The sequence below is a fragment of the Neovison vison genome, chromosome 7 (genome assembly GCF_020171115.1).
Source record: "Neovison vison isolate M4711 chromosome 7, ASM_NN_V1, whole genome shotgun sequence".
Lineage (NCBI taxonomy): Eukaryota > Metazoa > Chordata > Mammalia > Carnivora > Mustelidae > Neogale > Neogale vison.
In genome coordinates, this window is record NC_058097.1 from 182963413 (window position 1) to 183107591 (window position 144179).

The following is a 144179-nucleotide window of genomic DNA, read 5'->3' on the forward strand; positions in this document are numbered from 1 at the left end:
GATCTCCCTGATATGAGGGAGTGGTGATGCAACATGGGGGCTTAAGTGGGTAGGAGAAGAATCCATGAAACAAGATGGGATAGGGAGGGAGACAAACCATAAGTGACTCTTAATCTCACGAAACAAACTGTGGGTTGCTGTGGGGAGGGGGGTTGAGAGAAGGGGGGTAGGGTTATGGACATTGGTATGTGCTTTTGGGTAAATTGGAAGGGGAGATGAACCATGAGAGACTATGGACTCTGAAAAACAATCTGAGGGGTTTGAAGTGGCGGGGGGGTGGGAGGTTGGGGTACCAGGTGGTGGGTATTATAGAGGGCACAGCTTGCATGGAGCACTGGGTGTGGTGAAAAAATAATGAATACTGTTTTTCTGAAAATAAATAAATTGGGGAAAAAAAAAGTTGTGGAGAGGAAAGTTTGTACTAAGAAGGTATACTCTGATGCTATGTCATGTTTGTTGAAATCATGTTTACTATCAATTTTTTAAAATATCTTATTTATTTGATAGAGATAGAGAGAGACATCACAAGCAGGCAGAGAGGCAGGCAGAGACAGAGAGGGAAGTAGGCTCCCTGCTGAGCAGAGAGCCCGACGTGGGGCTCAATCCCAGGACCTTGAGCCCATGACTTGAGCCTAAGGCAGAGGCTTAACCCACTGAGCCACACAGGTGCCCCCCTTACTATCAATTTTAATACAGAGAGGGCAGCAATTTCTATATAGTGTGTATGCCTCTACTATGTAGTCATATTTTATCATGCTTCCATAGCTGCTTCTTCAGCTGCTGACTGTAAGGTAACTGTCATTGAGTTCTGAATCTTTGAATATTTGCTTTAATCTAGAACATAGTATTTCTTAAATATTTTTTGAAGGGGGAAAGAAACAAGAGAAGTAGTTGTTTTCAGGATAAAAAGCAAAGATGATGAAATCTAGGTGTTCCATATTTCCAGGCTCTCTTTTGCCTTATATACTCACTCCTCATTCCCTACCTTTTCTTATTTCTTCTTCCTTCATTTCTGGTTCTGAATACCATCTAATATATCAGAGTCACGTGAGAAAGTATCACTTCCTTTCTCGATTCTAAAGACTCCTACAGACCAATAATCTTTAGCTTATATGGAATCTCTTTGTGGTTTCTCAGTGGTACAATGAGAAGGGTCACTGAAGAGTCCTTTGGATTTCCTTCTAAGCAGCCATTTGCTCTTCAGTCATCGAACACTTAGTATTTTAAGCACTGCCATGTAGATAAGTCAGAGAAGACACCAGAGGACAAATGAATAGGAAAAACTAATAAAAGGAGAAAAATAAAATGTGTTAGCTGGAATTCAAGATTCTGGAGTTCTTTTCCTTCTTTTCTTCTAGACTGTGTGCCTTGGACTTGCTACTTCACTCATTGGATCCCTTTCTCACTAAGGGACATGGCTATTTAAGCTGTAAGAACTGTTCCAGTTCTCATACTTTACAACTCAACGAGTGTAGGAACGTTACATCAGTTTTTAGCAATACAGTCTAATGATGATCTTTTGAGACTAAGTGAAATTATCCAACAAGAAAGACTTGATTGGACTTTAGACAGTAGACACTTCAATAAATAAAAGTAAATATAAAACATACAAATGAATATATAACTAGATAATTCTGAAGTATTTATCATTGGTAAAATTCAAATATGAAATAGATTAGAGTATGTTATCAATGCTTAATGCATGATTTTGATAAATGTACTGTGGTTGTTAAAGAGTAAATCTTTATTCTCAGAAAATGCTATGAAAAATTTGAGACTTAAATTCAGCAATTTTTTCCAGAAGATTTTTAAAAAATTTATTTATTTGAGAAAGAGAAAAGTCATGAGTGGGGCAGGGGGACAGAGGGAGAGGGAGAAAGAAGCAGACTCCCAGCTGAGCAAGGAGCCCTATGTGGGGCTCAATCCCACAACCCTGTGATCATGACCTGAGCTGAAGGCAATGCTTAACCAACTGAGCCAACCAGATGCCCCAAAACTCAATGATTTTAACTAGGAAGAAGAATAGGGAGGGATACAGCAAAAAGCATGTCCACAGGATTGAGAATCCCAATAGTATTATAATTTCTGTTTCTAATTCTGGAGGATCATCTGTGTGCTTGTCTCTGTGTCCTATCAGTTTCTATATAATTTCTGATAAAGAATGATTTTTCATGATTTCTGATGAAGAATGATTTTTCATCATTGCTCTAGCTCCAGTGGTTTCCTGTTACTCAAAGAAAGCGAACAACGTCTATGGTCAACATATGTCTATGGTCAACATATTAAGGGACTTAGCATAAAGAATTACAACTACCTTACATAAGGTCAGAATACACAAGTGTCTACTTCCTTAGAACCCAATAAAAGTTACCTGTCCCCATGCCCGTAGTAGCCATAACTGAGCTCCCATCCACTAGGTCTTACCACATAGATGTCCTAACTTCCTGGCATTTTTAGAACAATGTGCTGGCATGTGGAAAAGTTGAAAATCACTCAGATGAGTGAATGTGCCTGAGGAAATGCTACAAAGTCCTCTGAACTCCTTAGTAGGACTTCACACAGTTCTGTTTGCACAACTGAAAGGAATGACTGCTCCCCTCACCTTTGGGATTACACCTTGTCACATAGATTTTAAGGCATGGCTTAAGTTTTAGAGAAAACACTTTTACTAGGAAGTCTATCTTTTGCCATGAAAATTTATCAGGTATTCATTCCATGTAGAAGTTAAGGTTAGTAGTAAACCAGCCTTAGATTAATTACCCTGACTACATCAAATATTGGCAGAGGGAAATAATAACACTACCAGCTCTTCAGCCAAACATCTTTGGTTCAAATTCTGGTTTGTTCATACACTGTGATGTTAGGCAAGTTCATTTTTAAAACACCTTTTAATCTCAGTTTCCCCATTTGTATAATGGCACAAATATTAATACCTAACTTATACAATCGAAATGAGATTTGAGGCAGTATATCTCAAGTTTATAGAAGAGTGTCAGTAGCAAAGTAAGTCCTCAATGCATTAGCTATTGTCCCATTTAAAATATTTCCTTTATGTTTATGATAAGACTCACTTCCTATAATTTGTATTATTTTCAGTAATCTCAAGTTATACCAAAAATATAGTCTGTTCTAAATGACAGGCTTAATGCTTTTTGGATGCCACAATCTTTTTTTTTTTTTAATTCTTCAGTCTAAATTTGATTAGCTTTTCCACACATAATATAAAACTGAGCTAAATCTTATCTTCCTGGCCACTGTTCTCTAAAATACAGTCCAGATTGGTCATGCTTCTCACAAAAGTGGGACCTAGAACTTTCTGAAAATGGACTTTCATTATATCTCTCTTTTTGGATGCCATGCTTCTGTTTCAAAACCCATTTATAAGAAGCAGCCGTTTAGCACTGTTTTTTTTCTTACATTGTGCAGTGCTTTCTCCTCTGCTGTTTTAACACTTATCTTTTTCCTCCTAAGCTCACAAAACTCATTTTTCACTCTATGTCTAAAATTGTGATTTACTTTTTCTGACTCAATTTTGTTACCACAAAAAAAGCAAAAAATAATCCTGTTAACCTGATCTTATAGGTCTCTTCCTGCTCTGAAATTTCTTTATCTAGTATCTTTATATTTATCCCCTAGTATAATTAATTGTATTTGGTCTGGCCCTCATTTCCACCAGGTGGAGATATAGAACACTGATTTTGTCAAGTAACCTAATACACTGATTCTTACTTTAAGTGCTATGCTATGATAAATTTAATCATAAGCCATCTATAACCCCAAATAAGACAATGGCTAGGAGAGAATATTGGCAAAACCAAGGGCAGAATCCAAAGCAGCCCAGTTACCTTGTCTGACCATTAACCATTCCTGTCTTACATCTCATAATGTTAGAGTACCCACTATGTGTTCTAGGTAATAAAAACATCATTGTTTTTTATTTCATGATTCAATGTTTAGATGAAACCCTTGTGCTGTTCCTTCCTTGACTGTGCGAGGTCATTTTTTAATATTATTTTTTAAATTTATTTGACAGAGAGATGACAAGTAGGCAGAAAGGCAGGCAGAGAGAGAGGAATGGAAGCAGGCTCCCTGCCAAGCAGAGAGCCTGATTCGGGGCTCAATCCCAGGACCCTGGGATCATGACCTGAGCTGAAGGCAGAGGCTTTAACCCACTGAGCCACCCAGGTGTCCCAAGGTCATATTTTCTTATTAGATTTTCAGAACTAATGGTAATCATTTGTTGTATGTTTAAAGAAAATACGCTTCATAAATGTAAAGTCAAATAAGAAAGTTTGCAAAAGTCAAGTTGTACATAATGTTATTCAGTTTCAGCTGGGTTTAACTATTTTTATTTTTTTAAGATTTTATTTCTGTGAGGGAGAGAGAGAGAGAAAGAATGGGGGAGGGGTGGAGAGAGAGAGAGAGAGAGAATCTCAAGCAGACTCTGCGTGGAGCCAGATGTGGGGCTGGATGTCACCACCCTGAGATCATGACCTGGGCTAAGGTCAAGAGTTGGATGTTTAACTGACTGAGGCAACCAGGCACCCTGTTTTTAACTATTAAAAAAAATATATATTCTGGAAGTGACATAAAAATGACCTTATCAGCCAAAGGGCAAAGTAACAAATTTTCATGGGTAGAGGGGGGAAGATTTCTCAGTTCTGTGTTCTTGCCTGTTTTGGGAGAAGGTACTTAAGAAGCAGCAGTTGTGGTCGTTCTACTACATAGGCTGCTCCATGCCTTGTGGTGTAACAGAGTCAAAAGGCAGATGCCGCACCATGTTGGAGAGACTGAGAATATGTCACCACGGCTCCTAAGGAAGTAGTATTTGATCTTCCCTTCCTCTCTTGCACATATTGGCCTTCCTTTTCTGTTGATTCTTGACGTCTGCAAATAAACCAGTTTAATTAAAAGGGTAGAGAAAGACTGGCATCTGGTAGGGGTGTTTATTGCCAGGTGGCTGACCTTCTCTTGCCAAGGTAACTCATTTTGCTAGTGTTGTTTATTTTCTTTCCTTTTTTTTGAAACATACAACAAAACACTAAGTAGTTTTCTGAATTGTGAAGTAGTTCTGAGATGATGATATTCTGTTTATGTAATAAAGGGCTATCAGAGTTGTGAGGGATGGAGAAAGGAAAATAATTTTTGAGTCCTTCTATGGAGCAGACAATGAACTGGGTGTATTATATATATTATCACACATAATTGTAAGAACTACCCTATATATTATAATAAGTATCACCTGTGGAGAAGCTGAGCTCAGAGAATTGTACTTTTTGGTCTAATGTCATTAACTTGTAACTACAAGGAATTGGGATTTGATCCTAAGTTTTCTAGGTCCTATAATCTATTCATCTTGACTTTCTTTAGCTGTTCATAACTCAAACCTATGCAATACCTTTAATTTCTAGGCAGCTCATTATTGACAATTATTTGCCATTTTTTAAAAGAAATAGAACAACCCCTGATGCCTTGTATTTTTTCCTACCAATTTGCTACCAGGTGCTGGAATAATTGCTATCTTTAAATAAAAATCCTAGTTATTTTCAGGTCAAAATTTGCAGTCAAATGCTCTACCACTGAGCTAATTCAGGTCAAAATTTAAACATGCCTCTATACTTATGTAGATCCTTCCTTTGCATCTAGGAAGGATATTGGTGTTGTGGTTCCTACTTCTAAGTGTTGCTAAGAAAATGTATCTGGCTCTCTATGTTCCAAGTACATCCTGGATTTAAAACGTTTTGGGATTAGGTGGTTCTTTGGCCAGTAAAACATAAGATTACATGGCATCTGTTATTTCTAGGTTTAAGCTTTAAAAAAAAAAAAAAAAAAAGAAAGAAAGAAAGAAAAAAAAAAAAAAGAGGCAGCGCTCAATTCACTCCTTCCCTTACTTGCTGTTGTCTGAACTGGGTGACAGTCAAGTTGAGTTGAATCTCTTTGCCCATGTGGGTTTCTGAATGACTGCAGTGAGCAGAAATCCCTCTTTAGTCAGAATAGGTCAGATTTTGCTGTGATAATTAGCCCCCAAAAAGGATTATTTCTCACTCCTATGAAGTATTCATGGACTGACTAGGGACCCTAAGCCATGTTTTAATCATCCTTATATTGTTGCCTGGACGGATAGAGCTAACTACTACCCATTACATTTCTTACAACTGTGGAATAAAGGAGAGAGAGCACAGAGAAGTGCTGACTGGCTCAGATATTTTCTGTTCACTTTGCTTTGGTCTGAGCAACCTATATGGCCATGGCTGAGTTCAAGATGGAGAAGACATAGAATTTTGCCATCTCTCTGGAAAAAGGAGCACCAAACATTTGTGAGCAGCCTTAAGGACAGTCACAACCTCTAGTCTTCCTTCTTGTGTTACACATGTAACATATGCAAGAAATGAGCTTACGTGGGGAAACCCAGGGAGTGGTTGGGGTTGTTATTTCAGCAATCAGCCCCATTAGAACCACATACTCATCAGTACAGTTGATGAGAACAGTTTAAGAAATTATATTTCACATCTAATAGCAGTTACTAACCCTAGGTACACATTAGAATGACCTAAAATATTTTTTAAAATATTAGTGTTCAGAAGGGGGATAGGGTTATGGACATTGGGGAGGGTATGTGCTTTTGGGTAAATTGGAAGGGGAAGTGAACCATGAGAGACTATGGACTCTGAAAAACAATCTGAGGGGTTTGAAGTGGCGGGGGGCGGTGGGAGGTTGGGATACCAGGTGGTGGGTATTATAGAGGGCACGGCTTGCATGGAGCACTGGGTGTGGTGAAAAAATAATGAATACTGTTTTTCTGAAAATAAATAAATTGGAGGAAAAAAAATATTAGTGTTCAAGGCTCACCATCCACTAATATCACTAGAAACTTTGGGATGGCCTGGTAGGGCCTGGGCCTTGTTTCTTTTCTTCTCGTTTTTTGTTTTAAGTTTCCCAAAGGGGTAGCTCAGTCCATTAAGCATCTGCCTTCAGCTCAGGTCATGATCTCAGGGATCGAGCCCCGTGTTGGGTTCCCTGCTCAATGGGGAGCCTGCTTTTCCCTCTCCCTGTGCCCCTCTCCCCTGCTTGTATGATCTCTCTCTCTCAAATAAAATTGGAAATAAATAAATAAATAAATAACTTCCCAAAGGATTGTGATATGCAGCCAGAGCTGAGAACCACTGATATATACAACTAAATATTAGGCATATGATATACAACTGTAGGTGAAGAGTTTTAGTTATGACCATTACCTATAAAAATCTACTTCTAATTCACAGACCTGTACCCCTGGGGATAAAATTATATTATATGTTTATAAAAAATAAAAAATTTAAAAATTAAAAAAAACCAGACAAACAATAAACTAAAATAAAACTCAGTTTAACAAATGGTAAAAAAAAGTCTACTTCTAGTTTAAAAGCAAGTCATAAAATATTTTGATATCTGCTCTACAACTGTGTGCCTATATTTTTTAAAACATACAGAAAAGTTTAGAACACTGTCAAATATTACATGTATTTGCCCTTGAGGCATGGTTAGTACTTTTCATGAATTATGAAGAAGAAAAGGTTTTAAGCTACGCTTAGTTTCCATTTTCTTTGTTCTAAGTTATTGACTGCTGTTTTCCATAATCATAATCTTGTTATATAAATAGAACTTTAATGCCAAAATTTAAGAATTTTTTTGGACATTGGGGAGGGTATGTGCTTTTGGGTAAATTGGAAGGGGTGGTGAACCATGAGAGACTATGGACTCTGAAAAACAATCTGAGGGGTTTGAAATGGCGGAGGGGTGGGAGGTTGGGGTTCCAGGTGGTGGGTATTATAGAGGGCATGGATTGCATGGAGCACTGGGTGTGGTGAAAAAATAATGAATACTGTTTTTCTGAAAATAAATAAATTGGGAAAAAAAAATTAAAAAAAAAAGAATTTTTTTAAAGATTTTATTTATTTATTTGGAGAGAGAGATCACAAGTAGGCAGAGAGGCAGGCAGAGAGAGAGGAAGGGAAGCAGGCTCCCCGCTGAGCAGAAAGCTGGATTCAGGGCTTGATCCCAGCACCCTGGGATTATGACCTGAGCTGAAGGTAGAGGCTTTAACCCACTGAGCCACCCAGACGCCGCTTTAATGCTGAAATTTAAAAGGCAAAATATTACTTAATACCTCAAAAATATAAAAGAATGCCATATTTGTAAATAGGGACCTATAATGTTAAAAAATATGTCAGTTTTCAGGGCACTTGGGCGGCTCAGTTAGTTGAGCATCTAACTCTTGATTTTGGCTCAGGTCATGATCCTTAGGGGTATGAGATCAAGCCCGAGGTTGGGCTCACTACTGAGTCTGAGATTCTCTCTCTCCCTCTGCCTCTCCACCCTCCTCACACATGCTGTCTCTCTTACGCTAAATAAACAAATAAAATCTTTAAAATAAAAAAGAAAAACAAAAACAAAACCTCAATCTTCATCAAACTAATTAACAAATGTAAAGAACAAAATTTTCCAGATTTCTTAGGGGTAGTTTGAGGAGAAGTTAATTATTTTAAATCTTAACTGGAAGAATTATCACTTTTAAATATATCAATTTATTTAAAATTTGAGGAAGAAGTATCCTAAGAAAATTTTCATCCTACGTTACTAAAACATTATGCATTTAGAATATTGAAAAGACTTTTGTATAACTGTAGGAATAAAAAATACATAATACAAAAGAATTATGGTTGGGGGAACCTGGGTGGCTCTGTGGATTAAGCTTTTGCCTTTGGCTCAGGTCATGATCTCAGGGTCCTGGGATTGAGCCCTGCATCGGACTCTCTGCTCAGGAAGGAGTCTGTTTCCCCCTCTCTCTGCCTGCCTGCTTGTGATCTTTCACTTTCTCTCTGTCAAAATAAATAAATAAATAAACAAAAACATCTAAAAAGAATTATGGTTGTGGTCAACCCCAAAATATGTAAGAATCTAGAATGTGATAAAGGTGATATTTCTAAGTATGGAAAGAGAATATATACAGTATTGAGAAATTTACCCTGTTGAAAAATAAAAGGTTCTTAATCCATATTATATACCAAAATCCATCATTATTCAAAATTTAAATGTGGAATACAATCTTTATTTTTTTGCGATTATTTTTTTAATTTATTTTTTAAATTAAATTTTATTTTTTTTTTCAGTGTTCCAAGATTCATTGTTTATGCACCACACCAAGTGCTCCATGCAATATGTGCCCTTCTTAATACCCACCACCAGACTCATCCAACCCCCCACTCCCTTCCCCTCCAAAACCCTCAGTTTGTTTCTCAGAGTCCACAGTCTTTCATGGTTTGTCTCCTCCTCCGATTTCCCCCAACTCACTCCTCCTCTCCATCTCCCAATGTCCTCCATGTTATTTGTTATGCACCACGAGTCATTGAAACCACATGATAATTGACTCTCTCTGCTTGACTTATTTCACTCAGCATAATCTCGTCCAGTCCCGTCCATGTTGCTACAAAAGTTGGGTATTCATCCTTTCTGATGGAGGCATAATACTCCATAGTGTATATGGACCACATCTTCTTTATCCATTCATCTGTTGAAGGGCATCTTGGCTCTTTCCAGTTTGGCAACCATGGCCATTGCTGCTATAAACATTGGGGTACAGATGGCCCTTCTTTTCACTACATGTGTATCTTTGGGGTAAATACCCAGTAGTGCATTTTCAGGGTCATAGGATAGCTCTATTTTTAATTTCTTAAGGAATCACTGTACTATTTTCCAATGTGGCTGCACCAACTTGCTCTACTCTTCAGATTTGTGACAGGAATAGGTGAGGTAAAATACATGATCTGGTATGATGCTTGGTATGAAGTATTCCTTAAATAGTAATTTTCTAACCAGTTTTATCAGCTTCCACTAATTCATGATTGTCTTCTGAAGTTTCAAAGTATGCTTCAAATACTACATACCTCCCCTTTATACTCACTCTTTTATTCTCAATAATTGTCTTTTTCCTTTTTTTTTAGACTCTATTTTCTACTTCCCTCATAATGATCCGTATTTTTCTTAATATGTACTCATAGGTGTTTTTTTTTTTTTTTAAAGATTTTATTTATTTATTTGAGAGAGAGACAGTGAGAGAGAGCATGAGAAGTGAGAAGGTCAGAGGGAGAAGCAGACTCCCCATGGAGCTGGGAGCCTGATGCGGGACTTGATCCCGGGACTCTGGGACCATGATCCGAGCCGAAGGCAGTTGCTTAACCAACTGAGCCACCCAGGCGCCCCTCATAGGTAGTTTTAATGACTAAATATCCTCTGGAGGAACTTCATTCCAAAATAAACAAACTGAACAAAAAGTCTTTACTATCAGAGCCTTTTTTTTTTTTTTTTTTAGTTAAGTGAAAATCAGGAAGCATGTACCTTCTACATCCTTCCACCTTTTGAAACAACGTGGCATGGCCAGTTGTAGTCACAGAAATTCCAGTGTACACATATGAAAGAAGAACTGAAAAGCATTGAAAAATGAAAGAAGTAAAAAGGTTAATTCATATAGGTAGAGGATACGGGAGGATTTTAATTTGCTTTTGTGTATGTTTTTAAAGATCTATTTACTTATGTTAGTGCAAAAGAGAGCATAAATAGGGAAAAGGGGTGAGGGAGAGGGAGAGAGAACTGAAGCAGATTCCCTGATGAGCAGGGGGTCCTACCCGGGGCTAAATCCCACATTCCTGAGATCACCATCAGGGCTAAAATCAGGGGCTGGATGCTTAACCTACTGAGCAACCCAGGCACCCCTGTATTTTCGGTTTTTTATTATGTGTGAGAGTTATCAAGAATTCTTGTGAGGGGTGCCTGGGTGGCTCAGTGGGTTAAAGCCTCTGCCTTCAGCTCAGGTCGTGGTCCCAGGGTCCTGGGATCAAGCCCCGCATTGGGCTTTCTGCTCGGCAGGGAGCCTGCTTCCTTCCCTTCCTCTCTCTCTGTCTGCTTCTCTGTGTGCTTGTTAACTCTGTCTTTCAAATAAAAATAAATAAAATCTTTAAAAAAAAAAAAAGAATTCTTGTGAGAAGCCATGGAGTTCTGAAATATCCTAAAAGGGAAGAAAGAAGATATAGAAAAATCGTATTTCTGCAAGTTAAAAATTGCTTAACTTTTAATCATATTGAACTTTCAGTTAATATTGGAAATCACTAACCAGTTTTAAATTCTTTTGGATTTGCTTACTCCTGTGGGAAGAAGAGACTGGGTCAATAAGGGAGTAGGAAGTTGACCCATAGTGGTTTAATCTATGTTTTAGAATTGAATGTCTAAGGTGAAGTAACTTGCTGAGGCATTTTTACCTATATTGCTTTAATTATGGTATAAAGTTTCAATTTTATTTTTTAATTTTTTAAAGATTTAATTTATTTATTTGACAGAGAGAGAGTTCAAAAGTATGCAGAGAGGCAGGCAGAGAGAAAGTGGAAGCAGGTTCCCAGCTGAGCAGAGAGCCTGATGCGGGGCTCGATCCCAGGACCTTGAGATCATGACCTGAGCCGAAGGCAGAGGCTTAACCCTCTGAGCCATTCAGGCACCCGAAAAGTTCAATTTTATATGGGCCCTTATTATTTTTAGAGTAAAATCTCAAAGACTATGTAGAGACAAATGTCAGGATTGAAATACTGGTGAAAATATACGCTTTGTGATGAGATGATTTGGGTAGAAAATGAGAGGTAACTAAGTTAATGTCATTAAGAAATTATTTGTTTTTAAATGATCATGAGAAGTTGTAAAGTGGCAATCTTTTTCACCACACGATTCCTTCAAAATCTGTATTCTTTTTTAGAAGGCATGAGGAGACAATTAAAACTCTACTTTAATTAGTTCAAGTCTGCTGTCCTCTTCCAGGGAAGACTTAATCCACTGGAAATTTGCATATCACAGTGTAACTTACAATTAAGTGTTCCTATGGATACGTGCATCACATTTGTCATAGGACATGTAATAATAAGCATTGTACAGTCTATTAGAATATATGGACAATGGGGGGCCTGGGTGGCTCAGTGGGTTAAGCCGCTGCCTTCGGCTCAGGTCATGATCTCGGGGTCCTGGGATCAAGCCCCGCATCAGGCTCTCTGCTCAGCAGGGAGGCTGCTTCTCTCTCTCTCTCTCTCTCTGCCTGCCTCTCCATCTACTTGTGATTTCTCTCTGTCAAATAAATAAATAAAAATATTAAAATAAAAAAAAGAATATATGGACAATGGTGTGTCAGCTCGAGGCAACAAAGTTGCCTTTAGCTAAAAGCTACCTCAAAGTTTGCCTGCTCTGAAGACTGAAGGAAGAAATATTTTGACTTGTATTAATTCCTTACAACAGTGATTTGGAACATTCCTTCACAAAGTTTCTAGAGGGATTTACAGAAAGTAACATGGCAGAAATCAAGGACAAAGATTTCAAATTATGGTTAAAAGTTTCCTTAGCATAATTCAACATTAGATATTCCTTGAAGTTCATATAGCCTGATATGTGAATGGAAGCTGACAAAAGTCATTCATGGACTCAGAGACATAATAACACAATGGCTTCCATTTCCATGTAGGACTCACTTCCTAGGAGATGTATTTGGCTGAGTGGAATTTGTCTACCATCGTGTGTTGAATTTATAGGTACCCAGGGAAAGAAAAAAAAATGTTCTTTCTAATTCAGATTGGAAACAGGAAACAGGAAAGACTGTTTTACAATACTTTTTGTACAGTGAAAGATAATCAAAATTGAAGAACCCCAGAATTTGGGAAATGCAAGGTAACCTCATGACTGTTTGAACTGTGGACATAATCGATAATTAAGGGATAACTGGCCTTATACACTATCTCTCTTCACTTGCCTTAGTGACTGACTGTAAGCAGGGATTAAACTTGTTCATGGCGTGTTTCTTCTTTTTTCCTTTTCTGAGTTTATGGGAGGGGGTTATCTGATAGAAAAAGCCAGACTAAGCTGAACTTTCCTACCAGAACTGTTCAAAGGAATTTACCCCTAAACTTGTAGTGCAAAGGAAAATGCAAGAGAATTTGCCATTCAGCAGAGGAACCTATGCATGAGGTTGAAATTTTATCTGTGTGTGTGTGTGTGTGTGATCAGAATTTCTTGCCAGGAAATTCTCAAGAGAATAGTAAATGAGGGAAAGAGGTTTCTTCTCAAGAGATCCTATGTATTGCTGTCCATGAGGAACAAGAGGGAACTAGGAGTTAACCATCCTCCAGTATCCAGATGCCAGATGGGACTTCATAGCCCATTCTACCAGGGAGATAATGCAGTTGTAACATCACATGGGAGGATTAAAAAAAAAAAAGAGAGAGAGAAAAGTCAGGCGGGTTGCCCTAGAGGTGTGTTGTAAGAAAATCTCTGGAGTCACCACGGATGATGGTCAACCTGGGATCAAGAAGGAAAACTTTTAAGAATTGTTATTGTGGTTTGCTGACATATTTTTTTAATGCTCTTAGAGACAAATAATGATAAGAAGCGCCTTGTGATGATGATTGTTGAGTGGGATGTGAATTTTTGTTGTGACTCCATGAAGCAACCAAGTCTAGTGAATATTAGGATGTACTCAAACGAGACAAAAATCACTTCTAAAGATAAACAAATACTGACCACTACCTTGTCAGCAGGAAAGGGCTATTTAAAGGTTTGCTGACTCTTCTAAATCAAACCATTGCTAGAAATGTTAACTAATGTTAATTAGGTAATCTCAGAACCAAATCAAACAATATTAATCTGAGTCAATATTCAACTTGGAAAGGAAAATTCATGCCTTTATAAATCCTTATGTTAGAAATGGTCTATTCCTACATCTCCCTTGTGTAAATGTAAAAGTTCAGATCCAAAGAAGTAATGATTTGTACGTATTTCATAGCCATTGTCTTAATTTAAACATCAACCAAAAAAGGTTTCTAGAGATCTTTTCACTTTCATCAATATTTTTACATCAACTACCTCTCCTTCTTTCCTACATTTCTTTTCCCTGTTAACCCCCTGTTTTCTTCTAGAGAGCTAAATACTCTCAATGTTCTTTCGTGGATGATTGGATGATTGGACCTTTAAAAAGGTCATTCTCAGTGGGTAAATTCCAATACCTCCACAAAATTTTAAGCAAGTTCAAAATATAATCAAATATGTCCTTTCATTCTTAGCATTTATATCTCTGATGTTTCACCTTTTTGACATTTTAAAATGAATTGTGATCCTGGTTCAGGTGCCTGACTGACAGCACTGGAAAATATAGTTACCCAGCCAATGAAATGATAGAGCCCGTTGAAGCCTGATATGGGCCCTAAAATCAGGCTGCCAAGACCTCTGAAGTCATTTTGCTGTGATGAATATGTGCTCCCTGGGTTTTTCTACAACTTCTTATTTGAATGGTTATACTTCAGGGTTGCCCATTTGGACCATTGTTAGTTAAATTTCCTACTAGTTTGCACACTAGAAATATCAAGGAAGAGCTAGACATGGCCACACCTTCAGGAAACAATCAGTCAGCTCAGGCTGCTATAAAAAACAACCATAGACTGGGTGGCTTGCAGTAAACATTTATTTCTCACAGTTTTGAAGGCTGGGGAGAATAAGATCAAGGTGCTGGTAGATTCCTTTCTGGAGAGAACCTGCTTCTTGCTTTGCTGATGACTTGTCGATTTGCTGTATACTCATATGGCTGAGAGCAGGGAGAGCCAGAAAACAAACTCTGGTATTCTTCATTTAAGGGCACCATGCCCATTAATGAGGACTCCACCCTTATGACCTAATTGCTTCCTGGAGACCTCATCTCCTAATGACATCACATTGAAAGTGAGGGATGCATCCTATGAATGGGGAGGGGGAATACATTCAGTTTCTAATAATAACTTTTAACTTTGTTGGGAAATTGTTTAAATAGATCCATAGAATGATTGGGGGGGGAATGCTAAAAGTTAACATGCTGGTCAAATTCAGAATTCAGAGTAAATTAGGGAAGACTTTAAGAAGAAAGAACTCTCTTGGGTGCCTGGGTGGCTCAGTCAGTCTAGTGTCCCACCCTTAATTTCAGCTCAGGTCATGATCTCAGGGTCCTGGAATGTCGAGGCCATGCCGGACTCTGCACTGAGCATGGACCATGCCTGAGATTTTCTCTCTTTCTCTCTCCCTCCCTCCGTCCCTCCCTCCCTCTACTTCTCCCCCTATTCATGCTCTCTTTGTATCTAAATAAATAAATAAATAAATAAACTAACTCTTAAAAAAACAAAAAAGAAGGAAGCACTATCTGATCTGCAAATTGCTTCATGACCTGGTTTATACACATACAACTCTCAGGCCTCTTCTCCTACATTCTGCCTGTGTTTATCATTCCCAAAGTGCCAGAGTTTATGTAGCTCCTAGAACTCATTGTACTGTTTTACATTTCCAGGTCTCCGTTACAGCTGTTCCCTCACCCAGATGGCTCTAGATCGTTGTGGTGGCTTCACACGATCACTTGGGTCTAGTTTTCCATTCGTTCTGGGCACAGGAAGTGATGTTACACCTCTACATTCCTTTGTGGTTGGATGAGGCCATGTAACCAGTTCTGGTCAATGGGCTGTGGGCAGAGTCTGGCCATTTAACTGACATTGGAGGGTTGTATATCTCTGCGTGGCATTTATTTAGTTTTGTTCAGTGTGCTGTGGACAGACATGATTGATTGATTTAGTGTTGATTAAACAGGGCTTTAAACTGACAATTCCATGCCCTCCAACCCTCTTGTGAAAGCATATATTGAAATGGAGTTTCAATAAGATCAATGTCACCTATAATCTGAGAAACCTCATGATATATTACTGCTCTGAAGAATTTACCAGACCCACAAGAAGTGTTGTCTAAGCAAGAAATGAAGGTTTTCTTTCTTTCCTCCCACCCCCTCCCCAAGCCACTGAGATTTAGAGGAGGTTTGTCCTGCCATCATAGTTCTTTTCTGCCTGATACTATTTCTCTTCTGGACCTTGAACTATGTTTCAAAAGTCATAGTTGCCTTCCCTGGTCTGAAATCTTCTAGGCAGAGTTAGGGGTCTGTGCTTTCTGGGATCTCTTCAAAATCCATTTTCTGCATCTGATGCCAACCAACATCCCTACTTTTTGTTCAAGAATATATGATGATACCTTTCAGCCTATAAAATACATCTGTGAAACTATCCCTAGCTTATTGATAGGAGCATAGGAGTCATATCAAAGTCTATCAATGTAACATATTCCCTGGAATTGATTCAGATGTGGGCAATTGGTTATTTCTGAACAATATGAATCTCAAGACTTCCTCATAATGATGGAATTAAACTATTTTCATCTTACTGAATGATTTTTAGCTGAAAGGAAATAACTCTAGTGCTGCTGGAAGCCATTTTGCTGCCATAAGAGATGTCCATTTTAAAATCAGAGGCAGCCCAGGTGAAGTCAAATCACATTACAGGCAGAATTATATGTCCCAATAGAAGACCTTCTTACCAATCCATGCCTGAACTTTTATGTGATGTGATTCAATAAATTTGCCTTTTCTTAAGCAAACTTGAGCTTTTTTTGTTTTGTATTTTGTTTTTTGTTTTAGTCTGAAAAGGATTACTGATACAGAGTCTTTCTTCTATAATACCATGCTGTTTCTGCTATGAGAAAATTTAATGTTCAGGGGCATCTGGGTAGTGCAGTCAGTTAAGCATCCAACTCTTGATTTTGACTCAGGTCATAATCTCAGGGTGGTGAGATCAAGCTCCATACAGGGCTCCACTGCTTGAGGTTCTCTGTCTCCCTGTAGCTCTGCCCCTCCCCCAACTCTCTCTTTAAAAAGAAAGAAAGAAAGAAAGAAAGACAAAGAGGAAAAAAAAAAAAAAAGACTGATGCCTGGCTTACAAATGATGGTTAGTAAATGGTTATCCCTATCATCTGACCTGAGAAGTGGACATAGAATGTTTGGGGGAATGGCAGAAGTTCTGGATTCCAGTGGGGTGAGCAGGTAGCCAGAGAAGAAAGAATTCTACCAAGGTCATTAAAGAGAAGGGCTCAAAGCAAATATCAGAGATTCCCAACATTTTGGGGGTCATTCTAATATTTTAACAAAAACTGGGGTTGTTTCACAGTGTTCAGGCTGTTTAAAGATATCAGAAGAGCCTTACCAGAATTCTACTACTTAATGATAAGAAGCCACCTCAGGTCTTGAAAAACTATCACTTGCCAGCAAAACAGGAGAGGAAAGAATAAGATTAAATTAAAAGAATGGAGACTACCTCAGAATAGTTTTTTTGTTGTTGTTGTTGTTGTTGTTTTGTTGTTTTTTTCCTGAGAGGTCAAGGCAAAAATTAAGACACATTTAAGAAAACTACATCTTCAGCAGGAAATGCTTCCATATCTTTTGTCTGCTCATGTCTTTCTCATGGATGAAGCTAATCCAATTTGAGAGCTTGGTGAAACACTGTGAGTGATGCTCTCTCATTACCTGTCACCTCAGGGACGAGGCTCTTTGGAGCATGACAGAACACATCCTCCCATTCTCAACCTGACTCACTGTCACTTTTCTCTTTTTGACCTTTTTCAGGAACTGCAGGGGCATCATTCTTGACTGACACTGATGCTGCCAGGCACCTTGCTCCCAAGGACAGCACCCACAGGCTCTTTGGTTATGACTAATACTGAGGGCTTTCATTTAACAGGAAAAAAGAAAAAAAAAACTGTGAGGGAAAATGCTGACAATTACTGTAGGGGGATAAATAGTGATGGTATCATGCCAACCAATCTACTTCTGCTGAATGGCGTCCTTCCCATTTTTTGCCAGCACTTTCTCTTGCTTCCTTTAAATAATGATTGCATTGTAGTTCTTGTCTCATTCATACCTTTTACATCTTTTACAACTTCTTCAAATATAATTGAGGAATTATATATAATATATTATATAAAATATAATAATTTAGGATTTATTCATTAAACTTAATTGCCCATGTATTAAACAATATTATAACCAAGTACGTGCCAGCTTATTATATAGTTTCTTAAATTATGGTCTACAGAGATTGAGCATCAAATTTATTCGCTTTATCATGCATTTTAAGGGGCACCTGCATGGCCCAGCTGGTTAAGTATCTGACTTAGTTTCCACTCAGATCACGACCTTGGGATTATGTGATTGAACCCTGCCTCAGGCTCTGTGCTTACCAGGGAGTTTGCTTGAGATTCTTTCCTCCCTTTCACTCTCTGCTCCTGTTCCTGCTACATGTGCTCTCTTTCTCTAAAACAAATAAAATATTTCTTAAAAAATAGAAATATGGGTGTTTCACAAACCCACTGAATATATTTGGAAACTCTTAGCAAATAATAAGGTGACCTCTTTAAGCCACAACAAAGTTTGAGAACTACTGATTTATTGTCTTTTCTGTATTGAGCACTGTACTGGGCACCAGGAATATCAAAGTGAAGTGGGCATCATCTTGAAACACTTTCTCTGAAAAACAGGTGCAAAATAATTGACAATCAGCAGTATTGTCTTTGCAAAGTGCAATGAAGTTTAGAATGATTAGGATTAGATATACTAAGGATTCATTTGAGTATCTACAGATTAAATAGTCATAAAACATTACTACTACTACTACTACTACTACTATTATTATTATTATTATTATTAATTGAATTTGGGTCTATAACTTCTAGGATAGCAGCCTCCTGACCACTTAAAAGTAGATTCTTGTGCTTTTATGTTGTAGCAAAGCTATTGGCGTACTTAATACTTTATAAACATTTTAGATAAACTTATTTCAATTAGCCAGAATTTTGGGCAGAGATAACAGATGAATTCATTCCCCTTGTCATGCCATGATACAAATCTTTCTTCTATCATGTGTCTCGATTAGGTTCATCAATGCACAAGGAGCTGGAATAACTAATTCCAGAGGTATTTAGAACTGGTTCTTGCTTCCATCCAAGTTTTGAAGCCATGTTAAGATCACATGAAGTGACTCACTCATACAGAAAGAATATCTATGCTTAAAACTTTGAAGACCTCACAATTAATTTTTAAGTTTGCAAGATATGGGCTACAAGACATAGTGGAATCATAGGCTGTTTATGGAAGATTATGGGGATGAAACAAAGACATTGAAATGGATGGATGGAGGGGGCCAAAAATGTTATTTACCAAAGGAAAAAAATTAAAATTTTGAGATTGACTGGTTTTATTTCATTTTGGAAAGTCAGATGTAGTAACGACCTATGAATGACGGGCTGAGCAATGCTGTTGATATTTATAAGAAGTAGTGAACTTCCCTGTGAGCCATTAAAAATAAAACCAAGCCAAATATCAGTGATAAATGGATAGAAACTGATCAAGGTAGCTAGCTGCCTTAAAGGTGAACTGTCCAGATCAAGAATGAAACTTATAATGCCATCAGTTCACTTAGGTAAAAGAAAATCAGGTTTTGAAAATTCTCAAAAAGATAAATTGGAGGAGTAAAATGTAGAGAGTAGTTTAAAACAAGTGGAAATACTTACTATTTCATAATAGCTCCAAATATTTACCATGATTCTGAGTATAACGTTAAAATCAGAATATTTTACTTTGGAGAAGTTCCAAACTGTATCACACTATACTGAAGAGGAAGAAAAAAATCTTGCCACTGTTTTTACTGTTGGAATTTAGCGAAACGGAAACATGCATCCAATGCAGTGTCAAACTCAAAGACACTCAGATCATCTATGTTGCCTCTGTGCACATGACTGTGTAATTTTGGCACTTGACCATAAATGTAGAATTTTTAACTCTTTTTTTAAAGCCTTCATTCCCCCCTCCCCCATAGATAGCCTTTAAAAAAAGGATTTATAATTTGGTAGTGGAAAACTTAGTCTTTGACTTCAGATCTGCCTTCAGTTCTGCATGTACTGGTTATTAGCTGTGTGACTTGAAGTCACCAGACTACTCTAAATATTAATTCGCCTGTAAATGCAAACAGTCTCCATCAGGTGTTACAATGATTCAACTATCATTTGGGAAAATTGTTTTTCACACAAGAAACCCTCAATAAATCTTTTGGTTTTTAGAAGCTAATGCAATTAGCTTGGCAGTTTCTAGAACAAAATGCACACACGCACACACACCCCTGAAAACTCTGTGAAAGGAGTTTTTGTTTCATTAAAATAAATAAATCTCTCTGAATAATAGCTTGTAAGTATTCTTACATACATTTGATAACCTGATTCAGACACTGGTCTAAAATTCTTAGCACCCTGATTGATTTCATGTTGTAATGTTCTTTGTGGCTTGACATCTCTTAAGTCCCAAAGACTTAACTTGAGGATCCACAATTACTAAACTTTTAGTTTCTCTTTTTATATTGTAGGCTTAATAGATATTGATTGGGTTCCTTTGAGTACCGATTTAGCAGTTAATAAAAAACCCCATAACATCTGCGAAGAGTGATAATTTGACTTCTTCTTTGCCGATTTGGATGCCTTTAATTTCCTTTTGTTGTCTGATTGCTGAGGCTAGGACTTCTAGTACTGTGTTGAATAGCAGTGGTGATAATGGACATCCCTGCCGTGTTCCTGACCTTAGTGGAAAAGCTTTCAGTTTTTCTCCATTGAGAATGATATTTGCAGTGGGTTTTTCATAGATGGCTTTGATGATATTGAGGTATGTGCCCTCTATCAAGAAATGGGCAGAGGACATGAACAGACGTTTCTGCAAAGAAGACATCCAGATGGCCAACAGACACATGAAAAAGTGCTCCATATCACTCGGCATCAGGGAAATACAAATCAAAACCACAATGAGATATCACCTCACACCAGTCAGAATGGCTAAAATCAACAAGTCAGGAAATGACAGATGCTGGCGAGGATGCGGAGAAAGGGGAACCCTCCTACACTGTTGGTGGGAATGCAAGCTGGTGCAACCCCTCTGGAAAACAGCATGGAGGTTCCTTAAAATGTTGAAAATAGAACTGCCCTATGACCCAGCAATTGCACTACTGGGAATTTACCCTAAAGATACAAACGTAGTGATCCAAAGGGGCACGTGCACCCGAATGTTTATAGCAGCAATGTCCACAATAGCCAAACTATGGAAAGAACCTAGATGTCCATCAACAGATAAATGGATCAAGAAGAAGTGGTATATATACACAATGGAATACTATGCAGCCATCAAAAGAAACGAAATCTTGCCATTTGCGACAACATGGATGGAACTAGAGCGTATCATGCTTAGCGAAATAAGTCAAGCGGAGAAAGACAACTATCATATGATCTCCCTGATATGAGGGAGTGGTGATGCAACATGGGGGCTTAAGTGGGTAGGAGAAGAATCCATGAAACAAGATGGGATAGGGAGGGAGACAAACCATAAGTGACTCTTAATCTCACGAAACAAACTGTGGGTTGCTGTGGGGAGGGGGGTTGGGAGAAGGGGGGTAGGGTTATGGACATTGGGGAGGGTATGTGCTTTTGGGTAAATTGGAAGGGGAGATGAACCATGAGAGACTAAAGACTCTGAAAAACAATCTGAGGGGTTTGAAGTGGCGGGCGGGTGGGAGGTTGGGGTACCAGGTGGTGGGTATTATAGAGGGCACAGCTTGCATGGAGCACTGGGTGTGGTGAAAAAATAATGAATAATGTTTTTCTGAAAATAAATAAATTGGAAAAAAATTAAAATTAAAATTAAAAAAAAAACCCATAACAATTTTCATTTCACCTGCATTCTCCATGTCCTACTTCAGGTACTAGGGAAAGCAGGAGATTTTACCTTTCATGAGAAGATATTCAGGAAAGAACTGAACAAGGATTTAATGTGGAAAAGGAAAGTTGCTGCAAAAGAAGTTAATGTGACTCCCAGGCCCATTTTTATAGCTGTGCTGTCATAAATCCTTTATGGCCTCAGAGTCTTAGTTTTCTTATCTTAGGCAAATCAGCATACTTGGTGTAGTTATTTCATAGAATTTCCTTTGAGGAACAAGTAAGGCAATGCATATTTAAAATTGAACAGTTCAAATCAAATGTAAATTGGTCTTATTCTAATGATTGTGTTTCTTATTTATCCTGAAAAGTTATTTACTTTGTTCATGGTATACTTAATGGTCACAGAAGCTTTAAAAGATCGATTTTACTATCCTCTTTATAGATTTTTGTTTTTAAGGCTGAAGAAATTAAGTCACTTGATGATAAATAATGGAGCAGGGCTTCAAACCCAAGTTTGTCTTACTTTGAGGTTCGGGCTCTTTCTTTCAAGATTACCTCTTAATAAGAGTTGTGTTATAGGGAAAAATACGTTCCTTTTTCCATTAGTGTAGAAGCCAAAATGCATGGTTTTTGTTTGGAATCTTGATTAGATTGCTTAATGTCAATTGAAGGTTTAGGTTTAAAAAATGTAATTATTTATACAAGAGATATACTGCAACACATTGATACATTATGCTAGCATAGTATATTAGGAAACATATCCTAAAATTAGACTATAATCCCTAACTACAACACATTTTTAAACTAATTTTTAACTTTTTAAAAACTATACTTATCTTAAAATAGGTGTTATGGGACTGGAATTAAATGAGCTAATCCACATTAGTTAGATTGCTGGGTCTATAGTAAACTATAAATTAACTAACATTTTAATATTTATAATACTGACTGTTACACTGAAACTGGTTTTTTACTTAATAAAAAAAAAAAAGGAAGAAGGAATGAGTAAAGATAATGTGCATTTACCCATTCATTACTTTTCTTTGACACCCAGAAAGGCATATTTCATTCCTTGGCAGACCACGTAACTGAGTCTTGGTCTATGGAATATAAGAAGTAAGATAAGCCAGCACTAGGCCCACAGATTTAAAAGTTCTCATGATTCTCCTACAGTTTAAAAGTAGAAAACATAAAAAGATGGAAGGATTCTATCATCTCGTTTGACTCTTAAATTCAGATACTATACATTTCTGAAAATATGGGCATTTCTTTTATAACTGTTCTACTATTGTTTCCAGAAAGTCTAATGCAAGGTCTTTTGTATTAAATAATACCCAGGACATAAAAATATTTTCCCAATTGTTTCAAAAAAGTACTTTTACAGTGAATTTGCTTGATTCATGATCCAAACAAAATCAGTTTATTATAACTTATAGTGATTTCTCTTAAATCTTGTTTCAATCTAGAATAGCTCCTATGCCTTTCCTATGTCTTTATCGTACTGGCTTACGGAAGTGGTAGATTAAATTTTCCTGTGGAATCTCTTGCCTTCTGAATTTGTCTTTTTGTCTCCTTGCACTTTTATTTAACTTATTCTTCTATCCTCAGTGTTTCCTTTAAATGAAAGTTAGATCAAGAAGGTTGATTGGATCAGGGCTCTTTTATTTTTTTTTTTAAAGAATTTATTTATGAGAGAGAGAGAGATCACAAGCAGGGGGAGGAATAAAGAGAGAAGCAGGATGCCCACTGAGTAGGGAGTCCAATGTGGGGTACCACCCCAGAACCCCAGAATCATGATCTGAGCTGTAGGCAGCTGTTTAACCAACTGAACCACTCAGGCACCCAAATCAGGGCTCTTTTTAACAAGACTATTCTAAGTGTACTGTTGTGATTTCTACTGCTTCCCATTGAGGGGGGCACAGGATTTGTCTGCACTGATTTGGTGATACTACTCTTGGTCCGTAGGTTCAGGAGGCTTCATCCCTCTATTGTTGGTTTCATCCACTGACAATTTTTGGCCAAAATAAAAATCCCACATTTCATGGTAGTGGTTTTCTAATTTTTTTTTCATTCTTTCCACATTTACAAATTGGAATTCTTTCCTTTATCAATTGAAAAACAGTTTCATGTAGGATAGACGGGATAGTTGCAATGTTTTTTGTTCCTAGTGTTTTAGAGGTAATGGGTTCCTTAGTATCTATCAGTGGTATTTAGTTAATTGTTCCTTATTTCTTTGAAGCTTTCTCTATTTCTCTCATTTCTAGAACATAATTGCTAACGTATTTCGTGTACTAAGTTTAGTACATTTAAAATGCTATATATTACTACCCTATGAGACTTACATTCCTTTGTAAGCAATAAAATATGTCTATTTTCCTGAGATGACATTTATAGAATGTTTTCTGAATGATCATATTAGGAAGTTCAAATTTGATATTTTTCCCCCCAGAAAAGTCATTACAAAGCATGTATATGAGGCCTTAGTAAAACCAACATGTGGTTGTCAAAAGAGGATAATATTTTACCATCTCTTTCATGCATTCATTGAACTACTGACTTTTGTAACATACAGTATTAGAATCATCTTTTAACTGTTGGATACTTTTATACCCAGTGTTTTCTGTGTTCATTTAACCAAAAAGCACTGATTAAAAAAGAAAATAACACTTTCTTTGATCATGCAAGTCTAGAGAAGTTAGGATACATTTAGCAATGACATTTATTATGAACAGAGTCCATGTAAATCAGAGATAAAGCTGACAATTTTCACGGGTTGATCACAGTGGGAAAATCAAGTGTCTCAGTGTGTGATGGATTAAATGGGGGAGGGGAATTAAAGTTGTGCAAATTATTTCTATGCAGGGATTCTAATGTCAGACATGAAAAATGATTAGGGATATCTGGTCAAGAATAATAATGAAGCTGACCCTGATCTGTGGATTGAATTCTATTTAGTTTGGGTAGCTGGTAGGCTTTAATCTTTAAACCAGTCAGTCTTCAGTGAGAGAGCAAGGAGTTCAAATGATAAACATAAGAGATACTATTCTCTAGTGGGATTTTGACCAGGGTTTATTTTGTATCAACTGTCACTTCTTAAATCTACATGTGCAACATAAAGATAATTAGTGTTCACTATGGGAGGCAAAGGATGGTAGGTGGAATGGATTTAGAGTCTAACCCTCATCCTACATGGGTGACATTTTATAAGACATCCTACACTATGGGCCTCAATTTTCTCATCAGTAAAAGCATAATAATAATATATTCACTGCCTGGCTCAAAAGATTGTAGTAAGGCTTAAAATCAAAATTACAAATGATTAAATGTCATTAATTAAGAATTAAATAAATGATGGTATCCTTTATGTGAGAATGTATTATAATAAAAATAGTGATTTACAAAACTCTTTAATGATAAGAAAAATTAAGATAACCACCTTCAACTTTAAAAGCATTAAATTATGTGAAATATACTCATACTTCATTCTTACACAAGAAAAGTCATGAATACATAAATGGCAATAAAATATCCATCTATCTACAGTGGTAGTGGTTATGAATGACTATTTTTTTCATCCTACATGTTTTTCTGTTCTTTTTAAAATTTTAATAAGCAGTTTCATTGAAATCAGGAAAAAATTTTAAAAATAAGAGAAACAGGTCAGTGGTATAACATTCAGACACCAGAAGAATATCTACACATACACAATTATTTCACTGATGGAAGTTTACACATAAGCTATGACTGAACAGAATCACTCACGAAAATTCCCTTCTTCGTCTCTCTCCAGATCCCATACTGTAGGATACTGTGAGGTTGGCACAAGAATAGTTTACCCATTGTTGTTTATGAATAGAATTACGGGGAAATTTGTAGATCATCTCTGAGCAGAAACTCAGTTATTAGATGTTTCCATACTGTGAATGCACATTGGAAGAATACAAAATATGATATTAAGAATCTAATAGTGGTGGATGGATGTGGAGGAATTGGAGATGTAAAGGGAAGGGGAAACTCCCTGAGTCACAGTTCAGATGCTCACTATACTTTATTTTCTTTTTAGATAATATCTGAATCTCAAGTAAGAATATGGGGACAAGAAGTTAAAGGAACTCACATTCTCTAGAATTTGAGGCCATTTAATCCACCTGGTTTTAAGAAGGAGGTAGTATATAACAATTATGCATGCTCTCCTTTAACACACAGTTTTGTTGAATTTATCACATCTGGTACACTGTGGATATTGATCAATGGATTCCAGACTCACTGGAATCAGCCAAACAATTCTCTCTCTCATGTGTGTGTGTGTGTGTGTGTGTGTGTACATTTATATGTACTTGTGCATATATTTAGGCACAAATTGTATGAATATATGTATATATATACACACACATGTATATATGAAACGAAAGAGAGAGAACAAAAGTGATCAGCATTTTATTTTTTATTTTTTTTTAAAGATTTTATTTATTTATTTGACAGAGAGAAATCACAAGTAGACGGAGAGGCAGGCAGAGAGAGAGAGAGGGAAGCAGGCTCCCCGCTGAGCAGAGAGCCCGATGCGGGACTCGATCCCAGGACCCTGAGATCATGACCTGAGCCGAAGGCAGCGGCTTAACCCACTGAGCCACCCAGGCGCCCAGTGATCAGCATTTTAAATGATAAAATCAGTCTCTATGTGCTACCACTTCTAAGGGCTTTCATTATGGATTTAGGCAGACTGGATAAGGTCACAGCTGTTATCAACATTTTATAGAGTTATCCTACCATTTAATACAGTTTCATCAGGAAATCTTTTATTTCCCAGGCCTGGGCTTTCTGAAACCAAAGCACTTATAAAAGGTAAAAATGTCTTTGTAAGCAGATGCTATATACTGTTTCAGTGCTTCAGAGTATCACACATGATATTACAAATCTTGATAAATCTCTGATGCCTGCTAGCCTATTCTTAAGTTAAGCATGTGCCTTAGTGGGCTCACACATCCCCAGAAGTGCAAGACATTACTTGAAACTCACTGTTTGACACGAAGAGTACATTAAGGTAAAACGCTGTTATACTGGGGGTGGTAGTTGTCGTGTTCTACCTTTTAACTATACATCGGGCCATTAACTCTTCAAAAAGATTTGCTTCTCAACATCACTATCTGTCATTTACTGGAGTTTGTCTTAGTGGGTTCTCAGAATTTCTGTTTTACAACCATGACTCGACTTTCAGCACACCCTTCCTAAAACCTCTGTCAGCTGTCAAATCCTTTGAGTTATTCTTAAATAAATCAGATATAGCAAGCCATTCATGCAGGCTTCCCCCCCCCCATCCTGTGATGGCGTATGGCTGCTTAGCTGTTTCTGTTTTGCAGTAACTATCCTGTTCTCCATTTTAGAAATTTAAAATTAAAATATACAAATTTCTTAAGAAATGGTAAGTTTTAAGGAATGATTAATCTGCTGTCAGCTTTTGTTATTTTAAATGATATAATGTAACATTAATGAAATTTTGAAATGGTCTCCCTACTCCTTTCTCCTCTCCATCTTCCAGTGTCCTCCATGTTATTCCTTATGCTCCACAAGTAAGTGAAACCATATTATAATTGACTCTCTCTGCTTGATTTATTTCACTCAGCATAATCTCTTCCAGTCCCATCCATGTTGATACAAAAGTTGGGTATTCATCCTTTCTAAGGGAGGCATAATACTCCATTGTATATATATATATATATCTTCTTTATCCATTTGTCTGTTGAAGGGCTTCTTGGCTCTTTCCACAGTTTGGCGACTGTGGCGATTGCTGCTATGAACATTGGGGTACAGATGGTCCTTCTTTTCACTACTGTATCTTTGGAGTAAATACCCAATAGTGCAATTGTAGGGTCATAGGGTAGCTCTATTTTTAATTTCTTAAGGAATTTAATTTCTTAAGGAATCTCCACACTGTTTTCCAAAGTGGCTGCACCAACTTGCATTCCCACCAACAGTGTAAGAAAGTTCCCCTTTCTCCACATCCTCTCTAACACTTGTTTCTTGTCTTGTTAATTTTGGCCATTCTAACTGGTATAAGGTGGTATCTCAATGTGGTTTTGATTTGAATCTTCCTTATGGCTAATGATGATGAACATTTTTTCATGTGTCTGTTAGCCATTTGTATGTCTTCTTTGGAGAAGTGTCTGTTCAAGTCTTCTGCCCATTTTTCACATGATTATCTGTTTTGTGTGTGTTGAGTTTAAGGATTTCTTTATAGATCTTGGAAATCAGCCCTTTGTCTGTAGTGTCATTTGAAAATATCTTCTCCCATTCTGTGGGTTGCCTCTTTCTTTTGTTGCCTGTTTCGTTTGCTGTGCAGAAGCTTTTGATCTTGATGAAGTCCCCAAAGTTCATTTTCACTTTTGTTTCCTTTGTCTTTGGAGACATATCTTGAATGAAGTTGCTGTGGCCAATGTTGAAGATGCTACTGCCTGTGTTCTCCTCTAGAATTTTGATAGATTCCTGCCTCACATTTAGGTCTTTTATCCATTTCTAGTTTATCTTTGTGTATGGCACAAGAGAATGGTCAAGTTTTATTCTTCTATACATAGCTGTCTAATTTTCCCAGCACCATTTATTGAAGAGACTGTTTTTTTCCACTGTATATTTTTTCCTGCTTTGTCGAAGATTATTTGACCACAGAGTTGTGGGTTCATATATGAATTCTCTACTCTGTTCCACTGGTCTATGTGTCTGTTTTTGTGCCTGTACCATGCTGTCTTGGTGATCATAGCTTTGTAGTAAAGCTTCAAATCAGGCAACGTAATGCCCCAGATTTGTTTTTCTTTTTGAACATGTCCTTAGCAATTCAGGGTCTTTTCTGGTTCCATACAAATTTTAGGATTGCTTGTTTTAGCACTTTGAAAAATGCTGGTAGAATTTTGATCAGGATGACATTGAAAGTATAGATTGCTCTGGGAAGTATAGACATTTTAACAATGTTTATTCCTCCAATCCATGAGCATGGAATGCTTTTTTCCATCTTTTTATGTCTTCCTCAATTTCTTTCATGAATATTCTGTAGTTCCTCAAGTACAGATCCTTTACCTCTTTGGTTAGGTTTATTCCAAGGTATCTTATGGTTCTTAGTGCCATAGTAAATGAAATTGATTCTCTAATTTCCCTTTCTATATTTTCATTGTTAGTGTATAAGAAAGCAACTGATTTTGGGGCATTGATTTTGTATCCTGCCATATTACTAAATGGCTGTATGAGTTCTAGTAGTTTGGGGGTGGAGTCTTCTGGGTTTTCCATATAAAGTATCATGTCATCTGTGAGGACAGAAAGTTTGACTTCTTCTATGCCAATTTGAATACTTTTATTTCTTTTTGACTTCTAGTACTATGTTGAACAATAGTGGCAAGAGTGGGCATCTTTGTCATGTTCCTGATCTCAAAGGGAAGGCTGTCAGCTTTTCCCCATTGAGAATATTCACTGTGCATTTTTCATAGACAGATTTTATGAAGTTGAGGAATGTTCCCTCTGTCCCTATACTTTGAATCATTTAATCAGGAACAGATGCTATATTTTATCAAATGCTTTTTCTGCATCAATTGAGAAGACCACGTGATTGTCTCTTCTCTTATTGATTTGTTCTATCACATTGATTGATTTGTGAATATTGAACCACCCTTGCATCCCAGGGATATATCCCACCTGGTCATGATGGATAAGCATTTTAATGCACTATTGAATCCTATTAGCTTTGATCTTGTTGAGAATCTTGACATCCATATTCACCAGGATTATTGGTTTGAAATTCTCCTTTTTGATGGGGTCTTTGCCTGGTTTGGGGAACAGGGTAATAATGCTGGCTTCATAGAAAGAGTCTGGAAGTTTTCCTTCTGTTTCTATTTTTTGAAACAGCTTAGGACAATAAGTATTTCTTCTTTGAATGTTTGGTAGAATTCTCCAGGGAATCCATCAAGTCCTGGGCTCTTGATTTTTGGGAGGTTTTTGATCACTGCTTCAATCTTGTTACTAGATATTGGTCTATTCAGTTGTCAGTTTCTTCCTGTTTCAGTCTTGCAAGTTTATAGGTTTCCAGGAATGCATCCATTTCTTCTAGGTTTCATAACTTATTGGCATGTAACCGTTGATAATAATTTCTGATGATTGTTTTTATTTCCTTGTGATCTCTCCCCTTTCATTAATAATTTATTATTTTGGGTCCTTTCTCTTTTCTTTTGGATTAGTTTGACCAGTGCTTTATTGATCTTACTGATTCTTTCAAAGAACCAGCTTCTAGTTTCATTATGTGTTCTACACATCTCTAGTGTGTATCTCTAGTTTTAACTCATTGATCTCTGCTCTAATCTTGATTATTTCCCTTCTTGTGTGTGGGGTTGGCTTAAACTGTTGTTGATTTTCCAGTTCTTTTATTTATTTATTTATTTATTTATTTCCAATTTATTTATTTTCAGAAAAACAGTATTCATTATTTTTTCACCACACCCAGTGCTCCATGCAAGCCGTGCCCTCTATAATACCCACCACCTGGTACCCCAACCTCCCACCCCCCCCGCCACTTCAAACCCCTCAGACTGTTTTTCAGACAGATTTTCCAGTTCTTTAAGGTTTAAAGAGAGTTTGTGTATTTGGGATTTTTCAGTTTTTTTGAGTGGGCTCGGATGGCTCTGTATTTCCCCCTTATGACCGCCTTTGCCGTATCCCATAGGTTTTGGACCAATGTGTCTTAATTCTCATTGGTTTCCATGAGTTGTTTAAATTCTTCTTTGAAAAAAAATTTAAAAAAATAAATTCTTTGATTTCCTAGTTGATCTAAACATTCTTGAGCAGGATGGTCTTTAGTTTCCAAGGTTTGAATTGCTTCCAAACTTTTTTCTTGTGGTTGAGTTCCACAAATTTTCAAAACACTGTGGTCTGAGAATATGTACAGAATAATCTCATTCTTTTGTTATTGGTTGATTCCTGAATTGTGACCCAGTATATGATCTATTCTGGAGAAAGTTCCATGTGTGCTTAAGAAGAATGATTATTCTGTTGTTTTAGGGTGGAATGTTCTATGTATATCTGTGAGGTCCATCTGGTCCAATGTGTCATTCAAAGCTCTTGTTTCTTAATTGATTTTCTGCTTGGATGATCTGTCCATTACTGAGAGAGGTGTTAAACACTCCTACAATTAATGTATTCATATCAATCATCTTGATTAACAGGTGCCTTCTGTAGTTGGGTGGTCCTGTATTAAGGGCATAGATATTTACAATTGTTAGATCTTCTTGGTGGATAGACCCTTTGAGAATGATCTAGTGTCCTTCTGTATCTTTGACTACAGTCTTTAGCTTAAAATATAAATTGTCTGAAAGGAGATTGCTACCCTAGCTTTCTTTTGAGGCTTGTTGGCATGAAATATGGTTATCTATCCTTTCACTTTCAGTCTAGATGTATCCTTAGGTTCCAAATGGGTCTTGTAAACAACATATGGATGGGTCCTGTCACTTTATCCAGTCTGCAACCCTGTGTCATTTTATGGGAGCATTTAGGCCATCCACATTGAGAGTGATTATTGAAAGAGAGGTTTTTATTGATATCATGTTGCCTGAGAAGTCCTTGTTTCTACAGATTGTTTCTGTAAATTGCTATTCTATGCCACTCTTGGGTTCTTTCTTCTTTTATAGAACCCCCCCCTTAATATTTCTTGTAATGGCAACTACTTGGTGGTCACATACTTTTTTAAATGTTTTGGATCTTGGAAGCTCTTTATCTCTCCATCCATTTTGAATGTCATCCTTGCTGGATAAAGTATTCTTGGCTGCATGTTCTTCTCATTTAGTGCCTCAATATGTCTTGCCAGCCCTTTCTTGCTTGCCAGGTTTCTGTGGACAGGTCTGACATTATTCTGATGGTCCTTCCTCTGAACATAAGGAATCTCTTCCGTCTAGCTGCCCTTAAGACCATCTGTCTAAAATTATGATTTGTGAATTTCATGATTAAGTGTCTGAATGTCTTTCTAGACTCTTTGACCTTTCTGGCACGAACACTTGTTCCATTCCCCAGATTAGGAAAATTTTCATCCAGAATTTGTCCAATTATATTTTCTAGTCTTCTCTCTTTCTACACCCCCCTCAGGAATCCAAATAATTTTGATGCTGAAACATTTCATGGTGTCATTTATTTCCCTAATACTGTTTTCATGGCTTCTAAGCTGTTTATTCCAGGCCTCCTCTGGATCCTTCTTTTCTATCAGTTTATTTCTGTATCACTGATTCTGTTCTGCCTTGGTTATCCTAGCTGTTCGAGTGTTTGGATTAAATTGGATCTCATCGATAGCATTTTTAACTTCTGCCAGATCAGCTCTCACTTCCACCTTTAGATATTCTATGTTGTCATTAATGGTCTTCTCCAACCTAGCCATTGCCTGGGCAATTGTTACCCTGAATTCCCTTTCTGACATACTGTTTATGAACTTATCCAATAGTTCTGAGGCAGAGGGCACAGTCTCTGAATTTTTCCTCGGTTGGGTGTTCTTACTCCTAGTCATTTTGGTGAGAGGTAGCTGAGGGGATGTATAGCTGAATATATCAACTACAATCCAGGCAAGGTGCACCTGCAATAGACACTCTAGCAGAAACCACCACTGAAGGAGAACTAGGGTAGGAAAACCTGGGGTGTAGTTCCTGAGTTCCTAGAGGCTCAACACAAAAAACTTTTTTTTTTTTTAACTTAACACCATATCATAAAAATGTTTTCCATTGGGATGGTCCTCAGAATTATAATTTGAATGGCTAAATGCCATCTGAGTTACCATAACTGAAACATTTTACTACTCTCAGACATTTGACTTATCCCTCTTTCTGTTTGCAATTATACATGTACTCAGTATTTATCTATCTATGTATAAAATATTATTCCCCTAAATTATTTGTTACAAATTCTGGAAAATTATAGTTGCTAGATCAAAGTATATGAGCAACTCTGTGAGGTTTCTCATTAATAAATCTTTGTTAGTGACTAAAAGAAGCTCCTCTCTGCTTCTCTCATCTTTTGGTTACAGTTCTGAGGGTGATAGATAGGAGTTGAAGATAAAATGGCTCTCAGGACATGTCATTAAGTGATAGTAGTAAAGTGTGACAACTGGGGTGAAGGAAGAAATCTTAAATGGTGCCATCTCTTTGGATTTCATCTCTTAAGATTCCTAGACTACTTGCTATGTTTTGTTTTGTTTTTCTCCTTTGGAAGCCACCTTCTCTAGAACCTTTCTTTTCCCTTGAGTTTGGTTTGACAAAAGAAAAGTTCCAGTGCTTCTTTCTTTGAAAGGGACACCTACTTGTTTCCTACTTTTAGAATTTTAAGGAAGCGATCACCTTAGTAGCTTGATGTCAGAAGAACATAAGTGAAATAGATAAATTTGACTCATTGCTTTAGTCTAAGGGTTGACAATTATTTTCTATATATGGTCACAGTAAATACTATAGGTTTTGTGAACCAAGAAGTAAAATTGGAGATATTATATGTAGGGACTTATATAAAAAGAGAGGAAATTTCCATGATTTTTGTAATTAATAAAATTTAAAGTTTTTATAGTTATATATTTTTGTTATGATTATAAAGATCCACAACATTTTGTTGTTTTTGTTTGGAATAACACTGCTTAATTGGTCTTCAAAGCGAGTATTCTTTATGATCAATTTGATTTCAAACATTCATCTTTAAAAAAAGAAAGGGTAAGAAAAGAAAAATAAATTTTCACTCAGAGGCCATATAAAAGCAGGTACAATTCTGGATTTGGCTAACAGGCCAGAGTATGCAGAGCCTTGCCATAGTCCTTGTGTTACCTTGGCTTGCTTTCTTTTCAGAGCATTGGTTAATTAAAAATGGTGTGGGCCTAAGAGAAAGGACTCAAAACTAGGTTTTAGTCTTGCCTTTAAGACTTTATTCTAAGCAAAAGGATGCCTTTGCTCTCTAATGGAAGTAAGTCCTGTTGACTACTAGACTGTTCTGGGATTTCAGGTAAAAATTGCAGAGAATAATAAAATGTTGTTTTGCTTGGCTTGTGATGCTGTGTGTAACAGAGACCTCGTGGAGCTGCCTGTATCTGTAATATGTGGCTGACATAGTGTAGATCAGTTACCATATCATCCTTCAAGGTTAACATCGTATTGCTTTATTATGATATCAGTGGCACTACTGCTCTGCTACTTCTTATTTAAGAAGTTTTCTTATGTTGGTTGAAAAGGAGTTTCTCCTTTGTCTTAACAATTTTACTTTTGAAATTCAGCTTGTAGCAATACTTAAATGTGTGTGTGGTTTGTAAAAATAGATTTGGAATATAATTAAATGAGCCTTACAAAGTGAAAGTGTAAGTATAAGTATAAGTAAACAATGTGCATTAATAATAATGCATTAATTAATTAGGAAATCCACTTAGAGAATCAGGTAGACCTATATGCACTGATACAAAGAGCTTCAAAATATATTAAGTAAATAAAAAGTTACATAATCTAAATAAATATGAGTATAATTTCAGTTTCTCATATATATAAAATGTGATTCTAGATATGTAAAAAAAAAATCATATAGATAAGAAACCATAAAAACAGACTGGAATAATATATACCAAACTGATAACATTGTTTATATGCTATCATATAAGACTTCCCATTGAGATGGGTGTGTGTAAAGAGCAGAGTGACATTATGACAGTCCAGATATGGGACATCAATTTTCATGTTTGACTCTGTGTTTTACTAATTGATTATTGTACAATAATTATATTTTCTAATTTAAAAATTAAAATGTGTATTTTTACCAACACATAATTTAATTTTAATTTCCAAATTTGATCATATGTTCTATATACCATTCCATTTTAGAGATTAAAAAAATTAAAGTCCCCAAAAGTAAAAATAAAGACCTATTTCTTAAAGAATAGGATATTGAGAAGGATTAAATCAAATATGGCAACATAGGTGACTCTATACATACACACACACACACACACACACACACATGCATGGTCAATTTTTTTTTTTTAATAATTTTATTTGTTTTCTTGAGAGAAAGAGACAGAGAGTGTATGAGCTCAGTGAAGGGCAGAGGGGGAAGCAGACTCACTGCAGAGCAGGGAGCCTGATTCAGGATTCAACTCTGGACTGCAGAATCATGACCTGAGCTGAAGGCAGGTAATTAACCCACTGAGCCACCCAAGTGCCCTGTGTGCTCAACTTTTATTCTTTTATTGGCATGTGGAGTGTTTTATGGTAACTGACGGATTGTATAATTTCTTATCAAATAACATCTCTTTTTTCACTTTTTTATCATTCTTCTTGAAATAATTTTATTTTGTATTCACTACTGACCTCTTTCTGTTTCCATTTTTTTTAAATAGTCCATTCACTTTATAAACTTCAGCAATTCTGAGTTTTTACCATAGCTTTATTATACATTCCTATTATTTTCATTCTGGATTCTAATGATTTGCTATTGTCTACAATGCGAATAGTTATAAGCAGAATCCTTTAACTCTTTCTCCTCCATCCTCCTTTTTAACTCTGAAGAGAAATTGCAAAGTTAATTTTAATGATAATTTGACTTTCCAAATGAAGCTTTTTAGATGCTTTGAGTATAAGAAGTTCGTAACTTTAAAGCAGTCTAGGTAAAAAAGAAAAAGTGACATAAAATCAACTTAATTGAATAAACAAATCAAATAACAATCAAATAAACCTTGATTAAAAAAAAAATGTCTCTTTAGAAGAAAACTGAAGGTCCATAGTGGAAACAGGCTTTTTATATAAGAGAATAATGCTTTCACTTTTACTCATATTCATTGACAATGGGGCTGGAAGCAACCCTAAGCAAAGGTCTGATAGAAAATTCCATAACAATGATTCATAATAATTACCTCAGAATTAAATAATCATCCAAAAAGGAGTACAAATGAGTTTGTAATGGTCTTTTTTTTGTTTGTTTGTGATTTTCTAAAATTAAAACATACCTTTTTTACATATTCAATTATTTGTTTCATAAAATCTTTTTGACCTGAGAATTTGACATGTAGAACAGAGTTAAAAATAGTAGAAGCTAGACCACAAATCTTTTTGACCTGAGAATTTGACATGTAGAACAGAGTTAAAAATAGTAGAAGCTAGACTACAAATTGAGTCTTTATACTCCTACAGTGTAGGTACTAAAGAATTAATTGGTTGTATTTTCCCAGTTCCTAGTAATACATTAAATTATTTGAAGCACTTGTTGTATTAGGGTTCTCCAGAGAAAAAGAACCAATAGGATATATATATATATATATATATATATATATATATATCCATCTTTCTCTCTAGAGAGAGATTTATTATGAGGGATTGGTTCATGCTGTTAAGGAGGCTGAGAAGTCCCAAGATCTGCAGTTGGCAAGCTGGAGGTTCAGGAATGCTGATGGTGTAATTCCAGTCTGAGTTCAAAGTTTGAAAATAAGCAAGCCAATGAAAGTTGCAATTTGAAAGCTTACAGATTCAAGACTCAAGAAGAGGTTGGAGTTAGTCTGAGTCCAAAAGCTAGCAAAAAACAATTCCCCAGCACTGTAGTCAGGCAGGAGGACCTTCCTCTTACTCAGCTTTTTTGTTCTATTCAGGTCTTCAAGTGATCGGATGATACCCAATCACATTAGGGAGGACAATGCTTTAGTCAATACTGATTCAAATGTGAATCTAATCCAAAAATAGCCTCACAGAAACACCCAGAATAATATTTGGTGAAATATCTGGGCACCCATGACCCAGTCAAGTTGACATATAGCATTAGCTGTCACAGTTGGTTAAACTCAGAAAACACTTGATTATTTCATCTCCTCAAGTATGGATAGGTAGAATGCAAAATGCATTCTGAGAAATCTTTGTAGAAATCTTCATAGAATTCTCCTTGTGGTAGATTTAATATACTGTACTCAGCGGTATATATTCACAATCAGATCAAGTTTTAAACAACATTTTTTAATTGTTAAGTCAAATGTGTGTTAATTGTTAAGTCAAATGCACTAAATAACCATTGTAGGAAAAGCAGGTGGTTAAGTAAGCAATAACTTTACAGATCTGGGTTTATATACTTGAAAAAGTTATTTATTTTCCCCAGTCAACCAAATTTATCCATACAATTAGTATAATATTAGTGCTACCTCATTAGATTTTGGGGAGCAATATATAATATGCTTATAAATATACTTGGAAGATCCAATAAATATTAATTACTAATGTTTCTCCTTGTCATCTTCTTACTAATATTAGCCTTGCCAATCAGATTAAACATTATATAAAGAAAAATAATGTACAGGTGGGTGCAAAATGACAAATAGAAATTATCATTTGCTGTACATGAAAAGCCATGAGATGAACTCAAAATATATTTATAGTTTTAAGCCATTGGTTGTATAAATGTTTTTATTAATGAGAGTTTCTTGTTGACTAGAAAATAGTTCAGAGTGAAAATAAATGTTATATCAAGGACCCAGTTAGCATTGTATACTTAAAGAAATTTATAACCTCTACAACCTTATTTCTTTCAACATTTTGTTTATTTTCAAAATAAAGAGGTAAAAGCTAAACATGATGTTGCAGTTTCTTCAAATGTTAAATGCTATTCAGATATTTAGGAGTTCTATCTTTTTTCTCCTTGTATGAACAAGTATTTGTAGAAATAATGTAAATAATCATTCTTACTATAACCATTTTTTACAACTAAAATCTAGGATCCTAACTGTAGGTATGTGTCTGCCTATCTTGATCTAGGTAGGTTCTTTTTTTTTTTCCCCTTCTAAAGAATCCTATACTAGCATGGATATAAGTACGTGTTCAGATATTTTGTCCAAATTTACAATGTATCGTGGAAATTTTGAAACCTCAAATAGAGATAAGGGGAGGCAAAATAATAAATTATAATTTGTCTCTGTTATAAAAGATTTAACAAATTAATACAGGACATAGACACATAAAAATTACTGCAATATAATAAATTAATATGAATTATTGAGAATATGAAGATTCAGCCTAAATTCTTGTATATTATTTGAATTAAGTTCCAAACCATTAACTGGTAGGTATTGTTATTACATATATAGTTCTGTGGGTTCTTTTAATTAGGCATTATATTTTGAAAACATTAATTTAATCAAGGTAATATAGCTAAAGAATATCAAAACCAGAATCTTTTAAACTAGGTGAATGAGGGGCGCCTGAGTGGCTCAGTGGGTTAAGCCTCTGCCTTCAGCTCAGGTCATGATCTCAGGGTCCTGGGATCGAGCCCCACATTGGGCTTTCTGCTCAGCAGGGAGCCTGCTTCCCCCTCTCTCTCTGCCTGCTTGCGCTCGCTCTCTCTCTGTCCAAAAAAAAAAAAAATCTTTAATAAACTAGGTCAATGAGATTACAGATTCCTTGCCCTTGATCTGCTCCCCATATTGTCATTTTAAGGTAATATGATGATGTCTGTAAGAAAGAAAATAAGTAAACAAATTTGATGAATTTTAGACATATAATAGCAACATACTACTGTGTAGTGAGAGAAGAAACACTAAACACATAGTGGAATGGTGGGCAACTTCGAAGGTGGGAATGTTGACCCTGAACCTTCAGCATGGAAAATTAACATATAGAAAGGTTCTACTGGGAGATTAAGGGTAGAATTCCCTTACCATGGAGGAGAGGAAGTTAGAAATATTTCTTGGTATTAGGCTCATAGAATAAAATCCTTCCAGATTTAAGGGTATTTTTTGGTGGTATGATAGAATGGACATAAACAGAATGTAAGAAGAGATATAAGTAGGATCAGTATATACCAACATCCTTACATTCAGTTAAATTGTAGGAAATAGCCACAGTTTGAGTAAAGATCTCCCAAACTTGAAAAAAGTTTCATTTTTTGTTTTATGTTGAATTCTTTCAAAGATGTATTTGTCCCTTTTTAGTGATAAAAATGGATATCAGAGAAAATATGTAAAATTATTTCATATACAATTGCTAAATATTTACTAACATTCATATTTACATGGAAATTTCTGCTGTATAATTTTTATATTTCCTTTTTCAAGGAAACAAATACATTTATATATTTAACATTAAATAACTTCTTTTCCTAGCCATGTGCCAACTGTACAGAGAGTATTTACTATGTGCCACCTACTAATCAAGTTATTAGGGTAGATCAATGTAGAAGTCAGAGAAGACACTCTTAAACATCACTGAAATTCTGGTCAGGGAGATCAAAAAGAATAAAACAATAAATACATAGGGTGATTCAGGCTGTGATTAGATTATTATATGGATAAAATATATAAGGTGACAATATAGACACTCTTAAAGACAATGGCTAGTGGAAATGGGAACAAAAAGAAACCTACAATTTTAATTTAATTAGAAAGTGGAACCATAAGAACTAAGTGACTAATGAAATATAAGATTGAAAGAATAGGAGTGTCTATGTGTATCTCCTGGGATCTGAGGTTTACTTAAGGTAGATGGTGGAGGTAATCTTTAAGGAGCTGAGAAAGGCCATGGTAAGAAAAGCTGGGGGGTGGTGAGCAGAAATACAGAGTTCTCTAAGTATAAAATGCCATTAGATAGGAAGTTCAAATTTTGAACTCAAGATTGAAACAAGGGGAGGGAGACAAACCATAAGAGACTCAATCTCAGGAAACAAACTGAGGGTTGCTGGAGGAGAACGGTGTGTATGGGATGGAGTGGCTGAGTTTTGGACACTGGGGAGGGTATGGGCTATGGTGAGTGCTGTGAATAGTGTAAGACTGATGATTCACAGACCTGTATCCCTGAAACAAATAACACATTACATGTTAATAATAATAATAATAATAAAAGACTGAAACAAAAGGGAGAGGTCAAAGTTAAATTTTATGTATGAGCTTTATATTTAAATAAATGTCATTTAAAAATAATTCTTTGGATTGAGAACAGCTAAAGTATAGCTAAGTCTATGTGGAGACATAGAGAAGTGGTTATCCAAAACACTTATATACTTCTGGTTTTGATTTCTCTGGATTCACTTCTGGAAACTCTCCATCTTTTGATCATTCCTCTTCAAGGAAATTTGTCTGGGTTGTGAGTTTAGAAAGGCTGGGTAAATTAATCTCCAACACCTCCATTCTCTTGAGAGTATGACTATCAACAGAGTTTTTCTCTTTCTTCATTATATAATCTTTGTTTTTTTAAAAAGATTTACTTATTTGAGAGAGAGAGCACATGCATATGAGTGGAGAAAGGGGCAAAGGGAGAGAATCTCAAGCAGACTTCTCACTGAGCATGGAGTACCATGGGGATGGGGAGGGGCTCAATCTCAGGACCTGTAAGATCATGACCTGAGCGGGAATCAAGAGTTAGTAACTTAAATAAGCCACCCAGGTGCCCCTTCATTATGTAAATCTTATTTGAACAAGCCTCTTTCTCAGTGATAAGATCGCTAGATTCTATAGATTAATATTGACAAGTTCATCTATTTAACAAACCTAACGGTATGCCAAATTGGATTCTATCAGCAGTCACCATTATATATTGGCCTCTACATTTATGTTCTATTATATTTTGCTACTTGTTCAGATCCAGCTGAAAAAGAAGTGGAACTATTTGAGGGAAGTCTTAGAAATCTCCAATATAGGAACTAATACTGTAGAGATGAAAAGCTTATAATTAAGTTGGAAAGATGCAGTATGAACATAAAAGAAGATAAAAATATACACCTAGGACTTGCTGCGATGACTTTTTTTTTACCATGAACTGGGTCACATGATGAATGTTGGAAATTCTCAGCCAGTTTTAAAGACCACAATTGACTAGGTTAACTACACTCAGACAATGATTCAGGACAGCATGGAAGAATGGTCTGCATTGGCAAAGTAGGGTAAGGTGAAATGCTTCAAGAGAGCATTGGGTGTGGTGAAAAAATAATGAATACTGTTTTTCTGAAAATAAATAAATTGGGAAAAAAAAAAGAGAGCATGGAAGAAGTGTCTGCATTGGCAAAGTGGGGTAAGGTGAAAGAAGTTACCTAGAGAGTTATGTCAGGAAAATACAAAGTCTCTATCTTGACCTCTGTGATTGTGACCTTTGCTTTTTCTCCATCTACTTCTTCATTTTACCACTGAAGATAACAAAAAATGCTAATTTCATTTTACTGTTTTTCCAATTATCTAGAAACATTGAAAAAAACTTATTTAAAGCAAGACATACTTACAGTAGTCTTGTTTCTAAATAACTTTTCAAAAAATTTCCTTGGTATTCTTCTTTTCATTCTTTTATACATTTTATTCATTCATTCATTGAGTTAGTGAGTCAGCCAGTATTCATTCATTTAGTAGTTACTGAACATCGTTATATCTTGGGTTCTGGTGACATCTTAGTGAGGAAGACACATACAGCTTGGACCTTTGTGGAATTACAATTAGAGAAGACAAATATAAATTATTTCTAATAATCAATAAAGACTATACCATCTAGATGGCATGAAGTGAGAGGATAAGTCTGAAATACAGAAGACTGCTTAGTTCAGCTGAACATGGGTTATTTATTTAATTTTTCATTTATAAAATACCTTTCTTTATAAAATACCTTTCTTTTTTTAATTTTTAATTTTTTATTTTTTTCCAATTTATTTATTTTCAGAAAAACATTATTCATTATTTTTTCACCACACCCAGTGCTCCATGCAAGACGTGCCCTCTATAATACCCACCACCTGGTACCCCAACCTCCCATCCCCCCGCCACTTCAAACCCCTCAGATTGTTTTTCAGAGTCCATAGTCTCTCATGGTTCACCTCCCCTTCCAATTTACCCAAATTCCCTTCTCTTCTCTAACGCCCCTTGTCCTCCATGCTATTGGTTATGCTCCACAAATAAGTGAAACCATATGATAATTGACTCTCTCTGCTTGACTTATTTCACTCAGCATAATCTCTTCCAGTCCCGTCCATGTTGCTACAAAAGTTGGGTATTCATCCTTTCTGAAGGAGGCATAATAATCCATAGTGTATATGGACCACATCTTCCTTATCCATTCATCCGTTGAAGGGCATCTTGGTTCATTCCATAGTTTGGCGACTGTGGCCATTGCTGCTATAAACATTGGGGTACAGATGGCCCTTCTTTTCACGACATCTGTGTCTTTGGGGTAAATACCCAGGAGTGCAATTGCAGGGTCATAGGGAAGCTCTATTTTTAATTTCTTTTTTTTTTTTAAGATTTTATTTTATTTATTTGAGAGAGAGAGACAGTGAGAGAGAGCATGAGCGAGGAGAAGGTCAGAGGGAGAAGCAGACTCCCCATGGAGCTGGGAGCCTGATGTGGGACTCGATCCCGGGACTCCAGGATCACGCCCTGAGCCGGAGGCAGTCGTTTAACCAACTGCGTCACCCAGGCGTCCCTATTTTTAATTTCTTGAGGAATCTCCACACTGTTCTCCAAAGAGGCTGCACCAACTTGCATTCCCACCAACAGTGTAAGAGGGTTCCCCTTTCTCCACATCCTCTCCAACACATGTTGTTTCCTGTTTTGTTAATATAAAATACCTTTCTTTATAAAATACCTTTCTTTGTTTTATAAAAACTGTCTTAAGTTTTCAGTGTAATTAGGTATAACTTCAGAAAAAGCTGAAATTCTTAAAATGTAAGCTTTTTTAAAAGAATTGAATGCCAAGTTTCTTAGTGTTAGGTATATACACAAAGTTCACCTCAGTTTTAGATACTAGTTCATGAAATTTCTATTACTTATATTGAGATTTCTTGACAAAAGAGGATATAAATGTAATATCTGTTTGAGTAAATGTTCCTGTTTTCACTGACCAAGACCATCTCCTAGCACTAGATAGTTTAATTTAAAAAAAAAAAAAAAAGACATAATGGTCATTTAAAAATACCAAATAGTAAAATGAGCATATTTTCCTTTTATCTTTTCAGCTATTTCCAAAATAAGATTGTAAAGATGTTATTAACTATATAACACATGGTATTGAGGTGGAGGAAACACTGGTCTTCCAACATTGGTTCCTATGGTGTCCCACTTCTTAAGATGTGTTTGTATTTGTTAAAAAGGGCAAACTTGAATTGAAGGGAATAAAAGCCCCTAATTATGAATTATTTGGGGAATATTGCTCAATTAGTGAACATCTCACTCAGATCCCTTCACAAAGAAAGCCCTTCTATCAAAAAGGTATTTAATATAGGAAAGTGCATTTATTTTAGGAGAGGGAAGTAAGAGACCCTAAACAGAAAAACTTATTAGTCTACATATATAGGCCTGCCTTCCTTCCTTCCTTCCTTTCTTCCTTCCCTTTCTTCTTTCATCGCTCCCATTAGGCTACAGGACAGGTGTTCACACACACACACACACACACACACACACACACACACACAGTGGCAAGTGATTTATAGATTGATTATGTATTTGTTTTGTACTGCTACTTAAAAAAAGAAAACAAATTTTATATTTCCCTTCCTACCATTCACCCCCATATCTCACCAACCCTACTTAGCCAGAAAGCAAGCAAGCAAGTTTTTGTTTTGGAAAATGAACAAGCTTAGTTTCAGAACAAAACCATTTAAAATGTACACTTGTTGTATGCCCAATGTGCAGACTCAATTTGTTACAGTATGGAGGGAGCTTCCCATGATAGTAGTAAGAGATTTTTGTGTTGAGAGTAATATCAGTGATAGACAATAAAACTGAACCATTTCCATAAAGCACCCAAAGAAGTTCAGGTCTCTTAATATTGAGATGAGCAGATGTCAAGAATCTAAACAGAATGCTTGTTCCTTGGAGCCACAGGAGAGGAGCACTGACTAACATTTGAACACAGGGCTGTATAAGTCTGGCATTGACTGGATGCTTGGATTCATCTAATGAGTATCCAGTTTGGATGGAATTGGGTTGGAATTGCAATGGTTGGATGTTTAGAGTTTCTGGTTCTGTTTTTGCTCAGGCAACATGGAGGCTCTTTATTTGTTTGTAGCTCTGTAGTTAAGTGGAAGGTCTACGCATAACATGCATGAGATTGAATTTCTCAGAATCTTGCACAGAGTACTGAGGTACTTTTCACATTATTAGAACACTTATGGGATGTTACTGGTTTTATACCCAGAGTTGTGGAATGCATTTATTTTCCTGGTGCATTCAAGTTTTCCATCAGTCTGTATAATCCACTGGGTTTCAAAATTAAGTGATTCTCAAGTTGTGGAAATTTTGAGTTTCGGAACAAGAAATCCTTCTTAATGAATTGAATTTGATGAATAAAACCAACAAAGTATAACAGGGCAAGAGAAGAAATTAAGTTTAATCCAGTCATTTATATTCACTGTACACTTAATTATAAATAAATTAACATGAAAAGTCTATAGGTTATTTGATTTATCTTCAAGTGAAATTACAAGAAAATAGATATCACAAGTCACAATAGTATTTAATTTTGAAAATAAATAATTTTGTTCATAAAAAGGCTTGGAAATTTATACTATCAAAATGAAGGTGAGACAATTAGGTAATATTTACATACCAGTTACCTCAGAGGTTCCACGAATAAAGACTGTTAATTAGACTGAGCAAACGTTTTACTTTAGTTAAAAGGCATACCCCCAACTTGTAATCATGTTTATAGTTTTTGCAGTGTTTCTAAAGTAATGGAATGAATATCTTTGAGATATAGAACAGTTCATTGAGATTATCATTTGAACTGTGAAGAATTTGTTTTAATCTTTTACCCACAAAGTTTGTAAAAGACATTTATTTTAGGAATTGCATTTGTTATAATATGTTTACTATAGAAAGTTTTATTTGTTTAAATGCTATAAGAGCATAGATATACTCACCCAAACTATAAAATGAACCCATTAGGCTTATGGAAATTAAAATTTAAAACCTCAACAGCTTTATGTTTATTAATTCCACATCTATAAATATGACATTAAATCTCTTACTAGTAAGAAAACAGTCTTGGATTTTCTCCTTAAGAGCCTATTTGTTCTAAATATTAACTTTGCAAATTTAATTAATTCTCCACAGAAGGCAAAATCCTGTTGCTCTCACAATGTGAGGAAACAAATTAACCTCATCCTTAGGACTTGCACTTAAATTTTTTTTAAAGATGTATTTATTTATTTTAGAGATAGAGATAAAGATAAAGTGAACACATGTGGTGGGGGGAGGGAGGAGAGGGAGAATCTCAAGCAGACTCTGCATTGACCATGGAGCTGATGTGGTGTTCAATCTTACGAGATCACAACCTGAGCTGAAACCAAGAGTTGGATTCTTAACAAACTGCACACCACACAGTCACCCAATGGACTTGCACTTTATTTGGTCCCATTCTAAACCAGTTTCAACTACTGCACCGATTATGAGTAATAGGACTTCCATAGTAGAGGGGAATATATTATTCGGGAGTCTATCTACTCCAGTAGTTCTAGAAGTGTGGTGCACAGACCAGCAGCATAATTGTCTGTTGACATGTTAGACGAAATTTTGGAACCTCACTCTGGACTTAGTGAATCAGATGATTCTGACTTACATTTGAATCGAATAACCACTGTTTTCCTCCAGTTAGCAAACTGGCATCCTTCCCCATCTTGGCAAAGGTGGTTCTGTGGCTTTTTCCTCATTTAAAAGAATATAAGTCCTTTAAAGAATTTATAGCTCTTCAGTCAACCCATGCTGTGATTTTCTTATAAAGTGTAGGAATAAAAAGTAATTTCTCCACAAAAACATCTTTGACTCCATGTTCACCTGCATCCTATAAAGACAATGTGGCTTCATCAAAAATATGTACATAAAGATCTCAAGGGTGAAAAACCTATCTGGAGACATTTTTATTCTGCTTAGTTTACAGCCAAGATATCAGCATCTTATGAGTCTTCTATGCCAGAAGATCTGGCAAGGCAACAAATTCATTTCCCTGAGTGTTTCTGTTTGATACATTTAAAAGCAACACAGGTAAAGAATAGAAGTGCCTATGTGAGCACATTTCCTCAGCAGCTGATGTTAATGTCTAATTCACTTCTGGGAAAGAATGATGACAAATATGAGGCTCTAATTGAATAGACACACAGCTGGTTTTAATATTATACAATTAAGATCCTGTCAAAAAATATGATTAGAGTATTCTCTTTTTGGGAGAAAAAAATATAGAAAATGTGAATATATCTGAGACATGGAGGCATAGTGTTGTGTGGTTGAAAAAACTGAACTATTTGACACTATATCATCTGTTTGTGTGAACAGAATATGAATTTCATCGTGGTAGAAACTTCGTCTCTCTTTTTTATCCTGGACATGCGCTTCACTTTCAGAATTTGATAAAAAATTTCTTAAGTAAATGAAACAAAGCAAAATTTGAGAACAAGGGATCTGTCTAAATCTTGAGCAATATTTCTGTTAAGAGGTTTCAGTTCTTCAGTTATAGAGAAAGGCAAAGATAAAGGAAAAATTAGTGTCCAAATGGAAATGGCCATACTACATATGAAAACAGAATTCTGATACACAATATGCAGCAACTAGAAAGAAATCTAAAACACAATCTATGTAGTAATTGACTCCAAACTGTCAGGACTTACTGCCAATTCCCCTAATTTTTGCTGCCTCTTTCAGCTAAGGACAAGCCAGAGAAAACTAAATAGACTCCTTTATTTAAAAAAAAAAATCTTATTTATTTATTTGACAGAGAGAGAGAGATCACAAGTAGGCGGAGAAGCAGGGAGAGAGAGAAGGGAAAGCAGGATCCCTGCTGAACAGAAAGCCCAATGTGGGGCTTGATCCCAGGACCCTGAGATCATGACCTGAGCTGAAGGCAGAGGCTTAGCCCACTGGGCCACCCAGGTGCCCCCAAATAGACTCCTTTAACCAATCACATTGGATACTTCGCTTAGGTTATTCCCCCACCCCCCAACAGCTTCCCCATGGCAATGATTCCAATCAGGGAATACCTAAATCCTTGTCTCTTTTTCTCTGATATAAAACTTTTATACTCTCCTGCCCACGTTTGAGTCTATCAAAAGTGACGGTGGCTGACTTCCTTGCTATAACAACCTGTGAATAAATAGCATTCGTTTGTTCTAATGTGGGTGACCTTCATTTATTTCCATACAAGCAAGTCTGTAATACTAGAGACTATGACCTGTAAGGAATATTTTGCAACAGTCTACATGCAGTTTTTCATATTGTCTATCCAACAAGAAGATTCAAGAATTGTAAATATTAATGCTCCTAACATGGGAGAAGCCAATTATATAAAATAATTAATAACAAAATTAAAGAAGGAAAACATCCAAACTCTTTCTATGAGGCCAGCATTACCTTGATCCCAAAACCAGACAAAGACCTCACCAAAAAGGAGAATTACAGACTAGTATCCTTGATGAACATGGATGCAAAAATTCTCACTAAGATACTAATCAATAGGATCTAACAGTATATTAAAGGATTATTCATCATAAATCCCATCAAGTGGGATTTATTCCTGGGCTGCAAGGGTGGTTCAACATCTGCAAATCAATCAGTGTGATACATTACATTAATAAAAGAAAGGACAAGAACCATATGATCCTTCAATAGATGCAGAAAAAACATTTGACAAAATACAGCATCCTTTCTTGATTAAAGTTTTTTCATAATGTAGGCATAGAGGGAATATACCTCAGAATTATAAAGCTATCCACAAAAAGCCCACACTGAATATCATTGTCAATGGGGAAAAACTAAAAGCTTTTCCCCTAAGGTCAGGAACACAGCAGGGATGTCCATTTTTGCTGCTGTTGTGCAACATAGTACCAGAAGTCCTAGCCTTAGCAATCAGACAACAAAAAGAAATTAAAGGCATCAGAGTTGGCAAAGAAGAAATCAAACTCTCATTCTTTGCAGGTGACATGATACTCCATGTGGAAAACCCAAAGACACTACCCCAAAATTGCTAGAACTCATATAGAAATTCAGTAAAGTGGCAGGATATAAAATCAATGCACATAAATCAGTTGCATCTTAAATACTAACACTGAGACAGAAGAAACAGAAATTAAGGAGTCAATCTCATTTATAGTTGCACCAAAAACCATAAGATACCTAGGAATAAACCTAGCTAAAGAGACAAAGTTTCTGTACTCAGTAAAACTGGAGCACTTGTGAAAGAAATTGAGGGAGACACAAAGAATTGGAGAAACATTCCATGCTCATGGATTGGAAGACAAATATTGTTAAAATGTCTACACTACCTAGAGCAATCTGTACATTCAATACAGTCCTTTTCAAAATGTCATCAACTTTTTTTTCAAAGAGCTAGAACAAATAATCCTAAAATTTGTATGGAACCAGAAAATAACCCAAATAGCCAAAGGAATGTTGAAAAAGAAAATCAAAGCTGGTGGTACCATAATTCCAAACGTCAAGCTATATTACAAAGCTGTAGTCATTAAGATAGTATGGTATTGACACAAAAACAGACACATAGAGCAATGGAAAAAAATAGAGGACCCAGAAATGGACCCTTAACTCTATGGTCAACCAATTTTTGACAAAGCAGGAAAGATAGTCTCTTCAACAAATGGTGTTGGGAAAATTGGAAAGCCACATGCAGAAGAATTAAACTGAACCACTTTCTTTTACCATATACAAAAATAAATTCAAAATGAAGGAGAGACCTAAATGTGAGAGAGAAAACCATCAAAATCCTAGAGGAGAGCACAGGCAGCAACATCTTTGACCTTGGCTGCAGCAACTTCTTGCTGAACACATCTTCAAAGGCAAGGGAAACAAAGGCAAAAATGAACTATTGGGACTTCATTGAGATAAAAAGCTTTGGCACAACATAGGAAACAATCAACAATACCAAAAGACAACTGACAGAATGGGAGAAGATATTTGCAAATGTCTTATCAGATAAAGGGCTAGTATCCAAAATTTATAAGAAACTTAACAAGCTAATCACCCAAAGAACAAACAGTTTAACCAAGGAAGTGAGAGAAGACATGAAGAGACATTTCTCAAAAAAAAAAAAAAAAAAAAAAAAAGACATAAAAATGGCTAACAGACACATGAAAAAATGTTCAACATCATTCAGCATCAGGATCAGGGACATACAAATCAAAACCACAATGAGATATCATCTCACACCAGTCAGAATGGCTAAAATTAACAAGTCAGGAAATGATAGATGTTGGTGAGGATGCAGAAAAAACGGAACCCTCTTACCTACACTGTTGGTAGGAATGCAGGCTGGTGCAGCCACTTGGGAAGACAGTATGGAGGTTCCTCAAAAAGTTGAAAGTATGGCTGCCCTGTGACCCACCAATCACACCAGTAGGTATTTACCCCAAAGATAAAAATGTGGTGATCCAAAGGGCACTTGCACCCCAATGTTTATAGCAACAGTGTCCACAATACCCAAACTGTGGAAGGAGCCCAGATGTCCACTGACAGATAAATGGATAAAGAAGGTATGATATGTATATATAATATATATATGATTTATTTATTAATATTATGCAGCCATCAGAAAAAAATGAAATCTTGACATTTGCAATGATGTGGATGGAACTGGAAGAAGAGAATGAAACTACTATGCCAAGAGTGAAATAAATCAATCAGAGAAAGATAATCATATGATTTCACTCATATGTGGAATTTGAGAAACAAAACAAAGGAGCATAGGGGAAGGGAGGGAAAATAAAATAAGGTAAAATCAGAGATGGAGACAAACCACAAGAGACTCTTAATCTCAGGAAACAAACTGAAGGTTGCTGGAGGGGAGGTGGGTAGAGACATAGGGTTGCTAGGTGGTAGACATTAAGGAGGGCACATGATGTAAGGAGCACTAGGTGTTATGTAAGACTGATAAATCACTGAACTCCAGCTCTGAAACTAATAACATACTACATGTTAATTAACTGACTTTAAATTAAAAAAGAAAAGAAAAATTGAAATCATTTACATGTTAGTAGTTAGGTGAAATACTTTTGTTTGGTAAATGTCCTGAGGCTAAAATACAGAATTTCCAGTTAAATTTAAAATTAGATAAATAGTGATTTCTTTTTAAATTGTAAATATGTCTCTTGCAATATTTGAGGACACATAATAAAAAAGAAAATTTTTGTTATTTGTCAGAAATTCAAATTTTTTTTTGCTGTATTTTCATTTGCTACATCTACATTGGCAGTATTTTAGTTCATAAAATGACTTAGTTTACTGAATTTGAAAATCTTTAAACATTTAAAATTTTATAAAATAAAATCTTTTAAAATAAAGTAGAAATTCTTTTTAAAATTTTGATTATTTTAAAACTAAAGAATGATTTAAGAAAATTTTTATATCAATGGTACAATTTATTGGTTTCCAAAATTCATTAAAAATATTTTAGTTTTATTAAAATCCAGTAATTATGTCAAAATTATTTTATAATATTTTATGTAAAACTATAAACAAGGGATCAGAGTTCAAAATGTTAGATAAATATCCCCTAGAATTAATAGAGCCACATAAATGCAGTCAACTGATCTTTGACAAAGCAAGCAAAGGCAGCACAATGGAGTAAAGGTAGTTTTTAAACAAATAGTGTTAGAACAACTGGATTAGAACAACTGGATACACACACACACACACACACGGGAAAAAAGAAATGTCTAGATACAAATCTGACAAGAATTAACCTTTTATAAAAATCTGACAAAAAAAAACCCATTATAAAAATTAAGTCAAAAATGGATCAGAGACCCAAATGTAAAACTAAAAATAGTAATACTCCCAGAAAATTATGCAGAAGAAAACCTATATTATCTTGAATATGGGAGTGGCTTTTTAGATAGAAACACCTAAGACATAAGCCATGATAGAAATAATTGATGAGCTGGATTCATTAAAACTAAAAACTTCTGCTCTGCAAAAGACAATGTCAAGAGAATGAGAAGACATGCCAAGACACAGACGGGGAGAAAGTATTTGCAAAAGATACATCTGACAAAGGACTGTTACCTAAAATATACAAACAACTCTTAAAGTTCAACAATTAAAAAAAAATTAAAATGGACCAAAAACCTTAATAGACACCTCACCAAAGAAATTAAACAGATGGCATATAAAAAGATATTCAACACCATATGCCATTAGGCAACTGCAAATTAAAATAACAAGGTACCACTACACACCTATTAGAATGGCCGGATTCCAAAATATTGACAGTAACCATATGCTGGCTAGGATATAGAGCAACAGTCAATCTCATCTATTGTTGGTGAGAATTCAGAATGTACAGCTACTTTGGAAAACAGTTTTGCAGTGTTTCACAAAACTAAACATACTCTAACTATATGATTCAGCAATCACACTCCTTATAATTCAGTTCAACTCTGAGTTGGAAATTTGTGTCCAAACACCATACATTTATGTTTATGGCAATGTTATTCCTATTTGCCAATATGTGGAAGGGACCAAGATGTCCTTCAGGAGGGAAATTAATAAATAGACTTCTGTAAATTTAGATAATGGAGTATATTATTTGGCACTAAAAAGAAATGAGCTATCAAGCCATTGATATCAAGCCATGTCTTTTGTCAAGACATGGCAACAAATTTAAATGCATATTACTATGTGAAAGAAGCCAATCTGATGACTATATACTTTATAATTCAACTATATGATATGATATTCTGAAAAAGGCAAAACTGTGGAGACACTAAAAAGATCTGTGGTTGCCAGGAGTTAACAGGGAGGAAGGATGAATAGGCAAAGCAAAGAAGACTTTTAGCAAAGTGAAAATATTCTATATATGGTCGATACGTCATCATACATTTGTTCAAATGCATAGAATATACAACACCAAGAGTGAACCTTAATAGAATCTATAGATTTTCAGTGATATGATGTGTCAGTATAGGTTCATTAATTTAACAGCTATACCCCTTATGCAGAACATTGATAGCAGGGGCGCTTGTAGGTGTGTGGGGGATAGGAAGTATATAGGAACTCTGTACTTTCCAGTCACTTTTGCTGTGAACCAAAAACTGCTCGAAAAAAGTCAATTTCATTAACTAAAAAATAGCGAATATTAAAGAGTGATGCTTTTGTCTCCTCTATACTATAAATTTCATTTAATTCCTTTTTTTTTTGGCCTATTATGTATATATGAAGGTCAGGTTCCTTTGTCAATTTTGGAGGGCCATTATTCATTGTCCTGCATAATTATTATAGAAAATGATTTTTATGTAGAGGAAGAGCTATTAAATTTTCTGATATAGCTATGAAACCCATTAAATTCTTCAGTGGTCTTTATAATTTCCCTGTTACTACAGGTTACATAGAAAGTCTTTTCCCTGCAATGGAGTTCATATATCAGAACTTTTTCTACATGCTGGAGACAAGAGTAGAAGGCAGAGATGAACATTTACAGCTCAATTTAGCTACCTACTGGTTCTTTTATTTGCTAAGTTTCCTCAAATTTGGGGGCAGAAACAGTTTCAAAGCCATTCCTAATAACTATTTTTTTTTTTTTCTTTTCTGAGTTGGGGCAGGTTTGAAATTTTTTTTTTTTTTTGCAATATTCTTACCTTGGTGTTTATTGTTCTCATAAGAAGTATGTCCAAGAGATTTGAGAAGAGAGGCTACTAAATTCTAGATTTTTCTTTTTTTGCCTTTTGAATAAGTAAAAGGAAAAGGTTTTGAAAGGAAAATGTCTTTGTATCCTCTGGCTAAATGGATCGGGACCCCTTCCGCAGTCTTTCCAGTCCCTCTTTAGAAAATCAGTGACCTGGGTCAGGGCTCCAACCTTATGATCTAATTTAACCTTAATTACTTCGTTAGAGGCTCTACTTGCAAATACAGCCACACTGGGTACTAGGGCTTCAGCAAATGAACTTTAAGGGGACATAAACATTTATTTCATAACATGTGAGTTACGCTCAAATTGGGTCTGATGGAACTGAGTATCTTGAAATAGAATATTGAAAATACTCAGTACTCTTAATGCATACTTTTCTCCTTAAGAACTAGAAATACCAGTGGTCATAAATACATATCTCAAATGTAGTAAGTAGAGTGTGTGATGATTTTTTTTTGTTGGCTCTTCTGAAAAACTGGCAAAAGAATTTTTTAAATTCAGCTATTGCTTTGCTGGTGACAGTTTCTCCTGACTACTTTTTAAATAGATGAATTGTATGAAGGTTTACTTGGTATTCCTAACAAGCAATGGGACCCTTGTTTCAAAAGATCCTGTGGCCTCGCCTTTTGGATTTAGAAGGTGCTTGTTACAAATTTGCCTGGAAAAACTAACTGAAGGAGACTTCAAGTATGTAAGGGATGAGTCTCCTAGAGCTATATACTCTGACATTTTTGGGTAAAAAATAGTCAATTTAAAAGTTTCTAAAAATGTAAATTTTTATATTAATGCTAACAAATAAGAAGAGTTATTCATAAATATGCCATTTTTTACTTTTTATTAAAGGAAAATACATGTACAGAAAATTTCATGGTGGAGAACTCTCTTAAGTTTTTCTAAACATGAACATAATTCTGTTCAGAACCCTCTTCCTGTTTCCATCTGATCACTATACATCCAGTACCATGAAGGGTAACTGCTGTTTCAATTTCTAAACACATGATTTAACTTTTTGTTTTGTTTTGTTTTGTTTCTTTTTGTTTTTGTTTTTTTACCTTATATTAATGGCAGTAGAGAATATGTACTCTTTCAAGTCTGGCTTCTTGAAAGCCAAGTCTGGCAGTGTTTCTGAGATTCACACATACTGTTGTGTGTTATAAATCATCCGTTCCTGTTGGTGAATTCCATTTTATTACTAGCCCCTCAACTAATGACTGTCATTAAGGCTTTCTAGATTTAGGCTATAAAATCACCCAAAAGCATGTCTTTCAGTGAAAATGGGAAGGGTAGAGTTTCACGGGAAATACATATATTCATCTTCAGGAGATGCTGCTAAGTGGTTTTCCAGAAGAATTATACCAAACATTATTCCTACTAGTAGGGTAGTAGAATTCCTGCTTCTCAATATAATTGTAACTTCTCATACCTATCATTTTGAGCACTTATAGTTACTGCTCAGTGAGTAGGCAATTTGCATAGATTATCAATAATCCCCATAACAACCTTGCAGAGTAGAATGTAGGTTTCAACTGGCAGATGAAGAAACTTATGTCAGTAATGTTAATAATCTTCTCAAGGTCAAATAGCTGGTAATATCTGTGCAGGGGCTCAAACTGAGGTTGTCTGACCATATTGTTTCATAATCTTGATAGTATCATAATCCTATTATAGGATTTAGCAAGATAATGTCTATGACAGCCATCTGTAAACCTTAAAATTAAACACTGTTGTTGCTTCAATTTTTATAGTTTCTTACATATTTTATATATTATCTGTTTAGCAACCTTGCAAGAAAAGAATTATCATCTCTATTTTACAAATGGGGAAATGAGATTCTAAAAAGATAAGTAACATTTACGAATTCATATTAAATGGCATGTCTTGGAGGTCAGAGCACATAAAGTATCAAATGTGAGTCATTTGAGGACAGGAGCTCCTTTACTCACCACTGCTTCCCTAGTGCTAGGAAGGATGTCTGACACATAGGAAGCCCTCAATAAATATTTGATGAATTACTGAGTAACGATATAATGGAAGAGCCAAAAAGAGATTACATTAATGTTTCTTAAACTAGCAAGTACACAGACCCCTGAACTTCGGTGGTCTGCCTTAAAAAATCATTTGTGGGAGGGGAAAAAAATATCCTCTGGGGAAAGTGTATATTAATTTTATCATCAAGTTTCTAAGTAGAGCTGTTTTCAAAAACAAAGAAAGGCACTTGCTTTCTGTAAGAAATGTAAATTGTGACGTCAAAGACATATTTGAATCTAATACTACAACTTAATCATCTGTGAAAGTTCTCTTATCACCCCATTTGATATCTTCTAAGTGCCTTCCAGGGACTGAAGAACATGCTATGTAGTAGTGATAACTGATGAAAAAGGAAGACATTTTCCTTGTCCTTGTAGACATTATAGGATAATTACATAAGTACTGGGCTTCAGTTCTCTAATCTAAAAGTTGAAATGCTATCAATATTATCTAACATGTTATAACAACAATATTAGAGTGTTCTGATTAAATAAGATAGTGCATCTGTAAGATAAAACATGGACAACTGCTTACAAAATAGAATGGCCAATATTATGACTGTTTTTGTCTTAGCATAGTAAGCACCAATATATGGAATCACAGAAGACCGTGCTTTGGGTGTAGCATGACATTTCCATTTTGTTTTATTACCCTAGCATGTCTAAAGAGAAATATTCATTGATCCCCCTCTCACGCATTTACTGGAGTATAGTTACTTTTTACAAAGTGGAACTCCAAGTTTTTTCTTTGTGAGTTTATCTAATTACTTACTATATTTTACAAAAGAGAATTTGGTTTTCTTTGAAATGAAACGCTACCTTCTGGCACTATAAAAGTATAAATGCATCACCCTGTATGAGCACATTTCCCCAAACTAGTATTTCCTAATGCCTCACCTTCTTTATTAGGTAGTCCCCACTTACTCTCATTATGAATCCTTGCTGTGTGGCCTCTTTTGCTTTTTCATTCAACAGGAAAGCTTCCAATCCTGGAGTTTTCTCATGTAGCACTTTCAGGCCATTGGAGAAATCATTTTTTCCCACCAGTGCCATAAAAAGTGTTTTTCTTCCCAGGGAGTGCAGGTGCTCAAGCAGCAGATAATGGTGGAGGGATAGGTTCTGCTCACCTTCATTTAGGAGTTTCTGCAAAGTCCTGTCCTTCCCACTGAGGTCCTGGGCCCAGGAAATATCTACCTTGGCCCTTCCTTCAGTCTTGCCATTTAGAAATTAGTCTGCTCAGAACACACCATTGATTTCTAGGTAACAGCATAGCTGTGCTCCACTAGAAAGAATCCTGTTACCATACTGGCTTCAGTGTGAACAAATAATACCCCATCTATTCATCACCCATTTAGTGAAGGTATTGTTTGTACCAGGCTGTGTGCTAAATTTGGCATTATAAAAATAAATATGGCATAGCCCATTGCCTCTAAAACTACAAAACATCTTGTGCCTGCTGGTATTACCGAGGCACCAATGTAATTTTATGGATGGGTTCTGAAAAGCCATCTTAATCCAATCTTAGATTTCTTAACCTCCCAAAGGCACTAATCAGAGCATTTCTCTTTTTGAAGGAAAATGTTTTTTAGGTTTGTTTTCAGTTCCCTTAGCTGATTTACTACTGCCCATCATGAACCTCTTTCAGATGATTTTATTTTACTTCGAAACCTACTACCTGGTCCACTTTCTCAAATTTGCTATTATTTCTCTTAACATTTTCTTCAAAACATGTAGTACTTGTGGCATCACAATGAAATTACTGAATATAATTGTCCATTAAAGCTTTATTTTAATTTTCCTGATACTTTTCTATGGGAGCTTATCATTAGCATAGTTAGGATTGTAGAAAAATAATTTAACTAAGATTGCTATCACAGCAGGTGTATTTTCTTTCTCCCCCCTTTATGATTTTTTAAATTAAGTTTTTAAATTCCAGTTTAGTTAACATACAGCGTTGGTTTAGTTTTAAGTGTATGATATAGTGATTCGGTAATTCTGTACATCACCCAGTGCTCATCATGATAAGATTGCACTTAATCCCCATCCCCCATTTCTCCCATGGCCCTACCCACCTCCCCCCTGGTAAGCATCCATTTGTTCTCTATTTGTTCTCTATTGTTAAGAGTCTATGTTTTGTTTCCTCTCTTTCTTTTTCATTCTTTGTTCATTTGTTTTATATCTTAAATTCTGCCTATGGATTTTTATTAATACCTTTTTTTCAATAATGAGAATTAGGGCATATAAACCATTAAAATCCACTCCATGCATTAATACATGTTAACTATTTGTGTAAAACAGTGTTTTCTAAGGCTGTTATTTTTTCGTAAATATACAAGTTTCCAAATTATTATGGATAAATAAGAAAACCCTGTATGATTTTCAAAGCATATATGAAAATATTTCTTTGTGTCATTCCTCTTAGATGCCTAGGATGTAACAGCTTACACATAAAGAGATAAAAAATAAAGAGGTCAGAAATTTTGAGTACTTTTTCTGTTAACATAGTTATAACCAGTCATAAAACCTTGTCTTCTAACTCCACATTTAGTGCAGTTTCCATTAAGCTCTAAGATATAAGAGCATAAAGACAATTATGTTTTATGGGATTTTTTAAAGGGGGGGGATTTAATTTTTTTCTTGCTAATATTTACCTAATTCTTAGCTCAATGACTATGACATAGAAATATGTTAATTCCTGTTTTTCTCGCCTTGTCTTTCTTTTTTTTTTCCTTGTGTCTATGAAAGAAAAACCCTCTTGGTGTTCAGTAAACATTAGGGGACATTCTGGACTAAATTTTATCCTAATCACAAGTAGTGTTTTCAGAAGAAATATAATATAAAATTTAAGACATCTAAAGGAATGCCTCAACAGTCCACTAATAGTTTTGGTATCGATAATAATAAAGCAATTATGTTCACATGGCATACAGACCATGAGCACTCAGATATGGATTATGAAATAGCAATGCTTTTGGGCATGCATTATGATACTTTTGTTAATTATAATGTTTGAATTTTTAAAACTTTGTATGTAAAATGATCATTATGTCCAGAAGGCTCAAAGAGCTTAATTCAGTCATCTAATTCTTTGCAACCTGAAGTTAAATTGAATATTATGTCTGGTTGCAAGTCCAGTATTTCTTTCCCACCATGCTTTCTCTTTTACTTAGAAAATTATTACAATGTCATTCAGGTAAAGATAAAAAATAAAGGATAAAAACAAACATTATTCCACTTGCAGAGGAGTAACTAAATATTGGCCAACCATCACTGTGGGCATGTGTATCTTCCTTAATATCTTGTGCATAGTTAAGTGTCTAACTGAAACTAGGAAATATAAATCCCTGTTAGTAGCCAAAGTGCAACACAAAATCCATATTAAATCTCCTGATTCTACTCATGGTAGGAGGTCACTAGATCCAGTGATGATCCAAGCAGCTGAATAGTAGTAGTTTCATTCTCAACTTATCAAAAACACAGTTACTACTTATTCAGTGATAATATGGGAAAATGTATGAAATAGTTGTTTTTTATATTCATGCACAAACTAAGATTCTTTTTTTTACTTGAATTATAGTTGACACTATTACGTTAGTTTCAGATGTACAACATAGTGGTTTGATGAGTCTACGTGTTATCGTGTGTGTAAGAGTTTTGAGTGATAAAAGTTTAAATGATAATTTTAAAATGTTTTTCAAAAATGTTATATAGAAAAGTCTTTTTTTGTGATGTATATGAAGAAAAAGTTATATATGTGTGTAAATTGTTTTGTCCGTGGCTATGATGTTTTCTTTCGTCTTAGTGTCCTAATCCTCTTTGGAAAGAAACTCTTAGCCATTCTGTTAGAACAAAATTGTCAAGCATATAAACTGAGATTAATCAGTAGAACTAATATGCCTCTTGAACTCTATTTAGTTATTTATAATAGAACTCACCAAAAACAAATTACACAAAGAATAAATAATAAAATGAATAGGGGAAATATCTAAATTATTTTTTAAATATCGGTCATATGATTTTCATCAGCAATTTCCAGGAAGTAAATGGCAAAGACTATAATAAACCATAGAAAAAACTAACCTTGCCTACTTAGCTTAGTGTTGGCCAGAATGTCTAAAGCTACAGACAAGAAGTCTTCTAGTGAACTTGGGAAGAACCTGACTTCCAGCTAAACTAGCTCATGATTGAAATTGGAATGCCTGAGAAAATTCAAGGAGTCTGGCTGTGATTTCATTTGAATTTAGGAAATCATTGGGAGCATCGCCACCAAGCTCAAAGAAAGGTTAGTCATCCAGTTTGTGCACTGGGCTCATTTTGTGGTTATGTATGAGTATCTATCCAACATTCCAGAAATAATATTTGGATTTTATTTCTAAGGTTTTTTTGTCATTTGCATTGCTTTGCTTTTGACCAGAACATTTCTGTATAGAAGATCAGCTAATGTAAGGCACCAACATCCCACTTAGAGATGAGATTACTAGAGTGTAGCCATAATAGCTAGCTTGGTTCCAGTCCTCTTGGCAGGAAGATGACATGAAGGCATATGCTATACTGGGAGAAGATGCTACTTCTGCCATTTTTTACTCTCTTCTCCACAGATTTCCTGGCAAGAGAAATACCACAAGCGAGAAGGAAGAGAAAGAATCCATTGCACAGAATTTTTCTCTCTGTTGAGTCTCACGTGGTGCAATAGATATATATGCATAATTTCCTACTAAACTTGCAGGAAGAAATGTTCATTAGGTGAGAAATAGTCTATATATTCTGGGAAATTTCTTGGCAACTCTCATAGAGGTGAGACAAAAGGAATAAAGATCAAAATTGAAAAATTTAACAAGGTGGTAAAGGCTGGTAAATAAAATCAACACCTAAGCCAGATCTGTGGAAAATTGGCTTTCCCTCTCTATCATTGACCCTGCTATTCACAGAAGTGCTCAGGAATCTTCAAACAAAATCACTAAATGCAAAATCCTGTTTTGATTGAAAAACAACAAACAACTTCTCAAATTAATGCTATTATAGAGGCCCAGAGAATTTAATGAGACAAGGAAATGAATTTGTGGTATGATGTGACTTAGATTATGGTCCAAAAATACTAAACCTATATAAAAGGTCAATCTCCATGATTATTGGGAAGTGGGTTATGCTAACCTAACAGCTCAGCCATGAGGAAACTTCGGAATCTCAAGAGGAACATCCCAGTCATTTCCTTTGCTTAAATTTCATAGCTCTCAGTTATTCAGACATTTGTGTTTTTGTGTTTTTGTCTTTGGACCACAATGTGCTTGTACTAACCTTTGCATGTTCACTCTGAGATACACCGGGCTGATGGATATAGTCTGCTTCTTAGCTTTCTTACTCTTTCCAAAAGTAACCACATAGCAACCTCCCGATTTTTCCCTAATTTTAAAAAATACATGAGACTTTCAGATGTGTGATGAGGGCAAAAATGTCATTTTTGAATTGCCACAAAATTTTCCAGAGAACGAAATATACGAAATAAGATACTAATCAACAACATGAAAATGATACTCTCAATAAAACTTGATGGCAGAAAATCCTGATGAACTTTACAACATGAGTGCTATGACAATCCTGAGATCAGGAGTCATCTAGTAGGCATCAGTGGGGAGGGGGAAAAAGGTAGAAAAAATTAAAAAATAGAACAGATACTCACATCCTAAAATAAAGGGTTGTTTCTACCTCTTTTGAGTACAACCTTGAGTGGGTTGCATGAAAGTCAGTCAGTGAAATTGGGAAATTCCCATGCAGATTCTGAATTGCTGATGAGTATGAACATGAGAATTTTAAAAATTGTATGCATGCATATATGAAAATATATAGGAGAGTTTATAGGACTGTGCTGGTGTAAGTTCTTATGACCCTCTGAAGTATCTATCAGATACTCTTTTAAAATGACAGAGCCTACTCATGAGGGAATATTCTGAAAATAGAAAACAAATTAAGCATGAAAAGAACACTAGGTCAAGAGAAATAGAAGTTGAGGTTGTGGGGGTTAGCAGATAAATAAATTTCTGTTAGCAAGAAAATTCAAAACCCCAGACAAGAGAAAAAATATAAATAGAGTAATTTCAACATTAAGACACATTAGTATGTAAATGAGCTTCATATACCCTCCAAAACAAAAGCCAAAAGAATGTCCTGAGTGTAGATTTTTTTCACAGGAGTAATTTTCTAAACCCTCAAGGATCAAAGAGTCATTGTGATCTTAAGACTCCTTCAGAGCATGAAAAAAGAAAACCTCAAAGATGCCTTTTATGAAGTGAATATAACATTGTTATCAAATCCTAATAAACATGTATTTGAAAAATAAAGCTACAAATAAATATTAATTATGAATATCAATATGAAAATGTAAAATACAGTGTAGCAAATAGCTTACAACAGTGAACAAGAAAATATATCATAATCACCTGAGATTCTTCTCAAGAATGCAAGTATGAAAAGAGAAGGCAAGTTGGTTCAATGAAGGCATCTATTATTATAATTTATCATAGTATTATATCTAAGAAGAAAAATATTGATGATGAAAGGGCTTTTGACGTAAAACACATTCACATTATAAAATAGTAAATAGAAACTTCTATAATAGATTTAAAATTATATATTATTGCCAACATTAGTATTTCAGTTAATACATATTAGTAACATTTCTTCTATAAAGTTAGAGGGGAAAAAAGGATACCCAGTATTGTTCCTACTATTGAACAAATGGTCAATGTGTTTACATAAGAGAGAGCAATAGTAAACTGAGGAAATAGAAAGGAAGAAGCAAAACTATATTCATTGCAGCTGCTATGAATGTGTGTGTGTGTGTGTGTGTGTGTAAAAATGTCCAAGAATATCAAATGAAAAGCTATAAGTGGTAGTAGAATTTGAAGAATTAATAAAGGAGAGGAATAATACTCCATGTATAGGAGGCTAAAAGTAAACATTTTATATTTAAGAAAAAAGTTACAAGATAAAACAAAGAGGACCTATTTATGATATCAATAAAATATGAAATATCTATCATAAAATTCACATGAAGTTTGCAAATGGTGTATGAAGAGAGTACTAAAACAATTCTAAAAGCTACAAAACAGAACTGAACAAAGGAAGAGTTATCACACATTTTTGGATAGAGAGATTCAACATGACAAATGCCAATTCTACTTAATGTACAATTAATTATATGTAATTCATATCAAATAATCAACATTTTCCTCTCAAAGGTGGGCAAACTGATTATTAATTCTCATGGAAAATACAAATAACACTGAAGAGCAAGAAAATGATAAAAGGCAAAATATTAGCGTACTACCCAAATGCAGTGTTAAAATATGAAGTTTGTATAATTTAATCCCTGTGATTGAATAGATAGAATAATGCAAACAAAAGGATGTACAGAAAGAGACATGCATGCACAGAGAAATTTGGTATATGGTAAAACTAGAATCTCAAATCATGTGATGAGTGGTTTCTTTCGTAAGGTAATGGATAATTGAGAAGCCATTTGGAAAATTTACAGAATGTAAACTGAACTTCATATTGCATAATAGAATACAGATTGGAGATTTAAATGTGGAAATGGAACACTATACCTACTAGAAAGAATGTCGATGATTTCCATCATAGTCATGGATTTGTGGGAACCTCCATATAATCTAAAATACAGAATCAATAAGAGAAACAATAAATTTGAATAAAATTTTAAAACATGCAAGGATATTTATACTATAAGCAGAATTAAAAGACAAGAGATAAAAAGAGCTGAGGGAAGATATTTGCAATTTATACACCAAGACAAATCTCCTTAATGCTGTTATTATCTAGAAGACAAAATTTGCTTAATAGAGACAAGCTAAATATATGTGAGAAGGTACTTCACAAAGGAGGAAAGGAATATCCCTTAACATATGAAATGACCTTATGAATCAGATAAATTCAAATTGCATAAAAAACAATTTTCACTTATCAAAAATCTAAATGCAGTGGCAAAACTGCATACTATATTACACATACTCATTTGTGTTAGCCATAAATATATTGATTATTAGTTTCCTGGTGTTCTGTAAGAAATTACCACAAACTAGGTAACTTAAAATAACAGAAATCTATCCTCTCAAAGTTGGAGGCCAGAATCCTGAAGTACAGATGTCAGGAATGTTGATTTCTTCTGAAGCTTCTGAGAGAGAATCTGTTCTATGCCTCTCACCTGGATTCTCATGGTTGCTGAGAATATTTGGGGCGCCTGAGTGGCTCAGTGGGTTGAGCCTCTGCCTTCGGCTCAGGTCATGGTCTCAGGGTACTGGGGTCGAGCTCCGCATCAGGCTCTCTACTTGGCGGGAAGCCTGCTTCTCCCGTCTTTCTGCCTGCCTCTCTCCGACTTGCGATCTCTCTCTCTCTCTGTCAAATGAATAAATAAAATCTTAAATAACAATAATAATAATAATTTTTAAAAATTTGGCATCTGTTGCCTTGTAGATGCACAGTGCTTATACATATGTTCATCTCCATTTGATGTTCTCCCATGTGTCTGTACCTGTGTCCAAACTTTTCTTATAAAGACACCAGTTACTGGAGGTGGGGGTCACAGTAATGGAATATGGTTGTATCTTAATTATATCCGCAAATACTCCGTCTCCATAAAAGATCATATTCTGTGCTTCTGGGTAGATATAACTTGAGGGGGAGGGCATTATTAACTCAAGATAAGATGATAAGTGAATGGATTTATGAAATTATATTTTTATTAACATCATTAAGAGTTCTTTGCACCTTTACTTTTTTTCTTTTTTAATGGAAAATACTGTTTGGGAGAAGCCAAAATAAGTGGTAATTCATTCAAGCATATTTGTTTTCCTGGAACCATACAGAAACAATGTTAGGACATTGCCTAATAATATTTCATGCAATATTGTGAGTTGCTCATTACCATTGCTAATTGAGTGGCCAATCAAAATCGGTGCTCTCATGTCTGCTTTGGACTTAAATTTAAAATTAAATTCATGTTGTAGATAGAAAATTTACACTGAAATCAATTTCTTGAGAATGAATTATTTGTTGTAATTTAGCTACAAGGAAAAGGTCAAAATCCTACAGCTTGTCCTAACTGTAACAGCCATGATGCTTTAGATCTTGAGTAACCAAGGGGTACCTGGGTGGCTCAGTGGATTAAAGCCTCTGCCTTCAGCTCAGGTCATGATCCCAGAGTCCTGGGATGGAGTCCCTCATCGAGCTCTCTGCTCAGCAGGGAGCCTGCTTCCTCCTCTCTCTCTGCCTGCTTCTCTGCTTGTAACCTCTGTCTATCAAATAAATAAATAAAATCTTAAAACAAAAGAAAGAAAGAAAAGAACTTGAGTATTCGAATACCCAACTAACATAACTAGTATACATATTTTGTCATTTCACATACTGCCAGGACGTAGATGTTTCCATATACTCAAACTCTCTACCCTCCTGCAGTACTAATGTAGCCCACAGAATCTGGGCCCACTACTTTTCTACCCTGACATATTTTGTATCTTGTAAATGGCTTCAAGAATTCCAGACATAATATTGTCATAAAGGATCATTTCAACTAAGAAGAAAGGGATGAAATAATTGCATGTTTTACATGCCAAATATCCTTTTTTTTTTAAATGATTTTATTTATTTATTTGACAGACAGAGATCACAGGTAGGCAGAGAGGCAGGCAGAGAGAGAGGAAAGGAATCAGGCTCCCTGCTGAGCAGAGATCCTGATGAGGGGCTAGATTCCAGGACCCTGGGATTATGACCTGAGCCAAAGGCAGAAGGTTTAAACCACTGAGCTACCAGGCGCCCCTTATCTTGTTGTTTTTTTGTTTTGTTTTGTTTTAATGGAGAATTGAATTTTTCAAAGAAACATCTGAGTAGATTTCCTTTGTATGGCACTGAACAGAAGTGCACCACCTATCTGTCCCTCAATAAACCGCTGGAAATAAAAATAACACCACTTTGAATTTGAATTTGAATTTGAATTTCTTATATCATAGATTGCATGACCACCAAATATGAGATTCTATAAGAGAAAACAGTGAGGGTGGTAGTTGTTAGGTAACCCACCACCTAGAATGGGGGGGTATCTTTCATTCCAACACACAGTTTTCTGTCTAATAATGATGGTTCTATTTTCTCAAAGATTTCAGAGCAAATCACATTCAATCACAGAGAGAAGAGTTAAGTGTCCATATTTCTCTTGGGTTATAAAGTTTAAAACTCCATGAACTGGGAAAAATGTATTTTTCAAACATGCCTTAGGAATATAGTTGAAATCCACTAGAATGTGAGCTTTAGAAGTCAAGAGATTTGTGTCACTTTTGTTCAGTGATGTACCCCAATGCCTAGCACTGTACCTGGCATATAGTACTTGTACAGTGAATATTTGCTGATTGTGCTGAATAACTGAATGGGTATTTCACATACAAAGAAAGAAGTAAAAAAAAAAAATACAGCTTTAGGATTTGAAGAAAAAATCTTGCCACATGCATTTCTCATGACCTTAATGTAGGTGTATGGGAATACTTGGATATGTTTTGCTCCCCTAACCTGTTATGCTTTAGTCTCAAAACAAAAAACACAAAACCCACCTCAGAGAAGGATGTGGCATCTCTGCTGTATTCTTAAAGCATTTCCTTCTCTGGGTGGGTAGACTGAGAGGAGAGTATGCCAGGGAAGATGCTGGGAATAAAAACATCTTTCATATGCATTTGACTCATGTTTTTTCCTCCCTCTCATCACATAGTCTCACTAAGGGGTTCTTCTTATGTATTATTTATATCAGCTGTGTCATATTTTTAAACATATGAGACAACCTGATAGCTCCTTAGGGAAAGTTAGACCGAGCATAGGGTTTTCCGTTTTGAAAAGTAGTGAAAGACCCTAGACATTAACTAAAAAATAAAAATAAACATAAACATAAAAAGTATGATACTGAAATCAGTTTGCCAGTTCTAGGCCTGTTCATTCATTAGGGAACCAGAGACATTTCTCCTGGATTTTCTGATGTATAATAAAAATGTAAAAATTGGTATGAAACTTTAATTTTGCATGTTGGAAATTGAAAACCCAAAGCAAAAATGGTTGCTGTTGTGTTGATGTTTTCCTTATTTTGGCTTCTCCTGTTGTGACTATTTCTATCATGACTATAGATAATTTAAAAAAGTCTTTGAGTATATTTTTAAATAAAAATCATCAGCAGCAGCATGTTGGCCTGTCTCTGGGGATATATGCAAGGAGAGAGATAACAGTGTGTGAGCATAGGCAAAAAATTGAAGAAGCAATTCAGGAATCCAGCAATCTGTTTTAACATTGACAAAGTAAAGAGCATGACACCGAGTTTGTATTCTGAGAAAGGTTTTTTGTTTTTTAAAGATTTTATTTATTTATTTGAGAGAGAGAGATTGAGAGAGAGAGAGAGCGCGCATGAGCGAGGAGAAGGTCAGAGGGAGAAGCAGCTCCTGTGGAGCTGGGAGCCCAATGCGGGACTCTGGGACTCCAGGATCATGACCTGAGCCGAAGGCAGTTGTCCAACCAACTGAGCCACCCAGGCGTCCCTCTGAGAAAGGTTTTTAACTGCAGAGATGAAAACAAGAATTAAATAATGCAGGCAGATTGTTGATGTACTAAAAGCTGTAGTTGGAGTAAGTCTAGGCAGGACAGAAATTCTTATGCTACCACTTTCAGAACAATATGGTGGTGTCGGGGGAGTCATCCTCAGAGAGCAAGGAAAGGCATGGGGCCACTGGTTAAAAAAATGGAGCTACCAGCCAAAATCATCTAGTGATTTATAGAGTATAGCAAAGTGGCAGGACATGTTCATGCCAAATCCATTGCAGCTATTATAAATACAGGAATAATTCATGTTTTCTAACCTATTAAATATGAGTGTTGTAAAATTTAGAAGCCTCCTGCATCTATTTTTAGTTCACCAATTAATTCTTCCAGTAAAAAGAGAATTTTAAAAATTAAGATCTTCAATATGAGATTATTTTCTATCCTTACTGCACCACAGGGTAGCCACAAACCACATGTGGCACTTACATTTAAATTTACATGACTCAAAATTGAACAAAATTTAAAATTTAATTATACAGTTCCACTAGCCATATTTTAAGTGCTAAATAGTCGTATGTGGGCTGTCACACTATCGGATAGGTAGACACACAACATTTTCATAATCATGGAAAGTTCTACTGAATAGTCCTGCATACAAACAATAAGTAAATGCTAAATCATGCATAGTGATGGATTTCAATCTCTAAATAAAATACCTTTAAAACATTATTCTAAGGGATATTAGGGTGAGGATAATATTCTTGGAGTAAGCAGTGAACCTTTCTAGTAAATGAGGACCACTTCTACTATTTTGTAACTAGCACCAAATGAATTTGGGTCCTCTGCTCTCTGAATATACTTTCATTTCTTTTCCTCATATTATACTCTATGGAGTCACAAAGAGATTTATTATCTTGAATACTATCCTGAATGCTTATCCAAACTTCAATTTCCTGATGAAAAAGTTCTACCCTACCCACGTCTCTACACCCTCATTTTCTCTAGCAATTTTCTCTATCTAATCTTTTTTAGGTCTTCTATAGACTTGGCCTCATTGGGTTTGCCTCCCTTTTTTTACTCCTATATTTCAGAAACTATTCACTGCAAGCAAATTTCTATTCTCTTTCACTGCCTAATCCTGATTTTTTCTAAAAACAAGTCTATGCATACTTATGGACACAGAGAAGTAAATTAGTTGTATCATTAAATATTATTGAATGACAGCTGTAGAGTAGCCATCATAATATAATATCCTCCATTCCAATCAATGCTGAAGAAAACCATAAAGTCCTAAGAATAAACATTTTCACTTAAATGTTCCCTCGCCTCATGCATTGTACTAAATTCTCTCATCTAAATTATAATGATATGTATTATAAATACACTAAATTTTGTGGTCATTCCATATTGTTCCACATAATATTTGAGTTCTTGACTGGCCACATATTATTTTCAAAACTTAATTTAATACTATAAGGAACTAACTTTGTGACTTGTGCAGCTCCTCACATGGTATCTTGTAACCATGAACGTACTTTGCTTTAATTTTTTTTTATTGTTAATAAAGTTGGGTTTGGTTTACCATGAATATATCTCATGCTACCAAACAACAAAAAATTCTCTTGATGTTTAATTACAAACTGTGACAGTACCTCCATGTGGGGAAATATTTAAGATTTTCTTGGGGTGTAAATGCTCATATCTTTCCCTAACCAAACAGTAGAGCTGTTGGCTGACTCACAGGCAGCTCATGTCCGATGGCAGCTATCTCTCTTCCATCCATTTTCCTGCATCTCCAGAATCACCAGTGCATTGCTGGTCTAGTAGCTTAAACTCCTCTATCAAATGAAACATGCTTGCTAGTCTCTGATTATGGAGAGTGCACCAGTTCACACATCATTAAGTGATGATATTGAAGTCTTCCAAAATCTCTGGAGAATGGTGGCATGAATGAAGGGAGACTATACCTTTTCATTGCAAACACTCCATTCCCTAAAAGGGTCATTTCATCCTTGCCAGTCCTTCATTTATGCTAATGGAACAAGCATAATAAGGTTAGGAGAAAGGTAGGTTGGAGAGTTGTTAGTACAGTCTGTTCTCTATGTCAGATACCTTTTTGTGGGATTCCTGTTGGGAGAAATGGAGCAGGCAGAATTTGAAGATGGTTCCTGCTATATTACAACCTTCATTGTGTTATGTTACATAGAAAAAGGGATTTTGCAGATATAACTGAGGCTCTTAATTGATGTTAAGACACAGAGCTTATCTGGTAGATTTAATGTACTCACATGAGCCTTTTAATAGCACAGTATTCTCTGGCTAGTCGCAGAAGAGAAAGTCGGAGAGATTTGAGGCATGAGGGATTTGATGGGATGGAGATTTTCCCTTGCTGGTAAGGCTACGAGGCAAGGATCTAAGGAGAAATGATAACATCCAAGGGAAGTCCCAGAAAGATATCAGGACTTTAGCCCTATAAGCCCAAGTAATTGAATCCTGCCAATAATTGGAACAAGCTTCACAGCAAATTCTTCCTCAGAGCTGAGAGCTTCCAATAAAAATCTAGCCTAGCCAATACCTTGATTTTGACTTTCTGAACTCCTAGACAAGAGAACGCAGTCCAGACACCTGATCCACAGAATTGTGAGCTAATAAATGGGTATTGTTTTAAGCCACTGAGTTTGTGATAATTTGTTATACAGCAATAGACAAGTGATATAATATTAATATACACTATTGTTACCACTATTCCTATGAATAGCAAACTCTCAGATTGTGCTTTTTTAATATCAGGTGCTCTTCTAAATACTTTACAAACATTAATTAGTGCTCATGAAAACATACAGAAAAGCTACTATTATTTTTCTAAGTAGAGATGAAGAAGAAATTGAGGTATATGGATATTAACTAACTTACCAAAATCATAAAGATATTAAGTGATAGGTCTTATCTTGAAATTGAGGCTCTCTGACTACAGATGTCACATTCTAAATTACACATTAACATTTTTACAGTATCATTGCACCCACAGACATTATATTTATTTAAGACTATTTTTATCCAGTTCCTTTTTTTATTATAAACTCCCAGATGTTTGGTTGTGATCCTGACTGAATTCATTCATTTAGCAAATATTTGTACAGTGATTTGATTGCTAATAAACAGAAAGCAAAAGAGCCTTCAAAGCATCAAATATAAATTGTTTAACAAAACCAGCCCAGATATTATCCTGGTCAAATTTGAAATCTAATAAAGGAAAGAAATAGTGTGTAAACCAATTGATATTCCAGCATACATTTTTGTGAGTGTTGAGGTTGCTTGCTCAGTATCCCAAATCAACTTATTTTTTACCCATTATTCACTAAAATGTTTTGTTATTACTTTCTTTTTTCTTTCTTTTTAATATTTTATTTATTTACTGGAAAGAGAGCAAGATCAAGAGTGAGAGTGAGACAGAGAACACAGAAAGGGAGGGAGAAGAAGACTCCCCCCTGAGCAAGGAGTCCAGTGCAGAGCTAGATCCCAGGACTCTGAAATCCTGACCTGAGTCAAAGGCAGTCACATAGGCACCCCATGGCACCCCTGAGTCGCCCAGGCACCCCTCTTTTATCTTTTCCAAAGAGTTGTCCATTGTGATTATTTTGCTTTACCTTTGATTTGCTCATTATGAATTCTTAGTCACTAAAAGAAGACCTGGGATATAGAATAGTAAAAAGTTTTAGAAATAAATAATTGTATGAATATATACATGAATTACCTCTTACTCTACTGGTTAGGTAAAAAATAGTATTTTTATAAGCCCTGTCTTCATTGAGAAGGCATATATTTCCAGAGTAGAAATAATAATCTTTAAAATCAGAAAAATTTTGACATGGTCTACTTTTAATAACTTATAAAAGATGGTAAAATATCAGTATTTCTGGTGTAAAAGTAAGTGATGACAGATAAGCTTAAGTATCATAAAGGAAGGAAGGGAGGAAGGGAAGGAGGAAGAGAAGGATAGATGAATACAGAAGAGCTATAGAAGCAAGTAACAATCAAATTCCAGAGAAGGACAGATGTTCAATAGGTAATCAGAGATGAGAGACCACATTAAAATCTGGGTTTGGATGTTGGATGAGTAAGCGTGTTCTGGGAAGGTAAATTTTTCTGCGATTAGAAGAAACCAGCTGAATGTAGAATACCACAGGTAAACTAGTGTGGTAGACCTAAATCTAGGTTGTATAAACCATAGAGCTAGTCTTCTTTGCAAAAGGGAGCTTGGGAGTGGGGGGCGTGGAATAGAAAGCAGAAGATGATCCTGAGTTTCACAGTGCTTATATCCAAAACACTGATGGAGGAAAGAGCTTGAAACCACCTGCAGGATATAAAACAGAGTAAAATTGATAATAATTAAAGTTCTAATTGAGACCTGACCCACTTCAAATTTTGATCAGAAGGAGGAATAAAACAAACCCTCACCCTTGCTGATAGGGAAAGAACAGGTCTTTTTCTGGGGGAATATTATCATCTACTTCAGTTTCTACTGCTCTTTGAGTATAAAATGTGCAGGACAAAATATAAAAACTATGGCATGTACAAAGGATCAGAAAAATGTAGCCCATTAAAAAAAAATAGTGATCGGTAGGACAGACCTATATATGACTTATGTTGACTTTAGAAAACAAGGATTCTAAAATCACTTCAAATATTTAGGCATTTAATGAATGAAGGGAGAAAGGTGGAAAGATGAAGTAATAAGGCAGAAAAATGAAACTGTAAGTAAAATTAAATTGCTAGGACAGAAAACTTAATGACTATACTGGAGAATTAATTGGATGAAATCAACAGCAGAAGTGACAGAGGATAGGTAAGGTCTGACTGAGAACAAGTCAATGAGAATTTCCCAGACTGAACAGAAAGGAAGAAAAGAACCCTTTCTAAGTCTTTGGTGTCTGTAGTGATACCAACCTTGCATTCTGGATACTGGTAATTTTTGTTCCTTTCTTTTTCTTGGTTGATCTGGATAGAGCTGTATTAAGTTTGTAAATCTTTTACAAGAAACTGCTTTGGATTTTATTGATTTTTTTCTCTATTGATTTTCTGTTTTTATTTTCATTATTTATGCTTTTTTTTGTTTTTTATCATCTCATTTTTTACACTTATCTCTCTATATAAATATATAGCATATAAATATTTTTATATTTATAATATATAATTTATAATAAATATTAAATATTTATATATATTTATATTAATATAAAATAAATATAATATAAATATTATATATAATATATATAATATATTTGTGATATATAAATATAACATAAAATACATTTATATTAATATAAAATAAAGTAAATATAAAATTTATAATTTATAATAAAATTATATATAATATAAATTATATAAAATATATGTTAATGTGTGTGTGTGTATAAGGTACAAACTTAGAATATTGATTGAGACCTTTCTTCTTTTCTGATATGGGTATTTAGTGAGAAAAAAATTCTGCCTAATCTCTGCTTTAACTGCATTTCACACATTTGATATACATTCATTTCCATGTCGTCCAAAATATTTTCTAATTTCTCTTGGGGCTTCCTCTTTGACATATATGTTATTTAGAAATGTGTTTAATATCCTATTTGAGTATTGTAGAGGTATATTTCTATTATTGATTTCTATTTGAATTTGATTATGGTCAGAGTGACATACTTTAATTGATTTGTTTGTTTTTAATTTGCTGAGATTTTTTTACAATCTATTATATGATCGACCTTGGTGAATGGTTTATGTGCCTTTGAAAGAATATGTATTCACTGGTTGTTGGTCAGATGTTTTAATATGCACCATAATTAAAAGTCAAAGCCAGCTCTATTTTATCCTACATTTTATATCTACCTTTCCTATCAATTGCAGAGAAAGGAGTGCTAAAACTTTCTATAATTTCAGATTTGTTTATAATTCCTCCTGTTTGTATTAGCAGTTAGGTCATGTATATTTTATGTAGTTATTAATAATGATATTGTATAGGTTTGCCATTTTGTTACTTGTTTTCTTTGTGTCCTTCCCCCACACCCTCATTCACCATTTTGTTCCTTCTTTGGGGCCGTTTTAATTTTTAATTCTGCATTTAATACACCCCATTACTTTTTGCTGTGTGTTTTTGTTTCTCCTTCATTGTTACTCTAAGGTTTATACTATGCACACCTAACCTATAATCTACTTAGAGTTATCATTCGTTCTTCAAAGAAAATACATAGGCTTTTATATCAGTCTCTCTACCTTCTCTACTCAACTTTCGTTTTCATGTATATTACATTGTATACCTCAAAGCCAGCCAGAAAAACATCACTTTTGCTTTCAACAGTCATACATATTTTAAGGAATTTAAGAGACAACAGGCAGTCTTTTGCATTTTTCCAGGCTTTTATGTGTACGGTGAATTGTTACCCTTTCTCTTGCTACTCTTTCATTCATGAAAATCCATGTTACCCTCTGGAATCATTTCCCATCCTCCTAAGAATTTCCTTTATTTATTATAAAGCAGACACACTGGTGACAAATTGTTTTAGTTTTCTTTAATTTAAAATGCCTCTATTTTTTTTTCTTCATTCCTAAACTGTGTTTCACTTGGTACAAAATGTGTTGATGTTTGCTTTCTATCAGTGCTTGAAAGATACGGCCCTGTTGTCTCCTATCTTCTAGGTTGCTGATGTAAAATCTGTATTTATTCAGTCACATTCCTGTTTATAGCATTTATATTTTTACCCTGGAGGCTTACAACATCTTTTTATTCACTTTTGGCTTTCTAATGCTTTTGTTTGATATATCTTGGTGCGCTTTTGAGTTTATCCTCTTAGGAGTTTGCTGAGCTTCTGAAATTTGTAATGTATGTCTTTCAACAATTTGGGGATGTTCCCAGCCATTATTTCTTCAAATCCTTTTTCTGTACCAGTCTCTTTCTCCTCTCCTTCTGGGATTCAAGTGACACCAATGTCAGATCTTTTGACATTATGGTACAAATCTCTGTTGTTTTGTTTAATATTTTTTTTGGTTTTTTTCTTTTCTCCCTGTTCTCCAGATGGAATGATTACTATTCGTTTATTTTCTTTTCTCTGTCATCTTTATTCTGGTATTAATGCCCTAGTTATATTTCATGTATTTTAGGTTTCAGATCTATAATTTCCATTTTGTTCTCTTGTGTAGTGTCTATTCAGTACAAAATATCTTTTCCCCATTTATCTTTCCATTTATGTCAAAGGCATTCAACTTGACCTCATGAAGTACATTATGATGGCTAGTTTCAAGTTTTGTTTTTTGAGCAGGGAGCCTGGTGTGGAGCTCAGTCCCAGGAAGTTCAGTTTTTTGAGCAAGGAGCACACCAGGGTGCTCAATCCCAGGACCCTGACATCATGACCTGAGCTGAAGGCAGACACTTAACTACTTGAGCAACCCAGGTGCCCCTATTTTAAAGTTTTTAATCTGATAATCCAAACAGCTGGATAATTGTGAGTTGTTTTTTTTTTTTTCTTTAAAGATTTTATTTACTTGAGAAAGAGAGAGAGAGAGAGAGTGAGCATGAGTGGTGGGGAGAGGGAGAAGGAGAAGCAGACTCCCCACTGAACAGGGAGCCTGATGTGGAGCTTGATCCAGGACCCTCTCAGAGATCATGACCTGCATGATGCTGGTCATGCAGATGCTTAACTCACTGAGCCACCCAGGTATCCCAGGGGTTGACTTTTTTTTTTTTTTTAAAGGAAATTGGATTCAATTAATTGGTTAGATTTATTTAACTTTCCAGATGCCCTTTCTTCTTTGTGTGTGAAGTAATTCTGAATGGTATCCTGGGAATGTTAAATATATTGTGAGATTCTGGAGCCTGAAAAAATATTTTTTAGATCATACTGATTTGTTCATTCTAGCAGGCAGTCAACTCAGTTAGGTTCAGTTCACAATTAATGTGAGCAGTGATTGCAGTCCAAGTTCGGTTTTCAAGCACCATGCTTGGCTATCTGGGTTCACCATACACATAGGACACTCCAGGGTCAGTCTGAGACATGGGTGGAGCATTCCGTCATGGTTTTCTTCTCATAGCCTTTGTGATATTTCCTCTGTTTTCCTACATGTATGCACAGTTCGTATGTAAACCTTAGACTTGTGTTAGATCTTACATGGTGTTAGAGGATTCTCATGTTCAGCTCTCTTCACTCAGGGATTTCTTCATACCCCACAGATCCCAAAGACTTATTTTCGTGGTTTATGAGTAAAATATTTTGGTTTTGTTTGTTTTGTTTTCAGACTATTCGGCTCTTTTTCTAGTCCTTTAGCCAGGAAAAAAAAATAAAGATTTTTCTTAGAGTTTTTGTTTTCTGTGACTTATTTAAAGTTTGTTACTTGGGCTACAAAGCCAAAAAATAAAGGAGAAGGAAGGAAATAAAAAGGAAACTCCCACACAGAACAGTTTATTCTTCAAAAGCTAATTTCTCTCCCAAATCTCTCCACTGTTCTTTATTCATCAGTGTTTTCATGTAGTTGTTTTTGAAAAATGCCCCACAATTTTAGTTGAGATCAGTGGGAGAGATGGATTTATATCGAGTTATTCCATCTTAGCTGGTCCTGGAATGCTCTCCTGATTTTTTAATGCTAGTCCTTGTATTTCTGTCTGGAAGCTCTGTTTTGGCTTATTTTTAAATCTTACTATGTCATTTTTATACTTTCATGATCCCTTTAGATAATGTTAAAGTTTGTCATCTACTTTTAGAAAGGAACAAAGTCAATTTGGTGAAAGACCCAATTATCTATGCTGCTTTCTTCTTGTTAGTCTTAGTTCCAGTTCATATCCAAGTTGTTTTCCCTGGTGTGCCGATAGATAGTCAGCTGCCTTGTGGTCTGTTTGAAAATGATATTTCAGCAATTGGAATACACTCAAATGAAGTTCAAGGTTTGACAGTCACTGGCCTACCTACTTCTTATGTGACTATGTAACCAATCATGTGAAGGTTGTCTAGGAAGGTTTCTTCCACCACACTCCTCCAGACTTTTCTTCCCTTTTCCATCATATTCTGTGTGCAGTAACAGCATCATTTACTGCAGTTTCACAGTTGAAGTTAGAATTTGGGAAACAAGCCTTGAGCTGGTCTGCCTCCATCCCAACAGGTACAACATCCTGGGCTTTCCTACGAAAGTGGGAAAGATCTCCCAGAACAACACCTACTTTGCTTGGGTACTGGGTTTTGATCTTTCCTCTCTAGTTCACAGATGTGTATTGTAGAGATGGAGGTATTCAGAATGAAAGTGACTTTTCTGTCTGTTACTCCACCTACCTCTTTAGTCAAACTTTGAGTACAAACTCAGCCTACATGTTTCTTGTTCTCTTTTTGTATCTTTAATATGTGTTTATTAATCCGACATTTTAATTATTCACAGCAGGTTTAAAAACTAGCTGTCCACCAAAGTAAACTAGAACTCTTTCAATCAAGGCTGTTTAGAGACAGAATTAATTTGTTAGAATACTCAAGGCCCATCAGTACCCATCAACTGTATGAAGTATCCCTCCCTTGGGGCATGACAGAATCATTTAATAATTTATACTCAAGAAAACATCTCTTTTCATTATAGAAACTATGTTTAACTAAGAAAAAATATAGTGTGAAAAAATTATGCCACAATTCTGAGTATATAAATCCTATACCTCTGAAAGTGTGTGCCAAAAATAGGTTTTTATTTCTTTTTCCAGCTTTGAATTGCTCTCTTTTTATTCACATTCCTCAATGATAATTTAATATTCAGCTTAAAGTATAATTTGCTAATAAGTACTAAAGTCAAGACTACAATTGTTAGTGAGTCTATTACTGAGGACGTATTAAATCAAGTGAGAAGGGAAACAAATTAATGAATCTAATTGTTCTCCACTCCAGGCAGTAATGTTCAGAGGTTAACAAATCAAGCAAGATTTTCACAGAGAGACTGAAAAAAGGGGGCTTTTAAAGTAGTCACAAGTATGATGCTGTGTGACATCTTCAGAACCCAGGGGCCACTTTCAATTACTAGAAGACCTTCTCTGAGCTCATCATGTACTAGAGTCTTAGTTCTCATTTCTGTCAAGAGACTCGGATGCCATGCTTACAGTTTTATGGCTTAAAATCTTTGCTACTGCCCATATTCATTTATTACAAACTTTATTAACATACACATTCCCAATTGGTCTCTAATTTAGTTGCCATTAATTAACAACAAGATTAACTAAAGGACATATTAGAAAACAAAGAGTGTGCTAAGTTCTATAACCAGAGAGAATAGGAATTTACAATGAGAGCGTTTCAAAAAGACCACGACACGAGTAGCAAAGTACAAATAGACCAACGGTCATTATCTAACAAATTAGGTACTAAAAAGGACAACTGCTAAAGTCCATTTTAGAATTAAAAAATACTAATCCACTTCATATAAATTTTTTAAATGTCTGTTTGGTTAGATCTAAAATATATTTACTATTTACTAAATAATTTATGAATGGATAATATCCTTAAAAGAAAAATTCAGTTCCTCATTGATTACTTTATGATGTGTGCAGTAAAGTGCACAGGGGGAAATACAAAGTGCCTGGGTAGAAAGAAAGGCATATGGAGTGAAGGAAGACAGTATGGGCAAGATGCATAAATATTAAAATTTTTAGATTTCAGTGTACAACAGATATTTTTATTTTAATTGATGTTGTATATAGTTTTCAGTTCAATGATTTTAATAATATTTCAGATGAAGTTTATATAGATCATCAAATATGTTGTTATTAAACTGTCAAATCATTTTATTTATTTTTTTAAACAACCCAAACCATTTTACTTTATTTATTTAATTTTTAAGAAAGATTTTATTTATTTATTTATTTGTTTGTTTGTTTGAGAAGGGAGAGAGAGAGGGAACAAGCAGGGAGGAGGGGCAGAGGGAAAGATTGAGAGAGAGAGAAAAGCTGACTCTGTGATGATCAGGGAGTCTGATCCCAGGACCTGGAGATCATGACTGAGCCAAAGGCAGATGCCCAACCAAATGAGCCACCCAGGCACCCCCGACCCAAATTATTTTATTTTATTTATTTTATCTTTTAGATTTTATTTATTTGACAGAGAGAGAGAAAGAGAGAGAGAGCACGCGCGAGAGTGAGCACACAAGCAGGGGGAGAGGCAGGCAGGGGGAGTAGCAGGTTCCCAGATGAGCAGGGAGCTCAATGGGGACTTGACCCCAGAACCCTTGGATCATGATGTGAGCCAAAGGCAGATACTTAACTGAGCCACCCAGGCATCCCACATTTTAAAGTCTTTTTTTAAGGCAAGGATAAAAATTTTTTTCTTTAAAACTATGGCTATTGAATTACTGATCTTACTCATTGTCATTATTTATAGTTTCTTAGCATTTAATTAAATCCATTTTATGTACAATCATAGATTTGGAAAAAGAAAAAATAGGAGGTTAGAGATTCTTCTGTCAGAATCTTTTAAAAAATATTATTTTTTTAAAAGATTTTATTTATTTATTTGACAGAGAGAGATCACAAGTAGGCAGAGAGAGAGTGGGAAGCAGGATCCCTGCTGAGCAGAGAGCCCGATGTGGAGCTTGATCCCAGGACCCTGAGACCATGACCCGAGCCGAAGGCAGAGACTTTAACCCACTAAGCCAGCCAGGTACCCCTCTTCTGTCAGAACTAAATGTAGCTCTAACTTTATGGATTTCAAGTTGAACAGTAAATTTTCCCTTTTCATTGGTTCATCGATTACTTCAATCAACAAACATTTATGGAGATTCTTAGTGTGTGGATCACGAAGCCAAGGGCTGGAGATAAAAAGTGAGCAAGATACAGTCCTAGCCTACAGTTCAGAAGTGAAAAGTATATAACAAGGACAACTAGAAGTCCAAAAGTCAGAAATGTTGGAATAGGGATTGCATGAAAAGTCTCAATGCAGAGGGCAGGAAACGAGGATTTTTAACTCAGGGATGAAAAGAAAACATGAAACTCTTCTTCCACCAGAATCATAATGTGGGTTTTTTCAAAAAAGGTGGTAGAAGTCATGTTTTTAGAGAATAATTGGAACACCCTGCCCTTCTTTGGAGCAATAAGGATGGCTGATATGACTAAAATCTGAAACGTAAGAATGAGAGTGAGTCATGAGGAGAGGAGAAGGAGGAGAAACGGCGGGAAGAGGGGGTGGCGGGAGGACAGAGAACCAAGTATCGCGGAAGAACAATCACTGAGGAGAATTACAGTACCTACATGGGAAGATGTTTCTAGTCGAGAAGCAAAGAAGAGTAATAATTTGCTTCAAATATTTGTAAGTAGGAGGAAAACTTTTTCTGAATTGGGAAATACAAACCAGTTGTTAAAGCGAATCCTATGACTATGGTGATATAGGGATGGAAAACAAAGGGGGACAGGAATTTAGGAATGAGGAAAAAAAACTGCACTAAAAAATATACAATGGGGGCGCCTGGGTGGCTCAGTGGGTTAAGCCATTGCTTTTGACTCAGGTCATGATCTCAGGGTCCTGGGATGGAGCCCTGCATCGGGCTCTCTGCTCCGTGGGGATCCTGCTTCCTTCTCTCTCTCTGCCTGCCTCTCTGCCTACTTGTGACCTCTGTCAAATAAATAAATAAAAATCTTTAAAAAAATAAAAAACATACAATGATCTCACACATTAAAATATATATGTATATGCCTATACATATATATAATTTTTAGTTTATATATATAATAAAATTATATATATACATATATATAAATTTTAGTTTTCTTACCTTCTCTGATTTTGCATTAAATATTTTTATATCTTTTACCTAGAATCTTATTTTCTAAAGCCCGAGCCAGTTGGGGTAATGAATAGCTATTAGACAATTTGCAGATACATAACTGATTTATTTGCATGTGTATATTTGCTTAAAAATATTTAATTTTACCTTACTAATTTTATTATTCTAATTATTAATAAAGGAAATAAAATTAGGTTTCATCCTCATATAAAGTCTTTATGTTCACACATCTAGAATCTCAGTGACTTAGTTTTTCTTATTGTCACACATACATTCTTTTAATCATTCCACGATTATTTATTGAATAGTCACCAAGCTCAGTACTGGGATACAGAGGTGAAAAGACATCTTTTAAGCCACATGTTAGGGGCGCCTAAGCGGCTCAGTGGGTTAAGCCTTTGCCTTCCTTCCACTCAGGTCATGATCCCAGCGTCCTGGGATCCAGCCCAGCATCCAGCTCCCTGCTCAGCCGGAAGCCTGCTTCTCCCTCTCCCACTCCCCCTGTTTGTGTTCCCTCTCTCACTGTGTCTCTCTGTCAATAAATAAATGAAATCTTTAAAAAAAAATGCACATGTGAAATAAATATAAAAAGCCAAAATTATTATAATCTTTCTTAGGTTGGTTTCAGCAGAGATAACCACAGGTTTTTAAGTACTCAAAGAATCAAAGGTTGTGTTTCCATTGAACCGAAGTGAATGAGGACCAAATCCCACAACAAGTTCTTTTATAACAATATGACTTAAAACCTCCCTCGGGGCCTCCATGTGTTTTGAAATTCACGTGGTCTATGCGGACAAGCATTTAATATGGAAGTTCTGGAACAGATGTGTGTCTAATCGCTTCCATAAAATGAAATGTTTTGATGCAGCCTCTGTCACAGAGGAACACAGGAGATATCCTTTGGTAAAGGGCACCAGCTGAAAAACAATAAAAGAAGCTTTAAGTATTTATCCTATGATTGGCGGCTGTCTTGCCTCCCTTAGATTTCATAAAGTTCACATTTATTAGATCAAAAGGTAAAAAAAAAAAAAGGGAAAAGAAAAGAATTTCAGCCCTTATATGTCTGGTTAAAAATTAAGTATGCAAATATTTGGAAACAAATCTGATTTTGGAGACAGATCTGTATTGTTCTTTGGTATATATTTTTTTCAATTTGCTTTTTCAAAAGAAAAATATATTTCATGTCTGAGTCAATAAGGAAGGAGGAACATTCTTCCTCATCACGAAGAAGGCGGCTCTCGTTTTTTCAGTCCGTCTACGTTGCATTGAGCAGGTGTTATGTGCAAGGCACTGAGCTAGCTGCTGAGGACAGTGGTGAGTGAATGAAGAGTTCTTCCTTTATATACTTCACTTGCTTCCTGCCCAGTAAAAAAGATACCTCCATAATGCAAGTCGTAAACAGGAGGAGACAAATACTCTTTTGTTGAGAGGTAATCTCTACCCACTCTTGTCTCCAGTTAGTAGCAAAATGAGGGCAGCCTGTTACCTCATAGAGTTGCTTTGGCAATATATAAATATTTTAATCTTGCAGGTGTGCCTGCTTTTATTCACTTTGGATAGCTAAAATGGAAAAGTCCAGGGAATTGCTAAAAACATTATCAGTGCCAACTCATCATCAGTTCCCAACTGCAGTCATCCTTCTATGATCTAGGTATGTAGTTAGTAAGTAGAAGAAGAAGCCACAGGTGGACATTTTCATGGTAAAGAAGGCCTAAGATCCTAGATCTAGATGACTCTCTATGCCCTCGATATGTGTTTCTCAGCCATACTCCAAAATAATGTACTCCATAAGGGCGCGGTCAATGTGTATTTCCTTCATCTTTATATAATCAGAACTTATACTGGGAATTAGTATTCATATTAGACACTTACTAACTTGTGTTGACTAAATGATGAAATTGTCTCTTTTAAAATTGGTCAGTGTAGGGGTGCCTGGGTGGGTCAGTGGGTTAAGCCTTTGCCTTCAGCTCAAGTCATGATCACAAGGTCCTGGTACTATCTCCTGAGACACCTCCTGAGGAAGAAGCATCATTAACTTGGCTTCTTTGCTGGACTGAAGATGCTCTTAGGATTCTCAGACAAATCCAGTCAAGTTCAGAAGTTCAGAGAATATACATCTCCACCCTTCCTCCTCTGTTTTCCTGTGGGGGTTGACATCACATCAGATAGACTGTTGCCACACAGTGGCATTATTACCCTTGACCTCTGATCCTTAATAAATGTCTTCTTAGAAAGACATCTTTCTCCTCTTTTTAAAACAACTCTGAAAATATGCACATGAATAATGTAATAGACTTAGACTAAATTTATTTTTCTAGTCTCATGGACCCAAAACAAATAATTCATAGATCCGTATGGTTCTGCAGACCACACTTTGAATAGCGCTAAGTCTAGTTATCTTCCACCATTTACAAAAACATCAAACCCAAAGCTGAACTTCTCTGAATGGAGTAAGAATGGTGTCTGAATACCCTGAAAGTTTCATCCTATATAAGGGCTGTAGTTTGGTTTTAGAACCTCACCCGGTACGAAAGTGGCAGATTCCCAGGAGTTGCGTTAGCAAAAGAAAGGGCTGAGCACTTTACAAAAGTATAGTGATGCCAAGTACAGCAATGGATTACATTGACCACTTTTTTTTTTTTAAGATTTTATTTATTTATTTTACAGACAGAGATCATAAGCAGTCAGAGAGGCAGGCAGAGAGAGGAGGAAGCAGGCTCCCTGCTGAGCAGAGAGCCTGATGCGGGGCTCCATCCCAGGACCTGTCAGGATTTTTATGTATTTACCATATAGCATCCTGTGGCCAATAAATCTCTGAGATTCAGTCTCAAAGGAATATAATACAATCTCAAAGAAATTAAGTAAAGAAGAATCTGAGGTACAGATTAGATTATAGCTAAACTATATATTTTTTTCCAGGTTGACTGCTTATTGTCAGCATGCACATTCTGTTAATTGGTTGCATAGCACTAAGGCTCATTGGTATCTTTGCTTCTTAAAGTTTCTGATCCCATAGGCTTGTTGACAGATATAATTTTATGCTTGAAGCTTGCAAAATAATAAATAATCATCTCCTGGCGCTGGTGCCACAGATATTTACAGTAGCGGCCTTTGCACACCTGCAAGGCTATCACCTGTGCCTCTGAGAACTTCCCTCCTCTGAAAGCCATGTCACTTTACTTGAACAGCTAATTCTGACTGGGCCTGGGCTTGGCATTTTATCTCACCTGAGCCAATTCACTTACCCGACTGAGAAACTGGAATCTTGATTGAAAGATACTTGCAACTTTGGGCTTGACTAAGAGAGCCTTAAAGCTCCCCTCAGTCGGGCTGTATTAGACAGATGACATCCACAGTGTAGGCCACTGGCCTCCCTTTCCTCAGAGCACTTACTTTAGAAAAGTTATAATTGAAAACTCTTTTTCTGCCCCTCTAAAAAAGAAATACAAGTCATCTCCAGCTTCTTGCCAGTTTTATAACCCAGGGACATCTTTTTCTCAAGAACCTGAGACCATCCACCTATCATCAGGGAAGATAGTAACTGCCCCTCCCTGTTTCTTGGGAAGGTGAGGAACCTAACTTCAATGGGCACCAATTAGCCAATGCAGCCAAATCATGGAGGGAAACATCTGTAGATTCGAGAATAACTCATCACACTCAACACATCTTATTGATCAACCTCCCCACAAACATCTGCCAGAGCTTTTCCACTAGCTCCCCTAGAATTTCTGTTTCAGCAACGTGGAGGTCAGTCTCTCTCCCTCATGCAATAATCTTGGATAAATTCTTCCTTGCTTGCTTAATGTCTCCAGTGCAATTTTTCCTTGACAGGCTTATGAGTGAATCCTGATCACTTATGAAAACAGGACCTGTATAGTGATTATTTGACATGGTAAAATAAAGAAAACCACTCTCCAGAAAGATAAATGAGGTAGATATAAAAATAATAAGTCAGATAAGTGATAAGTTACCCTGACTGAGAGAGAAAGAGCCGTTGCCACAATTGCAGATGGCTTCCTAGTACCTCACAGCAGACCCTGGGAAGAGCTTTCTGCAGTGGAAATCTGTAAGAGATCCTGTATTCCTGGTTTTTTGCTTAATTATTTTCAAATGAATTTCTGTTACGGGTAACCTAAAATAATCTTGGCTACAAAATGTCATTTACTCAACACCGAAACATGTCGATTCCGAGTATTGACGGAGCGTTAACACTTTTTGGCTCGCGTGCAAAATCAAGGACCGGAGTTATTGTGGGAATATGGGTGGCATTTGTCAAGTGTTTTCTCTAATATGCCTGCTTCGTTCTGAGGTAATATATATTTTGTAGAACATTCTGTCATCACTTCTAATTGTTACATTTAAAGTGTGATATGAAGCATAATGTGATTACAGAGTCCACAATCCTTCTGTGGAAATATGTCACTTTGCTCTTCCAGGGAATGACTCCTACTCAAAGCAAAAATAATTCTAAAAAAAAAAAAAAAAAAAAAGGAAGGATGGAGAAAATCAGAGCTGGGGCAGAAACATTAGAAACTCATGTAAAATGAAAGGGAGTGACAAAGCAGCTCATTATTTTCTTCACCCACTGGATATTCCAAGTCTTTTATATTTACAACCATATAGGATAAAGATTTGTCCAAGAAGGGTGTAATTAAAAACGTGATAGGGAAGGGAAGTTAAAATAGCTAATAAATGTGTTAAAATAAGACAGAGAAGTTAAAAATTAACCATCTAGGCATCCATCTTCTGAAAAAATCAAAAGAAAAGCAGTTTTACATCCAATGAGAGTAATTATAAAAATTGTAACAGATCAAGTCTAAAAATTCTGTGTAAAACACATTAATAAAGAAAAATGAAGTCTACTTTACATATATTGACATGGAAAGATTGGGGGCATACTGTAAACTGAGACATGCAAAACTAGCAAGTCATAGAAAAGTATGTCTACAATTAATCCTCATTTAAAATAAAAGACAGGGCGCCTGGGTGGCTCAGTGGGTTGGGTCTCTTCCTTCGGCTCAGGTCATGATCTCGGGGTCCTGGGATGGAGTTCCGCATTGGGCTCTCTGCTCAGTGGGGAGCCTGCTTCCCCCACCTCTCTCTGCCTGCCTCTCTGCCTACTTGTGATCTCTCTCTCTCTCTGTGTCAAATAAATAAATAAAATCTTTTAATAAATAAATAAATAAATAAATAAATAAAAGACAAACATAAACATACTAAACACCCACCACATGTAGACACATGTATAAGTATCTGTTTTCTAGTACATCTAAATTAATAAAAGAATACCATATATACCTTTATGCCAATATATATGATCATCCAGATTAAATGGACAGTGTACTACAGCAATCTATTTTTAAAAGTGACTTAATATCTAGTAAAAAAAAATAAGTAGTCCAATATGCATTAAAATAGCTGAAAATATAGTCACAGATTTAAAATTTTCCAAAAAGAAAATTCTATCAAACCCTCAAAGGATTCCTTTTCTGCTTAAACTATTTCAGAATATGGCAGGGTGGAGTGTGAATGAAAGATTACCAATTATTTCTATAATAACAAAAATATACAAGGCTCATATAGAAAATAAAATAAGCTGAACTCAAATACTAATTAAGATACAAAAAATTCTAAATAAAGTACTACCCCAAATTGAATCAAGAACCATTCTTGATTGAATGGTTAGTCAATTATCTATAAAAGTAATTGCCTTCTTGATATAATGAGTACTGGGTGTTATAGGCAAGTGATGAATCACTAAACTCTACTTCTAAAATTAATAATATACTACATGTTAATTAATTTATTTTAAATTAAAAATTATTTGCCTTAAACTTGATATTGTTAGGTATAATTTTCAAAGAGGTGAAAATCATGACTCTCAGATACATGTGAAATAAACACCCATCAAAGCTTTAACTGGAACAAGTAGGATCTCATGGCCAGTTTGGAGAGCCTTACAGATGAGGTATATATAAGCAGTCCTAGAAAGAGATTTCTGGACTGGATAGAAAACTCATTTATGTCTACTAAGATCATAAGTCTTTGGGGTTATCTCTTCTATCAAAGGGAAATTATTTGCATCTCTACTCTTAAAAAAGAATCTGGGACTTCTAAAAAATAGTCAACTAGGAGCTAATTTAAAGACATCTCCCTACATAATCATTGGCCCTTGGCCCCATATGGCATTAAAAAGATTTCCTGCTCACTTTTGTGCTTTATTTGAAAGTTTCATATGAATTTTTCTGATAATGTAGAGTGTCTACTAGAAATCCGTAGAAATTATCATGCTTATTTGTGACACTCTATAAACATTCCCACTGATGTCAGGATCATTCTTTTTCTGCCATGATTCACTATTATTACTCTGGAACTTCAGATAAATTCGATGATGGTTGAGTCAATGTTAGTTTTATTCACCTGTGTATACCTAATGCCTAGGACAACAGCAAGTATGTTGTCAGGACGCATTAAGTTTACATTAATAGGCTATATGCTCCATAACAGAAAAGACTAGAGCTATTTAATCTACCTTTGAATACACAGCATCAAGGTTGGCTCTTCACATACAGCTGTGTGCTCCATAAAAACAGTTGAGGGAATTAATAAATTTAAAAAAGAATTTTATCATTAATGCATTAAGAACTGCCCTACACAGAGAGTAGGTGAAATAATTAGTCCAAAGCAATAATTAGGTAATGACAACAATTCGATGGTGAGCAAGAAGGAGATGAGGAAAAGTCAATCTGAGAAAAAAGCTGTCTTATGCTCCTATGGCAAAGAATGCAAGTGACTTGCCCCAGAAAGGAAAGGACCAAACCAAGACTCAGGCAGGCTGATAAAAGAGCTCCCATTCTTTTCTTTTTTTTTTAAAAGATTTTATCTATTTATTTGACGGAGAGAGAGATCACAAGTAGGTAGAGAGGTTGGCAGGGGGGGGCGGGGAAGCAGGATCCCTGCTAAGCAGAGAGCCTAATGCGGGGCTTGATCCCAGGACCTTGAGATCATGACCTGAGCTGAAGGCAAAGGCTTAACCCACTGAGCCACCCAGGTGCCCCCAAAGGGCTCCCATTCTTACTGACATTCTTAAAATTATTTAATTTCATACAAGAAAAACAAAAAGTGTCATAAAAAAAAGAAAATCTTTTTGTAGCAACATGGACGGGACTGGAAGAGATTATGCTGAGTGAAATAAGTCAAGCAGAGAGAGTCAATTATCATATGGTTTCACTTATTTGTGGAGCATAATAAATAGCATGGAGGACAAGGGGAGTTAGAGAGGAGAAGGGAGTTGAGGGAAATTGGAAGGGGAGGTGAACCATGAGAGACTATGGACTCTGAAAAACATTCTAGGGATTTTGAAGGGGTGGGGGGATGGAGGTCGTGGTACCAGGTGGTGGGTGTTATGGAGGGCGCGGATTGCATGGAGCACTGGGTATGGTGCAAAAACAATGAATACTGTTATGCTGAAAATAAATTAAAAAAATTTAAAAGAAAGAAAGAAAGAAAGAAAGAAAGAAAGAAAATCTTGTCTTTCTTGACCCCAAACTTGCATATTTCACTAGCAGAAGGAAATCCTACAATTAGAGCCACCTTCCTTAGATCCTTGCTTCCGTAGATATGTTCTCGATCATCTGTTTCCAGTGTATACATACCAAGAGAAAGCAGTTTATTCTTTTCCTCCACTGCCCTTTCAAAATTCAAATTATGGACTCTTTCTTCCTCATGTCTTGAATAAAATCTCTAACTTTTGGCATGTATTTAGATACTGAAATTTCCTCCAGAGTTAACTTCAGTCCTCAAAGGAGTTTCAGTCTTGCAATTAAAAATAAATGTCCAGGGTCACCTGGGTGGCTCAGTGGGTTAAGCCTCTGCCTTCAGCTCAGGTCATGATCCCAGGGTCCTGGGATTGAGTCCCGCATTGGGCTCTCTGGTCAGTGGGGAGCCTGCTTCCTCCTCTCTCTCTCTCTGCCTGCCTCTCTGCCTACTTATGGTCTTAAAAAAAAGAAAAAAAAAGAAAGAAATGTCCAGGGGTGCCTGGGTGGCTCCATTTGTTCTGTGTCCCACTCTTGATCTTGGCTCTGGTCCTGATCTCAGAGTTCAGAGATCAAATCCCATGCTGGGCTCTGCACTCAGTGGGGAGTCAGCTTCAGATTCTCTATCCCTCTCTGTTTTGTCCTTCCTTCTGCTCAGGCACTCTCTCTTTCTCTACGTAAGTAAAGAACATTTTAAAAAGAATGTCCAAAACATGATTCTTCTCTTCTCTACTGGCTCTGCTCTGCTTCAAGCAGAGAGCACTGCAATGAAGTGGAGAAGACTGGTCAAACCTCATTAGGTTCCCTCTGGTTCCTCGGGGTCTACAGCCATGGAAGGGAAGAGAGGAAAGACAGCACGTGATAATTACCACGGTGATTTGACGTTACTGCCGTTAGATCAGAAGGTGTTCTTTTTCTAGTGGCTGCTCTTTGGAGCTTTTGGGGAAAAATAATTCCTCTGTCACTGGAAATCACTCATTGGTAAAGTTTTTAATGCAAGCTATTAAAAATCTGGCTGACTTTTTAAGACCTGTCCCCTCCCCAAACCCAATCCATACTACGCTTTTGAACAGAGTCATTTCAAAAATCTACTCAGAGCCTTCCTATGAAGGATTCTATAACAACTCCTCACGAACGCATTTTCTTTGTCTTTCTTTTCTTTGTCTTTGTAAAATTGCTGCTTTCCTTCTCGTGATGACCTTGTCTCACCTGATTAAGAGACTAACTGGTTTTAAGTGTGACTTTATTTATGTGCTCTTCTCAGGCATCAGCCAATTGCCAACCCCTCTGACTCTTCAAGTTCAGGATAATAAAATATAATATATATATTTACATAATATAATAATAAACAAATACTATTTTTCCTATGACAAGATAATATAATATTTATATTTACATAATATATAATAAACAAATACTATTTTCCAGTGACAGACTCTTTGAAAACCCTGTCAGGGAAGCCTGGATTTGCCCAAAGAAAACCTTTCCCCGTGGCGGGGATTACGATTCCAAGTAAATCTTAATCCAAACCAACTGTCGTTCCTGACTTCTCTAATTCCATCCTTCTCTAATCAAGAAATTATTGTAATGATAAGCCAAGGTTTCTCAATATCAGCACTTAAAGACATTTGGGGCTGAATAATTTTTTTTAATAGAGGTGCCATGTGCAATACAGAATGTTTAACACATCTCCAGCCTCTACCCCCTAGATGCCAGTAGCAGCTTTCCCCATCAGCCCAAATCCTGACCCCCTAAAATGGCTGTAGACATTGCTGTTGCCCCTTAGGAGGGAAAATTGACCTTCGTTGAAAACCACTGGTCTCAGGGACTACTTGAAAATCACCTGCTTTACAAGTCCCCTATTGGAGGTTTTGTACTTGATTTAGAATGTGGGTTATGTGCCACCGAAAGCCTTGTCTTTATTAAGAACTCACTGTAAGAGCCTCATCTTAACAGCCTCTGTCACCTGTTAATAAAAGTTTGCTCATCAGCTCCTATTTCCAGTGTCGTTTTAGCAGCCCTGTGATATCCTAGTGCTCTCTAAAGATTGTTGCCATGGGCGACTGCCCTTTTGGCTTGTGCCCTCATGCTACTCAGCCTTTAACCATTGGCCACGTACTGAGGCCCAAGAGTTGTTAGTTTAGAAGGAATGGCATTTTTTCGAAGATGAAAGTTTTGAATGATTCTGCAATGTGGGCCATCTCCAGGGAGAACCAGCTCGTTGGTGCTCACATATAATGCCCTAAAACCGAGGATCTGTTCTTGTAGGTACTCTTAACATCTTACCGGTCATACATCAAAACATGACGGCATCAGGAAAACAAATTTGATGACATCAGGGAATAACTCTTCCCTACCTGTAGCTGTGGTACAAACGTGTGTTTTAGACTGTTACAACAGGATTCAGAAGGGAGCAAGTTAGAAGGCAGGGGAGCAGAGGAGAAATGTGATTGAATTATACTATAACACGACTAAAACATATTTCTGCATATCTTATTATCTAAGTATCTTGCAGATATCTAAAATGCATGTGCATTTTATTTTAAAATATTGAAAAATATATATGACATTGACATTGATTATGGGGATTTATCACTGTTTGTGTTTGAGCTCTTGGAGCCATGGTTGAGTAAGGAAAATGGCATTAAAAGACTTATCTATAAAAACTCATGCTGTATTTTAATATAGTTAAAAGACATGTCTTATTAGACAGTTTCTATAATTTTTTCAAGTTTTGGCATAATTTCTGTTTTAATAGAAACCCATCATATTTGTGGATCTGAATCCTCACCCATTAACTTAAACCATACATTTCATGGCAAAATCATGTCTTTTAAAAATATAACGTGTAAGGTAAACATGTTTCAAAGATTTTGCTGATGAATGTGGGAACAATTAAAACCAATTCGGAGGAGAATCACAAGAAGCACACATATATAGGAAATAAACTCTGAAATGAATTTGAAAATACATTTAAAAAAAAAAAAGACCCATCCACAGGACAATAATCCATTGCATTCCACTAGGAACAATTAATTTCCATCTTATGGGCAAAAATTACCTGCATTCATTTTTCTACAACTTAACAAATTTTTAATATATCTCAAAGACAATGAAAGATGTGCAAACCTGAATGGGCAATGTAGACAATGTACCTACTAACCTTTTCTTCACATTTTAAGGTCTTCCAAAATTAGCCCTGACAGTTTGTGAAACTAAAACATGTATCTGTAGTTTTATACTGGTAATGTATTAAATATCCTGAATTTGTGTGTTGATAATTGCTTAAATATAAGAAATAGAGTTCATTTACTCTTATTGCCCTCATGGAAATATTATAATCAGGTGCTTTTTTTTATGAATTTCAATTGATTAGTATGTCATTATTTTGTTAAGGGAAGTCATAGTAGAACTTTGCTGTAGGCTGTTTGTCACTTGTAAGAGTAATTATATAAAACTCGAATGGAAGTACATTATTAAAAACGTTTTAAATGGCATAATAGATTAACAAATAAAAGATCAGTCCCTTACATTAGTGGTAAGAATGTTTTTAAATTAAATGGGCCAACATATTTTATTTTCACATGGATAATTTGAATATTTTAAATATAATACGTTATTCAGCATCATAAATGGCGGATATTTCATTAAATAGAAGCAACTATATTAAACTGACATAAATGTGATGTCACATACCCATGTGGATTTTTGTGTTGCTTGAAGAGAACAGAAATCTGATGCAGAATTAGAAGGAGCTATTTAAGCTGAGAGTTCTCTTCTTCTCAGGAAACACTCCAAGTTGCCTGAATATTAACAGCACTTAGAAAAAGTGTCTTAGCATTTCACAGTGAAGAATGCAATGATGTCAAATATTTGGGTCAGAGGTTAAAAAGAAAAAACAATAGCAAAACAAATTTAGAATTGAAATTAGTCAAAAGTAAAATTTATCTTACTGGACTCCCCGTCAGGATCATCGCCTAACCGGTTGTACCGCAAAATGTGCAGTGAGGGTACCCCCTAGTGGTCAGATGCTAAAGCAACTTGTTAAGTGACAGTCTTAAATGTACACAAATGTGAAAACAGGATTTAAAAGAAAACTGTCAAAAGAGAAGCAATATACATTTTTAAAGAGAAACAGAAGTTAAAAAAGAAGAAAAGCCTCTCAGCTGCCCCACTGCTTCCTTCCCCCAAGCCATTCCCACTAGCTAAGTGCATAGGTGTGCCTGCTGGGTGGGTGGTTTGTGTGTGTGTGTGTGTGTGTGTGTGTGTGTGTGTGTGTGTGAGAGAGAGAGAGAGAGAGAGAGAGAGAGATTCTCACAATGGTCACATTTATCACATACTAATACTCTACCTTTTGTTTCCTCAGATTTAGGCAGTATTCAATTCATGGTGTGAAATCTTTGGATTAAAACAAACCAAAAAATATTTTTATGTGTGAAGTACTATTGTATACTTCATTTCATGCTAGAGCTACAGTTTTGTTTGTTTGTTGTTGTTGTTTTTTCCTGCTCCAAATTTGTTGTAGTTTTGTGAAGTTCAAATTTTTGGTTTCTCTCTTTAGCGTTGATAGTAGCCATTAAGAATCTTCTTCCATGGGGTCCCCGGGTGGCTCAGTGGGTTAAGCCTCTGCCTCAGCTCAGGTCATGATCCCAGGTCCTGGGATTGATGAGCCCTGCATTGGGCTCTCTGCTCAGCGGGTAGCTGGCTTCCCCTCTCTCTCTGCCTACTTGTGATCTCTCTCTGTTGAGGAAATAAATGAATAAGAATCTTTTTCCTGCATATAACCCACTCTTTTAGATATACTCTGCAGGGAGAAGGGAAATGCACATGAGTCTATCTGGGGTTTCAGTCCTATTAAATGTTAAACAGACATTGTCCTGTGTATGTGTTGTCCTTACATGTGGTATCTCCACATCTTCCCTGGAAAGACTAAAAATTGCTTTTGGTGTCTTATATGTGAGGTTTATCTTATATTCAGGATATATAGTTATAGATAGATCACATACACAATATTGTACAATACATATAAATAACATTTGCTTCCTATCATCCAAAAGTCCTCACAATTGATAGCTTAAAATATTTCTGGTATTCTTCTATTTTGTTTCCTTAACTTTAGTTGGTACTTGAACCAGGAGCTAGGGCAAAACAAATAAAATGTACTTTTAGAATGAATTATAAATTTTTTGTCTAATTTCTCATTGAGGAATTACTATTCCGTCAAAGGCAAAAGTTTAAGCATTATAGACATTTAAAATAATATGGGCTGTTTTCCTTTTTTTTTTTTAAGATTTTATTCATTTATTTGATAGACAGAGATCACAAGTAGGCAGAGAGGCAGGCAGAGAGAGAGGAGGAAGCAGGCTCCCCACTGAGCAGAGAGTCTGATGCGGGGCTCAATCCCAGGACCCTGGGATCATGACCTGAGCCGAAGGCAGAGGCTTTAACCCACTGAGCCACCCAGGTGCCCCTAGGCTGTTTTCATATATTAATAAATTAAACATAATTACTTTTATTCTGAAAATAATTTCCTTTGACAGTATGACTACATGATTCACAGTATTTTACTAGAAGATAAGTGAAATTATCTCCAAAGAGCCTAGCAAAGTGGCAAACAAACACTTAATAAATGTTAATTATACATTATTTTTCTTCATATACTTCTAGGTATGTTTTCTTTAGTCACCTTTTTATACCTTTCCAATTCTGTAAATATCAGTCACATGAGAGGAAGGGGAGTGTGACGGGTAGAAAGCTGGAATGGAAAGACAAATCTTTTAGAATTGTGACCGAAATATCTTGCTTTTGTACATTTTATGAAGAGGCTTGACCATGAGGACTCATTTTTAGGGAAACACTTAGGGGCTGAGTGAGGGCTCTCTGAATCATCAGTTTCATTCTGTTAATTATAAATACATACCTATTGCTCTGGCTTATTGAAAGCAAGTTCGGTATATGTTTATTATTTCATGCTAGCGGCTGAATTATATAAGTTACAAAACCAGCTTTCATTACTGTGCCCTTAAAAATACTTGGATAGAGGGATGTCTGGGTGGCTCAGTCAGTTAAGCATCTGCTTTTGACTCAGGTCATGATCTTGGGGTCCTGGGATGGAGCCCCCCTAGTCAGCAGGGTCTGTTTCTCCCTTTCCCTCTGCCTTTTCCCCCAGCTCTTGCACACATGTTCTCTCTCTCTCTCTCAAATAAATAAATAAATAAATAAATAGAATCTTTTTAAAAATACTTGGATAGAGGTAACAATGAAGGAAATTTAAATTAATAACATGAGTAAAATATTTTATTATCTATTGCAATACTGATAGTAGATAATATTCATCATTGCTAATCTTTTATTGCCTTACATGTATTTGAGATTAAATAGAAGGTCGCTGAGTAAAGATAATTTTAGCAAAGTCTCACAATAATTATCCACTTATATTTAACTATACACTGTCAAATGGGGTACTCAGTCAAAACATAAGAAAAAATTGTCTGAAGTCATCCTACAGGAAGACTGTTGAACTTTTTTTTTTTAAGATCTTATTTATTTATTTGACAGAGAAAGATCACAAGTAGGCAGAGAGGCAGGCAGTGAGAGAGGAAGAAGCAGGCTCCCTCCAGGGAGCCTGATGTGGACTAGATCCCAGGACCCTGGGATCATGACCTGAGCAGAAGGCAGAGGCTTAACCCACTGAGCCACCCAGGTGCCTGAAAATTTTTTTCTGTAAAAGTCATGTTAAAGAGATTTGTCCTTGGGCACTGCAACAAATTAATAAAATAAAAACCATGTTATCATATGTTTTCGTATTTTCAACAAATATTTGAAATATAAATAATCTGTAATCTTTCTGTTTGACATGTGAGGTTTCAAGTTCTTCAATATTTTCAAATCTTCAAACATAGCAAACAAGTTTGCCTGGTTCTTTTATAAAAGGTCAGTTTTTAAAGATCGTATTATTTGATCAGTTAATGTTACTCTGCACCTACGTAACTGAAGCTGCAGTTTCTCCCTTCACCCTACTTTGATACTCTAAAAATTGGGCAGTTGCATATTTTGGTATATTTCTTTTTAAAAATCAATGAACCTCAGTATTGAGTAAATGCTTTTATTTTGCCTTACACTATTTAAAAGACAAGGCAAATCATTCATTATTTAATCTCTTTTATCTCCAATATTATTATGTGATTTGATTCTAAAGTACAGATTTTCTCTTATTTCTCATGAGACATGCAATTTTGAAAAGCAATACTTGATGGTAAGTGATACATTTCATCCTGAAAACAGGTAATTTAAAAAAAAATTGATTTCAACAAAAATGTGAATCAGCAATCAAGCACTGCGAAGTACTGATAGTGTTTAGTTCCACACCCTTCTCCCCCATCCCAGTTATGGCTCTGCGGTCAGATAGAAATGATCTTATTTTAATAAATCTTTCATTTCTAGTTTTCAAAATCAGGTTAAATACTTCTCTACACAGTGGTCAAAATAGAACCTATAACAAATTTGGAGAATAAAAGCAATTTTGGTTTGTAGTGCCAATAATATTTAGAAGGGCAAATTGTCTTTTTTTTTTTAATAGTCTGCATTTTAAAGATTTTATGTATTTATTTGACAGAGAGAAATCACAAGTAGATGGAGAGGCAGGCAGAGAGAGAGGGAAGCAGGCTCCCTGCTGAGCAGAGAGCCCGACGCGGGACTCGATCCCAGGACCCTGAGATCATGACCTGAGCCTAAGGCAGCGGCTTAACCCACTGAGCTGCCCAGGCGCCCCGCAAATTGTCTTTTAAAATGAAATATACCATCACCTAAAATCAGAAAGAAACGTTTGTAACTTGAATGATCTGAGAAAAAAAAATGTATCTTGTACTACATGCACAAAAATATTGCATACACAGGAAAGTTACATTGTAGTATTTGAATAAACAAACAATCCACACAAAGTATAAACACTAATTACTTCCATATTTTCAATAGTTCTTCAACCAAAAAGATTTTGTAGAGATTCGCTTTGTATGTGTATATGTATTTTGTGTGTGTGTGTGTAGAGAGTACTGTTGTTGCTTTTTTGTGTTTTATTTTCTTAATAGAAAGAAACAAAGCCAGGTTTGCCGGGGGTGGATAGGGAGAGGGTGGTGGGGTTATGAACATTGGGGAGGGTGTGTGCTAGGGTGAGTGTTGTGAATTGTGTGAGACTGATGATTCACAGACCTGTGCCCCTGAAGCAAATAATACATTATATGTTAATTTAAAAAAAATAAATTTATATTATGTTTTTGAATATACTCTTCAAAGTATACTTCCTAATAGCAATTGTAAAATGATCTCATAAGGCTGCATTATTTAACCTAAAAAGCATATTCCATGTAATTATTTTAGAATATATATTATATATATTAATTTTATATTATTCAAATTCTATAGTTTTTTTACTCCACGAAATTGTTACACTGGAAACTTGGTCCATTCTTCTTGTCTTTAAGCAATGAGCTTTTTCTTTTGGTAGTTAAGATATTTTAAGGTTCTCCTAAACTTTTAAAAAGTGCTGCTTTGGTGTAAAATGAAAAAAAAATTATTAACTGCCATATGACTTTTGGACATAGGACTCCTGAGCACACCTACCTGTAAACATTTGTCACAAGACTAATTTATCATGTGTTCAAAACTGTGATTCTTTATTATAGAACTATTGTTTAGGAGTTAAAACTCTCAGGTCCCTATCTTCCTGGTAATGTTTGTGTTGCTTCTGAAAACAGGGGTATTCTAAAGTTTTGCTTACCACACTGTTTTCTTTCCTGGGTCACGAAGCAGGAGGCCAGGGCGCTGTAACCTCTCCCTCCTTTTCCCTCACGAGCTATCTCTGACCTGTGAACTCCTGTGTGCTGAGCTTTCAAACAAAGCTTATCTAGCAGCTATTCCTGAGTCTCAACTGGCAAGGGAGCTAAGATCTATTGATTACCTTTTTTTTCCCCCCCAAACTCTATGCCTTTATTAAATGAATTTTCCCTGACTTCTGTGGTTTCATGTTTTGTAGGGCTGGGTTTCTAATAGATAGGACGGATAGCGAGAGCACAGATTTCCATACAAATGTTTGCTAATAAAGTAAGTGCTTTATTGAAAATCCCGACGAAGAAGATGCTGGGTGGCTCACTGGGTTAAGCGTCTGTCCTGGGCTCAGGTCATGATCTCAGGGTCCTTGGATGGAGTCCCACAGCCAGCTCCTTGCTCAATAGGAAGCCTGCTTCTCCCCTGCCTGCCACTCCCCCTGCTTCTGCTCTCTCTCTCTCTCTCTGTGTCAAATAAATAAATAAAATCGTAAAAGAAAAGAAGAAAAGAAAATGCTTAATTAAAATTTGAGGTAAAATTTGAAGAAATAAACCAGTTGTTGAAATGGTGATCACTACGCTCTCTCTTTGCAGTGCCCCCTTCTCTGATGATGGCCCAGGTTTGTCTCTGAACCCTTTGTAGTTTAGGTTGTATCCTCTGTTCTTCCTCACCTGAAAAATCTGCCCCAATACTTCCACACATCTGAGTTAAATGGCAGAAATCCAATCCTCAAAGCACTGGTGAGTAAGCAGTTCCTTGAGCAGATAGAAGCAAGCTACAACCCACAGCACAAAAATAAATCAAAGTTCTGCAAATCGTACCTCTGCTTTCTCTTTCTTCTACCTTATATTCTTCTTTCTCTATTTCAGAGGATCTCCCACTCCTGTCCCCAAACTCCCTCTCTGCTCTCTCTCTGCAACTTCTTCAGCCTCCCTCAGTTTCCAGGATCTTCCCCACCCCATCCTCTTTCTTATGTAAAACAATTTAATCCTGCCAAAATCTTTCCAATTTGCATACTTACACCCTCACTTAGAGAAATTGGGATCCTCAGAAGGTATCACTTTTTTTAGAGGCAAAATGAATTCTAACAACGAACGAACGTGTGGGTGTTTGCACTTGCACCCATTCTTTGATCTGGTTCCTACCAATCGTCATACGTTCCTGAAGAGCGGTCATGCCCTGCAGACTAATATTTTCTTGCTAGTATTTATCAGTGTACACAGAGGAGAATCCTTTACACAAAGACAGAAGTTCACATCGCATCACTCTTGTATCCTGAAAGCGGTCAGATCCCAGTGGGACCATGGCTTGGACCTACCTACATGATCTCTCCAGGTTTTGTGATTGGTCTTCTTATTCAGAGTCCAGTCCCCTTTTCTTTTATGTCTGACAGTACAGAAGCTGATCATCCATCCTATCTCTCTGGGTTGCTGAATATCAAATTTTCCATAATGCTTGATAGACTTCACTCCCTCAATGGACCCAGACTTTAGTACTGGTTCAGATGGTACGTTTCAACCCATTTCAACAGTTCAGGCTGACAGGTTATCTAGAAAGACCAGAAAAGTATACTAGCCCACAAGGTAAGAAATATTTATTGAAGGGTTAAAAATTTTAAAATAAGCTTAGCATCCTAAAATACCAAATGCCCAAGTCACATATGGTTTGATCACTTACCACTAAAATACCTTATCTCACTTTTATTTTCTGGCTCCTAGTTTTCTCATCTTGAAACAATACTAGTGAACTGAATATTCTTGGATGTATCTTCCAGCTCTAAGATGTGATCTTTCATTGCACTAGTGTGTGTTTAGCACTGTATACCTAACTATCTAACTCTAGTCTGTTTTTTTACTTAAAAGACTGACATTTCGCTTTATACAGCTGCAGGTTCAAGTGCAAAAAGAGAGTAGGAGGAGAGACAGAGAGACAGAGATTTCCAATTTCTCTGCAGTAAGTGTTTCCCAGCTGGAAGGAAGGAAAGGAAGTCATTTCGTGATTTTCTACATGTCTCTACCTGTCCAACTCCGTGCTCCTTGAAGTCAGTATCTTTACTTCATGAATCAGTTCTTTTTATAAGAAAGATCAACTCCCTATTTGTTCCATATCCATCTACAAAAACCAAATTTCTTAAAAGATCAAGACTTCTGTTTTTGCAGAACATTCAAAACACAACAGAGGACAAAAGACCTGTTGGTTTTTAAAACAAAACTGTTCGGGGCACCTGGGTGGCTCAGTAGGTTAAAGCCTCTGCCTTCAGCTCAGGTCATGATCTCAGGGTCCTGGGATCGAGCCCCGCATCGGGCTCTCTGCTCGGCAGGGAGCCTGCTTCCCCCTCTCTCTCTGCCTGCTTGTGATCTTTCTCTCTCTGTCAAATAAATAAATACAATATAAAAAAAAAAAAAACCACACACATAACTTTGTTTTTTTTCATGCTATTAGATATTACTGTTTGGTTGTTGTTACTCTTTTTTAAACTTATATTCCTGAAGGCCTGAGGTAAATGGCATTTAAGCATGCATTACTTTATGTTAAGGCAGAACTGTGCATTCTTTCTCTGAAACTATTCTCTATGCATTGTCACTTCTTCTTAAATTGTAAACCCTAGGGTCTCCTCTCTCTCTCTCTCTCTCTCTTTAATTCCATCCAACCATCTTTTGCCAATACCTGTCACTTTTAGCTTCACCTCCCTGGTAACACTCTGCCCCTTCTCCAGAGCCCCTACTGAGGCTGTCCTCTGTGTGCCCATCTCCGTATTCGTACATCACTGCCACTCATGTTTCACATTGATGACACTGACAGTGATTGCTTCTTGTGTATAAATTGAAAAAAGGAAGAGCCCACCATAAAACAATGCTTCTCCAAAGGCTGTAGCCCATAATTGAAATCCAGTTGCATTGCAGCTTGGTAATTCTAGAATTTCAAAAAGAGGCCTCTTTGGCTGATAGCTTTTTGCCAGGCTGATCTGTCTGACACTGTTATTTCCCAGAAGTTTACCTGTCTAACACATTGTGTAGAGCTGTGCGCTGGCAACTGTGCAGTTCTGCACTTGGACCAGGAGGGAGAGAATGAAACTTAGTGCCAATAAGCATTTATTTATTTATTTGACAGCTGTGACAAAGATAAGGTCATGCCTTATATATATATCTGCGCTTCAATTAATGAAACCTGATTACACATGTGACTTAAGGATGAGCCTTCCCATTATGGAAGGGATTATTCATATCACAAAAGAATTCACTGCAGGGTTCCATTAAAAAGTGATTATTGCTTTTAAAATGATCCTTTAGTTCAAGTCAATTGCTAAAACTCAAGCACAGCACTCTAAGATCGCATGGACTGAGGTCCCCCCACAGTTCTTTTGTTCCAACTCCGTTTTATTAGCTATATACACAGCAGGTACACACACACACACACACACACACACACTCACACACATATATATGCCAGCATAACTTGGAGATATTGCAGGTTTCGTTTCAGAACACTATAACAAGGTAAATATTGCAATAAAGTAAGTCAAATGAATGTTTCTGTTTCCCAGGGCATATAAAAGTTTATGTTTACACTAAACTGTATTCTAGTAAGTATGCAATAGCATTTTGTCTAAAAAACAATGTAGGTACCTCAATTAAAAATATTGGCTAAAAGGTGCTTGCCATCACCTTGATCTCTCAGCAAGCCATAATCCTTTAGCTAGCAGAGGGCACACTGCCTCTGCGTTGAGGGCTGCTGACAGATCAGGATGGTGGGTGCTGTAGGCTGGGGTGGCTGTGGCAATTTTTTTTTTAATTGGTAAAAAAGGTATTGTGCACACGACAAAAAGACAATTGGCAATTCCTTAAAATAAGGCACAATGAAATTTGCCACAGCGATTGACTCTTCCTCTCACAAACAACTTCTTTGTAGCCTGCAATTCTGTTTGATAGCATTTTACCCACAGTAGAACTTCTTTCAGAATTGGAGTCCGTCCTCTCAAACCCTGCCACTGCTTTATTAACGAGGTTTATGTAATACTCTAAAACCTTCAATGTCAATTCAACAGTCTTCACGGTGTTTTCACCAGGAGTAGGTTCCGTCTCAAGAGACCATTTTTTTTGGACTCTTCCATGAGAAACCACCCTTCAGGCATTTAAGTTTTGTCATGAGACCGCAGCAATTCAATCACATCTTCAGGCTCCACTCTAATTCTAGTTTTCTTTCTATTTCCACATCTGCAGTTACCATGTCCACTTGAACCCCTCAAAGTCTTGAACCCCTCAAAGTCATCCTTGAAGGTTAGGACCACTTCTTCCAAATTCCTGTGAATGTAGATATTTCCACCTCTTCTCATGAATCACAGATGTTCTTAATGTCGACCAGAAAGGTGAATCCTTTCCAGAAGATAAGTCAAAATCCCACTTTGACCCATGGGCTGCAGAATGGTTGCTTTATTATCAGCATGAAGACAATATCCATCTCACTGTACATCCCCATCTGAGCCTTTAGGGACCAGTTGCAGTGCCAATGAGCAGTCATATATTGAAAAGAATCTTTTTTTTTTTTTAACAGTAGGTCTCAGTGTTGGGCTTAAAATATTCAGTAAGACCATGTTGTTATAAACAGATGTGTTGTTATCCAGGCTTCGTTGTTGCATTCATAGAGCACAGGCAGAGAAAATTTAGCATAATTGTTATGGGTCCCCAAACTTGAGAATGTCCATGATCATTGGCTTCAGAGGAAAATCACCAGTTGCATTGGTCCCTAGCAAGAGAGTCAGTCTGTCCTTTTAAGTTCTGAAGCCAGACATTGACTTCTCCTCTCTCGCTGTGGAGGTTCTAGACGGCATCTCCCAATAGAAGGCTACTTCATCTACATTAAAAATCTGTGGTTTAAGGTAGCTACCCTTCATTAATTATTTTAGCTAGATTTTCTGGAGAACTTGCTACAGAACCTATAGCAGCACTTGATGTTTTACTTTGCCCTTTCTTATTGTGAAGACAGCTTCTTTCCTTAAACCTCATGAACCAATCTCTGCTGTCTTCAAACTTTTCTTCGGCAGCCTCCTCACCTCTTTCAGCCTTTATAACATTGACCAGAGTCAGGACACTGAGCCTAATTCTTGCTCTGGATAATAATCCTTGCTCTGTTTCTCTTTCTTGACTTTCAGATATTTATTGAAGTAGCACTTTTAATTTCTTCCAAGAACTTTCCTTTGCCCTCACGACTTGGCTGCTTGGTGCAAGAGGACTAGCTTTCAGCCTATCTTGGCTTTCAACATACCTTCCTTGCTGAGCCTTAATCATTTCTAGTTTTCAATTGAAAGTGAGAAAGTGTGACTTTCATATGTCTCTCTTTCCTTCGCTGAGAGGCCATTGTAGGGTTCTAATTGGTCTAATATTCAATATTGTTGTGTCTTGGGAAATAGGGAAGTCTGAGGAAAGAGAGAGAGATGGAGAAACGGGAACATGGCCGATTAGTGAAGCAGTCAGAACGCACACATTGATTAAGTAAATTTGCTGTCTTATAGGGGTATAGTTCATCATTAAGTAAATTTGCTGTCTTATAGGGGTATAGTTCATCACGTCCTAAAACAATTATGATACTACCATCAAAAGTCATTGACCACAGACCACCATAACAAATATAATAATAATGAAACGAATTGAAATATTACAAGAATTACCGAAATGTGACACAGAAACAAACAGGATCTGAGCAAATACTATTGAAAAAATGGTACCAGCAGACTTGCTTGAGACAGAATTGCTACAAAGCTTTAACTTGTAAAAATTACAATATCTGAAAAGCACAGTAAAGCAAAACACAATAAAACAAGGCAAGCTTATATCTGCTTTCAGGAAGAAAGATGGGTATCATGTGGAGACAGATAATTTTATTATACCAAATGGTATATTGAAAGAACTCAGTTTTCCTTTAATTTTCAAACCTTTTGCTGGAAGATTAAGATTAATGGGAACTAATTTTTTGTTTGTATTAGCTGCTCTGTTCCTGGAAACTAAGAAAATAAAATTTGCATCAGGAACAAAGTGAAAGTGTGGGAATCAGATCTTTGAATTATTTTTATTTATGAGAGCAGCATTCGTAAATTTAATGAAACATTTTAATTTAATTAATTAAATTTCATACCCAGGAAAGAAATTTTCTGGAGATCCTATAACTAAAGAAGTAGAAGGAGAAGATTATAAAAATATCCTAAGCTTCTGTGAATGAAAGACAATTTTATAGTAATCTTTAAAGTTTGTTTGTTGTTTTCACTAGGTTCTTTGAACCTAAATGTGTTGGTTGAGTATGGACTTCAAATAAACTCTTTTTTAGGACTTAGTTTTATGGAATTAGCTATACTCTATTTTAAAATCTCAACTCTGTGTACAGTGATTCCTTGGAGAAGAGATGGCTTTATTCTAAGGTTGTTTTGTCATTATGGAAGATATATTCTCCAGATTGTTTCCAGCAAAGACTTGGCTTTTAATAAATTTAATTATCTAATGAAGAGTAGTAAGGGGACGAGGAAGCTCCACTACATAACACTGATGCCTTTGAGTAAAATGAAAATTCTATAGGATTTGGAGTAGGCTATCTGGCTTCTTGTTACAACTCTGCTACTAGGGAAAAAAAAAAAAATGCCACCCTAAAAACTTACCTTAAAATCTCTGGACTTTCTTTTCTACATATGTTAAATGAGGTGTATTCCAACCTTACACAGCTCACAGAAGGTGGTGATGACAATTAGAAAACTGATCTGAAACCATTTGAAAGTATAAAAACAATTTCTCAATAGTCTGAAACAAGAAAAATTATTTTAGTATCTATTTAAACAGAGAGACAAACACCAATGTATCTTAGATCTTTAGTAGGGAGATCTAGAATAACTTTGATCTTAAGAATTAGCACTTCATCACTGTGAATCACCTTTGACATATGGAGCTATTATTATCCTCCAAATAGCCTCTTTACAGCTTGAAACAAAACAAAACAAAACAAAACAAAAAGACACCTCATCTAGTTCTCCAATCCCCTAATAGGTACTTAAATATGTAGAGAAAAATTGATGATGGGTAATATCATATAAGCATATATTTTGGGTCTTAAAATTTCATCACAATCCACCTAAAATGTAGACTCTGGGAATTATACACAAATAAAAGGAACCTACCTTGACAGAGAAGGCAAACTCCCTCCCCCAAAACAAACAAAACTGTATTCCAGGGATAACAGATGGGATAGCTGATGAATTCATCCTTCTATAATTTTCTTCCATTGTTTTCTGTTTACTTATAAATTAAATGTCCTGATTGATGGGGAATGTTGTCCTTGAGATTAACCTCAATTGGTTAGACCATGTTGCCTGAAAAGCCAGAGATAAGAGTTTATGGCACCAATAGAGCCAGATGGCTTTTCACTATTCCATAGCTTGAGTGGGTCAGAACAATACCATCAACTCTCAGGAAGTGGGTCATATTAATCGCCTGCCAATGCTGATCAATTACATCTACACAGTACACAAGGATGGCACACAGTGTGGTTTCTCATCATTCCCCACCCTACCCTTCTCCTTTACATACATCTTCATAGACTTTCCTTGAGGTACATGTGCGTGTGTATAGATATAGATGTAGATATAATTTAGAAGTGTAAATAGCATACCTCCTTATAATAGTCTCTTCTCCAAATATTAGTAAAAATCTAAGTCATGTCATCTTATGAGGGAAAATGAAAGTAAAACCTGAACATCATTTGTTTTAATTTCAACAGTCCTCCAAAGGTGATAAAATCAGTTTCTGCTCTGTGTTAGCTAAGCTCTTCAAGTAACATGGAACTTAGTACATTTGGGATCTTCCTGGTATTGACATGGGTCCTTGGGATAACATATTCTTTTTGTACCAGGATCCTAAAAATAAATGCCACTTTATATAAATAAATTTTCTCTTTATTTATAAAGTTGTATCTTCAAATTGCAGGCTCATGTAAGCCTTAAAGGTAAAACAAACTGATGGATATTGATAATAATGCAGAACAGTTAGGACCCATGTGAAAAGGCTCTGTTTGAATTGAAGGCATAATGGACTTTAAACTAGATTAAAATATGTTTCCTGTGCCTAGATATCCCCATAATCCTTAAATACTTGCATATACAACTTAGATATCATCAGGAATATGCCTTTTGGTCATAAATTTGGGGCAGTCTGGGTAACATCTTAGGTCCCCAGTATTTTTTTTAAATTTTTTTTAAGATTTTATTTATTTATTTGACAGAAAGATCACAAGTAAGACAGAGACAGGCAGAGAAAGAGAAGGGAAGGCAGGCTCCCTGCTGAGCTCAGTCCCAGGACCCTGAGATCATGACCTGAGCTGAAGACAGAGGCTTAACCCACTGAGCCACACAGGTACCCCAGGACCCCAATATTTGCCTTTCTGTTGTACTTGTATGAATCAACTATCCTCTCATGTATATGTTTGTAACTAGGTTAGGCAACTCTAAACAGAGTCCTCAAAACCCTCAGTTAAGAGTAAAGTGACTATATGAAGAGAGTAATCTTCCTGTAAGAGTTCATTCTCTTTGTTCAATCAGAAATCCAAAAGCGGGTGAATTCTGCCTTTGGTTCAGCAGCTAATTCAATATGTTACTTCTGTAGTTTTCACCATAGCCCTGGCCTTTCTTCCCTGGTTACAGTACAGCTGCTGTAAGCCATCATACTCCCATTCTAGGTAACAGGCAGAAGAAAAATTTTAAGGCCAAAAGGGGTTTCTGATAATCTCCACCCTTCTACTTCTGTTAATATTTCACTGTCCATTGTCCATGCACATCTACCAAAAAAAAACAAAAACAAAAACAAAAAACAAAAAACAAAAACCCTAAGAAACAGGACTATGTAACTGGGCCCAAGGCCACCACAATAACTGTGTGGTGGTGGTGGTGAAGAGGATTCTCTGAGAAGGAAAGAGAAAATTATAATGGTTAGACAATTAGTGTTCTCTGACATTAGGCTAAGTGTAAGCCTAATGGAAGGCCCTGGTTTGTTGGCCCAGAATACTAACAGAACATGGCTTGACCATTCTCTACCTTCATGCACTGCTTAGATAGGAAAGCTCCAACCTTCGATGACACAATTGTCTAGGAGCCTCTCCTGTCTTCATCAATAGCTCAATGAAAGGCAGGAGGCAATAATCAAGTTTGTAATTGTTGTATTCATACCCTGTGCTTTCATTAAAGGTCTCCATTGCAATGTTGCTCAATTAGAACAAAAGGGGGCTCTTCCCAGTTGAAACTTTGAACTAAATACATTGTCCTATATTGATCTAACTATTCAGACCCTGAGATCATGGTCTGAGCTGAAACCAAGAGTCAGATGTTTAACCAATTGAGCCAGCTGGGTGCCCCTATATTTGTATTTTAAACATTCTGAGAAACTTTGTAATTAAACTAATCCATTCAACTTTATTTAACTCAGCATTTCCTGTATTTATATTATGATGAAAATAATTTTTCTTGCTTATAAACATTATTTGGAAAGTTCCATGGAAGGTATTTAAATAAAGTTTGTTCTGCTTCAAGCCTTATGCTTACGCACACTTTCCATTTCCTTATGACAGCTGCATGTCGTTGGATTTGATATTCCTCTGTATTTTAAGACAAAATCTAATAATACATCTGTACAGTCCATTGATAGGACTTTTTTTCCCCCTTTACAGGCACTTAAATCTAGTTCAATCAGTTATGTCTTGAGTAATGAGATCACATGTGACAAATGGGACAATGGGACATACATGACCATACGTGGTAACCAATGTATAAGACACTTTTTCCTGGAAGGAGTTTCACAGGAGCTGTGGAGCATTCACTCGGGATTATTCACTCCTCTTCAGTACCTCCTCTGATGTTCCAGATGAATCTGAGACCTCAGTCCCCCATAATCCACTCCTATAAGTAACAAGTCAGATTGGGAGAATAAATTCAATGAACTGTCACAAACAGTTCTCAATAAAATAAGAGGGAAAGTGAAACTGTAGCCCAGATAAGAATTACATGTAGATTTACTAAGCTTTGGGGTCCTCTTGGTTGAAAAGCATTTCCAAAGGAAAAAAAAATCAATATTAAACTACATTTGATATATGTCTTTGCTAAAAGCCACAACTTCCAGTATTCTAGAGAGGAATGATTTATAACTATTACATCCAACAAAATGTTCTTTTTGGCCCTGAAATCTGATAATTTGGTTTTACATGGTGACTCTGCTTCCAGAAATAAAACTCCTGTCCATCACCATTATTATTATCAAGGATAGGCTGAGAAGTGCTGTAGAAAGCATAGCACATTTTCCCCGCTTTACTCATGTGTGGTAATTGCAGAGTTTTGGAAATGTATTAGCTACAGAGAAAGAAGAATGAAGACCTTAAAGCTGTTTTAGGTAGAAATGAGCAAGGAACCTTGGTTTTCTATCTTGGGAGCACTTTTCTCAGTGTATTCTGTAATATATTTCATGTTGGGCTTGCAGATGTATTTTTGAATATTTCAACCTGAAAATATTTCACTGCCTTGCAAATGTTTTATCAGCCTGCCTTCCTCTCCACACTAGGACCTGATGCATATTGCAAGTGAAGGATAGGGAATGAGAATGTAGACCTCATATTTAATCCCTAATTCTGCGTTTTTTGTTTTTGTTTTCTGGGGGTTTTGTTTTGTTTTGTTTTGTTTTTTTGTTTGTTTGTTTTCCTGTGTTGGTGTGTGTGTGTGTGTGTGTGTGTGTGTGTGTGTGTGTAGATCATGGTAGTGTGGTTGCATATGATGTCTTCTAAGGCCAAAAGATACTCCTCTTCAATTGTAGTAATTGTATCACTCTAGTGGGAGATATTAATAATGGGAGAGCCTATGCATGTATGGGGATACAGGGTCTATGGAAATCTCTGTGCTTTTACTTTTGCTGGGAACCTAAACCAACTCTAAAAAATAAGTCTATTAAAAAAAAAACAGTCTTAGATGTCTTAATATGAGCAAATCAATATCTTTCCGCTCTTGTACAAGAATTATTAAGAAACTAGAGGTGGTTACAGAATGAAGAAAGGGACAATTCTAATTATATTACTATTTAATGGCTTTGGTGTCCCACCTTATGATGACCTGCAGATGCCAGGAAAGGTATATAATGATTTTATATCAGAAGTGGGATTCCTTCCATACTTTTTCCCAGTAGGGAGAATTCCGTTTTCAGCTCATACTGCAATTAAGAAATTACTCCTTTTCAGCAGAAGATCATAGTACCCACCTCCCTTCTGTTCAGCTATATAACACTCATAAGTTGGGCACAAAAAAGCAGAAATTAACTCCACAGAGCATGCAGAGTTCAGCTAAAGAGAGAACAAATGTACTAAGAAAACACCAAAAAGATACTATTTCCTAAGTAATTAAGTCATTGATGATAGGAATTCAACAGAACATAATGAAGGGGCCTAACATCTTTAAAAACATTGTTAATGAAGGGTCAAATACTTGAATGAACCTTAAAAAGGTCATGTGAACAAAGATTAAAAACTGTCTTCAAGAAGTAATAAATAATCTAATATTAGAAAATGGGATCCTAGAATAGGGTGAGATGAGCTAGGAAGAGTATAATACATAGGGATAAACTTGTATTGATGAAACAAATAAGTAAATGATTCAGAAAAGACCAAAGGAAATATCAGTTTCTTGGTGACATTAATTTATAATTTGCAACAAATCCAAATAAAGAAAAATTAAATACTGACATTCATTTTTTTTATTTATTGATGTTTAATTCATTCATACCATAGGTGATTAAGAACATCCATTATATATGGTTTAAGTTTGCGAGTATACATTCAGTCATTTTTGGTTATTTATTTGGCTATGATTATATGTATGTCTTTAAGTCTCATGCTATGGAACACCTCCCAAGTATCATTACAGAGAGATAAGCACACCTAAATGAAAGATGAATGTGATTGTAGTCAAGATTCTGAAGCCACGTAGGCAAAATGAAGATAAAGATAGGTTACAAAAAACACCTACTCTTGTATTTTTATCTGTATCGCCCACACAGTACATGGTTTGATTTTAGCATGTGTTGAGAAGTTGTCTGCCAACTTTAATATTATGCCCCACTAACATGTTACTTAAAAATCCCTTACAACAGTAAGTTGACAAACTATCGTCTGTTTTGTAAAGAAAGTTTAAAGACAGCTGTACCCATTCATCTATGTCTTATCTATGGCTGCTTTCAGATTACAACAAAGTTGAGTAGTTGCAACAGAGCTGTTCAGCTTGCAAAGGGTATTTACTGACACTTTACAGAAAAACTTGTTAATGCCTGGCATAGCACAAATTAAATGCTCTTTGAGTCAGACAGACTCACAAGGAACTCTGTGCCCCCAGTTAAGCTTCATGTTTTCTGCTCTTTTAGGATTCTCAACATAAAGCAGCCTTTCTCTTACATAGTAAGGCATTCTGCTTTCCCCATTGATTAGGACCTTATCTTGGTGTTGAACATTGAGAATTTTCCACCAGCCCTGAAACTAGGCCAACTCCTAGTATTTGTGGAGTCTAAGACAAGAGTATAAATGGGGCTCATCAACAACACATTTAAAGTTATAAATCAAGAAAGAAGAATCTTTAAATGAGTACATTTTTTACTTCTATTTTGATAAGCATACATTTATAATCAACTAGAAAGCCAAACTTGAACTTAGAATATTCAGACTTCTAAGAGTTTCTGTACAAAAACATGGCAGTATAAAGGGGATTCATTCTCAACCTCCATTTGCAACTCGTCCATGACGCTTTCTTTGCTTTTTATTTCTTCCTCCACTGTAGAGGGCGGCATGCTTGGGGAGATTTTGCACTCATGTTTAAGCTCCTCACAGTGTCTCCCCTTGGCCTCACTCCTCTGAAGTCCTGGCGCCGTCTACATCTATGACATAGCCAGTCCTTGGGAAAACAGATTCAGCAAAGAGGATGCATAAATCTTAGAAGAAGCCCTAGATCATTTTAGCAGAAAACTCCCAGGTCCTAGTTACCTAGAACTTGATCAAGAAGGACACGCATGGGCCCAGAATATGTTCTGCTCTTGGACGCACATACTCCTTATTCTGTGGAGAGTTGCATAATTAATGGAGAGCTGAATAGGTCCATCTCAAAACCTTGCTCTAAAGACCAGCAGCATCAGCATTCCCTATGATAGTGGGTGGTCATAGGGAATGGAGTGATTTTGTCCTCTAGGGAATACTTGGCAATATCTGAAAGCATTTTGGTTAATCATAAGCAGTCAGGAAAAGCAGTGGGACCAGTGGTTAGAAGCCAGGGATCCTGTTAAATATCCTACACTGCATGGGATATGCCTCTCCCCAAATTACTTGGTCCAAAATATTAATACTATTGAGATTGGGAAATCCTCACCTAGGATTTTATTGGAAATGTAAAATCTCAGGCCCACCTAAGACCTACTGATCAGAATCTGAATTTTAACTGTATCTCTACGTATGTATATTAAAGTTTGGGAAGCACTGCTGTAAAGTATTGGGCAGAGGTAGAGGCTTATCTTACTCTAGGGAGGATGCTGGCTAGGACAGATGGTTTGTCTGTGTTCCCAACAGATTTCCTGATATCAGTGTTTGTTGTTATGATTTCCCCTCATTCCAACACCACTTTTTCAGTATTGACTCCTTCCTTTTACAACAGATTCAGAAAGTCAGATGTATCTTTTATTTTCATTCTTTCATATAGAGTCTGGCCTATCAAGTTTAATCTATAGGAAGAATTTTGATGGACATTTGAAAGGTTATATCGATAAAGCTTATAATTCCTAATCAGCCATCACGGACTTTATAACACTAAGATTATTCTAGACTGAACTCTTCTGGTTGCCTTGAATCATATCCTGAATTTTATGAAAGAGGGAAAAACATAGACAGACTACATCATAGCTTTTTTAGAGGATTTCATTATCTGAGCAGGGCACAGGAAGTCTTCCTGTACTAAATGTCTGGCCTTTTCTAACATGACTCATTTACTGATGATACCAATTGCATTTTTTTCAGACCAGAAAATGCTGAGGAATGAATGAAATGAAATCTCATTTTTCAGTTGAGCCTGAGTACCTTAATTTATTGATAGAAAAACATGTTTGCATTTAGCTTGATTCTTGTCTTAACCCATGCATAAACAACCTAAGAAACTATTCCAGTTTGAAGGACAAAAACATTAGAGCTGTGTGTATCTTGTGCATAAGAAGAGTATTTATAGAGGCAGGAGGATAATGAGAGGGCCATACACAATGTTTTCAAGAGGCCAAGTACTTAGGATTTTCTGGTTCTAAACATATTGCAAAGAAGGCAGACCTTGCATTTAGCATTAACCTCCTTGTCTTTGTGTGTACCCTGACTCCATGAAATTTATCGCATCCCTAAAAATGGTACTCCATGAAAGTACCATTTGGTACTTTCTTCCTCTTCCTCATTATTGTTTTATATTTATCCTACGTAAAATTTCTGCATGCATTTCTTGAAAATCCACAGTAATTCCCAGCACAATGCTAGATAAAGACAGAAAAGGAGTCAAAAAGCAAATAAAAACAAAAACAAAGACAAAAAACACTTCAATACTTCCATGGCTGCATGACTGATGAGAATTTCAAATATCCCCCCTGTTGTACCTGAGTTTTCCCGTATGAGCGACCACCAAGGAGCCAACACTGATGCAGTAACATGAGGGTTTATTTAACAAGCTTAAGCTTGGGCCCAAGTATACCTGACACAGTGGAGTAGGGACTTGGACCCTGAACCAGATTATAGTCAGTGTTTTTAAAGGCAGAGTGGGGGTGGACTTGGCAGTGGGTGAGGACAAAGGGGATTAGGGATAATGTAAGTCTCTAAGGAATCTTGGGAACAAGGTCTCCAGGACCTTGAGGGGCTAGCTATTGTTGGGAGAAAGGTTATTTATTACCAGTAATAAAAATTTTCTCATGAGACACTTTAGATGTGTATCAGTGGGCCATATGCTTGGGAATGATTCTTGACACTATCTTGGGGGTTTAGAGATAAAGTTTCCTAAAGAAATTATTAAAGTAGACTTACAGGATCCTGGTTCAACCTGTTGGAGTAGGGGGTCGGTCAGGCTAGGATTGTCCTTAGCAAAACCTCAAGGTGAGGGCAGTTGAGTCCCCAGGAGAGAGCCACTCTGTCTGCTTCAAGGGCATGTCAGTAGGTGAGGAATTTTAATGATTTTCTTTTGCCTCTGTTTCCCACATCATTCTCCCCTGAACAATTTTGACTCTTAAATCTTTTAGGTTGTTGAAGATGGAAGGTCTCATCTTCTGTAACTTCTTCCTTCTGAACAGGGGCATAGAGTTGTCCCTACCTACTCGGGTCAACACTGGCCAACTGGGGAATGTATAGGGGAGTTATGAAAGACAGAGGCAGCTGAGTCCAGGGGAGACTGCTCAGGTGATCTTCCCAAGTGGAAAGAATCATCTGTGGAAGTTAAGACAGCGAAGGAGTTGAAGTCAGGTGAGGAGACATGGGAGAAAATAGCAAAACAAGATTAGTGTTACAAAAAGAAAATGAAGCTCAAATAAGTTTTTTTTGCTATTTGACAAAAAACCCTTTTCCAGTCCAGGGGTTTAAATCAATCATTAAAGGAGAGAGGACTGTTTAAAGTGCTAACCTGAGTAGGTCAGAACCCGAGAAATATTTTGTGATAATCCGTAACGTCAAGATGGCTGCACTTATGTCAGGGCTAGACTCAAGGTGGGTACAGCCTTGTTTTTCTTGGCCTCCACACCCCCTACACCACTTTTTGTCTTAACATTTACAAAACACTCTCTTCTCATCTTCACTTTGGGAATTTTCAGTTTGATATGAAAAAAAAATTATCATTAATTTGCTTTGAATAAACATACACATGAAAGCTTGAGGGATAATACGGAAGTTTCTGAGGTTTTGGTGGCCCATGAAATTATCCAGTATGGGAAGTCATCTGTTTTACCTATCCATACAGGCTGATTCTTTTGGCATAGTATACACTTCTTTTCTCAATATAAGTTGATCAGCAGTTCATCAAGACATTTTTCAGGAACGATGTGCATTCTGTTAACCTTTGGAAACACTGAGGACCTGCTTGTTTTGCAGCCATGCCCCCTCCACACAGCCATCTGTCTCTACTCTCTCTCTCGCACAAATCTTGACTTACATGAAGAATGATTTAATGACTCAAGCATTGGAACTATGGTGACAGACCAACACCAGAGCTGCCTCATCAAATGACTCTTGACGATACGCCAGCCTTGAACCTTGCCCCAAGACTGATCATTGAGCATTTTCTCATTTCCAAGGAGTTCACTTTGCTTGCATTTTCTATCCTGTTTCTAGCAGGAAATCCTGGTTCCCAATAACTATAACTAAGAACTTGTTTTTTGAGAGATGCTGTCTTCTTCCACTTGGCTTAAGTAGGTAGCTCAGAGTCCAAAATCGTCCTTGTCTTTTTCATGTAGGTAGGTACATTGCACCATCTCACCACTTGCCATTCCCAGACTCAGAGTTTCTAGACAAGAATTTACTTTAGGAGCTGAAGTAATTTTGTCACTCTGAAAGTACATATTTTTGTAAAGTTCTTAAAGTAAAATGTACTTTTATTTCTAGCTTTTTTTTTTAAGATTTTTTTATTTATTCATTTGACAGACAGAGATCACAAGTAGGCAGAGAGAGAGAGAGAGAAAGAGAGAAGGAAGCAGGCTCCCTACTAAGCAGAGAGCCCAACGTGGGGCTTGATTCCAGGACTCCGGGATCATGACCTGAACCGAAGGCAGAGGCTTTAACCCACTGAGCCACCCAGGTGCTCCTATTTCTAGCTTTTTAAATCAAATCATCGATATATTTTGATATAGTTTTGGATATTAGACACATATATGGCCATTGATGGAATATGAAAATTAAGCCTGTAGTTGAGAGAAAGACAAAATTCATTTAGTAATTTCAATATGGTTAAAAATTTTTATAAAATGGCTTTTGCCCTTTTTCTAAGTAAATAGGAGATGGCATAAAGCAGTCCCTCTGAATTGTGTTCATATTAAAAATCCTGTTTCCAAGATGACTTATACCTAACTGAGTGCATCTAGCTGTTTCTCATGCAGAGAGAGTTGCTGTTGTCTGTTTCATTCTTCTCTGTTTACATGTTTAAAGGAAGGAAGCAGGATGCACAGTGGCGTGTGGTTATCTTAAGAGACGGTTGAAACCTAAAGATGCTGAAAGTATAGCATTTACATTATCTTAGAACATTGGGATCAATTATTTTGAGTTTCTCTCCTGCTACTTTAGGCTTAATTTTTTTTTTAATGTGGTCATTAGAGAAGCTGATGATAGAGAATTAAAACATATACATCAATCTCTAAAGAAATAAAATCTCAAAAATACACACATGCAAATAAAAAAATACACACACACACAGAGCCCATCTTGGGGCAGTATTTTTTTGAACAACATCAAGGGAACAACCAATTGCCACATGAAAAAACAAAAAACAAAAAACAAACAAACAAACAAAAACACAAAAAACTGTTATCTGTTGAGAGAGCAGTTTAGGATAAGATTTACCAAATTCCTTTACCCAAGTAATTCTGAGTTCAGGTCTGCTAGTAAGAGGCATGTCCGTTAGGTTTGTGAAGCAGAAGACAAGTGAGCCATGGGAGTTGTGGAAATGTACATATGAACAGACACAGGAGGAATAGCAACCGTCTCAAATCTGTGTTTTAGAGGAAAAACCAGAGATAATACTCTTTCAACAATGAGACACAATTGAAAGAAAAACTCTATAATATTGGGGAAATTTATGAGTTGGGAAATTATATTAAAAGTCATTTTTGGGGGGGAACTGATGTTAGGATTCCAACCTATGCATTTTAAGTCTGTCATAGGAGAAACAGAGTAGAAGACTTTACAGAGGGAAAAACAAAAAAACAAAAACTACCATATGTATAAAAGGAAAGGAAAATTAAAATAAAAATTAATTAAAGGGCACGCAGGTGGCTCAGTTGATTAAGCATCTGCCTTTGGCTCAGGTCATGATTCTAGTGTCCTAGGATTGAGCCTCACATTGGGCTCCCTGCTCAGTGGATAGCCTGCTTCTCCTTCTTCTGCTGGTTCTCTCTGTGTCAATTAATAAATAAAATCTTCTAATTTAAAAAAAATAAATTAAAATGTTTTATGAAAAATACATAAATAAGAAATATTTTTGTATTTCAGTGATGAAAAAATATCAAAAATTTCCAAAGGGGGGGGAAAAGTTTTCTAGAAATACATACCAAAATCATTTTAACTTTCTTTTTTATTTTTTTTTATTTTTTTTTAACAAAATCCAATAATAAAAGTAAGGCCATCATTCAAGTGAGGCTACTATATATGAAGATCTTAATATCCAACAAAGTTGTTAATCATGTTGGAAAAGAATAAAATCCATTTTTTCCTACATGTAGCCTCAGAAAATATTTCACCCAGGTATGCTTCATGAATATTTCATCTAGGTATGTTAAAAAGAAAATCTGGGGATATTGAAAGTTCATTAAAAAATAGAACTCAAGTAAAAAAAAATAGAACTGAAGTAAGAAAAATGAGATGAATAAAAGAATAAGTTATCAAGGGTGGTGGTGGTTTTTTTTTTTTTTTCATTCTGGTTACAGAATGAAAAAATAAAAATCTCTGAAAATATCTATACTGTCAACAACAGAAACAACAAAGTAGCTGGGGTCTTGGAATCTGAGGTAAAATGAAGAGAAAGGACTAATGTGCCAGGGTCAGCAGCGTGCTGGGTACAAAGCGATGGCTAAACACATCCTACCCATCTTCTGTTTTTCACATTGTGGCCATTATAACCAAAAGCAATGCAAACAAGGTACTGTGTGTGGTTAATGCTGTCAGGGCCCACGCTCATCTCCAGCCAATTCCTAGACATGCCTATCTGTTTTCCTTTGCCTGGTGGCTCTTCCATGGTGTTAAAACATCTGTGGTGCTCATGGTACAGATTAGAAGTTCCACCTGATTTAAGACACCAGGAGTAGCTTCAACCAGTGGTAAGCAGGCGTGTGGGTATAAATACCATAATTGCTTCCCCACGTAGTTTGGATAACTTTGAGGCATGCCATCTACCCTGGCTCCCAGAGTCTTCCCAGTGGGCTTAAACTCCAGTTACCCACTGAGGTAACTGACTTAATAGGGCACCGGTTACTGGCTCCCTTCTCTCCTCTAAGACATCTCCATTCTGCTACTGATACTCCTGTAATCACACCCCCTCTCCGCACATAAGCCATTCACACTAGGATCCTGGCCCCTCAGGTCTGCTCTTGGGGAAAAGATACCACAGGTCACTTAACAGATTGTCAAGCAGTATACCACTGAACAAATCTGGTAAGGATGAAGTAAAGAACAATCACATACATTTATGGTGGCAGGGTAAATTGATGTAAACCTTTTGGAACTCAACTTGAAAAAAAAAAAAAAAAATATATATATATATATATATATATATATATATATATAATTCCAAAGGCTATAAAGTGCTCACACTTATTCATTTGGCACCATAGTGGGAAAATCAACAGAAGGGGAATAATGATATGACACACAGGGAAAAAATATCATGCCTGATAATATTCATAAACTACAGCAGTTATAATAGTAAAATATCGGGAAAATGTTTCCAAATTCAACAAATCATGGTGAAATATCAAAATAGCTATCAAATGAAAGATTTGCCTTATTTAAGAGTTACACTCTGGATTTTATCTTAAAGCAAGAAAGCTGCCTGTGATATAGCATTAACTGAAAATCAAGATATAAAAATCTTATCATAAAGTTTGTTTGCATTACCTTAGAAATCCTACTAGAGTTCCAAGAAAAATAACACTGAGACAACTGTTTTTTTTTTTTTTGTTTTTGTTTTTGTTTAAGATTTTATTTATTTATTTGTCAGAGAGAGAGGGAGAGAGAGCGAGCACAGGCAGACAGAGAGGCAGGCAGAGGCAGAGGGAGAAGCAAGGAGCCCTGCCGAGCAAGGAGCCCGATGTGGGACTTAATCCCAGGACACTGGGATCATGACCTGAGCCGAAGGCAGCTGCTTAACCAACTGAGCCACCCAGGCATCCCGAGACAACTGTTTTATACCTCTCTCTTTTTCTTTTAAACCTGGCCTATGTATTTTTATTTCACTGAGAAAAGGAAGATCATAGGAGTCACATGAATCAATACATTTACTTACAATGGTGTCTATATAGCCTGTCCTGTTATAATGGCTAGAACAAAAGCTTCCTGTTGTATTCTGCATTCTCTTGCTACTTTAGCTAACTTAAGGATTTCACTGTTAATAGTTTCTTCTGTTCTTTGTCTTTCTCTCTCTCTCTTTTGTTTATTTATTTTTTTGTTTTGTTTTACCCTTTCTACTGGATAGTTTGTATCATTCTATACTCATCCCTATTAAAAAATAAAGTAACAAAATCCTCTTTTCTTTTATACTCGTTTCCTACCAGCTACCAAAGGAGCTGTCGATAGCTGCAATCGTTTTCTTCACCTTATTCCACTCAACTGAAATCTTCTGCCCCATCATTCCATTGAAATTGATCTCATCAAAGTCACCAAATGACCAGCTTTCCAAATAAAAGTATCAAATATCTGTCCTTATCACCCTTGAACTTAAAACAGTTTCTAACCCAACTGACTTCTTTTTAAACCAGCATTATTACTTTGCCATGGGAAACATCATAATTTCATTTTATTTATTACTCTACTAAGTAGACTTCTTTATTCTCCTCCCTGGTGTCTCCCCCTTTTTGAGTTCTCCAAATGTTCACTTGCCTGAGGGTATAGTTTGCATCCACTGTTTTGTGTGTGTGTGTGTGTGTGTATGTGTGTTTCACTACCTCTACTCTATTCTAGATAACATTCAGACCCATGGTTGAAAATACAATTTAAATTGTTGATTTCCCAAAATGTATTTCTGAGTTTCCAGACTCCTCTGTAGCTGCTGATTCGATGTCTGTTTGAATACCTAATGGGTGTCTCACGCTCTGCATGGCTGGGGAGGATTCTCCACCCCCTTTAATATTCCACAGTCTGCAATAGCTCTTTACGGTGATCATCCTTCCAGTCAGAAAGGCCAAAGACTTAAGAGTGATTCCCAGTTCCCTCTTTTTCTTAGTCTTCATCTCCAAATGGAGTGTCTGTCTCCAGATTTATTCTGAATTCACCCACCTCACTAAACACCCACCACTGTTAACTGTAGTCCTTATTTGTTGCCTGGACAGCTGTAAGAGACACTGAGTCAGTTTCTCACTGACGTTCTCTCTCCTTCAGGGTCCATAAACAAGAGACATAGTAATATCTTTCAGCATGGAGCCAGATAAAAACACACAGTTTCACTCAGAATTTTTTCCTGACTCTTTTTAATGACTGCAAAACCTACCTAACCTGGCCACAACTTATCTTTCTCACCTTATTTGTCACCCTCTAAACATTACGTTCACTGGCCGATTTGTGTTATTAAACAAGCCCGGCTCATCTTCGTCTTACAGCTGGTACACTTGCTATTCCCACTGCTTGGACTCTTCACCACAGGTATTTTATAGGGCTGGTTCCATCCTAACATTCAGATCTCTACTCAAACATCATCCCTCTGGAGAATTTTACAGGTCATTCTCTCTGAATTCACAACCCCACAAACGACCTGTTACAGAATTGTCAATCTCAGGTTGGGGAAATGTAATTAAAAACAAAATATCTTCCTAACCCAGAAAACCTCTCCACAACATCGGAAGAGAAAAAACACAATTTTATTGATAAAGAAGCATTAAACCAGAATCTGATGCACATCACCGGCCATCTCCCGACAGATTTCAAAGACAGGAAGAAAGTTCATACTTCTATATATTCAAGCAGATACAACCCAGCACATGTGTGTGTTCTCAAGATAAACAATAACGAGTTTTCTAATAAAAGCACTTGACAATGCTATTTGTCATACATGGTTCATCTTTTTTTTTTTTTTAAAGATTTTTTATTTATTTATTTGACAGAGAGAAATCACAAGTAGATGGAGAGGCAGGCAGAGAGAGAGAGAGAGGGAAGCAGGCTCCCTGCTGAGCAGAGAGCCCGATGTGGGACTCGATCCCAGGACCCTGAGATCACGACCTGAGCCTAAGGCAGCAGCTTAACCCACTGAGCCACCCAGGGGCCCCCAATACATACATGGTTCATCTTAAACTCACTTGGTAATTGGGATGACCACTATCTGTGTTATGTCATTGACTTTATCCAAAGGAAAAACAAACCTCTCCTATTTTATGACAAGAGGTAAATTTTTGCAACTTGAAACATGGCACCCACTGAAGGCTTCTACCATCCCACAGAAACCGCAAGATAGGGACACTGTATTTTCTAATGATTGCATTTCAAAAAATGGTTCCTTGATCCCTGAGAAAGATACACTTCGGTTTTAAAGCCGTCAAGAGGCTTATTTAGATTTTAAAAAGATTTGCATGTATTTCACAAAGATAGAAGATGACTTAAAATTACCGGGTTTTCAAGGTAAAATACCAGCTTTCTAATGTATCAAAAAAATAAAAAAAGTAGTGGGAGATATTTCTTATTTTCAACTAGGAGAATTAATTTTAATTTATATAAACCCTATGCTCATTATCATTATATTTGCACAATACGGATCAGCAAATTAAAATTTATTTATAGACATGTCTCTTTGGAGTATTTTCTTTCTTTGAGAATTCATCTTTCATGAAAACAGAAAGTTTTTCTTTCAAGTTTATAATTACATTCCAACTGCCTCTAATAGCATCTGGCAGATATATGTAGGCAGATATCTTTAGAACTAACAGTTTTATAATTTAATAATATTTATTATTTAATAATAGTATTGTATAGTATTAAGCAAGAAAAATACTATATACAAAAAATAGACTTGGAAAAATATAGAAAAACATTTTTTAAAAGACTATTTATTTATTTGAGAGAGAGAGAGAGAGAATGAGAGAGGAAGAAGGTCAGGGGGAGAAGCAGACTCCCCGTAGAGCTGGGAGCCCAATTCGGGACTCGATCCCGGGACTTCAGGATCATGACCTGAGCCGAAGGCAGTCGCTGAACCAACTGAGCCACCCAGGTGCCCCAGGTAATCATTTTTATTATGATTTTTGAGAACTACTTATGAAATTGTTTTTAAAGTTTATTTATAGATTACAGTGTTCTGTTCTTAATAGACTTTGTTTTTTAGAGAAGTTTTAGGTTTATAACAAAACTGAGTGGGAAATACCATAGTTTCGTATATTTCCTTCCTCATCCCACCTCTTTCCTCCCCTGTCTCCCATAGCCTCTCCCACTATCAGTATCTTGAACGAGAGGACATTTGAACCTATATTGACATACCATTACCGGGATTTCATAGTTCACAGTAAGGTTTTGTCTTTGATATACATTCTACGGGTTTTGACAAATGTACAATGACATGTAGCCATCATAAACATAAAGAGTATTTTCACTGCCCTTAAAGTCCTCTGTGCCCCTGCTGTTTATCCTTCTATTTACCTTAATCCTTAGCAACCACCGATCTTTTTACCATCTTCATAGTTGTCTTTCCCAGAATGTCATATAGTTGCAACCTTAATGGATGTAGCCCTCTCAGAATGGTTTCTTTTACTTAGTAAGATGCATTCAAGTTTCCTCATGTCTTTTCATGACTTGAAAGCTCATTTCCTTTGTAGTGCTGAATAGTATTCCATTTTCTGGATGTACCACAGTTTATTTAACCATTCATCTACTAAAGGACGTCTTGGTTTTCTACAAGTTTGGGCCATTAGAAATAGAGCTACTATAAACATCTGCATAGATTTTTGTTCTGGGACATATATTTTCAACTCATTTGGGTAAATAACAAGGAGGGTGATTGCTGAATCATATGAAAAGAGTATTTTAGCTTTGTTAGAAATTGCCAACTTGTGTTCCAAAGTGGCTCTACCATTTTGCAGTCCCACCAGCTATGAGTTCATGTTGTTCCACATCCTTGTCAGCATCTGGCATTGTCAGTGTTTTGGATTTTGGCCATTCTGCTAGATATGTGTGAAGAGTCCAGTGTTTCTCTAAATGAATCTGAACTTTTATTTTATATGGAAAAAAAATAACTTAGTAATTGGATCATTGACTTGGAAGAGGTAAAGACAGGAATGGAATCCAAATCCTCTATGAAGGATCCATTGTATCAGGTTTTCTTAAAGTATCTGTTGATATTTCTTTTTTTTTTTTTTAATTTTTGTTGTCTGTTTTTGAGATAGTTTCAGCTTTGAGGATAGCTGGCTGGAGGTGTGAATTGAGCATTGTTTGGCAAGAGTTTTGTTCATGTCTATACCTTTAGAGTCATAGAATTATGGTATTCTATCTTGAGACTCAGTTCAAATAGTTCATATTTAAAACTCCTGATTTTTTAGGTGTTTTTAGAAGTTTGGCTCCCCTTATGTTTTTGAAAAATCTGATTTTATCTCTTTTAAGAGCCTTACAAATTGTTTTTGCAATAGTTTTGAAGGGAAATGATAGGAAGTACAAACTGATACTTCTGGGTGTTTATGGAATAAATATTAAAGATTCTAAAATCAGAAACAATTTCACATCCATGACACTTTATTCTGTCTGTCTTACTTCTGGATGTTTTGTGTCTCTCCCTCATTTCATTATGTACCAGAGGACATGAGCATGTAGTTTCCATTTACTAAGGTCCATAAACTTCATTTTAACTTACCTCTCTGTATAATAGTATCAAATATTTTATTTTAAAAGTCTTAATGGTAAATTCACATAGAATAAACTATGCAGAAATTCAACTGCTTGCCCAAATCAGACATTTTTTCTCTTCCGTCTGTTAATCCAATAACACTCTTTCAGAGATTACTCTTAGTACCATGTACTTTTTTCATGGCTCCAATAAGGATCTAACATGATCTTTCATATATGTAAACTACATGATTTGGGCTCTTCAAAAGCAAGATATGCTTTCTGGTCATAGAAAATTTCAAATGGTCCGAATTTTCTGGAAGAGATATAGATGTCATGAAAAATATATACATTTCAGAGTAATTAAAACCAGTATCAGAGTCAGCTGTTGTTTAGGAAATCTTTAAAGAGATTTTTATGGTAAGGGAAACATTAGATGAGAGGACCAAAAATGCCCTTTCAAAGTTTAAATTGTAAAATTTGACCATTTTTAAGACCAGGCTCCTAGAGTTATGCCACAGAATAAGGGTATTATTTATTTGAGTTTAATTGGGGTCCATTATCAGAAAAAATGGTTATCTGTGAGTAACAAAATTCAGCTGTAGTGTACTGAATCATGTGTCTCCAAAAAACATGTCATCTCCAAGTCCTAACCCCTGGTTCCTGTGAATGCGACCTTATAAGGCCTTTGTAGATTTAAGTAAGGGATCTTGAGGCAAGATCATTCAGGATTTAGGGCAGGCCCTGAATCCAATGACTATTGTCCTTGTAATAAAGAGGAGAGAGATTTGACATATGGAGGTACACAGATGGAAAGTCATGAAAAAACTGGGGTAATGATTGGAGGGATGTGTCTATATACCAATGAATGCTAAGAATTGCCAAAAGGCCCCAGAAGCTGGGAAATAAACATAGGAAATATTCTCCCTCCCAGCCTCCAGAAGGAACCACTCACGTCAATACCTTAATTTCAGACTTCTGGCCTCCAGAACTGTGAGGGAATAAAATCATATAGTTTAATTCAGCAGGTTGGTTGTAATTTGTTACCAAAATAGACCCTATCGAATTGACTTTAAAAATATGGAAATGTATTAGTTCACACAAACAGAGAAATGACTCTTTGGAATTGAGTGCTCTAATTCTATTTCTCTGTTAATTCTTTTTTTTTTTAATATTTTATTTATTTATGACAGAAAGAGAGGCAGAGAGGCAAGCAGCAGGGGGGAAGGGGAAGCAGTCTCCCTGCTAAACAGAGAGCCCAATGCAGGGCTTGATCCCAGGACCCTGAGACCATACCTGAGCTGAAGGCAGAGGAACAACCCACAGAGCCACCCAGGCACCCCTATTTCTCTGCAATTCTTTGGAATTTTCTTCTTCCTTCAGTGTTTTATCTTTAGTCCAACTGTGAAATGGTTGCAGCAGTTGTTAACTCATATGTGATTGATAACTTCCCATGAAAATGAGTGAGAGATAGGAAACTTAACATCAGATTTCTCTCAAATTCCAGGACTAACTTATTCAAAAGACTTGGAAATACTTCACTCAAAATTTATTTGCCCAAGTTAAGTCATGTATTTTTTTTCATTTTTTTAAATCAATTAGCATGACATTATGTTTCGACTATTCATGCCCTCTCATGGAGATGGAACTGAATTCAGATTCGCTTGCACCACAAGGACTTGCAAGAGAAAGGTTAGAGATCGAAACAAAGTGGATTTCTATGAGAGGAGGAAGGGATCACAGATGTTGGGCAAATAATTTTAACTATAAGATAACATGAACAGTATAATGTTCCTACCTCGTAGACACGATCACTAAGCAGCTTGCCTTTATAAAAAATATGAAGTGACTTTGACTTTTCTGGTAAACTTTTAAAGCTACATTTCTCCCTAACATCTGGAGTTTAAAAAATCTTTGCTTCTATAATGACATTTCTATTCAAGTTTGGCGATACCACCACAGGTGGGAGGAAAAAGGTAGAAAATAGTATTGGCTTTCTGGATTAGAGTGAAGATACATTATCTGTCATGACATATTCAGAAGCATAATGTCTCTAAACTCGATGCCTTTCTGTCTCCTACCCTCTTTAAAATCCCATCTTTTTTTGAAAGATCAATAGTCAGCATGACATGGTTTAACCTATATGGGATAAATTAATGGAGTTTCCTACTGCTGTTGGGTTGAATGTATCATACTTTTGGTAGATTAAACATTTTCAAACAAGTAGAGGGATGGCTCAAAGAGAGTTGTTTGATAATAAATTCTATGAACAAAGCACTATGCTAGACATATTCTGAACGTTCCTCTGGGGATTTATTCCAATGGAATTGAGGAAGCAACAACTAGTCATGTTTCCAGTGTTACATAGTTAGTGAACTGTCCAGACTGACTTTGAACCTCGGTGTAATTACTAAATGCACACTCTTCCCAAAAGAAACCATAACCAAAATATTATTGCAAAGGACTATTAAATTATGTCCATATCCTTCTTTACTGGTGGACAAAGAATCGTACCTAATACAAAGAAAATTTTATGTAAAACAAAGCTATTTTATTTCAAGTTCCCCTCAGGTAAAACTCAAAGTGAGCATTTGTATTCAAGTGATTTAGTAGGAAGAACGCCCAGTATAACCTAGTGAAAGGAGAAGCAGGACCAGAAAGGGAAGCCAAGCAAGGCTACGATTTGTGGGAAAGCATGGCAGAAGGTCATTTCCGCTGATTTCACTGAAAAATTCGAAAGTGTGAGATTTTCTTCAGGAATTACCAACTCCTGAGGCCAGGGACTTAAGTCTCATACCCTAACTGTCAGTCTTTGTATTATAGCTAAAGTCTGCACCAAAAGGGTTTAAACTGTGCTTGCACGGGCAAGTGGCCCTAATAGTCTGTGGGTCACACACAGGAAAAGAGTCTCAGGCATAAACCATTAACAAGAACTCAGGGAAGGGCTTACAGAAATAGAAAAGGGACCCAAGGCAATTTGGGTATAGTACCTCTGTTGTCTGTTACCCTGGTCTTGTAAAATGGAACGGTGCATTCAGAGAATAACCAAATCTGGAACTGTCCAAAAAACATGACTTAAAACAAATCCTATAGCTGTATTGATTCTTAAATTATTGAATACTTCCTAGGTATACCAATTCTAGACTGATAATCTATTGGTGTAGAAAAGCAAACTAAATGTTTCTTCCATTAATGAAAGGGGAAGAGATATATCCATTTGGGTGAGGAATAATATTCTAAGTGTCATTAAAATGGGATTAATTAAAAATGGTTTCTTTACCTGCCAGGGTCTAGTTGGGTTGGTGAGGTCAATAAGCAAGATAAATGGACAGGGGGGTCTAGTTTATGATATACGGTTGCTTTAGTTTATATCCTATAGAATTGTCTAGGTAGTTGAAAATTGATAATGGGAATTCATATAGCCCTCTAAATTCATGATTTGGCTTTTAAGTCATTCCAGAAGTAATATCCCATGATGTGCTGTTGTAGAAACATCGGCTGGTATACAAGGATTAATGCCACACATTTGCTTGAAGTTTTTTTTTAGCCACGTATTAGCTTCAAATTGAAAAAGAAAACCACATAAAGCTCCTTAATAAATGTAGTGTGAACCTGATTGAAACATATTGCTAAATTATTAAGTGCCCCAGAGAGTAACTGAAATATCATAGTGTCGGTATTCACACTCCCATTTTTGTTGCACAGGGCTTATAAAACACTTACAAACACATTACTGTATGCAAAACATAATGCTCTTTCTGGAACTCTGGTTTTTATGGACTTTTATGACTGAACAATTGATATTTACCTATTGAAATTGGCTTAGAAGACCCCAAAGCAGCCCAGCAGAAGATAAACTATGACTATTTGCCTATAATATGAGGACAGCAAAATAGCTAAAGGCCTCTTTAAATATTCCCGGTATTAAACCAGCATGCCTATTTAAAAGTTCAACATTTCACTGTCATACTCAGCAGCTCCATTTCTCTTCCAGACCTCTTTGGTAAAAAAAAGGGCCCTGAGAGATCTTCTGAAGGGATTATGTCTTCTGTTGTGACCATATACAATGAAACTACCTCCTCTTTCTTATCTGAGACTGTCTTCATGAGTGTTATGGGTATCACCTGCATTCACAGGTGCTAATTGGGGTTCAGTAGTGTCAGATGGGCTGACACAGGGCTGGGATAAAGAAGGTTTTTAAACAGGGATGAAATTAAAGGCGTTTCTCTGTGATTCTGCAAGAAAAAAGACCCCCCCACCCACCCAAGTCACTGTAATACAAAAGATTTTATCCTAAAGGATTTAGCTCTCTGGTTCAAAAAAAGTGGAATCACTCTAGTTGAACACCTAAAGAGAAGATATATCAGAATTTAAGCAGCCACATACAGAGTAAGAGACAATTCTTTTCCTGGCCAAGAAAAATAAGGTGTGGTCAGAAAATAAAACTCAGGGCGCCTGGCTGGTTCAGTGGATTAAGCCGCTGCCTTCAGCTCAGGTCATGATCTCAGGGTCCTGGGATTGAGTCCTGCATCGGGCTCTCTGCTCAGCAGGGAGCCTGCTTCCCTCTCTCTCTCTCTGCCTGCCTCTCCGTCTACTTGTGATTTCTCTCTGTCAAATAAATAAATAAAATCTTTTAAAAAAATAAGTAAATAAATAAAACTCACCTTAGACAGATGCATTTAGGAGCCAGTAAGTGTTACTAATAAGTAAATAAGGCATTAGCAAAGCCCAAGGTAGTTTGGATGTCGTTAGGGACCAGGTGGCATATTAACCTGATTGTATGAAGGGGCTGACTTCACACGGGCAGAAGAGATAGGAAGGCATTTTTGGAAGCTGCAGTGATGTTCAGAATGGTGAGGTGGGAATTTTGGCTTCTGGGAAGCTATGAATAGACAGGTTTGGTGGAAGGGGACAGAACAGTCACCAGGAAGCAGTGATGAAAACAACACAGTGAAGGCAATGGGGCTGGATCTTAGAGGACCTGGGGCCACGTTAAAGATTTTATCCCGTAGACAGTGGGAACCCATTAACGATGTCTGAGTAGAGGAGTGACAGTCGTAGGCTTGTGCTCCACTTCAAGCCAGAACAGAGACTATCAATTACCACAGATTCTATTCTCTCTCTTAGCCAAATGGAGGCTTGATGGGAGAATCCCTATTGTGGGCAGAGTGGGAGGAGAGAGGAATAGAAGGTTTTCTGAGGAGTCAGAGCTCCCAAAGGTTGCACAGCTTGTGCTCTTCCATACAGAAGAGGGAATAATTAGTCCCAGTGGGTGTTACATCATAACATGCACTTTATGACTGGGTCTGCACAATGCCAGGCAACTGGTGAACATTGTTTTCTTGTTCTAACTGCTCATTTTAGTGCAGTGCAAACTAAGCCTGGGGCTAATGCTTCTAATGCAGCTGAGGGCGTTTTTATAGTGGAATTTTCCATGTTAACTTTAAGAATTATGTAAAGTGAGGGTTTTTCATTTAATGTCTTCTCATTCTAAGCACACAGAGCTACAACTGTATTCGCAAGAACCTTATTTTATATGAGTGACAAGGCAAAAACGAATGGGTCCTATAACCCACAACGTTAACTTGGTTTAAAGAACCTGAAATGATTTGCCTAGGTCAGTGACATGCATTCCAACAATAGGAAATGCAATGCAAGGAAAGTAATCCAGTAATGGGCGGGAGGGCAGGTGGACTTAGAGGACAGGAAGACCTAAGTCCATTGCCCTTTCTCAGTACTCTTCAGCTGTGGGATCTACGCAGTTACTTCTCTGAGCTTTGTTTTATCGATATTTTTCAGTAGAAAACTGATTAGATATTTTCAAGTGATTTCATATAAAATAATTTAATCACTAAAAATAGTATGAATGGTATTTCCCAACAAAGAATCAGGTATTTTTTCCCTTTTCTTTCCTTTTCTTTTTTCTTTTCTTTTCTTTTCTTCTTTCTTTCTTAAAGATTTTATTTACTTATTTGCAAGCAAGAAAGAGAGAGATAGAGGTAGCACAAGATCAGGGTGAGGGGCAGAGGGAGAGGCAGACTGCCCCCTGAGCAGGGAGCCCGATGTGAGGCTTGATCTGGGGACTCCAGGATCATGACCTGAGCCAAAGGGAGGCACTTAACTGACTTTTTCTACAGCACAGAGTAGAGTGAAACATGCCCACAATGCCACGTATCTATGCCTATATATATATATATATATATATAGTTACAGTGCCATGCTTTTATGCGTTTTATGCTTTTACACTGAAGTATAAATTACTCTTATTTTCTTATAATGAGGTTTTGGGTAATTTTGCTTTCTTATTTGTAATTTTACATGATTCTTTTATTGCCAAAGACTTGTGTGCCTTTAATGTAAGATACAGCTTTTAAACACAAATACCAAAAAAAAAGAAAAAAGAAAAGAAAAGAAGATTTTCTTCATTCTATTGAATTATACATACTGAAGCACCAATGACACACGGTTATCCCTGAAGGTACACAAAGTTACTTATCAGATCCAGCACTTTGAACTTTGCTGCCTACCAGGCTGGGAGCCAGAAGTCTAGAAGGCTTGAATCTCCAAAACAGAAGTAGTTTGTGGGAAATGTGTATTGCATTAGGCACGTTATCACCACAGCAAGCAGGTATTATTAAAATTACAGTATGATGAGAGAATTAGAGCTACAAGGAGGCATGAACAAAATATACAACTGTTTAGTGGTAGGGACGAGATGGACCCTAGGCCGATTTGATTTCCAAACCCATGCTTTCTCAACAACATAATATTGTTTTACCGTTGCTCGGTTTAGAATCAAATAAGAAAAAGTAAGAAGGGGGGCGCCTGGGTGGCTCAGTGGGTTAAGCCGCTGCCTTCGGCTCAGGTCATGATCTCGGGGTACTGGGATTGAGTCCCGCATCGGGCTCTCTGCTCAGCAGGGAGCCTGCTTCCCTCTCTCTCTCTCTGCCTGCCTCTCCATCTACCTGTGATTTCTCTCTGTCAAATAAATAAATAAAATCTTAAAAAAAAAAAAAAAAAAAAGAAAAAGTAAGAAGGAATGCCTCTAGAATATACTTTGCTTAGGTGATCAGATAGGTATAATTCTGAGGAGTGATTTTGTTTGTTTGTTTGCTTCAAAATACCACTGTCTTTGAATGTCATCAGTATAACTTTGTTTGTTTGTTTGTTTTTGTTTTAGGCAAGGAAAGGTGTTTAGGCAGGGAAAAGTATAGAGATGACGAGGAGTTTCTTGACAGTTGAAGTTAGAAACTTGCAAAATGAAGGAGATAGCCATTAGATGCTATGTATTTCCCATCGCACCAATATTTGAAAGCAGAGGTGAAAACTAGTTTGGCTCTACTCTATTAGAGATCCACTAAGAATTTAAATAAACTAAGAATCCAACAGTTAAGTAAAAATATTGGGATAGTAAAGAAGAAAACATAAAAATCTTTGCACCTGTCCAATGGTCCTTTGGGATTGTATAGACCACATGGGTGGGTGGGATTCTCAAATAGCCTCCCAGGCTCCGACTATGCACCAGTAACCTTAACTGAACAAGCCTTCAGCTCTCAGATTTAGTTATTCTGTATCTAATTCTCCCAGAAACCCTGGATACTAATTTTAGGGGTTCTAATTTTAAAGATGAAAATACAGAGGCTTCTGGAAGTTAAATAATTGTTCCAGGGTTTTCACATAATCTAACTTTAAAGTTAATAGTCTTTCCAGTGAACTATGTTTTCTTACCCCATCGGATCTGATCTGCGTATGATGGGCAGAGTCAGTGCACGAGAGTTACCTCTCTTGAGTATGATTCTAGGACAGTACATATACTAGACGGGACTTTGAGGGTTTAGTTTGACAAACGTCAACTTTTTTTTTTTGGATTTTCTCTGGCTCTGTTTTGCTTTTTGTGTTTTGGCTGGTATAAATGAAAGTTTGATAGATCACCAGATGCTGTGCTACTATGCTATACCACCTTGGTTTAGAGTAATTTTTTCTTTTCTTTATTCTTTTCTTTTCTTTTCTTCCTTTCCTTTCCTTTCTTTCCATTCCTTTCCTTCCTTCCTTCCTTCCTTCCTTCTTCCTTTCTTTCACTCATTTTTCTGAATGTACATCAACAAAAGGAACTTAAGGCTTTGAAGCATCCCATAATATGATGCCATGTGAGTTCTTCATTATGTTTATACTTTTTTAAGCTATGGATATAAAAGCATGGGTTGTAGTTCTGTAGTGAAGGTTCTATAGGGATCCTTGAGGTAAAATCTTAAGTAAATAGTATGTAGTATGCCTTTATCAAGGCATTTTATTCCTGGTATATGTTAATTTTATTTTTTTAACGTGAAAAGGTGAGGGAGAAAGGAGTGTGTGGTGGCGAGAGAAAGAAGTCTTTCTTGTTAGCCGTCCAACCACAGTAGCACTGTTAATAGGTCATGTTGGCTTTGGGAGAGGTGGTAGTTAGGTTGGGGATACAAGTGGCAAAAGATGAGAGTCCTAGAAAATCTCTATTCCTCATAAGCTGACTGTGATAAGAACTATCTAAGAATTTGCCCCCAATACATGAACTAATGATTTTAATTAATAATACATAGAGAGGATTCTCCAGGATAAGAACACTCCTGTAAACCACATGTAAAGTTAAGTAAGTCAAGCTGCAGCAATTATAAACAAACAAACAAAAAAAACCAGCAACCGTACCAATAGGAAACATAAAAAAACAAAACAAAAAAAACCACCCACATCTTTCTTAAATGGAAATTAATAGAGGAGCAATGAAAAGAGATCAGAAGTCTATGAACATGCTCTGGGACAATTGTCCTTTTGTACCTTAATGTGTATTTTTAAGCCCTATTTAGCTCACAGCTAAGACTGAAAAATTACGGACTTTTCCAATGCTTAACTATATTACCATTTTCTGATCCTGGCATAGGATGTTTCTGGATATGTTGCTGATTAAGAACCAGCCAAATACTGTGAGGCTCACTGGGTTTGCCATTTACTTCTAAATGTATCAGGTTTCTAGTAATGTTGCTTTTCAGAGGTAAATGGCTCTTCCATCAAAGAGCACATTTGCATACCTTTCAAATCTCATCACCCTAAAGTAATCATCACTTGATCATAAAATACCTTTCCAAGTGCTGAATGACATTGAGTAGTTTGTCATACAAAATGTATGGGAAATAAGCAAAGGTATGCTGTATGTCTAAAAGACTCCCTTTGAAGAGAATATTTTGGCTTCCTGTAGATTTCTCTACAATCTCTCTTTTAAAGAAGTATTTTCAGCTTCTGGCTGATACAATTTAAATATTCTATAACTAAATCTCTTTGTTTATGCACTCCTTTATTTGCATGCATGATGCCACTATCCAAAATAGCCCCAAATATGATTTAAGGACTTAACACAATGCTGTTTCAAGGCTTGAGTTTCCTTTTATTTTGCATTTATCCTTCTGTACAAGGTTAAAGAAAAGTTTGCAATTTTGGACATATCGAGAATCTGTAACTACTTGCCTATCAAGGAAAAATAAGTAAGTAAGTAAATAAGTAAGTAAGTAAATAAATAAATACAAGTTTAAAAGACCTCACAGATCCTCTTAAGGAAGTAAGAGCAGAGGCACCTCCATGGCTCAATGGGTTAAGCCTCTGCCTTTGGCTCAGGTCACAATTCCAGGGTCCTGGGATAGAGTCCCACAGTGGGCTCTCGGCTCAGCAGGGAGCCTGCTTCCTGCTCTCTCTCTGCCTGCCTTTCTGCCTACTTGTGATCTCTGTCTGTCAAATAAATAAATAAAATCCTTTTTAAAAAAAAAAAAAAAAAAAGGAAGTAAGAGCAAAGTACTACCAGTCTGTTGGTAAGATGAAAATACATTATTTTGTGTGTGGTAAAAATGTGTACGGACTAGGATGTTCAGATTTGAATTCTGTATATTTTACTTATAATAAATAATAAATTCTGTATATTTATTTATCATAAAGAATAAATAATAGCTCTCTCATTTTGAATAACATATTGAATAGTTTTAGTCTATTTTCTGATAGGTAGTATAGGGATTATAGCAGCTTTTTCTCGAGTCTTTAAATGTTTTATACATTATATGGCACAAAAGAAGATACTTAATCCATGTGAGTTTGTTATCCTTGTAAATTAATGACTAGGAAAAGTGAGGAATTTTTAAAAATAAATTAGAATAAAAAGCATAATTATATAATGCTAAACAGCATAATATGCTCTCATCAGATAGGGACTCTCAATCTTATTATTAATTAGGTTTGTTCTCCCAATTATAGTTTTGTATGTTTTTGATTTCTAAAGAAATGCCTTTTTGGCATGACAGTGCCCAGAATATTGTGTATTTCTGGAAGTATGACAAAACTTGGTAGATGTTTTGCAATAGCTGTTTACTTTTCTTCCTAAGCCCAGAGAGAAATTACATTTTCCAACCACCCCTATGGTTTTTGTTTAGCAAGAGAGAATGTTCACAGCCAGCACTACCCCCAAATCTCCTGAATGTGATTTTCTCTGCTCCTTCCCTCTGTGTCGCCTTGGTGAAAGAACACCTTAGTGGTGATCTTTGAAGCTGGTGGAAACATAATGGATATAATGAGGTGTAATAACCAGCATTGAGAATGACCCCCAAATTTCACATCTCAGTGATCAAACCTTTGTTTAGTCTCTTCCCAAATTGAAACGGGGCTGATCTGTGTGGCAATAGGATACCGCTTAAGTGATAGATGACTTTTAAAACTGGGTCATAACAAGCATTGCAGCTCCCCTTTTCCATTTCTTGATTTGCTTTCTCTGCCACGGGGACACCCAGGCAGCCCTGCAGAAAAGCCCATGTGGAGAGAAATTGAAGAACCTGCCAACAGCCAGCATGAATTTGCCAGCTATGTCAATGAGCCCCTTGGAAGCTAGCGCAAGCTTTCATCCTTAATCAACCCTCCAGATGACTGCGACTTTGGCAAATATCTGACGCTTGATGAGAAACTTTTTGCCAGAACTGATCTGTCCAGCCAAGCTGCTCCCAAATTCCTTACCCACAGAAATTATAAGAAAAAGCAAATGTGTTGTTGTTAAGCCACTTTAATTTATGGATAATTTAAACTTAGGAGTAAGTTGTTATACAGCAATAGATAACATATTTGGTGACCTGAATCACAGGTTGAACAAGAGTCTCCCAATAGAAATAGTTACATTGGATTCAACTGAATAATGATAGCTGTCCCTTATGTAAGAAACAAAAATTTGTTTTAGTACTTTGTGTTAGCTTAACTAATATAACTAATGTCAAGAGTTCCATAACTTCTGAATTTGGGGCTTATTAACATTTTGTACTACACAATTCTTCACCGTGGGAGGATGTCTTAAACATTATAGGAGATTTAGCATCATACTTGATTTCTGCCCACTAGACACAATACTTTTCCCCAAGTTGTGACAATAAAAAATGTCTCCATGTATTGCCAAATATCTTCTGGGATGGAAAATCACCCATGGTTGATAATCACTGAGCTAAAGAAACATTAGCATTCTTTTGAGTATTATGCTACTGTGATCCTGATCAAGTCACTTAAACTTAGTTTCCTCCTTTATAAAATCAAAGTTGATCAACCAAGTGCAATTTAATTCTGAAATTGAAAAAAACAAACAAACTTGTTAAAGGCCTTTTTTCCTTTCTACCATATCAGTATCATAAGATCACTTCAGTATACCATAGGATATAATTTTTTAAAAGAAACAAATGTTCTAGCTTATTCAATAAAACAAGAGAGAGAACAAAAGGTATATGGGAGGGGAGAGAATAAATTAAACTGTCTATGCTCATTGATGTTATGGTTGGCTACAAGAATCTGAAAAATTGACAAAAATTGCTATAACTAATAAACAGTTATAACAAGGTTGAAGGATACAAAGTTAATATATAAAAGTCTCTAACTTTCTTACTAGCAGTGAGTAAATGGACTTTGAAATAAAAAAAACCCAGTAGCAGTTATTTTGGCACCCCCAAAAGTGAAATAGTAAGTTATAAAGATAACAAAATGAGTATAAGATCTTATGATGAAAGCTACAAAACACTGATGAATAAAATCAAAGAACCAAATAAATGGAGACTACTTTACATTCATGGATAAGAAGACTCAGTATTTTCAAGAAGTGAGTGCTTCTCATCTTAATCTATAGATTCAGTGCAACCCCGGTCAGAATCCCAGCAACTTATCTTGTTTCTTAGGTTCAAGAAATGGATTCTGAAGCTTATACGGGAAGGCAAAAAACTCAGAATAGCCAATAAAGGAAAAGAATGAAGATGGAAAACTGACACTACCCAAATTCAAGCCTTACTATTAAGCTATAATAATCAAGACTGTGGTATTGGTCAAAGAATAAACATATAGATAAATGGAGCAGAATGGAGAAGCTAGAAATAGACCCACATAAATATAGTCAACCGATCTTTGACAAAGGAGGAAAAAAAAAAGAATCCAGACACAGACCTTATAACCTTTATGAAAATTAACTCAAAATGGATCATAGACATAAATGTAAAATGCAAAACTCTTAAACTTCTAGAAGATAATTTAGAAGAAAATCTAAAAGATCTTAAGTTTGGCAATGATTTTTTTAGGTAAAACACAAAAGGGATGATTCATGAAAGAAAGAATAAATTGGGTTTTATTACAATTAAAAACTTCTCTTGTGAAAGATACTGTCAAAGGAGTAGAAGACAAACCACTGACTGGGAGAAAAAAGACACACCTGATAAAGGAATGTATCCAAAACATACAAAGAATTTTCAAGTCTCAGCAAGAAGAAAGCCAATTCAAATATGAACCAAGGACCTCAAGGACACCTCACCAAGGAAGATATATAGATGGCCAGTAAGCATATGAAAAGATGCTTCACGTAATAGGTCATCAGAGAAATGCAAATTAAAACAAGAAGATACAATGCAGACCTGTTAGAATAACCCAAGTCTGGAGCACCGCAGGCATCATGGCTTGTGAGGATTTGTAGCAACAGGAACCCTCATGCATTGGTGGTGGGAAACCAAACTGCCACAGACACTATAGAAGACAGTGTGGCAGTTTCTTATAAACTAAACATACTCTAAGCAGGCAACCCAGCAATCACACTCCTTGGAATCTACCCAGAGAGTTGAAAACTTACATTCACAAATATGTTTATAGAAGCTTTATCCATCATTACCAGGTCTTGGAAACAACCAAGATTTCCTTCAGTAGGTAAACAGATAAATAAACTATAGTACATCCAGACAATGGAATACTATTCAGTACTCAAAGAAAAAGATATAAAGCCATGAGAAGACAGGGAGAAAACTCAAATTGATATTACTAAGCAAAAGAAGCCCATCTACATTAGGTTACATTTATTATGATTTCAACTATATGACATTTCTGGAAAAGGAAAAACTGAAGACATTTAAAAGATCAGTGGTTGGCAAGGTTTGGGGAGAGGGAAGCTTGAATAGCAGAGCACAGAAAAATGTCAAGTTAATGAAGTGACTATGTATAAGACTATAATAGTAGATACCGGTCATTATACATTTGTCTAATCCCATAGAATATGTAATTCCAGGATTAAACCTTGATACAAACTCTGGACTTTGGCTAAAAATAATGTGCCAAATAGGACCATAGGTTTTAACAAACTGCAAAATTCCCAATCCTTCTTTTGTTTTCTACCTCTGCCGCATTTTCTTTTTGCTACCTAACTTCCTCACCCTCATTAGCTGATTAAGTGCAGGTTTTGCAAAAGTAGTTCTCAGAAAATATCTTTTTGATGGTTATTGGAACTCTGAGCAAGGAGCAATGATCTACTTAAAAGAAAAAACAAAACAAAACAAAACAAACAAACAAACAAAAAAAAAACAGCCTGAGCTGAAACTGTAGGACAGGTAAGCAATTTCTCTTATCAGGTCAAAATCTTGACCCTGCTTCATTGGAAGGTACCTGCTTTTCAGGGGCTTCCTAATGTGCATCAGCTGAATAAAGCCTTTTTTTTCAGAGTTATTTATTTATTTATTTATTTAAGTATCTTACCTCATCCATAAAAACAAAACAAAACACCCCACACCTGGAAACCATTCCACCTGGTAACTAGTGCTACCCTAATGAGGTCACAGTTCAAAAGTCACACTGTTTTTTTTTTTTTTTTTTAATGCAACATATGACAATAATATAATACTTATGCCACCCTCAAACTAGGCTCAGTGAATGATTCCAATTTAATTTCCCACCATTCTATAAATGAACAAACTCATAGCACTAGTTACTATAAATTTGGGGAAAAATGTTTAAACTTTCCTTTTAATTAAAAAAAAAAAGTTTAGACTACCAATTTGAAAATTGGTAGTTGTGTTACAACAATGAGACCTACACCATCATACTTCTCCCACTGAACCACTAAGAAACCTTAGTCTCCCACATTTTTCAATCAACATAAAACATTCCTATGGCATCCAACCTTGTGTCAGTTCATAAGCCTAACCAGTTCTCAGCTCATACTTTGCTGAGGAATCAAGGAAAAATATTTACTAGAACAAATGTTCTTTGTGCATAGAGCAACTGATTTACTGTTGGAAGTAGACATCCATCCACATTCTATCTCGGAAAGAGTAGGAGAAAAGAATATAAATTCTAAGGAGTCAGCAAAAAGTACATGAGAGTCCAGAATCTTGGCAAGGGAGGCAGGAGATGGGTTAGAGAATAAATTTTCACATCCACAAGTTTGAGAAACTTTGAGTCACTTTCTTCTGCTTTCTCTAATTTTATTTCTGAAAGAATGGAGACTATGTGGGAAGTAAAGCACTGACATTGAGAATAACTTATGAATCCCTCAGGGTACTATAGAAAAATTGACAGTACAGCTATATTTGAAGTAAAAAGAAAATTAGGAAATGAATCACCTTGTATGATTATAGTGCATTCTGACAAATTTGCTCTTTTTAGCTTTCTTCTGCATCATCACTTATTTTGATATCTATATCACATTATTGCTGTAAGGTGCCCTACAAAAGAGCAAGGTGATTCAGTAATGAGAGATAAGATCACATAGCTGTAATTTTGAGGGACTTTACCTTTGGTAGTTTAATAAAAAAAAAACTAGCTGGCTAAAACCAACTAACTAAGATCAAAAATACATTTGAATGTATGGTCAGAGTGAAGTAAAAATAAACCCTGCTTTTAAATCCAGCTTTAAATCCTGGCCAAACACTTTAAGAGATTAATGACATCAACTTTCTTAAATTCCATTGGTCTTAATTTCATGGTCTATGAAACAATAATTATATATTGTAATACATTTGATTTAGGGAAAATAGTCTAAAGTGGGGAAGAATAGGGTCACCTGGGTAGCTCAATTGTTAAGTGTCTGCTTTTGGCTCAGGTCATGATCCCAGCATCCTGGGATTGAGCTCCATATAAGGCTCCCTGCTCAGTGGAGTCTGCTTCTCCCTCTCCATGCTCTGTGGGGAGCCTGCTTCTCCCTCTCCAGGTCCCCTGTGCTTGTGTTCCCTCTTTCGCTCTCTCTGTACTAAATAATTAAAATCTTAAAAAAAAATAAAGTGGGGAAGAATAAATGATTTACTTAATGTATATCAACTTTTTAAAAATGTTCAAATAACATGGTATATATTATTTAATATACTGCCCTCAATATAATTTATTGTTAATATTTTTCATCACAACCACAAAAAATATATAGCTAAGCAGTCCCATACTAAAAGAAAGCTAATATTGTTCAAGTATCATTTTTGACTTTAGAAAGTTGTTACTCGTACTTGATTAGAAGTAGTAAAAGCCTTTTTAAGAGTAAATACATTTGTCTCGTTTTAAGATATGAGACAAAATTAATTTTTGCTTAGAAATTAATATTTTAATAGATGGCTCTAATGAACTGAAATGTATTTCAAAAGATGATATTTTTAGAAAGGACATTAATGTGGGATGATATGTCCAATTCTGATGCACTGGACATAATGCAAAAGAGACACATATTTAACTATGCTCAAATCACATTTGAAATCATTCATTAGACATAATTCTTTTGTTCTTTCATTCAGTGTTGCTTTCATTAAAAACAAAAATCACCTACCATGATGTGTTGGATACTGAGAGCTTATGGTGCCTAACATATAGAACTTACCCTAAGGGGCTTGCTTCATTAAGTAGTGGAGACAATAGATGACACTAGAGAGGTATGTACAAAGACTATGTGAAATACAGATTCAGAACCAGTATGTCAGCGAGAATATCTGAAAAAGACACACTTGATAGTAGCAATTGTTAGTGAAGATGTGGAACAACAAGAGTGCTTTTTTTTTTTTTAAGATTTTTGTTTGTTTGTTTATCTGAGAAAGGAAGAGTGTGAGAGAAGGGAGAAGGAGAGAGAATCTGAAGCAGACTCCATGCTGAGTGTGGAGCCTGATGTGGGGCTTGATCTCATGACCCTGCAATCATGACTTGAGCTGAAACCAAGAGTCAGATGCTCCTGGAACTGAGCCACTGAGGCATTCTGCAACAGAAACACTTGTTCATTGAGACAGGGAAAGCATGGCCACTTTGGAGGGCAGTGCATCAATTTCTCGCAATGTTAAGCATAGCCTTCCCATAGAATCCAGTAATAGTGCTCTTAGGCATATATTTAGCTGATTTGAAAACTTAAATCCTTATAAAACTTTGCACATGACTATTTAAAACAGCAGCTTTATTAATAATCTTCAAAAACTGGAAACCACTAAGATGTCCTTCAAGGGATGAAGGAATATACAAACCATGGCACATCTAAACATTAGTAAGCAGGAAAAATAAAGAAGGGGAAAAACATGTGACTTTATGGTGAAGAACCCTGAAAACACATTACCTCTTCCAGATAATCAAGGTTAATATCAAAAGTGCTAAGTCATGTTGAGAGCATGTACCCCTCATGTAGTGTGATAAAAATGACATTTCACCTCTGTCCTTCTACCAAAGAAATCTATACCCGTCATGTAGGCAGAAGAAAAGCATCAGACAAATTGCTTATTGAAGGGCATTCTATGAAACACCTGATGAGTGAGTGTTCCTTGCAATTGTCAAGGTCATCAAAAACAGAGTCTCAAACTGTCACAACCAAGAGGAGATTAAGGAGGTGTGACAACTAAATGCAATGTGTTCATATCTTTGTGATTATTTATTAAGAATATTTGAGTTTTGTGGCAAAAATGATTTTTGTATCATATCCATTTATTCTTTTTTTTTTTACATTTTTTAAAGTTTTGGCAGTCTTGCCACATCTATCTACTTTATTCTCTTTTGTCTTCTAAATTCAATTATATGTAACATACAGAGCTATATTACTTCCAAGTGTGTAATATGGTGATTTAACAATTCTGTATGTTATTCTTGCTCATCACGGTAAGTGTACTCTTTTTTTAATAAAGATTTTTATTTATGTATTTGACTGACAGAGATCACAAGTAGGCAGAGAGGCAGGCAGAGAGAGAGGGGGATGCAGGCTCCCTGATGAGCAGAGAGCCCGAAGCGGGGCTTGATCCCAGGACCCTGAGATCATGACCTGAGCCGAAGGCAGAGGCTTTAACCCACTGAGCCACCCAGGCGCCCACGATAAGTGTACTCTTAACCCTTTTCACCTATTTCACTCATCCCCCCACCTCTCCTCTGGCAACCATCAGTTCTCTAGAGTTAAGAGTCTATTTATTGGTTTGTCTTTTCTCTCTTTCTTTCTTTCTCTCTCTCTTTCTTTCTTTCTTTCTTTCCTTAAATTCCATGTCTGAGGGAAATCATATGGCATTTGTTTTTCTCTGACTGACTTATTTCACTTAGCCCATTATACCCTTTAGATCCATTCATGTTGTTGCAAATGGCAAGATTCCATTTTATTTTATGACCGAATAACATTGCATTGTGTATACATCGACACTATTTCTTCTTTATTCATTCATCTATTGATGACTCTTGGGTTGCTTCCATAATTTGGCTATTGTAAATAATGCTACAATAAACATAGGCCTGCATATATCTTTTTGAATTAGTGTCTTTATATATAATATATAAATGCACGATATATAAAAATATATAAATGCATGATATACCAGTAGTGGAATTATTGGATCATATAATAATTCTATTTTGATTTCTAGTAGTGTAATTATTGGAACATATGATAATTCTATTTTGAATTTCCAGTAGTGGAATTATTGGATCATATGATAATTCTATTTTGAATTTTTTGAGGACCCCCTATACTGTTTCCCAGAGTGGCTGCCCCAGTTTGCATTCTTACCAGCAGTGCACAAGGATCCCTTTTTCTCCACATCCTAGCCAACACTTGTTTCTTGCATTTTTGACTTTAGTCATCTGGACAGGTATGAGATGATACCTGATTGTGGTATTGATTTGCATTTCCCTGATACAAATTTGTTTATTCTTATCACAAACACACAACAATTTGATGGACGATACCACCCATTGTCCAAAATATTCTGATTTTATTCTTTGTGTGTTCTTTGTGGTAGATTTAACCACAAACACTTAAACAAAAACAAAAACAAAAAACCTCTCCCTACCCATGACCTTCTCTATTTGGTTCTTTCTGCAAGAGGGATGAAGGATGAATTGTAGGTCATTGAGATTTTATTCGAAAGCAATGGTTAACTGAGACACCCTGTAACAACAAATCCATTTTTAACTAATTCAATATTACCCATTTTATAACTTAAGAAGTTAATATTCTCTTCAGGGCTTTACACTTGGAAGACACAGTCAAATGTACAGATTGTTGACTTGTAGTGACATCCTCTATTCACATGCTCTATGTAAAATCTACAGTAGTTTTTTTTTTTTTTTAAGATTTTATTTATTTATTTGACAGAGATCACAAGTAGGCAGAGAGGCAGGCAGAGAGAGTGAGAGGGAAGCAGGCTCCCTGCTGAGCAGAGAGCCTGATGCGGGACTTGGTTCCGGGACCCTGAGATCATGACCTGAGCCGAAGGCAGCGGCTTAACCCACTGAGCCACCCAGGTACCCCTACAGTAGTTTTTATAAGGCATCTGCATCTGATTGTGTAAAATAAATAATCTTTAAAAAGTAAATAGTACTTCATATATATAGTTACACCTTCTGTTAAGCAGATTAAAAGAAGAAATTTACAATCAAATCAAATTTTATAAAATATTTCTTTCATTTTTGTGAGGAATCAAATGTGTATTATGGCATTTCTGAGAGAAATGGTAAGCATTTCTATTTAAATTTCAAATCAAAACCTCTTTTTTTTTCCCCCTTTGTTTACCATGAGTTTAGACTTCATTTAGCATGCAATCACTAGGTGGTTGTTTTAGAAGCTGCATCATCATTTTGCTATATACTAAAATACATAATTTTAGAAAATTACAGATTTAAAATTTGATGAGAATAAAACATTCACTTTTTTTTATTTTAAACATTCCCTTTATATTTAAAGCTTATCCAATGATTTTGTTTACATATTAACATATTTTCAGATTACAAATTGGTAAAAACCATTTTGGAGCATCATTTCCAAACTTAATATTCTATTCATTTATTTATTTCTTCATATATATTTTTAACATTTGCTTCTTGAAAGGGATATTTTACTCCCCTGGAGACACCAAAATTTGCTGTGATCATGCTTTGTACCATGCTTGCTGATAAACAGTATTTATATTGCTAGATAGAGAATAATGTCTGTTTTTGACCTTATCATTTGAACTTTAGAGAATCTCTAATTATCTGAAAACCTTTTCTTTTCTTCTGAAATAAAGAGGCAATGCTTCTTGTAACCTTTAGAGTCCTTATAGAATAAAATCATTAATAATCAATGCCCACATTTTAAATCATCACTTAAAAACTAGGGATGACAAAGGTAAGAGCAAACACAGTGGAGACATTATGAAATTATGGACTGGAAATGGCTGATCAACCATTTAAATATGTGGCTTAAATCCGTTTTGTATATATGTCTTAAGACATGTGACAAGGATATATTTATAAAAAATAGCTTCATTAGTTAATTTCTCAGAAAATTATTCTGATGGGGTAAATGTGTAGAGGGAGGAGCGGATAGTAAAAACTGCTATTATGTGATGGAGAAAAGGAAAATATTGGATTCTCTCCAACCACCATCTGCTGTCAGTTTCAGCTTCATCTATAAAACATATTTAAACAGCAAAGGCAGTGTGAAGGTTATATGTAACTTTTCAGCTTGCAAACAGCATTCAGGGAAGATTGAGGTGGGGGCATTTAAATTTTAGTGATTTCAGAATGTTGGAGAGAAATGATGGAGCCATTGTAGAGAAAACCAGACTTACTAACCCCTGTGTACATCTGTTACTTATCCATAAAGTGGGGTGGTAAAAAATAAAAAAATCCTTCAGTATTGCTTGGAGGCTTAAATGAGTTAAACTATGGATGGGCTTAGAAGAACACTTGTCAAGTAGTTAAGTACATTACTGTGTGCTGTCCTCCTCCGTAGGTAGCTTCATTCTCTAAAGAAGAAAATCATCAAGTTCGGTCTTGAGAGAAAAACTAAAACCATACAATTTTCCCAGTAACTCAGACTACCCTCTGCTGCAATGGTAAATGTGAAGAACTTAATACTATCTAGTAGTGTAGAATACATACATCTACCTAAGCTATAAATACCACCTTGCAACTATGTGAACAGTGTTGTAGTCTTGTATACATATTACATCTTACGCTCCCCACAATTTGAAACCTCATGTTTCTATGTAGCTGTAGTTTGCAGAATAAACATTGCCTACACATCTTGCCTTTTGCATTTCAAAACACTTAAAATGAACTCTTTTTCTAATTCTTTTTTTTTAAGATTTTATTTATTTATTCAACAGAGAGAGAGAGATCACAAGTAGGCAGAAAGGCAGGCAGAGAGAGAGGAAGAAGCAGGCTCCCCACTGTGCAGAGAGCCCAATGTGGGGCTCGATCCCAGGAACCTAAGATCATGACCTGAGCTGAAGGCAGAGGCTTAACCCACTGAGCCAGCCAGGCACCCCTCTTTTTCTAATTCTAAACGGTAGTTATATAATCTATAATTCTGTATTATAGTTACCAATTATAGTTATATCCCAAAGAGGAAAGAATAAAAGGATAGAAATCATGAATGGAAAAGTACTAGACAACTTCCAGCAATTCAAATTTAAGCAGAAAGACATAAAAGAGACAATTTATAGGAGGAATTTTATATTATAAGGTATATATCATTATAAGTTAAACAATGTGCTAGTCACCCAAAGTTAACTCTCTGCATTAGCTAACATTGGGGTCTTTTTTAGAGTTTAAGGAAATTTAAATATACCTTATATCAAATAAGAATTATGAATTTTTAAAATAATTTTCCTTTCTTCCTATCAAACCTTTTGTAAGTCACCTTACTTTTCTAAGTACCAGTTTACCTAGAAAATTAAAGTTTTGTACAAGTTTAATACTCTGTAATTATGGACTTCTCTGATTTTATATACTAATCATTTAAGTTCACTATTTTAAGGTATCAAGGTAAATAATGAGAATAGTAGATATTTACCTACATGCACAATCTTGGTACATTTACTACTAATTGCTTAATTGGACTTCAAGTGATGTCCAAAGTATAATTAACTTTTGTAGTATTTTGGCAGAATGAGACATTTAATAAGCCCTTTTATTAATAAATTATGTGGATAACACTATATTGCAATGTCAACATTCTACAGTCGGTCAATATAATCACCAGTTATGGTGGTATTAGGAACATATTTTGGATTCAGCCTATCACATCAGTTAGACATAGTCAAATGCATCTAGGCTTTGAAATATGACTGATATGTCTTTGAATCTCCATTGCACTTTCCACATGTCACCTTGGATAAAGGATTTTGTAACTCTGAGTTTAATTTTTCCTGAAGCTAAAGCAGAAATAATAGCAATCTCATTGAGGATTAAAAGGGATAAAATATTTAGTTCTGGCTTCATGATAGCTCTTCAAAATATACTTACCTGTCTCTACTTAGAATTATTACATAGTATAATACCGTTATTATATATTGGCTTTCATTTTTCCTGTGCCATTCTCACAGGCTTAAAAAAAAAAAAGATAGATAAAGCTGTTCATTAGTTGTAAGCCACTGCTCCAATTAAATGTATTATTTAAAAGGCATAATATTATGTAGAGTTAAAATTCTTTTACCAAATATCTGCTTAATGGGACTCATTTACCTTTCCCTGAAGAAGATCATTCTTTTACTCATTCATTTACCTTTCTATTCCTATATAAAAATACGGCCTTACTAGTCAGTGAAACTATTGTTTGATGATATAGATGATTGCATAATATACTATTGTTGTAATAAATTGAGAGCCAATAAGTATTAGAATAGATATCTGTTATTTGTTCAGAGCAAAGAAACATTTTTTCCTCTTGGCTGCTATCTGCCTCATCGTGTGGATTTCTGTGTTAAATTGATTGAGCCACGAATGAGCACTTCCCTCAGCCTTCAGAATTGCAGATTATTAGATCTGAGGTTCAGAAATAATTGCTTTCAGAGAGAGAATTTAGTTTGTCATCTATTCAATTCCATATTTTTATGACAGCCTGTTTACTTTGGTTTAGAATCAAGATATCCTTATTACCTCCACCGTCACTGTCTGTCACTTAATGTGTCTGGCTGGGGATAAGAACTACCAAGAATGCAATAAAAAAGAAGAATGCCTAAACCTCTGAGTTTATTGACCTACTTGCTTTTCATAGATGAATGAGACAAGAACGGGTTGAGAAAATATGTGCCGTGAACGGAGGACTGAGAAAATAAAGATTAAAAAAAAAAAAAAAAGACATTTGATCAGATTTCCAGAGACCATTGTCTGGGGGTGGGGGGTAGGAACTACAGGAAAATGATGTTTCACCAACGGCACTTTATACAGAGACAGTGAGGAAGACCAATGCCGGTTTGAAGCCTAGAGTATAATTTCTCAGTTAATGCTCCGTGGAGATGAAGGGACATTGCTTAGGACCCTCTGGCTTCAATGATGGGAATTATTTTTTAAGAAACATGTATCACTGATGTCAAAATTGAGCTTCTTTGGCTTTGAGCCAGCATTATTGCTCTCCTCATTGTTCCCTGAAGATGCCAAGGTCTGTGGCCTCATATATCCATGCTTGGCAACTAAGTTGAATCAACTCTTCAGAAGCAATTAGCAAATTGATCCAGCTACCCAAAACCCTAAACAGATGAATTGTGTGTCAGACAAAGCAAATCACTTCTTTACACTGACAAACTTGTGTGGTGAGTTGGAAAGAAGCGTCGCTTCGATCAACACATATTCTATTTGTGGCAGGAAAGCCTACTCTGAAGCAAATGGGTACAGAAACTTGGATTATGAGCGAGAGAGCTGGATGTATAGTTACAATCAGTGCTCGATATTAATCAAGAGTAAAATCAAAGTGTTACCACCTGATATACTTATTTCACTAGTGACTCGCTTCTTTTACCAAGTGCCTTAGAATTAGGTGACAGTGCATCTTAAATTTCCCAGGAAAGCCCTGCTTTATACATTTATCATTCCATAAAAATGTTCACTCTCAAATCTTTTCCATTTTGAATGCTTAAAGTTTAATCTCTGTAAAGCGTTGATGATAATGTCATAAAGTATGCTTTTTAAAATGATTTTTGTTTATAAGGGTAAGGGGAAATAGTCGAGTCTCTCTCTCTCTCTTTTTGAAATTAATGTCATGGTTATTGTTAAGTATTTTGAGTTTTTCTGCATTGGTAGCTTTTTTAGGTCCTTTATCTTCTATAGAAATAGAGACTGTGATGGGCTTCAGAAAGACATTAAATTTTAATCTACAACACATATATGGCCTCTATTATTATTATCTTCTTGAGGCTTATATCTTATAACCTCTAACATTATAGGGATTTCATACATGAAGACTGGCTGATCAATTAGATCTTGAACATCTATCTGTTGACTGTTTCTCTCTCTGTGGAAGGTGTTTCTTGTGAAATTTTCTTTTCCATTTACATTCTTAAGCTTGTCTTCTCAGTCTTATTTCTGCCTTTTTATGTCCAAAAATATTTTTCCTAAGTACTTGCACTGTATTTCCAATGTCTTTAAACACCTCCTACAGCATGTCTCACTGATATCAAAACTCAACAGGCTCTAATCAAATTATTTAATTTATATTAAGGAATTTCTCCATTACTTTTGAAAAAATGTTAAAAATGGCACAACCTGGTTGTAGGGGCTTCCTTAAAAACCTGAAGCAGCAACAAAAAACCACCAGTGGAAACAAAGAAACAAAAAAATACTTGAGAAGAGGGGAAAGAAAGTAACGCTAAGGGGCGCCTGGGTAGCTCAGTGGGTTAAAGCCTCTGCCTTCAGCTCAGGTCATGATCCCAGGGTCCTGAGATTGAGCCCCGAATCGGGCTCTC